The sequence below is a fragment of the Oculina patagonica genome, chromosome 2, assembly GCF_052425735.1.
Source record: "Oculina patagonica isolate OP01 chromosome 2, crgOcupat, whole genome shotgun sequence".
NCBI lineage: Eukaryota > Metazoa > Cnidaria > Anthozoa > Scleractinia > Oculinidae > Oculina > Oculina patagonica.
In genome coordinates, this window is record NC_135759.1 from 22,707,137 (window position 1) to 22,815,251 (window position 108,115).

The 108,115-nt window shown below is 39.0% G+C and overlaps 8 protein-coding genes and 3 pseudogenes across 14 annotated transcripts; 3 read left to right on the forward strand and 8 right to left on the reverse strand.

The window, feature by feature from the left end:
• Positions 1-16,790: 16,790 nt before the first annotated feature.
• On the forward strand, positions 16,791-31,112 carry LOC144643539 (nematocyst expressed protein 6-like). 4 transcript variants are annotated; one of them, XM_078502833.1, is made up of 15 exons: positions 16,791-17,330; positions 18,239-18,442; positions 18,919-19,036; positions 19,658-19,720; positions 20,618-20,742; positions 22,720-22,935; positions 23,262-23,312; positions 23,774-23,818; positions 23,935-23,979; positions 24,099-24,143; positions 24,233-24,277; positions 24,368-24,412; positions 24,759-24,827; positions 28,882-28,925; positions 29,241-31,110. In XM_078502833.1, exons 1-15 carry the CDS (start codon positions 17,261-17,263, stop codon positions 29,262-29,264), a joined length of 1,209 nt encoding a protein of 402 aa, XP_078358959.1. In that variant the 5' UTR covers positions 16,791-17,260; the 3' UTR covers positions 29,265-31,110. The 4 variants fall into 4 exon arrangements, with proteins under 4 accessions (XP_078358959.1, XP_078358962.1, XP_078358963.1 ...); XM_078502835.1 differs by lacking the exon at positions 23,774-23,818 and having other exon boundaries at positions 16,793-17,330; positions 29,241-31,105; XM_078502836.1 differs by lacking the exons at positions 23,774-23,818; positions 23,935-23,979 and having other exon boundaries at positions 16,792-17,330.
• Positions 25,731-28,091, reverse strand: LOC144638276 (uncharacterized). Its single transcript, XM_078497505.1, has one exon. The coding sequence runs from the start codon at positions 28,083-28,085 to the stop codon at positions 25,731-25,733; it is 2,355 nt and encodes a 784-aa protein (XP_078353631.1). The 5' UTR covers positions 28,086-28,091.
• Positions 31,113-31,243: 131 nt separating the features above from the next.
• Positions 31,244-35,714, reverse strand: LOC144643560 (neuropeptide Y receptor type 1-like). Its single transcript, XM_078502862.1, has one exon. The coding sequence runs from the start codon at positions 32,384-32,386 to the stop codon at positions 31,403-31,405; it is 984 nt and encodes a 327-aa protein (XP_078358988.1). The 5' UTR covers positions 32,387-35,714; the 3' UTR covers positions 31,244-31,402.
• Positions 35,715-39,054: 3,340 nt separating this feature from the next.
• LOC144643503 (uncharacterized) lies at positions 39,055-44,726 on the forward strand (annotated as a pseudogene). The gene is made up of 5 exons (XR_013568915.1): positions 39,055-39,104; positions 39,369-40,182; positions 41,467-41,714; positions 42,301-42,426; positions 42,732-44,726. The product of XR_013568915.1 is annotated as an uncharacterized LOC144643503 (transcript).
• A 9-nt stretch (positions 44,727-44,735) lies between these two features.
• LOC144643575 (Golgi-associated plant pathogenesis-related protein 1-like) lies at positions 44,736-49,538 on the reverse strand (annotated as a pseudogene). The gene is made up of 4 exons (XR_013568921.1): positions 49,393-49,538; positions 47,557-47,618; positions 46,387-46,620; positions 44,736-45,557 (listed from the first exon to the last, which is right to left on the reverse strand). The product of XR_013568921.1 is annotated as a Golgi-associated plant pathogenesis-related protein 1-like (transcript).
• Positions 49,539-50,697: 1,159 nt separating this feature from the next.
• On the reverse strand, positions 50,698-71,015 carry LOC144643582 (uncharacterized). The gene is made up of 11 exons (XM_078502891.1): positions 70,876-71,015; positions 68,446-68,507; positions 67,500-67,733; positions 66,450-66,701; positions 61,596-61,602; positions 56,257-56,318; positions 55,628-55,861; positions 54,589-54,892; positions 53,867-53,928; positions 53,112-53,345; positions 50,698-52,197 (listed from the first exon to the last, which is right to left on the reverse strand). The coding sequence occupies exons 1-11, from the start codon at positions 70,928-70,930 to the stop codon at positions 51,865-51,867; spliced, it is 1,839 nt and encodes a 612-aa protein (XP_078359017.1). The 5' UTR covers positions 70,931-71,015; the 3' UTR covers positions 50,698-51,864.
• A 4,574-nt stretch (positions 71,016-75,589) lies between these two features.
• Positions 75,590-79,822, forward strand: LOC144643573 (uncharacterized; annotated as a pseudogene). Its single transcript, XR_013568920.1, has 3 exons — positions 75,590-75,722; positions 77,649-77,848; positions 78,809-79,822. The product of XR_013568920.1 is annotated as an uncharacterized LOC144643573 (transcript).
• Positions 79,823-81,952: 2,130 nt separating this feature from the next.
• Positions 81,953-84,144, reverse strand: LOC144643561 (histamine H2 receptor-like). Its single transcript, XM_078502863.1, has one exon. The coding sequence runs from the start codon at positions 83,081-83,083 to the stop codon at positions 82,118-82,120; it is 966 nt and encodes a 321-aa protein (XP_078358989.1). The 5' UTR covers positions 83,084-84,144; the 3' UTR covers positions 81,953-82,117.
• A 71-nt stretch (positions 84,145-84,215) lies between these two features.
• Positions 84,216-89,020, reverse strand: LOC144643557 (beta-4C adrenergic receptor-like). The gene is made up of 2 exons (XM_078502858.1): positions 88,106-89,020; positions 84,216-86,960 (listed from the first exon to the last, which is right to left on the reverse strand). The coding sequence occupies exon 2, from the start codon at positions 86,703-86,705 to the stop codon at positions 85,692-85,694; it is 1,014 nt and encodes a 337-aa protein (XP_078358984.1). The 5' UTR covers positions 86,706-86,960; positions 88,106-89,020; the 3' UTR covers positions 84,216-85,691.
• A 1,763-nt stretch (positions 89,021-90,783) lies between these two features.
• LOC144643523 (putative oxidoreductase PXDNL) lies at positions 90,784-97,083 on the reverse strand. The gene is made up of 6 exons (XM_078502808.1): positions 96,741-97,083; positions 94,903-95,148; positions 93,681-93,989; positions 93,010-93,282; positions 92,286-92,516; positions 90,784-91,477 (listed from the first exon to the last, which is right to left on the reverse strand). The coding sequence occupies exons 1-6, from the start codon at positions 96,997-96,999 to the stop codon at positions 91,167-91,169; spliced, it is 1,629 nt and encodes a 542-aa protein (XP_078358934.1). The 5' UTR covers positions 97,000-97,083; the 3' UTR covers positions 90,784-91,166.
• Positions 97,084-102,721: 5,638 nt separating this feature from the next.
• Positions 102,722-105,137, reverse strand: LOC144643552 (adenosine receptor A3-like). The gene has a single exon (XM_078502854.1). The coding sequence runs from the start codon at positions 104,963-104,965 to the stop codon at positions 103,928-103,930; it is 1,038 nt and encodes a 345-aa protein (XP_078358980.1). The 5' UTR covers positions 104,966-105,137; the 3' UTR covers positions 102,722-103,927.
• Between the last annotated feature and the right edge of the window lie 2,978 nt (positions 105,138-108,115).

The window sequence follows — 108,115 nt, forward strand, 5'->3', positions numbered from 1 at the left end:
TTTAAGAAATGTACTTAAAGATGCATTAAATGATGTTTTAAGAAATTTTAAGTGATAAATTAAAGGAATTAAATGAAATCTTTAAGATGCTTGGACGCATTAAATGTGACTTAAAGGTTAAGGAATGGTCGCGTTTAAGTGACTTAAAGCGTTTAACTTAAAGGACCAGTTAAGACTGCTTTAAGAACATTTAAGTGGTAGCTTAAAGAACAAGAAAGGAGTCTTTAGAATGCTTTGCCACATTAAATGTCACTTAAATGTAATGGGAAGATAACCTTAATGTTCAAAGAGACTTTAAGTGGCAGCTTAAAGAACTGGAAAGGAATCTTTTAGATTCTATGCACCATTAAATGTCACTTAAATGTAATTAAAAGATAACCTTTAAGTTAATTTAAATGTTTCACTTAAAGGACCAGTAAGGAAAGATATCACTCTTTCAGATACGATGACACATCTAATGTCCATTAATTTTAATGTCAGGGAAAGATAACCTTTTACTGAGTTATTTGAATGTGATGTACATCATCATTAATGTACATCTGGGATCTTTAAAGAGTACAATCCAAAAGCAATGAATGTGCAAGTTAACATCAAGGGAATCTTCTTGCAAGGACCTTCTTAGCATTATGTTCACTTACACAGATACAAATTATTCATGTAAGATTTCAAAGTAATAAAAGTTTATTGTCTCTGTAATTCTTTTAATACAAACCTACATCAACAACTAAGGTGTTGGCAGGTCTACTTTTGTTGTAATAATTATTACAAAACAATCACAGTAACAATTATCTCCATAAACTCAAAAATTATTCATATAAAAGATAGATTCAATTTATATTGTAACTGTGTGTTACTCGGATACCGGTGGGTGACCCTGCCTGGCAGAAATAAATACTCCTGCCAAATATAATAATTAAAAAATAAGTGAATGTGTGTCCAGCAGTAGCAATGAAATAAATATTTGAGAGAATATTCAGGCTCCCGCTCAGAGCCTGAATTTTTTTTCAGGTTTTCAGTAGTATGGCTGCATTTGCATCTCTCAAATATTTATAATAATTTAACTTTTCCAATTTAGCTCTATAAATAAATAATATATTTATGTCCTAAATTATTAAAAAATATGCTAAATGTAACTGTTCCAATAATTTTTTTTGATGATAAATAAACATACAATATTTGTAACACATATGTTGCAAATTGCTTTATTTCAGTCTATGAAAGCTTTTAAGCTTTAAAAAAGGTTCCTAGTCAGCATCTGCCATCAATGGCATCGAATTCATAAAAATGTATGGTGAAGTGAAGCCTTATTGCATTGCTACAAGTTGCGTTATTGGGAGTCTGTTTAATTACCTTGAGCACTGAGTTTTATGGTGAGCCTTTTCATTTAGACGTGCTCCCAGAAAAATATAATACAGGAATTCTCGCATGTAAACAAAAACAAAGGTGTGGCTGACTAGGGTCCTTTAAAGAAAAAAAAACTGTCAAGGTAAGTTTGATGTATATATCTTGGAAAATAATCATTAACAAAAACCTCTGTAATTTTCAATTTCTACTGAAAAGACATACCAGTATTGCTCCAATATTGATAATCTATCAGATATGTCAAATATTTCAAGAAAATATAATACTGTAAAATGTCATAGTCCCATTTAAGCTCTTTTTAAAAGAACTTCTTTCTGCTTGTTCCAATTTCTCAACATGGTCTAATGCCAAGGCTCCTTTGGTTAATCCCTACAAACAAAAATGATCATCACCATGTCAACACTTGATAAAAAATATGTTTTTATACCATGCCAGGGAGGCGGACACCTCTCTAAGACAGACAGTTGAGGCCGGTCCAAATAGTACCAACCTTAAAGAGAGTTGACTGTATAACATACATTGTACAGTAACTGTTCTAATTGTTAACATCTAGGCTCCTTGATTGTAAATGCTTTTTATTCGATATTGTTTAAAAACACTGACAGACTCAAACCACCACATTCCCATAGTTAGTGTATGTTAAAATTGTAGTGTCCCAAAAGGTAAAGAAGTATGGCTTAGTTAGTGTAAGAAGTGGACAATAACAAGGTCCTGATTGAAGTTGTTTTAAAAAATATATAATTTTGGATAAATGGTCAATTTGCTATGAGATGTTGACCAAGCTATACATTGCCAGGACTGTCACCAAGATTTGATGTTTCATGGCTCTACTAGCTATGGGTTAGTAGACAGCGAACTGAGCAGCAAAACTGCAAGCAGCTAACAGTTTTGGTTCTATTATTCTGTGTAATTACACTGGTCTCATGTTGAACAGCTCCCTGTAACCGACTGTGGGTCAACTGTCAGCCAACAGGTTACCGACACGCCACCAACAGTCTACTGACAATTTTTCCAAAACAGAAATTTTACTTTTACAAAGTTCAATTTGTAATAAATATATCGGTTGAAAGACGACCGACAGTCAACCAACAATTAAAAGGGAGCTGTTTTTTCACAAGTACACCAACATTTTCCATATACACCATGCATGTTATTGTATCAATGTTGTGTACTTATATGATAAATGGTGAAATATAATTTTATAGAATATACACTATGTGCCATAACAACTGTGATAGAAAGTTAGTATATTGGGAAAAACATGCATTGTTTTTATTTATTATTAGTCTCATATTTGTGAGATTTTTACAAAGATTTCTATGCATGGTAGTTACCGGGTAACTCAGGTTATGCACTGGTCAACAACTCATAACCCAACTGTTTAAAAGTACACTTAAAAAAAGTTGAATGAACTTGGATTAATGGCAAAGTTCAGGAAATATTTTTTTTGGAATGCAATGCAGGGCTAGCTGTCACTATAGCCAGGGGCCACAGATTTCTTGGGCAAAAATACATATTAACATGAGCCCAGTGTAGTTACACTGTAAAACAAAACCAAACCTCTTTGCTTCTTACAATTTTGCTGTTCAGTTCCCTGCTCTGAGAATGCTAGCTAAATTGTTGTTTACTCTAGTTTCGTGTTAGGCAAATCTTTTCAAGATTTAGTGGCAACTAGTGTGTTTTCAGTGAAACCTCACCTCTCCTTTCCTGCCTTGTTGCCAGCATTTTTTGCTTTGTTTGGACATAGCCACAGCACTTGAGTGCCCCTAAAAATAAAATTTATATATTTTTTTTAGATTTGGTAAATCAAATACATGAGGAAATTATAGTAAAGAATCAACACTTTTACCATCATTAGCATGCCATTCTCAAGACATACAATAAAATTAGATATGTGATGAGATTAAAGTAAGACAATTACAAGCAAGAACACTTACCTCAATTTAGGCCTTTTTCCATATATTCAGTTTTTGTCTTTTGATTACTTTTACTAGTGTGTTCACATTTCTTGCTGAGTTGCATGACTGTCAACTAAAGCAAAAAACAAAAAAAAAATGTTTCTAATTGCCTCAATGATTCAGAGGTTTTATATATGGAAAATACACTAGATGTAATCATCTGTAACACTGTTTTTCATTTTATTAAGATGCCTTGGACTTAAAAATCACCTTTCTATCCTTTTCTGGATGCGATGAACCTTTTTTTTTTGGAAGGGCAGAAAGATGATAGTAAATTGCCCTGACAAACAAATTAAAGCCAACTGCAAACAAACCATGTCAAGCTAACTGCAAACAAACCGGTGTAAAGCTAACTGCAAGGAAACCAGGCTGAACATTACTGAACGCAAACTAATGACATTCCCTTATACTGCTATTCCACTGAATAGGCCATTTTTAAAAATACCATAATACTCTTTGTTGTCCCTCCAAAATTTTGCATATGCATTGTTTTCAATTTCTCTTGGGACAGCAAGAGATATTGAAAACAATGCTTATGTAAAATTTTGGAGGGACAGCAAAGAGTGTTGTGTTGAAAATGGCCCATAGGGCAGGGCTAAAAAAAAAAAATGGCTGGTCAATGGACAATGTCCAGCCAAGATGACAATTTGTCCGGACAAAGTTTCAGTTTGCCGGTCATTTTGACCGGTCACATACATGGCTTTGAGAATGATAACTGATGACCAGAAGGGTATTAGAAAGTGATCTATTCATAAAAGTTGCAGCTAAAACAGCAGAAATGGTAGTTTAAAAGTGCTATTTTCAATATTTTGACCGTTCAGAAACGACACATGACCGAGCTAAAATCTGTCTGGCTGGACAACATGACCGGCAACTGTCCGAAAATTATTTTGAGCCCTGTGGGGCCAGCATCCTCTAGATGCAACCTAATGATCCTGTGATGAATATTCAACTAAAGTTTCCTAAGAATTAAAAAAGGATGATGTTAATAATGTCCCTCTGTTCTGAACTCATATACTCAGGACCTTTCTCCTCAGCCGTTTGGTCTATGGCCCTCGCCACCTTTCTTACCCTTCCCCACCCACTCCTTCCTCCCTAAATATGACAATGACAATAATTTGGTTTGCAATGAAATAGACAGGGCAATAAGAAATTTCCCTAAAGTGTCCCTTCTGTGTCTATCAGAAAACTTTTCGTGAATTTGTCTATAAGAAATTCGGTGTCTGGCATTAATAATTAATTAGCAGAAAACAGAATGCAAACTTTACACTCAAGGCTAGCCTACTACGCACTCTGCATTTTGCACTCTGCAGTCTGCAAATGTCAGACACTGAAGAAATTTTTTTAAGAAAACACAAAGAAGCCATAATAAGTTCAGATTTATAACATGATTTCTCAATACAAAGATTCAAAGTTACACTGTTTGCTGTCAGTGTAATAATGCAGTGCTAATATTTTCCAAAACAAAATCGTCATTTGTTTAGTTTTATAGCTTATCTAAGATAAAGTGGTTTTAAGCCTTCAGTTCAAAATAATGCTAAAATCAGGTCACTGTTCCTCGATATAGAATAGAATCCATAACCGCAGCCAACAACAGTTAAATTTAGGCTTCCTGTGTGACTCTGGCATATAAAACTACAGTAGACTGCCAGACTCATGACTGGGCTGAATATAACGACCGATCAGTTATAAGCTGACTATAAACGTCTGAAAGCAAAATTATAATCCCACAAGATACACGGAACATTCATTTTGTTTTGAATATATATTAAATGGTGTACATTCGGTAATTAATAAAGTAAACTGGTGATATAACACAAAATGAAGTTCAAACACTTACCCGACAGCTTTTCAGAACTTCGACTTTTTGTTTCTGCGAGTCATCGATTCCCTTGTGTCGTGTTTTGGCTCATTTCTTTCAGGCGATTCAGCTCTTACAGCACTTCACCAAGCATTCTCTTCGCGGGCTTGCATTTCTACAGTAATTTCTCGTTTTCGACTGGTACTTATTTGATTTTTGCAGCGTTTCTTTGAAAAGATCTTTGCACTCCTCTTTGATCTCCGCCATGATCGCCGGAATAACGTTCAAGATTTTGGCGCTCAAATATGAATTATTGCTGATGTCTTGGGGAGGGGGTGAGTAGGGAAAGTTTTTCGCCGGCGTTGGCGTTCTCCAGCGTACCATCTTTAAATATATCAACAAAAAACACAGGAAGATAAATGTTTTTGTTTATTTAAAGTAAATAAGCATTCGGAGAAAGGAAAGAAATAGGGTAGCTGGGCAGATAGACTAAAGATTAATATTTCTACCCCGGGGACGGTCGGTATTATATTCGTCCTTTCCCCAGTCTTCGGGCAGCAAATTTATGCAGAAGGATTTGGCGCCAAGAATCACGCTTTTTCGAGGGGTAGTAGCTGGGGATATCAATTAGATTGTATTGTGCAAACAAAATTTGTTTCAACTGACTTCATCTACTTTTTTCTTGTGTTTTAAATCATTTACTTTTTCTCTTAGTGTGGAAAAAATATGTATTATCAAAGGTTTATGATCCAATCACCGGATAGTGTAATTAACTGACGGCGTCCCACCCCTGGATAAAATAGTTTTGATTCGCGCGTAAAAGAGTCATTACGCGCGAATCTCTTGTTTGTTAGAGGCCAGAGCGAAATGCCGTCAAAGCAATGCGTTGTGCGTCCACATCATTGTCAGGAAAGCTCTTCATGGTCCACCTTTCGGCTTTCGGAGGCATCATTCTACTGGGGACAAATTCTACTGGGGTCAAAACTGCAATGGAAGCGCGAAGTGACGACTTCAAGCAGTTGAATTCCCGGTGAATTTCGTTAGCTGCGACGAGTGCTCAAATATTTATTCATGCGAATTATCGATCCGGTTATTCCGATTTCCGGCGATTTCTAGCTTCTCGATGCTGTATAACCATTTTGAAAGTCATTATAGTGAAATGCTGTTCTAGTGGAAGATTTCACTCCCCACAAGATGGCAATCTGTATGGATCGGTATCAAATACATTGTTGATTTTGTTTCGGCGACTTGAAATGGGGAATTACAGCGACAGTAGACACCGAACGGGTTTCGTACATCGACAACCGCTTTGCTTTTCAAAAATGTCTCGAGGTCTTGCAGTTGGTACAGATTTCTTTTACGCACGCAAACAAAATTGTTCTGTCGTCGATCTGTGGTGAATGTCCGTTTTGGTCTGTAGTACTGAAGCACGTGGTCCTCAGTGAAAGCTGCTGGCATACATGTATGCAACCAGGAAAATATTAGTCGCGTCTGTTTATAAGAGTTTTGACATTGTGGATCATTCATTCTTTAAATCATTCACGAGTGAGGAGGATTCCAGGTAGGTTTGTTATATACATTGTTTTAACGAACGATAATGCAACAGTGTATGCTATTATGTTGTGTGACATTGCGTGACCATTGTGTGACCTATATGATTGTTTCAGATAACCTGCAAAGCTATCGTTTTAATTAGACCTGTACTATCGTGGTTAGTGTATAAATGATGGTTACAGATAACTTGCAACACTTTCGCTTAAATCCATGACGAGCTAAGCTCTCAAAAAAAATTCTGTCCAGGAGGTATTATTTTTGTACGGCATGCCAGGAAATTTGAAATGAAACCAGTGTGATTGTTATGATATGTTGGTGTGACATGCAGTTTTTGCTTTGGCAGTTTTTTCATACAGTTTAATGTAACCTGCAAATCTAGTACTGCCCGCTTATATTTTTCATCAGTACTGGTGGGTGGCACACCTTACACAGCCGGTTCGATTTCACCAGTAATACTAATAGAAGAGCTGCGCGTAATATTTACGTATTTAATCGATTAAGCGCCCAACCTTGAATAACTGCCCACCTCGAATAAGCACCCACCCTGTAGGTAGGAAAAGTTAATAGATGCCCAGCCTCTAATAAGTGCCCACTCAACCTCCCCCCCCCCCCCTCACCTCCCTTCAAAAAATACTGAAGTGCACAAGGGGAATACTTTGATTATTATTGACATTGAGATTGAAATTGACTAAGTACTACTAAGAGGGTTCTCCGAAGACCGAGTTTTCTTAACATTTTATAGACACTTTCAATGAACAGTTGCTTTGTGCAACTTCATGTTTTATTAGTATTCATTGTTTTGTTGTAAAACAAACTTTCTACTTTCAAGAAATGGCGAAAATGTAAAATTATAAGCGCCCAGCCTCGAATAAGTGTCCACCTGGAATAAGCGCCCACTCTCAAGGTCCAAAAATTTAATAAGTGCCAGGGCGCTTGATCAAATAAATACAGTACTTCATAGGAACTGGCGGTTGGCGCACCTCATACAGTTCGATGTAACCTGCGATTTTAAGACAACAAAATCAACCCAGAATCCAGCCAATATCTGTTTTTTTTTTTCTACAGAGATACTGCAACTGACACCTTTCTGTACATTGCAGTAGTTCAAGGTGTGAACTACTTACTTATGTTTCTGATTTCAATCCCCTAAATGGAGAAATATTCTCTACTAAGGAGATTAAGATCTAATTTGCATATTTTTTTGGCGGACTAAGCTTGTCATGGTCCTGTACTATCACGGGTAGTGTCTACCTTTTGGTTACAGACACCTTGCAAGACTGTCGCTTTAATTTGTCCTATACTGTTGTAGGGTAGTGTATACCTGACGGTTAAAAATAACATGCAAAACTAACACTTTAATCAGTTCTATACTGTCGTGTGTAGAGTATACCTGACGGTTATAGATAACATGCACAACTATTGCTTTAATCAGTTCTATACTGTCGTGGGTAGAGTATACCTGACGGTTATAGATAACATGCACAACTATTGCTTTACTCATCCTCATCGAGCCCATGAGGACTCTTGAGGCCGGACAACTATTGCTTTAATCAGTTCTATACTGTCGTGGGTAGAGTATACCTGACGGTTATAGATAACATGCAAAACTATCGCTTTAATCAGTTCTACATGTATACTGTCATGGGTAGAATATACCTGACGGTTATAGATAACTTGCTAAACTATTGCTTTAATCAGTCCTATACTGTCGTGGGTAGAGTATACCTGACGGTTATAGATAACATGCACAACTATCGCTTTAATCAGTTCTATACTGTTGTGGGTAGAGTATACCTGACGGTTATAGATAACATGCAAAACTATCGCTTTAATCAGTTCTATACTGTCGTGGGTAGAGTATACCTGACGGTTATAGATAACATGCAAAACTATTGCTTTAATCAGTTCTATACTGTCGTGGGTAGTGTATACCTGACGGTTATAGATAACATGCACAACTATTGCTTTGATCAGTTCTATACTGTCGTGGGTAGAGTATACCTGACGGTTATAGATAACATGCACAACTATTGCTTTAATCAGTTCTATACTGTCGTGGGTAGAGTATACCTGACGGTTATACATAACTTGCAAAACTATTGCTTTAATCACTTCTATACTATCGTGGGTAGAGTATAGCTGACGGTTATAGATAACATGCAAAACTATTGCTTTAATCAGTTCTATACTGTTGTGGGTAGAGTATACCTGACGGTTATAGATAACTTGCAAAACTATTGCTTTAATCAGTTCTATACTGTTGTGGGTAGAGTATACCTGACGGTTTTAGATAACTTGCAAAACTATTGCTTTAATCAGTTCTATACTGTCGTGGGTAGAGTATACCTGACGGTTATAGATAACGTGCAAAACTATTGCTTTAATCAGTTCTATACTGTCGTGGGTAGAGTATACCTGACGGTTATAGATAACATGCACAACTATTGCTTTAATCAGTTCTATACTGTCGTGGGTAGTGTATACCTGACGGTTATAGATAACGTGCAAAACTATTGCTTTAATCAGTTCTATACTGTCGTGGGTAGAGTATACCTGACGGTTATAGATAACATGCACAACTATTGCTTTGATCAGTTCTATACTGTCGTGGGTAGAGTATACCTGACGGTTATAGATAACATGCACAACTATTGCTTTAATCAGTTCTATACTGTCGTGGGTAGAGTATACCTGACGGTTATAGATAACTTGCAAAACTATCGCTTTAATAAGTTCTATACTGTCGTGGGTAGAGTATACCTGACGGTTATAGATAACATGCACAACTATTGCTTTAATCAGTTCTATACTGTCGTGGGTAGAGTATAGCTGACGGTTATAGATAACATGCAAAACTATCGCTTTAATCAGTTCTATACTGTCGTGGGTAGTGTATACCTGACGGTTATAGATAACATGCACAACTATTGCTTTAATCAGTTCTATACTGTCGTGGGTAGAGTATACCTGTCGGTTATAGATAACATGCACAACTATTGCTTTAATTAGTTCTATACTGTCGTGGGTAGAGTATACCTGACGGTTATAGATAACATGCAAAACTATCGCTTTAATCAGTTCTATACTGTCGTGGGTAGAGTATAGCTGACGGTTATAGATAACATGCACAACTATTGCTTTAATCAGTTCTATACTGTCGTGGGTAGAGTATACCTGACGGTTATAGATAACATGCAAAACTATTGCTTTAATCAGTCCTATACTGTCGTGGGTAGAGTATACCTGACGGTGATAACATGCACAACTATCGCTTTAATCAGTTCTATACTGTCGTGGGTAGAGTATACCTGTCGGTTATAGATAACATGCAAAACTATTGCTTTAATCAGTTCTATACTGTCGTGGGTAGAGTATACCTGTCGGTTATAGATAACATGCAAAACTATTGCTTTAATCAGTTCTATACTGTCGTGGGTAGAGTATACCTGTCGGTTATAGATAACATGCAAAACTATTGCTTTAATCAGTTCTATACTGTCGTGGGTAGAGTATACCTGTCGGTTATAGATAACTTGCAAAACTATTGCTTTAATCAGTTCTATACTGTCGTGGGTAGAGTATACCTAATAGTCACAGATAACTGCAAATATATGGCTTTAATCAGTCCTCTACTGTCATGGGTAACATATAGCCGATTGTTTCAGATAACTTGCAAAGCTTTTGCTTTAATCAGTCCTGAAATGTTATCAGTTCACTTGCAAATGCCAGGGCATTAATTAGTTTCCCCTTTATAATCAGTTCTGGTAAAAGAGGGTTTATTGTCAATAATAAAAGCAAGGAATGCTTCTTTTAAAACAAGGTCGATAGTTACATTGAGCCGAATTTGATGATCTATTAGAAGTGTACACGGCGACATTTTTTGTTCAAAACAGCACATCTAGACTGTCACATTTTCGGAACATTGTAACACATACACACATTGTAACACATACACCACCACCTTTCTCCACCCCCTTTCTCCTCGGATTTATGAGGGTAGCTATAAATATTGTATTGTTGCTGCGAATTACTTTAGTAACATCGCCTGGAGAAGATCGAGAATTCAAGAATTAAAACTTACTTTGTAACCCAAAGTGACTTCGAAGCACCCTGACTCTTAAAGGTGTCATTACAATTACCAAAGAATTTCCTCAATTTGGACAATTGGACCTTTACGGCATCTTAAAGGTTACTTAAAGGGATTTGTGTTCTTCAATAGCTTTAAAAGGTTTTCATACGAAATGAAGATTTTTATGATCTTTAAGTGCTATTTGAGTGCCTCTTAAAGATCAGGACATCTGTCATTTTATTCTGTGGGGTACCTTTAAGATACAATTTAAATATTTTTAAAGATACATATCCGCCATTTTTATTGGAAAAGCTTTCTCTCAAAGGTATAATTCTTTACTTCACCTTTAATATGCAAATTAAAGACTATTAAAGGAATCATTACATTTACCTTACCTTTAAGTAGAAAATTAAATTTCTTAAAGGAATTATTAACTTTAAGTTCCGATTTGGACCTTTAAGGCCTCTTAAAGGTCACTTAAAGGGAACTTAGACCTTTAATAACTTTAAGAGATTTTAATGCTTAACTTAAAGATTTTTATTATCTTTAAGTGACATTTAATTTTCTCTTAAAGATCAGGAAATTTGCCATTTCGTCCTGTGAATTGGTATTTAATTATAATTATTCGAAGTTTTCATTTTGAAGTCATCTTTTCATTCGATAGCTTTACCGATCTCGTAAAAAAATTCCATTCAAGTTCACACCAACACTGTACATTGCCAATTGCTGACGTCTTGAGAAGTGCCTTACTAACGTCACCAGGCAAATCTAAAATATGATCAAAACATGTTGTGCAAACATTCTACTCTTTGTGACAGGCGACTTTGACGCCCAACTGTGCGGAAATGAAAATCGACATACTTCCTGCTAAATTTATATAAAAAAATAGTTTTAAAGTGGAGTCCGCCTCAAAAAAATGTACCACCAGATCACACTGCTATTTGTACAAACCAGCAAAGCGTCTAGTTTCAAAGTTTCCCACAAAAACATTGCGTGACATGAATGTCGACGTTACCCCTTTTATTTACAAGAATAGCTTCAACTTGTCAAAGCAACTACAGTTTTACAATGGTGATTATTAGTACTTTACCCCTTAAGCTTTTTTCTCTGTCCTCCCGCCGAAGCAAAGAAGAGAACCAGATTGCAGATTAGCCCAAAAGTCGACCCAGTGTGCCTACAACGATTTACTGTCAAAACTGAAATGAAACCGATTGGCCCAGGCTATCTCCGTCGTTTTTGGCCGGCAGGAGACTATCGTCTAGGACGACCAAAGGGTAAATTATAAATCGGCCACGCCCGATTAATAAGTCCTTGACGGTTCTTGTCGTTTTTCGGTGCCTATTCATCTTCGGCATCTTTCTCATCCACCTCTCGTTCTGTCCTGTGTCTGTCATCACACGAAAGAAAAGCTGATTCTCAACAAATCTGCCACAAAAGGAAATTGACAAAATTAAAACAATATGAAAACCATATATCGAAAGTTTCTTATTCTAAAATTTTATCATACGTCTTAATTCAGAGCTACAAAGAAGTTCCTCCTTTTGAGTTATTGATACTGTTCTTACAGCACCTCTTTCCACTAGCGAAATTTTACAAAATTCCTTCGCGGCGAAAAGGTAGCGCGAATCCAGAACAGACTCCAATCGAGAGTGGTTTAATTCTAGATTACTATTAATTAACTATTACAACATTCATTTCTAAAATAGTTCCCAAGCCGACTAAGCTAACTAAACGTCGAGTGTATCTTTCAGTAAACAAAACATGCCGTTATGACGCCGGAAATCCAGCTCACGCATACTATACCCCGTGACTCACGCAAACCTCCGACTTACGTGCTACTACAGTCATTCCTTTCTAAACATTTTTTTTTGACCACCACCGTACCTTTCTACCCAAAAAACTCATGAAACCGCCCGGTTTTAACCTGTTTTAACCTTTCAAAAATTAGAGCGTTCGAAACTAAATAAGATCCGTAATCACAAACAACATACAGCCGTTTACCAGCACTCTTTAAAACTCCTGAAACCCTTCAAAATCAGGCAAAATAAATCTTTGAAATAACCTTTATCAATGTTTCTTATTTTTTATTCAGTTCTATAAAATGCCTTTCATACACTACTGTCAAACAAAAATTTCAATTTCCTCAAAGTTTCAAGACAAAAGAATAACAAATATTTCGTGCACAATGTAATTTGATTAAGCCAATATTATCACGTCTAAAAATACTTCAAGCAATTCAGTGAAAACCCGTTTTTTTTTCGTATCAACGAAAACCACTTTCGAATAATCAATACATGAAAATAACAATAAGATCAAAAGGAAGAAAGGAACCTTTCTAATTATTTGAAGACTTTCAAAGCCGTGATATTATGCATCCAATCCGCGATAAAATTTAATTACAACAAAATCCAAGTTCTCATTTTGAATTCCATTTTTTTCAGTTGATACCTTTATCCAACTTGTGAAAAATTCCATTCAAGTTCCTATTAATACTGTACATTCTCAATGTTTTGCTCAGGTCTTCAGAAGCGTCTTACTAACCAAATCTAAAATAATTCCAAAACATGCTGTACAAACATTCTACTCTTTGTGACAAACGACTTGACGACCAATTGTTCAGAAATGAAAATCGACACAGTTCTTGCTAAATAAAAAAAAAGTTTTACGGCGGAGTCAGGCTCAAAAAATATACCGCAAGATCACACCCCCATTCATAGTCAGAAACCAGCAAACCATCTAGTTTGCTAAAAAAAAACACTGCGTGACATCAATGACGTTACCTTTTTCATTTACAAAAATAACTTTAACTTGTCAAAGTAAGTGCAATTTCACAATGGTGAATATCAGTACAGTATGGGGCCCAGTTCTCGGCCGGGTCCAGTTCTCGGCCACTTTGTGTTTAACGCGTTTTTTCACACTCCAGTTGAATTAAAAGAAAAAGGTATTTCCTTCAAACGATAGACTGATTCATGTGCTTTAAGTATCTTGAGTTTGATCGTTCAATTCGATATAGAAAGCTCACACGTCGAGTTTACGCGGAGGTAGGTGAATTTGCATTCCCGAAAAATTTGTTTGTTTACGGCTCCTTAAAATTCATGGATGTAGTTAAATTCGTATTTTATCCAAAAGCCCCCACCATACGAGCTAATTTTTGGCATGTGAAACGTAGAATAATTCAGCTTTCTGCTTTAGTTAACTTTTCGTTGAACCGTTGTATTTTTTGGTCTTAATTTACTTCGAAATTTTTTCTTGCGACGTTTGCGTATTTGCCAGTTCTCCGCCACCCTGCTCGCTATCACAGCTTAGCGCTTGGTTTTTAATATAATTTCATCTGCTGCTGCCAGAATGAAAGAAATAAATGTTTTAAAAATAAAGTTAAATCTTATCTCTAAGTTTTGAGCTGACTCTTGTCTTGTCTATTATTTCTACAACACCTAAATCTTTCAAGACCTTTTCACTGCAAAATAAACCATCTAAATGCACGGGTCACACAATGCGGTTTTGCCAGAACCTGCACATAGGCAACTAGGCGCGTTAAAATCCTTCTTTTCTAAAGTAAAACAAAGCCTCATAAAAATAATTTGGGATCGATATAACATAAATAGGTTTACAGAGTGATTTTATGACTGTGAAAATTAATTGAGCATTTTTTTTTTACAGATAATTACGCACAAGCTTTTTAGTGGCCGAGAACTGGGCCAAGGTGGCCGAGAACTGGGCCCACAAATGGAGCTTTTATTTTTATTATTGCTCGGGCAAATTAATTTTTGACCGGTCGATAGCTTTACACCAAAAAGCTGAATAATGTAGCTAGCTCTGGGAGAAATTTCAAGTTCCTGCGGTTCTTCTGAGGTAAGAAATACAAGTTTACGTCAAAAGTGGCCGAGAACTGGGCCCCATACTGTACTTTGCCCCGTAAGCTTTTTTCTCTGTCCTTCCGCCGAAGCAAAAAAACACAACCTGATTACACATTAACCCAAAAGTCGACCAAGTGTGCCTGCAACGATTTCCTGTCAAAACTAAAATGAAAACCATTGCGGTATGCGTCACCCGTAGCGGTTTTGTAGCAACCCCAAGCTCCATTAAGAAATAAAAACGTTACTCTGGTTAAAAATTTTTGTAGTAAAATGTTCGTAAAATATCTACAATGTCCCAACGTTTCGGCTTAAACTAAAGCCTTCATCAGGGGAAAGTGATAAGTGAATACAAAAAGCACGTTCTTATATAATATGCAAATCGAGAGCTAATGTTTGTCCCTAAAGGCTAAATTTAGAAATTCGTGCGGTAAATGCATGCCGTCATCGCGGTTTAGCGGATTATTGCAAGTGTTAATTTCCCAAGCCTCCAGAATACGTCTTTTGCGCCAATTTGTGCTTGTACGTAAGATCTTTGACGATTCCCACGAGATGGTGTGGCCAGAATGAAAACAATGTTCCGCTAAAGCTGACTTGTGTGAGTGTTTGTTTTCAACTGCTTTTTGATGCTCTTTGAGTCGGGTGGAAAATTTTCGTTTCGTTTCTCCGATGTAGCTTTTGTCACAAACTTGGCAGGGAATTGAATAAATTGCGCCACGAGTCTGATCTTTTGGCAATGGATCTTTCGGTTTTGGAAACAAATTGCCGATGGTTTGGTGTGGTTTTAAAGCGACTTTGATATTATAATTGCTTAAAATTCGCTTGATTGGTTCCGTAGTACCCTTGATGTACGGCAGAATGCAGAAACCTTTTTTGTCATCCGGTGCAGTTGCAGGCGTTTGTTGAGAAGGTCGTTTCGGTTTGCTTACATCAATCACAAAGCGCTTAGGGTAGCCATTCGCCCTGAGTGCCGCGGTCACATGTTGCATTTCCTTTGACTGTTGATCAACAGAAGATGGAATAGTTTTTGCACGATCAGTCAAAGACTTGACCACAGCCCTTTTGTGAGCAGCCGGATGATGGGAGTCAAACGAGAGATATCTTTCTGTGTGTGTCGGTTTGCGATAGACTTTAGTGGAGAGTTGGCCATCGTCTTGTCGACAGAACACTTGCAATAATCCGCTAAACCGCGATGACGGCATGCATTTACCGCACGAATTTCTAAATTTAGCCTTTAGGGACAAACATTAGCTCTCGATTTGCATATTATATAAGAACGTGCTTTTTGTATTCACTTATCACTTTCCCCTGATGAAGGCTTTAGTTTAAGCCGAAACGTTGGGACATTGTAGATATTTTACGAACATTTTACTACAAAAATTTTTAACCAGAGTAACGTTTTTATTTCTTAATGAATCAACCACCTGGTTACAGGTCCATTTTTAAAACCCCAAGCTATCCCCGTCTTTTTGGCCGACAGGAGACTATGCTCTAGGACGACCAAAGGGTAAACTATAAATCGGCCACGCCCGATTAATTATGTGGTAAATACAAGGTCTTCCTACTCCTAAACGAATACGGTGACCCCCCTTTTTTATTTTAAAATCTATGAGCTGTTTTATTTCAAGGGAATTACCTTAACTTACGTTTATCAGCTTCACGCTGGTGATTAGCGGAGTGTTTTATACCACGTTGCGCGTCGGCGGAGCATAACAGTTTCTTGACAGTTTCTTTAGAAACTAAACATTTTGTTCATTTATGACAAAAAAAAAACTCTAAGACTACCTATGAGGGGATGAGACACTCTTTCCGTTTCACCAGCTGTTTCTTTGACCTGTTTAGAGCCCCTTTATTTTCTATGTTCTCAACAGAAAGTCTTTTATAAACAGAGCGGTTGGATAAGTTATTTGCTTTACACTATCCTCAACCAAACGTAATGATCAAAATCAATCCCAGTTAGTAAAATTTACCAGATCGCTTTCTCACAACTCGGACAGCTCCTACCACACCTTCCTGCATGGGTTATAATAATAATAATAATAATAATAATAATAATAATAATAATAATAATAATAATAACTTTATTTAACGAGGGTAAAAACACTTTACAGTTAAAAACTGAAAAACTAGTGGCCCTCATTATATTATACATAAAAAAATGGTAATTGAAATGACTAAAAACATTCAGGTCCTCTCTCTGCACGGTCGTAGATTGAGAATCCTCTTTCACGCATGTGTACCAGCCCTGGCAGGCGATACAAACCTCATGTTTGACGGCACGAATTGTTCCTGAGAATCAAAACTGACTAGCGGTCGGAACAGTTGCTTGTGGCGACCAGGTGGTCAGGTCATGCCGGTTGGAATAACAAAATGGTCAGCTGAATTCACCGCCATTCAACACTATAAAGATTACAAAAGTAAAAGGTGTCACTTTAGATATAATTGAATGAATTATTGCGGCCGAAAGATCAGGGGTGCTTTTCAGTGTACTTCAATGCAATACGAGCAATAAAATATTCCTGGGAATCGAAACAAGTTTAAGACTCGTATTTTAGCCAAAATACGTGGACTGGTGTGGAAAATTCAATTTGTTGACCTTGTCAAGCATCAGTGCAAGGGAGGGCAAGGTGTTTCAAGCATAAATTTTGCATAAAGTTACGAGATGGCTATCCTTTGGAAGCACTGTCTGGTATTATCTCTGGGAGCCTTCCTTGTCCACGCTCGGCCAAAAGGTTTGTTTGTATTGTCTTGTTTGTTTTTGTTTTGTAAACTCAATGACTTCAGTGTTCTCAATGTTTACTCTGGGCGTTTTATTTGAGTGACAATCGGCGGACTGTAGCCGCGATTGATACAAACTGGGGAATGACACAGCAAAACCTGCCACCACTATATATTTTATAATATTGTATTTGTCATTTATTGAATCAACAAGCAATCACACATATTTTAGCGATAGTTGTATGAACGATCTGATTTCAAAGTAATTCATGACTGAATAAAAGAACTCACAAAAGAAACAGGTGGCTGTATAACTCCAATCTATGCGATTGTTTTTATGAGACACTTAGTTCATTATATATCAGCTGGAAGTTGATTAAGGTAAATAAACCGCCGTAGCGAATTTTGAAAAGCTGACGTTTCGAGCGTCAGCCCATCGTCGGAGCGGAGTGAATATCAGCTTCCAGTTGATAGTTAGTTAGTTCACATGCCCGCCGACGCTGCAGCACAACAGTTTCTTTGGAACTAATAACTTTGTATTCATGGGAGGAGTCGTGGCCTAATGGTTAGTGCGCTGGACTCCGGATCGAGCCGTGTCCGGGTTCGAATAAATCCTCTTCGGGGTCATTGTTTTGTGTTCCTAGGCAAAACACTTAACTCTCAGAATGTCTTACTCCGCCCAAGTGTATAAATGGGTACTGGCGAATTAAATGCTGGGGGATAACCAGTAGAACAACTCTATTGAGGTCGCTTCTTCCTACCGAAACCGACCGGGATAACCTCTAACCTGATGGGCCACTTAGCCGAACGCAGACTTACACAGTTGTCAAAACGTTTGTTCCAAGTGTTGCAATTTATGAGGGTCATTTATATAACATTGCTCACCACCGTAGTTCTATCTCAATCTTTTTGTACATGCCAGTCAGAGATTATAGCAATGATGTGCCTACTTTGTACGAGGGAGACATGGCACTAACTAAAGAACAGGTTGAAGCACTGGGGTTAACACAACCAGTATCCAAGGAGCCAGCCTGGGACCAAGAGGCTCAAACAAGAGGCTCCGTACGGAATCCAAGGCAACTCTGGCCAAATGGGATTATACCGTTCGTAATAAATCCAAGAATAGGTATTAATCACTTAAATTTTTGGATTTTTTTTTCTTATTTTTGCACGAACGCTATTTGATGCTTAAGCTTGGGTGACTTGTCATGCAATTTAAAGTTATTTTGTTAGATATAAATTGGGATTGTGTAACGTTTCTGTTACAAATTATGGGTCGGTTATGTTAGGTACTGTTCTGTCACACAATTTAAAATGATGGTTTGAGTAAGGATGGACCACAGTCACAATTGAAAAATTAATGCAGAGAAACGCGGATGGTAAAAACCCGGGTACAAATTGGATTAAATGCATGGGTTGCAGAAAAGCAGCTAAGATATTTAGAGTCCAAAAAAGGAAACAACCATTTTTCTTAGCACCTTGTGAAATCGATGCTTAAAAAGTTTCAACAGCATCCTTTCCATGTTTCATATTGTGATTTACTATAAACGCATGAAATATTCTAGTGCATGTCTCTATAGACTCTGTTTTGTTGTTAAATAGACAAAAAAGGAAATCAGCTGATCAGAAACTCGATGCAAGCTTGGCAAAAACACGTGTGTGTTCACTTCAAGGAAAGAGAACAGGAGCAGGACTACGTCGAGTTTGTTTACAAGAAAGGGTAAGTGGAGAAGCGGCGGGAAAACGAGACACTGATCGGGTTTCTTAAGAATGCATGCAGGATATAACAGGGAGGTTGGGTACTTCCACTGTATCGACCGAAAATAGAATCACAATCACTTCCCGAGCGTGAAATTCGCTTTAACTGCGCTCAAGGCGTGCATTTTAAATTAATTTTTGTGCAATGCCAGGCGTTCCGCATTCATAACTCCCACACTCCTCTCTTTTGCGCATGACTGAGGGTTCGATGACTCGCTTTTTGTCGAGAATGGTCTTTTCAATGACCACATTTAAAGCGTACCAAAAAGTATATACATTGAGAGCGCACCAAAAGTATGCATAAAAGGACACATGCATAAAAAAACTTAGTTGTTTATGCATGTGTTCTTTTATGCTTCCTTTTTGGTGCGCTCTAAATGCAGTGTAGATGGTCTATGAAGCCGACAAAGCACAATTTATGCGGCTGATATTTAATTTTAAGATTTATTATTTAGTTCAAACATCATAACTATAATTACAAACATTTTTGTGACCAGCCTCTTTAAAAGCACCTGAGTAAGAAAAAAGAGAAAGTGATTTTCCTTTTCCCAATCAACATTCATGGATGTTTCTTGTCTTTAAGGTGTTGGTCATACGTGGGTCATATAGGTCAGCGCCAGGAAGTGTCTATTGGACGGTTCACCGAGTAAGTTGTACTGTAATAATCTATTGCCGAGCGTTATGAATTGTATAGGAAGCCAAGGAGTACTTTTATCTTCTTTTATTAATCCCAGAAAATTCAATTGACAAACGATACCAAAGATTGATTTCCTTTAATATTCCGCCCCAGGGCGCTTTTCCCTTCAGAGCGAGAGGAGAAAAGCGCCCTGGGGACGAGGTTGCTTAATATTCCCTTTCCTGAGCCTATGATTTCCACGCTCAGAAGTAGTTCACAGCGGCAACTAAAAGCTTTTACGTTGTACCAGCCTTGCAATCAATTTGGTTTTATAAGCACTTAGAGTGACGTCTGGTACGAGCATTTCTTGAACAAGAGATCCGGCAGCAGAGAAGCCAAGCAGTTTTTTCTTCGTTGCGTGGTCCCCTGCATCCAAACTGTTTTTGTGTAGGAAGCCAAGGAGTACTTTTATCTTCTTTAATAATCCCAGAAAATTCAATTCACAAACGATACCAAAGGTTGATTTCCTTTAATATTCAACCTTGTTCCCAGGGCGCTTTTCCCTTCAGAGCGAGAGGGGAAAAGCGCCCTGGGGACGAGGTTGTTAATATTCCCTTTTCTGAGCCTGTGATTTCCACGCTCACAAGTACTTCACAGCGACAACTAAAAGCTTGTACAAGGACCCAAGCTCGTGAACTCAAAAGAAGTCAAAGGCATCATCTTTAATGGCTTTCGCAACTTGATCCCCATGCATGCCATGTAATAACAACTACGACTTTTTAAAAAGTGGCAGCTTTGTCATATTTGCGCCAAAATGGCCCTTACAAATGCTGATCACTGATTGGTCCAAACACAACAATGTCATACATGTGACGAAATCCTTTCTTCACATATCTAAAAATTACTTGATCTATATCCTAATTCAAGGGATCCTCCTTGTGAACAAGGCTCCCTGACTCACGAGCTGGGCCACGCTCTAGGCTTCTATCACGAACAGAATCGACCTGACAGGGATAAATACGTGAAAATCAACTTGCACAATATACGGAGTGGTGAGTGTATATGTATTCATATGTTTTTGGGGGTGGGGTGGGGATAGCCTGCGAGCAGGCTCTCTATTTGGGGGCAACGTGAATATTGCACTCTTCGAGCGCCGAAGGCGCGATCCTTCGAGTGCCGAAGGCGCGAGTCGGCGAGCGAAGCGAGCCCGCAATTAAAGTTGAGAGCCTGCACGCACGCCATTGAATTTTAAATCCGGCGCGTTCGTCCACGAACGCAGCACTCTGATTGGTCAAAAATGACAGACTCAATTAATGTGAGAAAAACCAGCGTCCACATCAAAGCCAAATCAACTACGGCCGGCGTCCGTGAATAGGCACGCGAGTTCGTTCAGCAGCGTTCATGAAGCATTTTGGAAACTTTCGCTTGATTCTAACAATCTCCTTAACTTAAAACAAGAACAGGAAGATGCGGTAAATTATCTTCTAGAAGGACGAGATGTTTTTGCGGTTATCCAAACCGGTTACGGCAATTGCTTCATACATGTATTTCAACTCTTTGCAGTGGCAATGGTGGAGAAGAAAGTTTACGAGCGACTCTCAGACACTATCGTTTTAGTAATATGCCCACTTTCCAGCATAGTTGAAGACCAGGTGCCCGGGGCCAGGTGAAGGAGGGACAATCGATAGGTTGAACTTGAACTGTGTTGCTTTGCGAGATTTAACCGGCGTTACGAGCGTCAGTTCGCAGTTAATATTTGCATCGGCTAAGAAGTCCGCGACGGTCGGACGAAACGCGCAGGAGAATAAAGCACCTTTACAAATGCCGTTCGCAGAGTGATGCTCACTAGTTAAGTTCGGTTTTCTGATTTTTTTGGGGACAGGAATCGAACACACGGCTGGACAAACTAGACAATATTGCGAATTGTTTTTCAATTTGTTCGTACATCTGTCGTCACTTGTCCGCGGCTCCCATCGCGATTTGACGATTCAAATAAATTTTCCGTTTACATGCGAACCGATTTACCAGTTCCATATTTTACCAAAAATGTACACTTGCAGATACAGTAACATTCACTCTCTTTGTTTAAAACTTTTTTCGAAATAAACGCGCGAGCATTCGATCTATATATTGACACCGGAAGCGTAGCGAGTTGTCAACAAGTTGTCACATTTCGAGGGGCCGGATTTGAAATTCAATGGCGCGCGTGCAGGCTCTCCCTCGGCGTGCCCGCTTCGCCCACGCACTCGCGCCTTCGGCACTCGCGGGATCGCGCCTTCGGCGCTCGAGCAGTTTAATATTCACGTTGCCCCCGTATAGAGAGCCTGCTTGCAGGCTAGGGTGGGGAGAGAAAAGCTCTTATATGAAAGTGAGGTGTTTCTCTTTTGTTTCCAAGTGTTATCAAACCCACTGGGATAGGTGGGAAAGGTGGGATAGATTGGGATAGGTAGGAGAGGGTTTGTTTTCTTTCTGGTCACTAGAAACAGAAAGAACGTTGCAGAAATTCAGCGATCGTGGCTTAGGCTAAGAAAACGTTCTATCATGCCCAGGGCTGTTAGAATTTGCAAGGGGGAATTATTAACCAGACCAGAGGTGAGCGAGAGGAGAGAGTGGGAACTGTCAGACCCGGTCGCTATTTATGCGTTTTGGTTGTGAAAGAAGACTGGATACGAGTAAGAATACTGCTGTGGATTGAGGCCCGCGGTGTGTCACGGGAAGGATTGAACGCTAATGAGATTCACGTTCCTCATGACAGGCATCACCAAGTGTCCTCATTAATGAAAGTTCACCAAAACACACCAAATTCTGTCAAATATGAAGTAATATGGAAATGTCAAATAACACAGTCAAACATGAAGTACTTATTAAACAATACTTGCGTTCAATCCTGGACATAAGTGGGTCTTTTCTTCATTTTCTTCTTCACCTCCCAGCCCGAATAACTACGCTTGTTGCTAGAGGACTGTGTGAAATAAAGTTTGTTGTTGTTGTTCAGTTCACGAGGACGTTTTCTTCTCTATTTGTTTCAGGAACAGAAAGAAACTTCAAAAAAGCTTCGGAGGATACGATTGACAGTAGAGGAGTTGAATATGACTATGGATCCATAATGCACTACTCTAAATATGCTGGCAACAACCGACCTGGAGTTGTAACGATACAGTCTCGGGATCCTAACGCAGAACTAGGACAGCGTAAAGGACCCAGTAAACTTGATATCAAGCAAGCTCGGCTTATGTATAATTGTGGTAAGCGCAGTCTGGGAAATGCATTCGAATTTCAGATATTGCAAATCTCTCCTTTTTTATTGTTTCCTTTGTGGCAGCAAAAAAGGGAAGAACAGAGCTTGGGAGATTCTCACTAGGAGATATTTGAGATCACAGATTTCATTGCCAGTTTTTTCAGTTTTAAGTGGGATGGGACCATCCCCTAACACCTTTTTTTAACCGTTCGGCCGGGGAGCGAGGGTATTGATTTGGTAGGTCTACTTGTCGGCCCTTCATACTTATGTACACCACAGAAACTTAATTCAGTATTATATTTATATTTTTATATAATCTTTTTCTTCTGTTAGATAAAAGCGCAAACGGAAACAATGCGTACAAGCCTCAGACAACTGGCACAGGTCTGTGAGCTTCTAGTACTATTATAATCTGATTACTGATTTTTTTTTCCCTAACTTAAGCAAGTCAGTGAAAGTTTTAGGTTAATACGATTACATAGATTTGCACTTAAATATACTTGAAAATCAAGATTTTATCTGTTTAATAGGTTTCAATGTTTTTGTTGAGACTTGTCAGCACTACTACGAACATTTACTACTGAAGCCCTTTAGTTTTGCGAGCGCCAAAAACACCCACTTTTAAGTACTCAGTACATTTGCATATAAATACAACTGCGTCCGTAAACTGAGTCAGTAGTGTATATCAAAGTGTCGTAATGTCTCACAGTAAAAATTCACTAAGTGGCAAAATGTTTGGGCTGGCACGTGATCCTCACACTGAAAGTGATTGGGAGATTAGGTTAAAATTGAGCGGTATCGTCTTCGAACGTGGAGTATTTGTTGTTTTCCTTTTTGTCCCTCAGGAGGAGTTTCAAATCCAAGTACAGGGTATAGCCGTCCCCCACCTAGTTAGCATTCAATGAGATTAAGAAATATTATTTAAGTAGTGTATTTTTAAACAGGTTAAAATTGTTCCGTATTGAGCTGGATTATTTAATTTGTTGTTTTCCTTTTCTTCCTTCAGGAGGAGCTTCAAACCCAAGCACAGGGTATAGCCGCCCTCCACCTGGTTAGTTCTTAATGCGACTAATGAAATATTTTTGTAGTTTGTTTTTTAAGCGGGTTAATATTGTGCGGTATTGAACGCGTCGATTTTTTTATTTTGTTGTTCTCCTCTTTGTCTTTCAGGAGGAGTTTCAAATCCAAGCACAGGGTACAGCCGTCCTCGACCTGGTTGGTATTATGATAAATATTTTTGAGGCAGGTTAAAATTTTGTGATTTTGATTGTGGATTATTTGTTGTTTTCCTTTTCATCCGTCAGGAGTTCCTTCAAATCCAAGCACAGGGTATGGCCGCCCTCGTCCTGGTTAGTATTATGTTAGATTATTTTTGAGGCAGGTTAAAACTTTGCAGTTTTGATTGTGAATTATTTGTTGTTTTCCTTTTCTTCCTTCAGGAGGAGCTTCAAACCCAAGCACAGGGTACAGCCGTCCTCCACCTGGTTAGTTTTCAAGGAAATGTAGGCCCTCCACAGACTTGGCATTCAGTTGTCGAAAACCATTTGTTATCGAAAACTAAGTGTTATCGACAACTTCAAACCGTAGTGTGAGAGACGAGTTGTCGACAGTTATAAACGCTAGATTTTTAGTTATCGACAGCTAGGCAGTTTCCTTTTTCGAAAAAGGTAATTGCTTTGTTGTCGACAACTAATAGATGTCGAGAACTAGGCTTTTGACCTTTTTTCCCATGTGTGCCGGGGAATGTTGGCCTCAGAGCTAGTTGTCTACAACTATCGTAAGAGTTTGGAAATGCTCTAGAGTTTTCATATTTAATCTTCTGTATTTCAGGTTCCCCGCCTGGGGTTAAATGTATCAGGAAAGTAAAAAAGATCGGAAGTTTAACTAGAATCACCACAGGTAAGTGACTTTCCTTGAAATTTCTAAAAAAAATATGCAATAGTACTCTTTTTGGCGAGACACAACTCGATACAAGGATGACTAATTAGCCCGAAATTTCAAGTCCCCCCTCCCCCCCACGCTAATCTCAGCTACATTGCACACCTTCTTTTCACCCCTCCATTTCCCTTACACACGTTTCCCTCGCCAAAAGGAGTCAGAGTTTTGACGAAATGCGCGTGAAATTATTTCAAAATTAGTCTTAGGTAGTCTTCGTCATCATCGATCCTTTTCGCGCCATTGGACGCATAAGGCCTCTACAGTCTCTCTCCAGCGGGAGCGGTCTTGTGCCGCCTTCCGGATCTCGTTCCAGGTCAGGTGCAGGGACTTAAGTTCTTTCTCGGCCGACCTTCGCCAAGTTGTTTTAGGCCTTCCCCGTGCTCGCTTTCCCTCTGGTGTCCAGAATAAACCTTCTTTAGCCACATCCCCCGATTCCTTCCTCAACACATGCCCAATCCATCTCCATTTCCTGCGGGTTAAGCTCACCATGATGTCCTCTTGTTTACAGGTGTTTCGTACTTCCAGGTTGGATATTTTTTGTGGCCATCTTATTCCCAATATAATACGAAGGCACTTGTGGATAAAAACCCTCAACTTTTTAACTACGTCCTGTGTTGTTTTCCAGCTTTCGGAGCCATAGAGAAGCACTGTCTTTACATTTGAGTTGAATAGCCTTAATTTGGTCTTAAGGGAAATCCTTTTGGATCTCCAAACTGGTTTCAGTGCTATGAATGCCTGTCTAGCTTTGCCGATACGCGTTTTTACATCTGCATCGGCACCTCCCTGCACATCAATCACACTGCTAAGGTAAGAGAACTGTTCTACTTTCTCTATCTCATGTCCATCTATCTTTATTTGGCAATTTCATTTGCATCCAGTGCTCATCCATTTGGTCTTTTTGGTGTTAATCTTAAGCCCAACTCTACGCGCATTGTTCTGTAATCTAGCTGTTTTCTCGCCTAGATGTGTTTCATGGGTGGATAGGAGGCAGAGGTCATCCGCATAATCCAGATCTTCTAATACGGTTGTCAATTTCCATCTGATTCCAGTACGTTGGTGACTTGTTGTTTCTTTCATCACCCAGTCTAGGGTAATCAAAAACATCAAAGGTGACAGCATGCATCCTTGCTTGACCCCAGTTTCCACGGCAAACCATGGTGTTAAATTTCCTTCATGGAGAACGCTACATGTGAAATCTCTGTACAAGGCTTGTATCATCCTGATGATCTTGTGTGGGACGCCATAAAGCCGCAAGAGTTTCCATAGGGTGATCCGATGAACACTGTCGAAAGCCTTTTCAAAATCAATAAAATTCAGATGCAGGGATGCCTGCCACTCCATACATTGTTCTATTATGTTCCTTAGAGTGAAAATCTGTTCTGTGCACGACCTTCCTTTACGGAAGCCTGCTTGCTCCTTCCGTAGCTGATTATCCACTGCATTCTGAATTCTTGTCAGGATGATTCTGGTGAATACCTTAGACACCACAGATAGAAGAGTTATTCCACTCCAGTTGGTACATTCTGTAGTGTCACCCTTTTTTGGGATTTTCACAATAAGGCCTTTGCGCCAGTCACCCGGAAGCTGTTCTTCTTGCCATATGTGCCCGAACAATACGAAGAGCACCTCTGTAGCTGTTTCGATGTCTGCTTTAAGCAGCTCTGCGGGTATGTCATCATAACCAGGAGCTTTGTTGTTCTTGAGCAGTTTGATTGCCTGTCGGATTTCATCTCTACTAATGGCATCTGAATTTAGGTCTAGATCAGGCACGTTAGTCTCAAGGCGGGGCGGGTTGCGTGGATCGTCTCTATTTAGTGTTTTACTAAAGTGTTCAGCCCACCGTTTCAGTTGATCTTCAATTGTTGTTAAAACATCGCCATTACGATCTTTAATCGTTGTAGAGCTTTGGTGGGTTTTGCCTGAAAGACTTCTTGTGATGTTATAGAGCTTTCTGCTATCATTTACCTTCGCTGCTTCTTCTGCTTCTCCCGCCTTATTCTCGATGTAATTTCTTTTGTCCTGGCGAGCACTTTTTTTAACAGCTTTATCCTTAGCCCGGTATTGCTGCTGAAGGTCCTCGGCTGGGGTATTTTGGGTATTATTAAGCATGCGTTTCTTTAACTCTTTTCTTTCTTCAACTAAAGACCACGTGTCATCTGAAATCCACTCTTTTCTTTTCTTACTGGAATACCCTAAGATTTCCCTTCCTGTTTCCATGTATATGTTCTTGACGCTTTGCCATATATCTTCCATCCCTGTTTCTTCCTCTTGAGCCTCCAGTTCTGCTAGAAGTTCAAACCTATTCTGCAGCCTCAATCTGAACTCTCTTTGAGTTCCTGGGTCTTTCAGCTTATCAAGATCTAATTTTCTCCGTGCGGATTCTTTAGCTACTTTCCTTAGTTTTAAACGCAGTCTGCCAACCACCAGCGTATGGTCACTTCCAATATCTGCACCCCTAAACGCCCTGGTGTCGAGTAGAGAGGTTCTCCATCTGCTGTTGATTGTAATGTGATCTATCTGGTTTTTGGTCCTTTTGTCTGGAGAATTCCATGTGATCTTATGAATTTCTCTGTGAGGGAAGATGGTGCCCCCGATTACCAAGCCATTTAAACCACAGAAGTCTGCAAAAAGCTCTCCATTCTCGTTTATTTCTCCAGAGCCATGTTTGCCCATGTGGTCTTCTCGTCCTGTGTTGTCCCTTCCAACTTTAGCATTTAGGTCTCCTATCACCATCAGGACGTCATGCTTTGGTGTTGTAGCCACTTCTGACTGTAACTGTTCATAGAAATTGAGTTTTTCAGCCTCATCTGCCTCATTTGTGGGCGAATAGCATTGAATGACTGTGAGTTTGCTGTACTTTGAATAGAACCTAGCACGGACCATCCTCTCGCTCACTGGTTTCCATTCCATGAGTGCCTTGGCAGATAGACTGTTTAACATGAGAGCCACACCACCTTGATGCTGTCCATCCTTTCGGCCCGAATATAAAATAGTTGTTCCATCAGCTAGTACCACACTGCCACTTCCCGTCCATCTGCTTTCACTAACCCCCAAGATATCAACTCTGTTTTCTTTCATTTCCTTGGCCACTTGTGCAGCTTTTCCACATTCATACATCGTCCTTACGTTCCAACAACCAATTCTGGTAATGGCCTTAGGCCCCAGAAGAGAGGGTTTCGGCTCACAAACTCCCTGGAGATTTTGGTCAGCAAGCGTCATGCTACCATCCATGGAATGGTCCTCCCTCTGGCGACCCACACATTTCCCACAGTTTCTGTTTCGGTTTCTGTAGTCACATGTTGAGTCTGAGGGGGTGACTAGCCCCCTGCAGACTTGCCATAGCCCCTATTTGCCAGCTTGTTCAGGGTTCCTGCCAGGCCTTCACAGCTACCGTAGCGGCCCCGGGACCTAAGTCCCACTGTACTTCACCCTGACAGGCAGTCCCCTACTCCACCGTTGCCCACCTCCCACGAACGAGGACGTTAGGGGTTGGTCTTTGGGAGGCTCGTCATCATTAGATTATTCAGTGATCGCTTACTTACACATCACCTACGACTAGGGTTCTCATAAACAAAGAGCTTACTTTCGACCTATTCACATTATCAGACTTCGCAAACATGCCCACCCTTTAAATAATTCATTAATTGTTAACGGAACATTTACTAAATGGAGATGATTATGATCAATTTCTTCCTTATCATGTGTACATTTTCGTATAATTCACATTAGAAAAATGTTCAAAGAGTTTAACTAGGAAAAGTTTTTGAGCTTTTTTAGTAGGTAATATCAATGACATCGATTCGATTTGCCAACCTATTTGGGTTGAAATCCCGTAGTAGCCTTGATTTTGTTTTCAGGCTTAAAAATGTAATTGTACAGTGCGAGGATTACTTCATTCATTTCATTGTTTATTTCCGGCTTAATGAAACTTTGGAAATACTGCGTCGCTGGCAGGCTGGTTCATTCCTATGTGAAATGAAATAAAATAAAATAAAATAATGATGATGAATTTTAGTTTGCAGAGGTCCCGCTGGTGACAGCACAAGGAAACAAGTGCAGGCGAGTGTTCAACCTTTTAGTTAGTAACAAGAAGATATTTGTGAAAATTATTTGTGGGCGTTGTTCGACATGTTCGAATGCTTCATACATGACGATTCCATTTATCAAATTAATTTTCTTTTTGTAGAGGACGTGCTTGAGATTTACATAGTGTAACCGAGTAATGGCAGCCTTGGTTTTCTTTTGTGATTAATCCACAACTTGTCTTCAAATGTGAGCTTAATAAAACAAAAACTGACATGTGGAACGCCGCGAGCGTTGTGTCCTTACCAATAAGTGCTAATCATGTACCTCCTCCTTTCCTCTTCATTTTAGACTCAAGTGCTAAACGGAAGTTAATCAAGCAAAAGTGGAAGTGGAAAGTGGTGATCTGATGGTGGCCTACAGGGGTTTTAAGCTGAACTTGGCCATAACACGACAAAAAATAAATCTTGCAAACTCTACAACGGTCAACCATTCAATTGCTTCCATTCTCTTTTCAGGATATCATTATAATGCACTGTTCGAATTAAAACAATGCACAAATCCAAACGCAGTGCATTCTTTTTTGAAACGTCTTAATTGCCGGCGAATCACCAGCCTCAAGCTGGTGATTAGCGACGTGTTCTATAGCAGTTGTTTTTTTGGCGGAGCATAACAGTTTTTTAGAAAATTTCCCCTTTGTTCATACACTCTTTCCGTTTCATCAGCTGTTTATTTGGCCTTCTCAAAGCTCTTTTATTTTCAGTCTTAGCACAAAATTTTAAAAAAATTATATCTAAAGCGGGGCTAAAAATTGAACAAAGATATTTCGTGATCATGAAAGCGTTATGTTATTTAGTGACTGTTCTTTCTTAACTAAGCTACGTCTAACATAAATTATGCCTTAATAAGTACGTGATAGTGTCAACCGGTACGACAAAAGAGTTAAATTGCAGACTGGGTCAGAATGGAGTTTCAATTAGTCCCCCATAAAAAAAAGCGCGTTGCAGTACCTAGCAGTACGTCCGCCAATTTCCATTTCTCCGTTAATGTTTCCGGGCTTATATTCAAATTCATGTATACCTATAATGAAGAAAACCATCTGCACTTACCATTTAAAAATCTTTTTATCATTCCACTTGTTTATTTATTTTATTAGTTTTTTTTTGACCACATAGCAATTTTATGAGTTCGGACATGTACGGTTTGATGGTTGAATATTATTGTTCACATTTATTTAACGTTTCCATTAAAAATGCATGTTTGTTACGTTTGCAGCAGCACTTTGACAACCCCCAATTTACATGTATTCAATGGTCAATGAGTAAACACGTTTGAATATTAAACGTAACTCCGAACAACAAGCGATTGCGCGCTAGTTCACCTGAAGGCCGTTCATCCACCGCTGCAAATATCTCGTTGGCATTTTAAGCACTTCAAAAACTCTATGCCCATTACACGAATCTATATTTTGTGGTGTTTTGTAAATTTTTTCGTGATTTTTGGGGATGTTTGGGAGGTAGGTAGGTAGGTAGGTAGGTAATACTTTATTTAAAACACGGTAAATTCCATTCAGGTATACATAATAAAAAAGGAACAAGGGATAAAACACTAACTAAACTAACTAAGAGAGGCTAACTACTAGTAAGAACAAACAAACAAAAACCTGCTTTACAAGGATGCCGTGTACTTATAATTTAAATGCAAAATGAGCCGAACTTGTGATTTTTCAATTTGTTCTTAAATTCGTTAAGTGTGATGGATAGTTTTATTTCATTCGGTAAGCCATTCCATAACACGGCCCCGCTGTAGCTAAAGCTTCGTTTACAATAATTAGTGCGCGGCTGTGGTGATAATTTTTCTCAAAGGATAAGTAAAGTTTAAAGAAATAAGAAGTATCGAAGATTTAAAGTGATTTAGAAATTAGAATTTGAAGTTAAAAGTAGTGGATGGACACCAAACAGTCGCCCCCTGACAACCTGGGGTGCTCTTGCGTGCATGGGAATTAACTGTCTGGTGGTGTTCCGAAACTAATTTTCTTTCTTCTACCCCTTCTTTAAACCTTTTAAAATTTCATTCAAATTCATATGTACCCCCGCCTTAATTGACAACTTCGCACCGCTTAAGCCTGGTTCTCATATGATCGTCCCGATCGTCTCTGTCGCTTCTGTCGCTTCAAAAAGTTTGCTTGCTCCAATCAGCTCAGACTTTGCAAACGACAGAAGCGACAGAGACGATCGGGGCGATCATATGAGAACCAGCCTTTAGATACCAAGGACACGAGCAACATGAAACTGAAAGCTTCTTCGCCTTCAACTGAGAAACAGTTATCTGACAGCTCCTTTGGCGGGGTTTATAGTTACTGTATAAGAGGCTTGCATTCAAATTTTCAAATTATTGCAACAGATTTTAATAATTAATCGCATTATCCTTAATTAACGCAAGTGAATTATATGCAGATATACTTATAAAGTTGTTGTTTTGAAAAGAGAAAACAGTCTTTAAAATTCACGGTTTTACCTGGTCGTCATACTGACATCAGAACTTGTCTCTCTAGTAAACAGTCTTTTGAAATTCACTCTGTAATTCGAGCTCTGAAAGCCATAGAAAAACGGATTCAAACACGAGTTTACATACATGATAAACCCAACGACTCGATAAACCTTATACAACTTTTCGTATTTATCTAAGATTGCCTGATAAGGTTGAAAAGCGATGTACAGTTCAAACACCAAAAAAGGCAGATAACATAAGTAGTAAGCCACTGTTACAGTAAGAGAAATTAAAGCGAGTTTTCGCTTTTCTCTCATGTTCGACTGCCTCGAAGAGGCGGCAGTTTCAGCCGAGCAAACAGTTCTGTTAATGAAGATTCCTTTCAGTATCTGAAAATAGCAATAAAACAAACAGCCCGAAAAACAAAAAGACGCAACCACTGCCAGCACAGCAAGCCATTTCACAGAGCCTGCTTTCTCGAGAGTCCAAGGATCAAGACACCTTCCTAAATGTTCATCGTATTCGCTGAGAATGAACCCGGGCAAGGAAAATATGACTGCCATGATCCAAATAAGTCCAATGACATAGCACATACGATCCTTCGTAAGCGCCAATGTATTATTAAAGGGCTTGACGATCGCATGGTATCGCTCCACTGCTAAAACCACCAAACTTAGGTACGTCACAGAAACAGTGACACATGTTACAGAGTATCCAGTGAAGAATTTGCAGATGAAGTTCGCTGTTCCTCCAGAAAGGTGTGAACCAGAAAGGCTGACTCCTAGAGGTATCGGACACCACAGCAGCGAGATGATGTCCGCTGCCGCAACGTTGGACAGCAAAATGTTTGTCGTGGAAAGCATCGATCTAGTTTTACACACGATCGCGATGACTAAGCTATTCCCTGTCAGACCTACAACGATAATCACTGAGTAGAGAACAACCAGCGTCACGTTAAACGGTGACAGGGAATGGTAAAGACTTGTGATGACAGAGACGTTCGCCATTTTTGTTAGCGCGCAGTTGTTAGATAGGTGATCGCGATGAAACCCTGCGCGCCTGATCAATTCCTGCCTTAAATTCGGAGCTGTTGTTTATTTTGTTCCGGCGAGACTTGAATTCCCATTAATTAAGTTTCAAAGTTTAACGACCTTGATTCAATTGAAATTATCCACGGTTCTATCTCGTTTGTTGTCAACGGAAGTTCACTTATTGGTTGGAATTGTCAGTAGAAATTACAATACGTTATTTTAACGTTAGTAGACAATGACTTGCTCCAGCTGGTTCGGAAAAAGCCCTTTAGCTTTGCGCACACAAATGTTTTAAATAATCCTTTTAACGTGCACGATTTAACACGTTTTAATTTGTGCGTTAAGCAATAAATACTTTACAATTTTCAAATGAAATCAAGTTTAAAAAATTCAAATGAGGAACTTTGCATTTTTAACAAACGTTATTTGGGAATAAGAAAAGAAGGAAAACGTAGGCAAGTCCCCTCCCTTTTATAATATCCTTGTGTTTTCTTCGACCCCTCTAATTACAATTTCATTAAACATTTAAGAAATACTAACTAGAAGAATTCCTAATCTAAGCCACGAAGAAGATAGTTGTTGTGAAGAATGATCAATTTATATGCATCTTATTTATGCCGATCTTCTTTTTGCAACTGATGCGTTGTCAGGCATTGTCAGGCAGGCAGGTGCCACTAGGGGATATTGATATTGATGTACCTCTAACTTCTTAATGACGTTCGCGCCAAAAGTTTCTACTCGATAGTTTTTTTTGAAATTTTTACTGCGGCCAGATAATGAGTAACTGGTGTCAGAAATGCAAAAAAAATTTGGGGTCACCGACTTCGATTCAGAGATAAAGCGTGTGTAAAACTACCCTGATTTTGAAAAATTGGCGCGCGTAATTCAGCAATGTTTACAAGCCTTGTAGTTAAAAATATCGAAGATGAGTAAATAGATGCAAACGATCTTAATCACATTTTGCAGAAGGACATCTGTTACGTAAATAATTGCTAGTGTTGATATCCTTTTTGTAAGACTTAACCCTGGAAAAAGGCATTAAAAACTGTCGTACGGCAAAACGAAAAGCTCAAAAAGCGAAATTCAAACGTCACCGGGACAATAAAAACAAAGTTCCACTCCATAGATTTTTTTCATTTTCTTGCAAAACGTAGGTATTATTTCAAAAAAATAATCCGTCAAGAAAAACGTAGGGGTCACCGACCATTTAAGAGAGCAAACTCCAAGCGAAGTGAGCGGAACGGCCACCCATCCTATATGTGCTTAGAAAGTTTTCTCAGCGCGCGCGCTCAATTTATGGCGTGGCATGACCTTGCGACATAAATTACGTGCGCAGTAAGGATGCGCATAAACAATTAGCGCGAACGTCCTTAATACTCACATTAAAAGATATGTATGGAAACTACCAATGAGAATTTTAAAACAGATGGAGCTTAGCACTACCGAAAGGGTTAACCTGGCGGTTAAGTGTCGTGAGATTTATATTCAACTACAGAGGAAAGAATTAAAACTGGGTATGCGGTAACTGAAACATACTTAGGATAGCAAATTGCAATTTGCCCTTTTACAACCCGAGCCGAAATTAGACCTTGCCTTGTTCATTCGTGTTGTTGTTACGTTTCTTATCTATTAGTCTGTTGATAAACTCCAGTGTGTGACCATTCAAATTGAAAACTATTTAAATTATTGGTTCTTGTGGTGCTGGGTTTTTTTTTTCGATATCTTGCAAAAACAAATTTTCATTTGGCACTTTTTTAAAATGTGGCCACCCTTTGAAATGAATTGTGAACCAGCTGTACAAGGCATTCAAAATTGTTTCCTGTGAGAGGTGATAATGGGCAACGAATTCTAAGCGCTGTGACGTGTTGTTCTCGTAAAAATTCACAGCGCGGAAAACGCAGGAAATCCCTTTTTACTATAAAAATCGGAAGATCTTTAACTAGATGAAAAAGAGGACGACGATTTCAGTATTATCTGGCCTATGGTTACCTTTTATTTCGGAATTCTTTAATCTTTGTTTTTCCGTTCTGCATTTTAACAAAGTGAACCTTTAATTATTTGTATTGTTAAAATAAGGCGCCTTTAATGCTTTATGCTAAACCAGTTTTTTCAGTTTTAATTTGCAAATAATGTAGTAGACGATTTTAATTTTAAGAGGGCCATATACCACTAGTTCATCAGTTTTTACTGCTACGTATTATCCTTCATAGATAAACTTGTTTTCTTGCTTTATTTATTGACTCATAATGAACGCAGACGTTTCGATTATTTTTTTTTTCCTTTCGGACTTAGAAACAGTGAACTTCATACTCCAGCCGAATGTCCTAATACGACCGGTACCTTAGAAGATGGTTTTTAATTAAACTGACAGGGACTGTTATTTCATGATTTGTGCTTGCAGTTTTGTGAATATTTAAAACTTTTCCGGTCGTTCTGTTTAATTTGGAAATTTGGTCCATCGTTCAAGTATCAGTAAACGACCTTTATGCCTAGGCCAGAATATAACGACGCGAAGGTCTTTTGTACTGAGCTGTTTATGTTTTTATGACTACTCATAGTTTCCTTCTGACTCCAGGTGTTTTTGGATACTAACTATGAAGACCATTTATCGGAAAGAAAAAGGACAACTTAGGCGGTCATTGCGAGGCACCGTTTTAACACTATCATGTGTAAAAATCTCTTTACTGTTTTTCGGTCTTGTATTCCTCGACATTATCAGTTTGCCTTTGATATATTCTCTCTTGTATGATATCAATCTCATTAATACAACCAGTGAAGATGATTAAGTCCGCCGCGCATCAAAACAAAAAAGATTCTATAAAGAAATTTAAACCACTGTTTGTAGCCACTATATCTTATCATGGCAAAGTTTCCCCGTGCCCCCAAAACAAACAAACAAGCAAACAAATAGTGACAAACAGAAATCAGACAAAATCGGTATCAGTTTCCCAGCCGAAATTTTGCCCAAATCCCATTTCCTCAGTGCGGTTCGTAACCAGAACTGGATATTTGATAACCTCACATTTTTTTCTAAATGGCGGAGAGTTTTATAGTGTCCATGTCCCACAGTACTTTGGGAACTTAGCCTTCGAACAACAAAGCAATGCAACAGGCGAGTGCGAGAAAATGGCGTCTTTTGACGTGTTCTTTGGGTTTCAAAATTTTCAAAATTCCAGTCCCAGTTCTATTATTGTTTTTCTGTCTATGATTCCCATTCCCAATGACCCAAATTCCATTTTCCCAGTGAATATTTGCCCAAATTACAGTTTCTAATTACCCCTTCAGGCCCCTCTTTAGAAGAAAATATCATGATAATAAAAAATCTGCAATATCACAGCGACAAACCGATGAGTAGGGGTATCAAATGGTCTTTGCGAGCATTTGCGAGCATGCGAGCAAAGCGTTTTTCTTTGCGAGCACGAGCACTGACAAAAGTTAGCCTTGCGAGCAGCGAGCACTTTTCAAAAAGTTACACCACTGAAAAACGAGCATGCGAGCACTTGTAAAAATGTGCGAGCACGAGCAAACGAGCACCCACTAAAATTTTGCGAGCATTGCGAGCACTGCAAGATTTTGAGTGACCATTCATGACCCCTATGAGTGGTGCCGGATCTCTTGAAGACCTGGATCAGTAACTTAGTTAAAACGTAAAATATAGACGGCAAACTGATCCTGACGGCTAACGCGGTCAAAAATAAACAAAGTGGATAAAAAACTAACTATATTGAAAAACGTTGCACTATATTTTGGTTTGCAATACAAGCCTTCCTAAGGGGGCGGACGGAAAAAAATCTGAGAAAAGTAAAAGGATCGTTACAAATAAAAAAAAAACTTAAAATAAAATACTAATACTTTCCTTTTTAAAAGGAGGGGGTTAAAACTTTGCTTTATCAAGTGTGTGACATAAGTTCTACCTCATATTGAAATCCATATAAGGTCTGACCGTGTAAGCCTTATGCTTATGCTTCAAAGAGTCGCGCACATGATAAATAAAGAAAGATGGTGAATTTTAACATTTATTAAAAGCTCGGTAGTAAAATGAGAAAGATGTAATGTTCATCATGTCACAAGTGTGGGACAGAGATAAAAAGATCATCGTATTATCCTAAACTTTCGAACTCGAAATGCCTGTGGACCTGTGACATTAAGCAATCGCCATCTCAGCTGCACCTGGAGGAGCTCGCGCGAGGAAGAAGGCGCGCGAGTAGTAAAACGCGTGCCCCTCGCGCTCTCGCGCTCTAAATTCAATTGCGCTTGCGCCAACTAAGCAAACGTGACTGGCTTTCTACGACACACGCTCCGATGATTTTTGATGCGTGAGTTTTCAGGCCGGTCATAAAAGTCAAACCAAAACAAAAACATCAGCTTTATCCACATCAGTAGAGTCATCGATCAGAGGCTGCAGTGCTGCAACCGAAACTAACCAGGTAAAAATCTAGAAAATGTTTCACTAAAGTTTAAGAAACGTTGTTGACATTTGTTCTTAAGTTTCCTTTGTTTTGGTTTCTCATTACACATATAGTCCAGGCATTTTATCGCATAAAATAGGTCAACCTGTTACTAATTGCAACAGAAGGTTTTTTAACGGCTTTTGATCCAGGAACATGTCCTCTATAACATATCAAAAGTCTCTGAAAATCTGAGCAGGGGAAGGTGACTAAAAACGGGGTTTTTCAGAACCCTGTATCGTCCCTGTATAATGCAGCATGGAAACGAGGCTCCTGTACTATCTGCTGTGTTGCTTGAGTTTAATGCCACGTTCAGCATGGGCTAGCAGAGAAAGAAAGATTTTTGTGTGTTTTCCTGATAGTTAAGTCCAATTACCTGTAGATTAGATCAGATAATTGCTTTAAGAAGATGATTAAATCTATAAAAATACACAAATCGACACAAAGCTTGTAGAAAGCGTCTGCGCTGTTGCTTATCTGTTTGAGGTATTTAGCATAGGAATTTGTTTTCCGCTAGCAAAGTTAAAACATAAAAAAAGAATTTTTTTAAGCTAAAAAAAACATGGATATTATGTGCTAAGGTTATGCAGTTCAAAAAAATCATTGTGGCCTGTGTAGTGAATCCCAAATTGAGTTTCAACTCAGTGCACAAAAACTGATATTCCATTTATCGCTTCGCGCTTCGTGCGTTACCTTTTTCTCATAACTTAGAAATCTCTAGATCGGAATGGAAACTTTTCTAAAATGAAAATTTATCTGAACAATAAATTCGTTTTGAGCACAAAACATTTTGCCTAAAATTCATTTTCACTGAAGACTTAATTTGGCAAGAATAGAACCAAACTTTATCAAAAACTCAAGAAAGCCAATTTAAGTCACATTTCAGCCGCAATCAACCTAGACGTTTCCACAAAGCTGTTATTAGAATTGAGATTTGTTTTGAGCAAAAAGCGTTGTTGATACATCTATCGTTGCCTTGTTGTCTTTTACACGTTCCCATCTGCCTGTAATTTCAGAAAACAAGATACTCAACTATGTATGACACAGAAAAGTGTGTTATTTGTAAAAAAAACTTTGACGGCGCAGGCGAGGTCGTAACGCTAAGAGAAAAGGGAAGCGCGGGAATTAATCGGGCTAGCACAGGGCGAAATGATTCTATCACTACGGTTCCTGTGCAGCAGGTTCATCAGAACTGCCGGCGAGAATATTGTCTGCCAAGTAACATCAAGCGAGCCAAGAAAATTCTTACTTCTGAAACAACTAGTAATCGTCGCTCTCTAACTCGCCAAGTAGAACAATATTTCTCATTCAAAACTGACTGTTTCTTCTGTGGTACCAAAGTTGAGTTCGGGGGAAAGAAAAAAAAGACTGGGGGAAGCGTTCAGGGTTACAACAATTGAAACGAAAGGCACGATCTTGAAAATTTGTTCAGAGAGAGGGGACGAGGGGTCTGACACGATAAGAGCTAGGCTTCTAAATGTGCATGATTTGCTTGGTGTTGACGCGGTTTACCACCAGACCTGCAGTGTAAACTTCCGCACAAAGAGGAAATTACCTAAAGTTTATGAAGTGGACGAGCAACTGGCTGTCAATTGTTTCCTGTGCGACGGACCTTCCGCTTGCGCCAGACTCGCTTTTACAGGTGCATCTGCCGTAAGAATGGCATGCAGTGCTCTCCAGCCTGCGGCCAGTGCAAAGGGTCCACGTGCACTAACTTTACCGACACTCTGGAATACGAAAGTAAAGATTCGGAAGACTTGCTTGAATAGCATGACTGTGTAGATTACAATTCAAGAATGACTCTATCTCTAGCTTGAAGATAAGTGATAAACGTGTCTTGACCAATGTAAACTTTCGAATAACTTAGCATTTTAAAAATTGCTCTTTTATGGGTCTTTATTTTAAGATTAAGGCCAAGGAAACATTGTATTAAGAGGAAGTTCTTAATTTTAAAGAAAAGGCATGATTTATACCAATAAAACAGCCGTAAACAGCAACTTTCTGTTTATAGCTTCGTTTTCATGTTGCAGCAGAAAGCGAGTTAGACGTTGATCGTATTTGGAGGTGTTCCCAAGCTTGAATCTTTAGAGACTTTTAGTATGTTATTGTATAGGTCATTCCTAACTAGTTTACGTTGAGAAAGCTTCTGTTGCAATTAGTAGCAGGTCTGATTACAAAATGCCTGGACTAATATGGACATGACGACACGGATTTACTTTATACAATTGATCATCAACTGGAAAAAGGTAAATATTAAAACAGCCGTAGCGAATTTTGAAAATACTGTACGGTGGCTTATTTATCTTTAGTCACTTTTAGTTGATAATCAACTAATAAGTGTTTCACTCGCCCGCCGTTCCTTTTAGAAACTACCGTAAATAACTTTGGACACTGATTTACATTTGATTGCGTCTTCTCCCTAGGGAGATATTGAACATGAAATAAGCCGTTAACGACCGATCGAATAACAAAAACATGTTCTTAGATATGATGCTTTTTGTCATCAAAAGACAAATTTGTGGTCCGCTATGAAGAAGACAGCAAAAGAAGGGGTGAAGCGGGGAAAGAAACGAGCCGCTAAACAGAAAGTGGCGCCTGCTGAAGCAATGACAAGCGATAAAAATACACTGGAGAACTCGAACGCGGCCGTTCACAAACCGTCACGTCTCACTGCGAACACACTAGACAAAGAGCATGATGTTATGGTGAAAAAGATCGCAAATGGACGACTTCCTCCAATAGTGCCTCCTGTTAAAATACTACCACAAAACAGCAACGATGTTGAACTTCACGAGCGTCAGTATGGCAGAGATAGCCGCAGGTCTGTTGACTCACAAGAAGTCGAATCAGGAAACCTTCCTGTTTATAGTGGCAACACGCCGCCGCGTGCATCGAGCCCCGCGACGAGACGAAGAGACAAAAATATGACGAGCTATGAAAGAATGTTACAACGGGAGAAACGTAGAAGTAGAAAGAGAAGTGTTCGATCTTACACCATGCTGCATAGCGAAACAGAAGATCAGGATTGTCTGTCAGTTGACGGATCGACTCTGGTTGTTGAGAACGAAACGCAAATTAATCAGTCAAATGTTTCCCTTCGAAGTCGCTCTTCTGCTAAACATGACCCGAATCAAGCATTGTTGCAGTATTTTACCAGGCTATCGAGCTCTCCTGACATGGAAGATTCACTGGACTTGGAGCATATTAAATCATTGTTACATGAAGGGGCTCCTGTGAACACGAGTGATAGGTTCGGTCAAACTTTGCTTCATGAAGTGTCAAGGAATTGGGGGACAGACGTTGCACAATTTTTCATCGAACAAGGTAAATTTGTGATTATTATAGAAAATAATGGTTTGCCAGTAATGACCGACTCTGATTTGCCGTTTGATCGATGAGATCAACAGTTTATTTGTCCTCCGAGCCAGGCAAATTATGTGTATATCTGTACCCCCAGGATAGCCTGTACCAGGCTCTCGATCAGTGGGGCGCGAGAGAAAGAAAGCGGGCTCTCGATCCCTCGCTCGCTTCGCTCAACTGACCGAGAGCTTTGAACAGACTACCTCGAGCCTTTGATAAGGACACGCGACTAACGCTGCAGGGAGTGTTGGGTATAATTTCATAGGTATAGGTATACATGGTATAGGTCATCCAACATCGTGTGGGAATGAACATGTCTGATCAAATTCAAACATTTTGCGCGAAGAGCATTTTTTCAGACGTGCTAAGGCAACAGGAAAGATGTCAAGGCTAAATCTCTCCGGGAAACCGCAATTGGGGATTGGTTGATCGATTTGACCAGCAATATGGTGTTGGCCGGATATGATCAATGAATAAACAATGTTCCACTTAGTTTTGCCAAGGAGATGCAAGTCAAACAACAAAATTACTGGTTTTCCGTGTTTACACTCGCCGTTTGCCTCTTGTACCCAGAGTACACATGATCGTATTTTCCTGAAAACCCGAACTTGTCAAAAGCTAGGTTTCTGAAAATACAGTCGAGCCTCCCTGTGCCGACCACCTCCATTTTAAAATGCCAACATTTCCCCAGTCAAATCACTATACCGTAAAATTCCGGTTATAAGCCCCCCCCCCCCCCCCCGCTTATAAGCCCTCCCGGTTATAGGCCCATCTACCTGGAAACAAAAAAAATTACATCCGATTATAAGCCTCCCCCCCCGCCCGGATATAAGCCCCCCTTTATCGGATGACAGTACTGAACAGGGCTAAATGTTGCTTTATTATGCGTTTTTAACGATCAACACTCCTTTGGCTCGTTTCGAAACGTTTTTTTTATTCCGCTTATAAGCCCTCCCGGATATAAGCCCCTCCGCTTATAAGCCCACCCAAAACCCCTTACGAAGTTGTATAAGCCCAGGGCTTATAACCGGAATTTTACGGTACTGAGAGATAAGAATCGTCCTCGGGCATAAACAAATACATAAGTGTTAGTTTGAGAATTTGGTAATACATCATGACAATTCTTCTTATAAACAAGCCAGCCATCTCGTGTGCTTTCAGTTCCTCGCTATAAACGCTCATAAAAAGTGCAAACTTCGATGTACTCAGTTTCACTTATACCACTGATCAGAAAGCGTTCCTTTACAGGTGCAGATATCAACAAAGCTGATGATTATGGTCGAACACCGTTACACGTGGCTGCCTCAGCTGATTATCAAGAGATGGTCAGATTCCTAATCGATAATGGCGCCGATGTTCACGTGACTACTGCGGGTGAGGCCCAGACTCCACTCCACTATGCTGCAAAGAATGAAGCTGTTCAGTGTGTAAAGATTCTGCTGGCGTATGGCGCTGATATCGATTCCAGAGACTACAAACTCCGTAGTCCTTTGCAGGTTAGTTGAGTTAGTTGGTGTTCTAGGGACAAATTACAAATCCTGTGTGTCAAATACCGGAAGAGAGGCAGTGTCAAGCATAAAGAAACGTAATTATGCTACTGTATTGCTAATCTTTAAACGCATTAACCTGTATAGCCTGCGAATATAGCCTCCTTTCAATAGCTCCCGACACTACGTACGAAACGCGAAGCACGTAGTAACGGGAGCGATAACGGTGGCATTATTCGCAGGCTGTAACCTGTAAAAAGTTTTCATTTTCTACCGGGGTGCAATTGGCACACAATTGTTACAAATGAAAATGTGCGATACACAGATAAATAGTAACCGAAAAGTGACTGTAAAACGAGGTTTATTTTTGAGTGAGAGCATGTTACTTGCGTCACAGGAAAGTGTCCGTTGTCCGTATGTATGAGCTTTTATAGTCGGGACAAACGAAACTGTCAGTAGTAAGGGGGTGTCCGTATTAAGCCGGTGTCCGTAGAGCAGTGTTCTACTGTCTTTCACAGCTTTGAAATAGTACAGGTTTTCAGTGTCATTCATATTCCAACTACAGTGTAATAAATTTGTCATTGCCTACCGTCAGGTCGCCGCGGAGCACAACAGTGCCGAGGCCACGCGGGTTCTTTTGGATGAGGGGGCCTCGGCTGGCGTAAAAGACGACAGTGGAATGTCTGCACTTGCTCTTCTTATTTCACAGATGCCTGTTGTGGTAAGTTGAAAATTCAGACAACAATGATTAAGGAGATAAAACTTCTCTTCTGACATTATGGTTCTTCAGTTTTAGCCCAAAAGACCATATTCGTATTCTCGGAATTGGACTGGAACTAGCTTGCAATGCAGGCTGATTCGGGTATAATCTTTTCAAATGCAAATGACATGAGGCTCTTTTAATGCTATTCCCCCGCACCAGCCTCCATTGCAAGCTAGTTCCAGTCCAATACCAAGAATATGAATATGGTCTATTGCAGCTTGTTGTAAGAGAACTTACAGTTTTTTGTTGTTTTTCACTTGCAGGCGTACAAAGCGCTTGATCAGTTCCACTCCGTTGACAGAATTCATCGCAAACAAAATTTTTATCTGAACTTCTTGGAAACTGGTGACAGGAAAACCTCCGCCCCCTCGCCATTACAAGCTGCCTCCCAATCAAACTGTCTCGAGCTTATAATGCATCCAATCTTCCAGCGTCTAATTGATGTAAAATGGAGATTTTTTCGACTTGAAGCGTGGCTAGATATTCTACCTAACGCGTTGATGGCCATACTGTACACCATCTTGGCGTGTTCCGTGCCGCAAGACGTAACCAAGTTTTATTCACCTCTGAGCAAAAATTGGTGGAAGGTAGTGATCGAAATGGTGTTTCTTGTTATAACGTTCAATGAAATTAGAAAAGAAGTGAAGGAATACTACCGATCGAAAAAGCAATCCAGAAAATTCATTAAGTGGAGGAAAAAGGAGGTTGAACGCGATTTGGCATTTTGTCACCCGCGGTGGCCTCAGGAAAGAGCGTTCGTCGAGCAAGAGATGCGGCGGATTAAACAGAACAAAGGAAATAAGCAGACTTATTTCTCAGACGCGTGGAACTATATCGACTGGATCACTTATGCCATGCTGATGGTTGTTATTATTCTCCACATGATAAACCTGTGGGTCGATGATCATCTCTACAATGACGTCTTTATTCGTATCTTATCGTCATCAGTGATTCCCGTCTGGGTTCGTCTGCTCAAGTATGCCCGACCCTTCCCCAGTCAGGGACCGTTTGTAGTGATGCTCGACCACATCATCATGGACAGTGCAAAGTGGTTGTTTGTGATTTTGATGTTTTACATTCCTTATGCGGCTGCCTTCTGGATCATGTTCGGCCCGCAGTCACAAATCCCGGTTATAGGGATACAACGGTACCACAAGCTTAATTTACACGATGATCCGACTTCCTTTGGTAGATGACTATAATTTTGCTGCCTTAGAAAAGGCTGCCCCGTACATGGCAAAAGTTCTTTGTGGTTCTTTCCTGATCATCTCTGCCATTGTTTTGATGAATCTTTACATTGCGCTTTTGTCGAACACGTTTCAGCGGGTTTACGACAACGCACGCGCAACAGCTGCCATACAGCGGGCTCGGCTTCTTCAAGATCTGGAGTTGGACGCTTCGGGGAAGAAACTGGGCCGCTACAGAGAGCACATACGTAATAACTACAGCCCTGAAGAAACCGATTATATCGCAGTGTTCTCAGAGGAAGAAGAACAAACCCGGAAACAAGGCGAAAAGGTTTCTGAAATTCACAGCATTGTGAGCAAGCGCTTTGGTGGCAAAAAGTTTGGCAAACTGGAACGAAGTGAATTCGATTCGGTGATGGACGATTTGGACATGCTCAAACGCTCTCACGGAGAGATAAGACGTACTCTTTCTTTGCTAACCTCAAATCTGGAGGAATTGACCAGGACAACCTCGTTAATTGTAGAAGATCGTAAGCGTGTCGATGAAGAGCATTACTACAAGGAGCAAGGAGAGATCTTGACGCGCCTAAACTGGACAGTTGCAAGATTGGAAGCGGTGTACGCTATCGACAATGGCCTAAATCCTGGTCAACCACTAAGGAACCATAAGGCAAATCAAACAGAATAATGACAGAACTTGCCTGACACAACACAGGGGCTGGGTTAATCAATGATCAATGTACATATGTTACCCATCCTGAGTCCTCATCTCGAACTGACGAGCCATTAAAAACAAGTTTAATTATTTTTCGAGCCCAGCTTCTCGTTGTGTGCGGTTTAATTTCAACTTTTTCAGAACTGTAATTTTGATCAATACATATCTTTTAATCGACAACTCTAACAGAGTCTACTGCTTAATATCAAAATAGAAAATAACAATAAAATATCATAATATCAAATAATCTAGGACGGCCAGAGGTTTTTAGGCATACTGATATCCTGGGCCGGTTTCAAATTTTATCATGTGGTCTTTTACCATTGGTATGCGGGAACTTGGTATATTTAAATTTTGGATTTCGGTAGAATACATTGCAAAATAAATGACTCTTTATCTGATTGTTAGAAATGTTAAGGCATTGGGGTAATTTTCACATGACAATTTTGTATACCATTACTCCTCGGACCGATCCTGATTTATTAAAAGAACAAAAAGCAAAAACGCTTTATAAGAAAAAATGCTATCTAACCTATTCAAACTAGAACGTGGATTAAATCACAATCTTAGCAAACAGACTTCTTTTTCACGGGCTCAATTATTTCCCCGCTTTTCGCAGGGAGAGTCGAACCTAATCGCATGTATTAATGACGTAATGCTTTAGAAGATCAGTGTATGTCTCTGATTGGTTCCTTCTAATTGCGCGCGAAAATGCAACGCTGAGTAACAATCAATCAGTCAGATTACGATCCAATCTCAAAACATCTCCCTCATGGGGTAAAAACCAAGGAAGGCGTCTTATGACTAAGGCTCGTAATGTTACTCCACGTTTTCAATCCATGTTTAAGTGTCTAACTTATCAGAAATCCAATGAGCAACCACTGCATAACAAATTGTGCCCCTCTCCAGCCTTTTACATTCATGGCACCTGCCCTTACGTTTGGTTGCGGTCCCGGTGTAGTGACGTTAACGTGCGTTGCGTTACCAGCTGTTGCATTTAACACGTGCCAGTCATATGCGAAGGCGAAGGACTAGTCGTGATAATTGGTTTCCTCGGAGGGAAGACGTTTTTGGCAAAATAACCCCGAACGTTTCCAGGGGGATTATATTTGACTACTACCACAGTTTTACCGTCCTGTCTAACTCTTGCTGAATGCGCCGATTTGCTTGGTGTTTTTCCAAACCACCTGGGAGAGAGGAAAAAATGTATCACTGCAATGATTTGATACCCTACCCATCCCAGGGGGGTACTCTGGCTTGTAAATGACGGGGATGATCGAAGGATTTTTTGGGTTTGAAATTTTCGATTCCGCGATTTTTGGGTTGAAAAATTTGGAATTTTTTGCGGGGGGAGGGGGGGGGGTGAGTTGATTTAAATAAAGGATTTTTTTGGGTATTAAAAACGAACTCAAGTGCCTTGGCGTGGCCTTGGCGTATTTATGATATGTTGAATAAGCAAACACGAGCGTTCATATTAGATTTTCTTGTGTTAATTGCCCCCTGGCATTTAGGGGTATTGACAAGGGATTATTTGGGGGTTATTTTTGGTCCAGGGATTTTTGGCTAATGTCGGTAGACTTATGGATTTTTTTGGGTCCTGAGTTTTGCCTCCATTCGATCATCCCCGTCATTTATTCAACAAGCTGGAGTACCCTCCTGGGCTACCCATATGATGAGTACAGTAAGAAACAGAAGTCAAATATTGAGTCGAAATCGGGAATGAATCTCTAGAAACTTTAGAAAACAGAGTTCCTCGGTGTTATTCAACAACGATTCTCTTCCTTACTAAGACAAAAAAGTTTTTTTTTCCCTTCGGGGGTTTTTTTCGTGGGGAAAAATTTTTTTTTTTTGGTTTTTTCCCGGGGCCGGGGCGGGGCGGCGGCGAAAATGCCCCCCGCCACTCGGGGAACGGGGGCGGGGGGAGGTAGTCTTTGAATGCAGCTGTGGTAATCGATTACTTCTCGGTTATAAAACTGTTATACCATACAGGTTATTGCAGAATCCTTTTAATTTTACCTGGGTGAAGTGCCCAGCTCCCTTAACGACCTCCGGCTTCCTGTAATCGTAGTTTTTCTCCTCGGCGTAAAATAGTTTTACAGCACGAGCACATGGTTCATCAGGTTTCCCGGCAGACAGGAAAAGATTTCCTGGATCCTCTTTTTCGTGAATGAATAGATTATTCTTGGCCAAGTAAAGCGCCCAGGTCCTGGCTTTTATAAACATACGATATGACCATGTTACGTTGCCAACCTGATGACAAAATCACCTGACATTTATAAATAACACAAACAATCTTGTGTATTTCTAGTAATTTAGCCGGGGAAACAATTGCCAGTTGATGGCCGCATCACTTCTCCGAGAAGTGACTGAGTCCGCGGTTTTCGTCGCGACGGCTTTCGGATTACTCGTGAGCACTTGCGCTAGTTTTTGATTGGATAAAATAATTTGAAAATTTCTTCGAGTGCTTCAACGAAAATTTGCCAAAACTGGCACTTATCTCTCCGACTTAGTAAAATAAATAATTTTAGACGCCTTCCTTTGACCACGCGCTCCCGAGAACGAAACTTAAGATGGAGAGAGCTTTCTTAAAGTCCCCCCCCCCCCCCCCGCCACTCCACTCCTCAACTCTTTAACGAATGTGAAAGTTTTTCTGCTTTTTGGAAATATAATATATATATATAAAAACACCAAAACATCTGTTGTAAACGGATAATAATTATCCAGGACACAAGTAAACACTGAGTAAACGCAACTCAATTCTCTTTAATCTGAACATCCGAATAACACGTGTAACTGCACATGCGCAGTCCTAACAATCTGAACAATACCTATTATATTCGACTGCCGGATCAAGTTAACAGTGCGATCAAAACTAAACTGACTTTCTCTACTGGTTCTATCATGGATAGCAGAGGAATTTCCCCTATCGAATAAAATTAGTGTATAACGATGATAATCATTTAGGCACGCCATTCCATAATAGCCCTTATCATGATTACGTCAAGTGGTGTTTTCCCCAGCTCGTTTCAGCGCAATTTTATTTTTGATTTCCAAAAAAAAATAAAATTTCAAAAAGGGGAAAGTAAAAATTTTTAAGGTTAAGATTAGATTTTAATTTATATCTCAGGCATTCAAGTTCATCTCTGACAAAACCTTCTTGATCAGGCCATTAGTAGCAAAACTTACCTGATGTATTTTTCTGTAGTGATTATGCCATAGCAGTGCCTGCTGTCTGCAGTTTAAAGAACCTGGGTATAAATAAAATAAATCAAGGAATCTTTACACAGGGTAAATGGATGAATCAATCATAATCAATCCATCCATCCATCCATCCATCAGTGATTGACTGACTGACCGATTGTCTGACTGACCGCTTGACTGTCTGTCTGCCTGCCTGCCTGACAGACAGACAGACAGACACACAGATAGACTGGACTTGTAAGCAAGTCTAACACACAGACAGACAGGCTGTCTGAATGACTGATTAACAATTGATTGATTGATTGATTGATTGATGATTGATTGATTGATTGATTGATTGATTGATTGATTGATTGATTGATTGATTGATTGATTGAAATTAAGGTCAGTGGTCTGTTTTTCTTAGTCCTTGAACAGTTCTTATATTCAATTTTCTTTGTTCAGTTTTTTTTTTTAAAAAACTTGTTTAACTAGAAACAAAACTAGCGTTTAAATTCCTTTTCGAAAGCAGTAAGTAGAAAGTAGTGAAAAACATAACATAAACAGACTCCGAGAGAAAATAAGGAGTTCTTGCAAAAAGTTATTAATTAAATAATTGAGGGAAAGAAACCATTTTTCCCTGTTTCAATCTTCTTAAAGAAACACGAGTGAGAGTAAGAGAACGGGACTGAATGTTTTCCTCCATCGAAGGAAGTACAAATCTATCCGAAAAGCCGCCATTTTGTCGATGAACGCTGAGGAGAACCTGGTGACGATGTTAGCATTAACGCCATACACCTCACGACGTTGGCAACCGGGGAATTTTGCCCTTAGCTTACAATTTTCGCCTGCTCGATCCTGTACCCAGTGGCAAAACAATGGCAGTTAATAAGTATAATAAAAGCAAAACTTTGAAATCGAGCAGCAAAGCAGCCTGTGCGCCGGGCTTTTAACTTTTCGTAAAACACCTGCATGTACTGGGAAAAATATGCATTAAGTGTTTCTCACTTATTTACAGTCTTGTAGACTGTAATTCCTACCAATTGGTTTTGATCTGTACAAAAGCAGAAGTTAATTAACTGTCAAAAACATATCAATGAAATGTCAATTTATGAGATATATTATAAGCTTGTTTGTTTTTCTGTGAATGGTAAGTTTGTTTTTTGAATCATAACCTCAAAGTATTCAAAGTATGCAAATTACGAAATAATCCCTTCGATGAATTAAAGAAAAGCAGAAATAGGATTAAGACTTTTTTGCTCGTTATATTTGGTATATACGATAAAGAACACAATGCATGCAAAGTTATACCAATCTCATCTTTCCTGTATACCTATTAAGAACATTACTTGATAAATTTAGTTATACTCCCTCGAAGTTTAAAAAGTCTCAATAAATTCAAGTTTATATAACGTGTTGGGAGGTTGTAACGAGATAGCTGTCCTCGTTATCACATCCTCTAGCACAATGAAATAGTACTTAGTGCCATTTAAGCAAATCAGTTAAATCCTTTTGTTTGTTATTGTTATTTCAAAGTTTATCCCAGAATTATTTAATTATAATCCTCAACGAACTCCTCTAATTCCTTCAACTATATTAAACGAATATGTGGTCTCAGTGATTTTTCAACCGTCTCACTGAAATTCCATCGTTATTGTATGATTACATGTCTTAATGCAGTTTACGGTTTCCAAAAAAAATTGTTAACTATTCAGGCATATGATAGCCGCTTATATATGGGTTTTCATATTAGCGTGACGACTGTGGTGCAAACCTTAAAAAGTGTCTAATCTTTCAATAGTTATGTAAAACTGATTTACTTTGAGAGTCCTTGATACGTACCTCCATTTTGAAGAATAACGATGAATACCATCAGCTCACAAAGAAAACCAAGATTGCTAAACGCGATCATTGGACGCTGTTGCTGTTGCTCAGTTCTGGTTGCTCAAAACGTTTCTGTATTCTTTTCAGTGAATGGTATTTAAGACACGCTGCAGCTGACAAGAAGCTCTCGATAAGTTGCTATTCCTGTCAATCTGCGCAATGTTTAATTTGGCATATCCATGATGTGTTTATTTTATATATAATAACCAAGTTTAATTACTTTTTGCTATTTTGTTTCTTTTTTGTTGACATTGCCTTGAAGGGTCGCTGCATTTGAGTCTCGTCTAGCACAAATTATAACTATTTTAGTTACATGTGCGCGTATGGCATCAGCCCATAATATTATTCACTTATTTAACGTGAAAGATAAGGACATTGGTCCACACTCAAACTGACTTGCTATAATTGATAAACAGTGGAGATGTATCAAACGGATGACCACTGCTGTAGCTATAGCTTCGTTGTGGGGGAGGGGGGGAGGGGGTAGGTTTGTGGGGTGGCAGCTGTCCCCTCCCGGCCCCCCAATATGAAATTGTCTGAAATATGCGTGGCAGATCGGACCAGACGTACTTGAGCAAAGAATCGCAGAAATATACAGTTTAAAATCAGTCAAATCTTAAGCAAATACATGTACCGCGCGTGTGAAACAGTTTACCTTCGAATTCATGACGATGATGGTAATTATAAAATTATAATATCTGATTGCACAGCACAAAAATGCGGAAACTATTGTTATGTCATCAACATATTGTATTATCGAGTGGGATTTTTCTATCCCCTTTCGAGCTCGGTTTCATTGTTTGAACCTGTCAATCACACCCAGATCCTTTAGCCAGCGAGTAAAGCCAAGCGAAGAAAACATGGCAATTTGAAAGAGTGGTTACAGTTTTAAAATCGACGGTCATCGAAAACAACAGGATAGTGTTTGATCTAGCAAAAAGTATTAGCATAAAAATGGAACTTTTTTTGGCTTTATGATAAATAGCCATGCATTATAGAGACATTTACAACAGAGGGAGGCGTTAGAATAAAACGAAGGTGAGCTGGTTAGGGGAAAGCCTAGCCTAGGAGGCTAAGCTATCGGGGCGCGAATGGAGGGACAAGAAAATGCGAAAACGGAAAACTAAGCGCGGGTAGCAAACAGTGAGAAATGTGGCACAGCGCGGGAAGAACAACACTTTGAATGGAAATTGGAAGTATAAGACTCAACTGGAAGTGGGAACGAGTCTCACACTTCGATCCTTGTTTTCTTGTAACAATCAATGCTATTAAAAATAATAATTTTATTGAATAATTACGCCTGAATTTTGCACGTATTAAGCTTGTAATAAATCATCTTAAAAATCATCTTTGTCATTTAAATTTGACCGTTGCTATACACTGGAACAAACGTAATTATTTCTTATTTACATCAATAAATTAATGATTGACATACAAATCATATGAAATGGTCCCGTCATCCGACAGTCGTTGTAAATTCCTACAAAAATATTTACATCAACCTAAAAATCTATTTACAATTGTGCAATATTTCTGGTTCGATCGGGACTGAAAAGCCTTCGAATACTATTTTCATTATGACCACATCATGGCTACAAAATTCTGCATGCTCTAGTGCTTGTAATTATCAGTGTTATTTCTCGGGAATAATTTATTACTTTGGCCTGATGGGCTCACTTATGGGTTGTTTCCTCGTTCTGGATCATACGACCTTCCAGAGAATTGCTTCTTCAAAATTACTTAATTAAATTAAGGTGCACACAATTACGCTATGATTAGACAGGTAGAGGGCCAGGGAAGAAAGGGTGGGGGGACGTTGCACAGGAGCCCTAACATTTTCGCTGTGGAGCATGTAGCCCCATTATTTTTATACTTGGAGCCCTTTGCTGCAGAACGTTGGAGCCCTGAGGATTTTCCGCCACAGAGCCCGGAGCCCTAACTTTTTGGGGGTCCAGGACCCTGCTGGAGCCCTATAGAACCCCTTTGGGACCCTGTTTTCTCGAATGGTCAACTTTGGTTCATTTTTCTGTCATTCTGTAATGAGCTCCAGTTTTTTTTCGTTAAAAAAGAAAAAATGAACAATACAAGGCCAGTTATACAAAAATAGAATTGGGCAGACTTAATGTGCAATATTTGACTAATAAAATTACTATTCTTTATGGCCTGAGGGCTCAGTGGAGTTTTATTTAGAAGATGAAATAATTTTTGATTAATAGGTACCAAATAAATAAATTTAAATTAAATATTGTACTGGTTTGTGAAGCCCACTGTAAAATCCAAACTTTGTTTCAGAGTATGAAACAGCTGGAACTGTGCTCTACGAAAAATCACAGGTAGCCCAACTAAGACATGTAGGAGCAGGTTGTCCTGCACTTGAGTTTCATTGGCCAAGAAATGATTTTCTCCTTGTCTCCAGGAGTTTGCTACCATTTACGAAAGTAAAGCAGCAAGGATAACAGAACTAATAAAGAGTTCTACACTCGACCCAGTCTTCCTGGCTGTTCCTTTCACATGAGGTTTAGTTGGTATCGTAGTCACTTCTGTGGGCTGTGTTAGAATGTTCTCTCTCGGACACCTGGCATATACAGGCGGATTCAGCAACCATTCCGGCCCCAGAGTAGCCGCAGTGGGAGGAAGAACGTTTTCTTCAAAGTTGCCATCTTCGTTACTCCTCTCAGGGCTGTACTTGATCGCCACAATAAGCTTGTTGTCTTTACTGATGCTCCAAGCAGCACCGATGTGGTCCACGTTTTTCCAAACCATCTGAAATAAAAAAATAATAAAAACACTTTTTTAGTGTCATTGTATTTAGCATGGCTGTGTAATTGTCCCGCGGCGACCTAAACCCTGGAAGTGAGGTTTCTTTTTAGTCTGCAACGCAGGCTATGCTAATTGGGGACACTGTAAACAAATAAACAAATATTGCAAATCGAACATAAAGCTTCCTTAAAAATCTCCAACTGGCAGGAGGCCTGACCCAGTTGGCTATTTACAAAGCGTGGAGGACGTGGAGGAGTTGAATTCGGGACGACTGAACACAAATCCATCTAAGTACCGCAGGACGGAGGATTTGAACCTGGGACCTCTGGATTACAAGTCCAGCGCTCTAACCACTAACAAAGGCCACGCTGCCTCCAGAAATATCATATGGACAGTAGACAAACAACATCTTTTAGATTTGAATTATTTGCAAAGAATCATTCAGGGTCTGGAGAAGAGTGAAGGAGAGTTGGATTGTGTAAGCCCAGATGTCAACATGAAAATTCTCCTAACTAACTTATTTTCTTATTGCCCCAATAGCGGAAACCATATATGATGTATTTTCCTTGCATTGTTTTCAAAAATCAGAAACTTAAACGCTCAGGTTCACGATAGTAAGTAAGTAAGTAAAAACTTTATTTCCGTGTCTATGTATTTGTCTATGTATTTAGCCCTTGTGGGCTAATTGGGGACACCAATAATTGTTTTTTATCTTGTCATTTACCAGATACCACCAGTAGAAACGTTTTAATCGGAGAAATGTGTTTGATTAAAGAGCAAACATACCTTAGCGAAAAATTCCACAGTCTGTACAAACACAAACAAACAAAAGCTCAACAAGGATCGAAATGTTTCGATACTTATGCTTGCGTCCAATTATAAATTAATAAATGTTAAGGAGATTATTCTTTGCTAACCTGAGTAAAGTTCCTAGCCGCTTTCACGTAGCGAGGATTGCTGAAATTATAATACTTCTCTTGGCTATGGAGCCACCAAACAGCTTCACTACAATACTCCCTCGGTATCTTTGTCGAGATGTATAAGTTCCCAGAATTGCTCTTGTTATACTCAGACGTATTGTTTTCTGCAAGATACTTGACCCAGTCTTGCGCTTCCTTTTGAAGGCTTAACGACCACGTGACAAAGGGAACCTTTAACATTTGAAAAGCAAAATAATGCGTTTTATTAACGTGTTCATTGTGATTAAAGGGACACTGTCACGGAGATTTTTCTACTTTTCAGTACACGAAATGCATCTAGAACATCAAGGTGAAGATAAAAAGCAAATTGTGTTGAAGGAAGATGGGAGCCGTTGTAAGTGTTTTAGCTGTTTTCTAAGCCACAAGAGCAGAACTTGAAAAAAATCAGCCTGACTTTTTCAAGTTGAGATCAAAAGTTTCTGATGACATCACATACATAAATATCACTTGTTTATAGCTTCAGTACACTGACATAGTAACTTTGAACAAAACTCGGGCCTCTATTCGTAGATTTCTATACGTCTTCAGGCTCTTAAAAATGACTAACATTTAGCCACGCAGGCATTTTTCGTGTATTTTCAATAAAACAACTGCCAGTAGCTTTAACTTGTATGTTTTCCAGAGCAAGAGAGCTATCTGTAAACGTTTAATTTCGTAACCCAGTCAGAACAAATGCAGTGAAATTTGTTTACCTGATGAAGTGTACGGAAGTAGTTGTGCCAGTAAATACACTGATGTATAAATGGCATCGTACCTGAAATTCCACAAAGAAAAAAATATCAAAATTGTTTAAAACAAAAACGTGACAGCAGGCTTTGTTGGTACAGGCCTCAGGCTGAGCTGATAAATTTACTGGCTTACTTTTGATAAAGAAAGCTCTTTGAATTCGTGTTAAAGGTCTTGATGACCCTTACAAGAGAAAGCGTTCATTTGTGACAGGGCGCTTTTTTGGAAAGGGCGCTTAAAGTTTTACCTTTGCATCGCTAGAGTTCCCAAACTACAAACCGTGAACTTGGATAAATCTGTTCTGGTGGATTCGAATTATACCTAAACTAACAAAACAGATCGTACTCAACTTAAAGCTAAATTACACAAGAAACTAATAGTATTGAAAGATGAGAGCATATTGCAAAGTGCACTCACCGGAATTGGTAGCCTGCGTGGCCGGCGTTCAAAGGGAAAGGAGAAGGAACGCCGGCCATGCAGGCTACGGAATTGGGGGATCTTACAAAAATAATACATCCGACTCGAACCCCCCTTCTCCTTCCGAACGCCGGCCACGCAGGCTACGGAATTGGGGGATCTTACAACAATAATACATCCGACTGGGGCCGTGTTTTCGAGGGAGTGTTTAATGGGACGAGGGTGCAAAATCGAATCAATACAAAAGTTATGGAAACTGTCTATGCTGTACCTCCTGAATCAGGCTTGGTAGTCGGTTTGGTAGTTGGTGTGGTGGTTGGCGGTGTAGTGGTCGGTTCGGTGGTTGGTATCGTAGTTGGTTTCGGCGTAAGTACAGCATCTGCAGGGCACCTAAACCTTTTAGATGGACGGTACGGCCATTCTGGTCCCAAGAGTTGTGCAGTTGGGCGTTTGACGTTTTTTCCAAAGAAACCAATGTAGTTTCCACCGGGATTGTATTTGATCGATATAACAAGTCTGCCGTCTTTTCGGATTGCCCATGCAGCTCCAATCTGTTTGGAATTTTTCCACAGAACCTGAAATAAGCAAAGATCAGTCAACAAATTCACCATATACAGTTCAAACCTGCGTATGAGAACCAAGGTTTTTCCAACTAAGTAAGTCAGTCAGTCAGTCAGCCAGTCAGTCAGTCAGTCAGTGAGTCAGTCGTGAGTCAGTCAGTCAGTCAGTCAGTCAGCCAGCCAGTCAGTCAGTCAGTCAGTCAGCCCAGTCAGTCAGTCAGTCAGTCAGCCAGCCAGTCAGTCAGTCAGTCAGTCAGTCAGTCAGTCAGCCAGTCAGTCAGCCAGTCAGTCAGTCAGTCAGTCAGCCAGTCAGTCAGTCAGTCAGTCGGTCAGTCAGTCAGTAAAAACTTTATTTCCGTGTCTATGTATTTAGCCCTTGTGGGCTCATTAATAAAAAATACCTAAAAACTATTAATAATTAAAGGATACTAAGGCTAAAGTCATTTAATACTTAACTAAAAACTAACATGATTTTCTGTAAAAGGTTCTTAGATATTTGGCGTCTACTGCTGCTGGTTCAACAACTAGTTTAATTTTGTAATTTCGTTGAGAAAAAAGAGTACATACAAAATAATAAAGACTGGAGATAACTGAGAAAGATTACAAACGAAAACATTTTGGGTACATTTTTTGATATGAAATCAGTGAAGACAAGGCCTTATTTGGGGAAAAGCAAATGATGATGATGATGATGATGATGATGATGATGATGATGATGATGATGAACCCGTGACATTATTCTTAACTTACCTGAGTAAAATGTCCAGCCGCTTTATAATATTTTGGATTACTGTAGTTATAATATTTTTCTTCCCAGTGGAACCACCATATAGCATCACTGCAGTACTCCCTAGGCCTGTACACTGACAGGTACAAGTTTCCTGGATTCTTCGAGCTGTGGTGAAATTTGTTGTTATCTGCCAGATACTTGACCCAGTCTTCCGCCTCCTTTTGGAGGCTCATGGACCACGTGACATTGGGAACCTACAATAAAAAAAATGGAGATTTTATTGTGGTGTATTTCGGACATGTCATTAACGCCGAATCTTTTCATTATTATATACACAACATGAAATAGCTATAGCTGAAGTTGACACAATTGATACTGTATTGACAACAATTTGCAAAGCAATACAGTAGCAGTTCCCCCATTTTACTGAAAAAAGAGGTCGTTGCAACTTTTCTCCAAGTAGCTGTGATGTGTATTCTACAATTGCATCTACATCTACATTTAATAAGGTCGGTAAAAATCTAGATATATCACACCAACCGTTAAAAACTAAAATGAATGTTAAAAATGTTAAAAAGATAAAAACTAAATGTTGTTGCTAAATGTTAATAAGATAAAAGCTAAATAAAACTAATACAATGGTATTTACCTGATGTAGTGTCCGAAAGTAGTTGTGCCAATAAATACACTGATCTTTAAATGGCATCGTACCTGTAATTATCATACAACAACTTGTCAGTGCTGAGCCAGTTTCATGCCTTGGTTACCTTTGATTTTTTAATTTCTTTCGTTTACAAAAGGATCATTAACTATAACCTGTTTCATGTACTGTAACTATTTTTGGACGAATGGAATTCGAGTTTGATTGTGAGCTCGACTGGGCGAGTCGCTGTCAAGTTTGCCCACACGAAGGACTTGTCTAACGCGCAAAACGCCAGGAAACGGTGGTCAGTTGATCTCAGCTTCTTCATCGTTAATTCAACAATGCTGGTAGTTCTGTTCCCAAAATTCAGAGCAAACAACAAACCGCCGACGCAGCACGACAGTTCATATAAAACTAAAAACTCTTTTCCCGATCCCTTTCTTCGTTCTATCAAGCAAAGATCATAAACAGAACATCCTAGATATGTTATTTCCTTTCCTGTTGGCTTTTGTCCGTTCGAACGGAGCCCGGGTTTGAATTGAATTCTTGAGCTTCCAAGATAAGCCCCCTGACTGCAAGTCTACGAATCGGCGTGCTAAACTGTGAGAATCTTAAAAAGTTTCTAGGGGGTCCGGAAAGCATGCTTCCCTGGAAAATGTTTTGGATTCTAACTCCCTAAAATCTCTTTTCCTTGGTTTCTGATTAATTGAGACACGATATTGGCCAGTTCTTTCCTTCTCGGATGAAGCCTTGCAAATTGGCAGACTATTATTCATCTCTTAATTTCCACTTGAATTTTTATTAAAGATATTTATTATGAAAACTCTGACCGATTTTCATAAAACGGTGGAAATCGGTGTGGATCCGCGCCTACAGTGATTCCGGTTAATACAAAATTGGTGACAAAAGTGAACAAATGTGTTTTAGTTTTCACTTGCGCACACAAAGCGAAAACAACATGAACTCTATCTATATTTAGCATTTTAGCACAGTGTCACTGGTTGTTATAACTGTAATTATTATTTTAACCATTTTATTTTCCAGAAAATTCCAAACTTAGCTTCTAATAAAATATTGGAACAAAAACACGAACACACGAAAGTACTGCTCAATAGTTTTCACTGGAATTGGCCGGAACACACAAAGGCTGGTTTCCTACGCGAAATAAAACGTTAAAACACTTGTTTCGTGCAAAAAGAAGCATACCACATGAAAGTACTTGTGAACAGCTTTTATTTAAATTGTACCACATCAGGGTTTCACCCGCACTTATAAGACCACATTAAATGACTCAAGGCCACCCTGGCAGTGAATTAAAAAGCTTTTAATTTACCATAGCTGGGTAAAGAAACCTTAACATCGCACTTGACGTTAAAATCGTACGCCAAAGCTAATACTTACGCAGACCGGCATTGTTATGTTAGTTTCTGGTTATATTTACACACAAAACGCTAAGTAGTTACTCTAATTGCAAAGTGTAGCCAAATACATCATCTGGCTCTTACTTAATTTAAGTGTTATGGAGAAAAGTGTTACAAAGAAGTCATTGTTTTAACATATTGCGCGTGCCTCTGTAGTAAAAAGCGTGTTGTTATTGCACAATCAAACGTTCCTCAGTAGAAAAATTTCTTATTTATAAAGTGACTTCATAGACTCAAACTAACTTTCCTTGAAAGTCGATTATGTCTTAAGCCGTCAACTAAATTGAGCAAGAAACATTTTTTTAAAAAAAATTATAAGAACAAGATTTCCTTGTAGGGCCGACAGACATATGACTGTGCAAATTAGATTAATTTGTGCGCGTTAGAACCGGTGGTTGTGTAATGTACAGAAATACTTTGAATACAAAGTCAAATTTTGTACTGTTGAAAAATAAAAGCCGTTTAAAGGGAACTTCTGGGCAAAGACATTCTTGTTTGTTTGTCACGCAGAGTAAGATTTTAATATTGATTGGTTTTCGTAATTTAGGCTATGCTAATTTGTCAGAGTTATGACGAGAAACGTCATGTAAACAGTCTTTCCGGGATGAAATATAAAGTAATGTAAGCACGGGCGAGATGAATTCAATTCGGGCGGGACGACTTACGCTCCCAGCATCCCGGGATGAACACGCTCATGTAAAATGAATTATTTTTTCATCCCGGGACGAAATTCATCCCGGGATGAAACTCAACTCGGCTTTCATGTAAAGAGGCCCTAAAATATCGGGTTTGCCTCGGTGTGGAAACCTGTGAAACTTTCCTTTGTTTTGGAACTATTGTTTTCCTGTTCTGTATTGTTTCTAGGTTCTTTGTTGCATCGTTCGTTCTTTGTTTTACGTCACTGGTGAGTTTCATACACCGAGTTCCGAGTTCCGCGGAAGTAAAGATAAATTGTCGCAGTTGTTAAAAAAAGCGCCCTTTTGGAAGCCGGGTAGCTAAAGGAAAAGTCTGCTGAGACAAGATAGGCAAGACTCGCGGGATGCGAGAGTCTGAAAATAACGAGACAAAGCGGTTCATCTGAGTTTAAACAAAGTATACAGTGCGTATGATACATACCGTTAGATAATGCCAGAATAGCAGCAAGGAAGCTCAGCGAGAATACAATTTTCATGGTTTTGCCGGCGTTAATGTTGATCCGTACGCGCAGTCTGCTTGCGAAAATAGTTTTTACTGAGAAAACTTTGGCAACTCTCTCTATATATGGTGTTACTCTTCATGTTTTAACACATCCTGTCGTCACAGATGTTATCACTATTTGACAGTTTAGTGACGTATACATCAAGTCTCAAACGATAATTCATAAAGATGTGTTGCTCAGTTGTTTGTCAAGAAATGACATAATAATTTAATTACAGACGTTGCGACTGATGGGAACGCATGTTAGATTTTTGGCTTCCTTTTTACCAAACCGTATACCATAGTGGATACGGTTTCGTGATTCATTATTTGCTTCTGTCGTGTAGGGAAATGATATCTATCGCACTTTGAAATAAAGTGACAAAGAGGTCAAGAACTTGGCTGTGGGGAATATTTTCTATACCTACATGACAATGGCTTGTATCACGTCATCTCTATAATAAACGAAAAAGCCTGTGTTGTTTCCATGTGTTTACAAACGATTGCCGACCAGAAACGAAGCGATTAGATGAAAATGAAAAAACCATTTTGTCAGACAGACGCCTCACATCAGATGTCAACTACAGTAATAAGACCAAATTAGTCAATGCCAAATTCTTAGTCATGGCATTTTGGAATTGGAAAGGAAGCAGCCCGATGCGGTGAAAACATTCAACTAAGTTGTTCTTAGGGAGTGAGACCATTCTGCTAAAAAGTAAACTTTTGTGGTAAAAAAAGATCAATTCTGTCAAAAAGATGCCAGTTATTTGATGTATAACATCATGAAACCACAAATCTCTAATTAATGTCCATTATAAACCACCCAAACGTGCAACGCTTTTGTTTTATCAAGTGGATTTGTTTATCTCACTCACTTAGGTACTGCCCCCACTGTTTCCTTCCTTTTAGCACGTTTAGCCGAGTCTAACGTATAGAAAAAGCTTACAAATTCAAAGCAACTTTTAGTACATTAAGTTACTCAGTCTTAACAAATCTACTTGTCGCGGAGAGCCCCTGACCATATTATAAACATACAGGCAACTTTAAAACTTGTAGTGTTGGGGTTTCGGACCCACGGGCTGACTGCCAGGGCAGGCAGTTTCGTTATCTGTCCACAGACAATAGTCTCACAGAGGATAATCAGATTTTTTTAAAAGTATTAGCAAGAAACTTCCCGTTTAATCTCTAATACGAAACCTAAACCAATTAGGTTTAAAGTAATTATTTTATAGAATAATTACGCGTTTAACAACGCTTTTTGAAATGTTAACGAGAAATATCTTTGATTGTGTCAACAGATATTAAAGACGAATAACATGCAAGCACTTAAAATTGCAAACAGGCTAATTTTAGACTTTTGATAAGACTTTGGATTTTATGATGTATCTATGATGCTGTCAAATTTGAAGGTCAGCGTCTACTGACAGTCGTATGTAATAGGCCAAAGCGTGTTTTGAAAATAATCTGCGGTGGGATAGAATGCTGGCGATGAAGGAAATGGGATTTTAACTTAGTATCCATCCGTTAAGTCCACCGCTATCATAATGAGCTTTTAGCTTCTAAAGTTTTTTCTGTCAGCAGATGGTAGGCTACATAAACAGAAAAAAAAATGCAGCCATATTTACAGACAAAACTCTGACTTATAACCTTTAGCGCAATATTATAGCAGAAGCTTTTCTCATAGCTACTCTAGTACTCTTATCTACTTAAAATGTCATCGAGATTAGAGCTGACAGACACCATAGTTCATTGTTAAGAAGGTCGTGCATGCCTTTGAGCAAAAACTCTTGAAAGCGGCTTATTGCTCTGAATCAAGAGTTACGAAATGTTTGTTAGTTAATATTATCAGATGACTTTTCTTGATGAAATGAGTCAGTTCATTTATGACGCAGCTTTTTTGTGAAAAATAATGTTCTCATCCCACCGACGCAAAGTTGCAACGGTCAAACGTCGAAGACAAAGCCCCACATGTCAACCAAACTACGTAAAGGGAGAGAAAAAAATAAGGACCTCTCGTCTGGGCCCAAAGGCATCAGTTCCTTTTATTTCTGAATATAGACAATCGGTGGAAATAGTCTGGCAGCCACGATCCTTTGCGGGCATACCATCAAAGAGGCAATGGACGGCACCGCCGCTTTTCGGTGTCAATTGACTTAATGAGATCGAAACTCTCTTGAGTGTTGGCTTATTGTTCAGCTTTTCAGAAGACGTAATTAAAATGGTTATAAGGAGTCGGCATCGCGAAAACGAAGCTTAATCAGTTTTTTTACATGAAAGCAAGCTTAATCAGTTTTTTATTACTCTCCAGAAAATATCAACTCACAAAGGTTTTGTATTTTACCTGTCTAGGAGATTCTAACACCTGCTATGATCTGTCGCGTGAAATTAAATTTATTCTCTAGCAGCCAATATTTACTACAATAATCCTGATTTCTCTCGGTTTTCTTCATGTTGTAAGCCAAACAATTTTCTCGCCTGTGCAGCAATTATACGTATACAGTAGATTTTAATTTGCGATTTTTCTTTCATGCGGGTTTCAAGCCATGATAAGTCAATATTACTTGTTATTTTCGTATGCAAATCACTCCATGCCATGGCTCACTGTATGGTCGCGTTGGAGCAGATCCGGTCCGTTTTGAATTCGTAATTTCAAACGAATATGCGCAGTGTTCGATCACTTTATTCGACTCCCCTAAATCAGCTCGGAAATGTATTCTAAATATCTATTTCGCCGTTCAGATATCAAACCGTACATCTCTCAAAAAGCTTATTTCGTTGAGTATTTACGTCTGCACCACATATCAGCATATATCTAATACGAAGGAGCTACTTTGTGTACAGACACAAAGTATACATTGTGATGAGACATACATACCTGTACAAGTTGCCAGGATAGCAGCAAAGAGAATCACCACGCTAAGGACCTTCATCAGTGACTAAGTAGTGGAGCTGAATGATGGAACTGGTTTTCTCTGCGAATTCTGCTCTGGCAACTCTAATCAAGTTTCGAATATAAATACAATCATTTCATGGTTATTGATTGATAACATGTGACCGGAAGTATATACCGGGGGTACTCCACTTGACCGGCAATTAATTTGGGTGTTCTGCTGGAACCAACGAACCCTGCCTCAGGCTTACAAAGATGTCTAATCCAGTCATTTTTCCCATCTCTGACAGATTTTTTTTTTTCACATACGACCACAAAAATCGACTAACTCGCATAAAATTCTATTTTCCGAGCTGATGAAAAATTACCTAATCGTAGAATTTAAAAAAGATACACGACTGTACTCTAAGACCTTTTAAGACGGTGTAGCCTCTAACGCAGACGTTCTTTTGGCCCGTCACGTAATCTTCCCCAACGAACATTCGTTGGGGATGCGGGATTGCGTGACGAGCCAAAAGAACGTCTGCGTAGGAGACTATAGAGACCTATAGAGGGTGAGACTGTGCAATAATCTTAGTACCAAAGAAGGTAAAAAACCAAACTCAATTACCGGCACAATTACCGGTACCCCTACCCCGGCATCCCCCCTCCACCAACGCACCTGGAATTAAATGATGGATGGCAGTTCGTCGGCTCTATTGACATGTTGCGTAATTGATATTGACAGATACGGTTAGCATCTTGTGACCTTGTTAATATTGATTCTCCGATTTGATACCTGTTTTGTTTGAAACGTTTGAACTTGCCTTTGCAAGTCTTTCCGCGATATCTTAAATTAACACGATACTGTAGACGGGCGATGAAAAAATCGATGCTCGCAGGCCGCAGACCTTGGACCTGGTAAATGAGATAGCGTTTAAATTCCGAGGCGTAAAAGGCAATTAAGATAATTTTAATAATGCTTATTAACACTTTATTTATTAGATATCGCGAACGAATTGTCGGGAATGAAAAATGTGTTTATAAATATGTGTGTGCCTTTGTTTCCAACAGAGAGCACTGCACACAAATTACTTCTAAGATAGAGCTAAAAATAGGTAACTTTATAATACACCCCCAGCACGACTAAGACATTTACAAAAACAGGCTGAATGATCAGAACAGAAAGTTTAATATCAGCGAATAATGTTCAAAAAAAGGACAAAAAAATAGGCCTAGTCTAAGTTACTTTTATTAATAAGAGGGGCACAAGGAATATTTGTTAAAATTTTTGGGCGTTTTTGTTTTTTTTTTTTTTTTTTTTTTGGTAATAACTTTATTTATCCTGATAGACCGGTCAGTCAATCAAGGTAGATTGACTGGTATCAATCGGTGACCAGTATAAAAGCATAAAATACATTAACGGTGCTATCTTTAGTGTTTTTTAATCTGTGGGTGCCCCTCGACAAGGTTAATTAATTACGGCTACCTTAGCCTGGGAGCAGGCTCCCGATCTGTTCACAGGCTACGACTACCATGTCTGTGTAAACGGAGTCACGTAAAACCGAATTAAAAAAAGGCGTCCAAAAAAAGAAACCTAAATCTCTTAACTTCTGAACCCACTCCTGCGTAAACCCATTAAAAAAAATTCCGAAGAAATACAAAGTCAGGAGAAATACGGAGGCGCCGGCCGCTTGAGGCTTGAAAGCCAAAAAACGAATACGTACTGTTGCACAAGAAACAAATGAAGGTAAAACTGACATTAGGAAAAAAGGAACGCCTTACAATAAATCCTGGGAAATGACGTCTTGCGCCCACTGACGGAGAGGATGGCCACAAATAAAACTTCAGTGTAGACCCGCCACAGGAAAAGAAACAAAACTTAAAAGGAAGAGTTAAAGGGAATCCTAGAGCCTGACAAATCCTATTCTACAAATTAAAGCAGTTTCCTCTCACGCCCTCTTTTGGATGCGTGACGCATGGACAACGGAGCTTAACGGAGCAGGGGTGCGAAGTGGGCAGTGAGAACGCTCGTCCCAGATTCTTTTCGCGATCTGCGACTTGTCTGCGCGCGAACTCGTTCTTTTGCAGTTTGGCCAGAGAAAAAGTCCGCACGCCGGCGTGCGGATTTGTTAAATAATGGCATTATTTAAAGCAGCACCTGCTCATGCGGAAGCATCGAAAATAAACGAGTATGCCAAACCACAACATTTGACCCAGGGAGAAAGAAGTTTTATAAACATTCCATCGTTCCATGCCCTGCTTTATCAGGGATCCGCTTGGTTTCTCTAAATAAAGAAAAAGCAAGCACGCGAAACAAATTATGGCAAAAAAAAAAAAATGATCAGACTTCTGCACAAGGCGAAACCAAAAGAGGCTATGGCCCTGTAGAAACTAAACGTAAAATTCACTTTCACCACAAATACAAGACATTTATGGAGATAAAATTAGAAGCAGATACAAGGCGAATAATCAGTACTGTGTCAGTGGTACAGCAACCGCATGTAAGACGCAGAAACTGTTGAATCAAAAAAACCGATTAAATGAATTGCGCCGAAAGGAATGCGGATAAATAGTACTTACCTGAAAAAAGTTGGAATCGTGGACTAAATTTTCAACCACAAGGTAACACCTCGACTGGACAGGCGACCAGAAACAGTAAAATCAATACGGTTACGTGGAGAAAGTCTTAGGCAATAACTGTGCCTTTTATAAGAAATAACAACGACATTTGGGTGTTGACTCAATATGCTTGCTTGTTGGGTGTAACATTTGTGGCTATTGTTTTAAACTAGGCGTCACTGTGAGTCAACGTCTTTCTTAAACGTTGACAAAACTTTGTTTAAATAAACAGCCCACGTCGGTCATGCTTTGAAAACTAGTGAAGCCATGCAATCATGGCGGATATTAGTCAGACTTGTCGGTTGAGTGAGATCTATTGAACAGATCTAGAGATAAAGACTCATGCAGAAATTTTAAAAAAAATCCCAATTTTTTTATCTGCCTGTAGATTTGGATCAATATTCTATCCATGACATGCTACTTTTAGGATGGGAAAAAAAGGAGGAAGAACGCAAATGCGTGGGACGACTGAAACAATTGTAAAAGATTGGAAAGGAAAAAAACGGAAGTAAACGCCCCGGAAAACCGGGCAAATTAGTTGCATTTGTTACGTTTCCTAATCTGAATCCAGGCCCTGTTTCTGTGCCACTCACACCTCTTCATTGATTGATCTTTAAATACATTTTATTGACTTATTTTCCGTATTTACATTGTTAAACGATTACAAAATCGTCATTTTTGACGGTCTTTCACATCTGACTTTCGCTAACACGGATGGCGCGTTTTTACGAGCCTAATTTTTTCAAGCAGTTTCTTTTTCGAAATCCTTTTCAATCTTATTCATTCTTTACCCTCCTCCTTCCCATTTCTCTGGCGTTTTTCTTTAGATTGATAAAACTTTATTTTTTTCTCGAGCAATTGGTCCTGCCTTAACAAAGTATTATTTTGAGGTTTCCTTCTATATGAAGGTAATTCTGTACATTACAAAAAATGACTAAAATAGCACTTTGAAAATTAAGTTATTACGGTTTACAAATGGTTTTAAAAGTACAACAATAATATTACAAGGAGAGAAAGTTTACCTGTGTAATATAACACAAATCAGTGCTATTTAACATTTCCCTCAATGTATAAAATACTGAATATTTCGCACAATAGAAAAAAATTCTAGAATCAAATCTAAATTAAATTTATCATTATCTTAGTTTTAAAAGTTTTTTTTTTCTTAAGTTATTTCACTGCGTTATTTTTTTGTTATAAAATTACTATTACTTATTTCTTTAGCACGCGTTCAGTATTTTGAGTTCGGTCGTGGAACAACCTTTTAAAAATTGTTTACGGCTGTGACTAGTGTTAAAATTTCTTCATCATTGCTACATTACACATTTCAGTGTGGTAATAAAGGAACCTAATTATATGTCTCAGTTTGTCTCATGATCAGTAGTGTAGCAGCTCTTAGGGACGGAATATTGGAGGGGGGAGTGGGGACAAATAGGGCAAACACGAAGACAAAGGATGGGAAAAAGTGGGGACCCACCCCGAAAATAATGGTCCGTCCCTTTAAGGCTTGTAATTCTACTGGTCCTCTAGTGTAGCAGTTGCTATTGGTTTTGGGGCTAAGGGGCACTGTTCCTTTTGTTTATTTTTTTGTTCTCTTTCAGGGGTTGCGAGCCATTCATGTGAGACCTTACATTAACACGAGAGCTGCTACGCGCCGAATCGGTATGTCTCTGGTTCTAACCCATTCATTATATTTTGTACCATAATCGTATGATGCAGGCCTGTTAATTTATTAATGCATAATTTACGCATGGCTGCATGCTTAGATAGATGAAGGTCTTTTACAACTGCCTTTGATGTGGCTTCTTGTCAAAGTATAATGTTTTATTATTGTTTTTTTTTATTTTTTGGCTTTCAAAACTAATTTTCTTGCATGCAAGCCAGCGAGGTTCGATACTACGATGTTTACTTTGATCTTTTGCCGTTGAAGAGCTTTACACTCTAAGAAATATTATAGGGATACTACAGGGAACCCAAACAAGAAATCCAGGGTGACCAGCATCCTCCGGAGAAAGTTTGTTGCTTTTTAATGAAATTAAAGCTATAAGGATAAATGATCCAATGAAGAGCTCGAGACTTGACACAGCCATTCCCGCTGCCCCCTTAACAACGAATGGCTCCGTCGTGTTGGACGCCGTCCCCTCTGTGGGCACCGAGGTCGGAGTCGCTATCGGACACCTGGCAAATTTAGGTGGGACATGGGCCCATTCCGGTCCCAGGAGTTGTGCAGTTGGGGGTTTGACGTTTTTACCAAAGAAGCCAATGACGTTGCCACCGGGATTGTATTTGATCGATAGAACGAGCCTCTTGTCTTTACGGATGGCCCAAGCAGCACCGATCTGTCTGGAGTTTTTCCAAATAAGCTGAAATTTCATAGACGAGAGAAGTAGTGCAGTTAATAATACGATATGTATAATTATAGCAATACGAGGACGATATAATATAGGGCATATTTGAGTGTGAAAAAAATTCGTGTTTGCTTTGGCTTTGCTTTAATTCGCTTAGTGATTGGTTTGAAACTAAAACTTTCACTTTCCCAACTAATCAGAAGTAATACCAAATCTAATCGTGACTCGCCCGCGCACCTTTTCACGCGCTTCGCGCGTGATTGCCAGAGTGATTACTTTGGTTTTGGTTTTACGACACTCAATTGAAAATCGCCCATGATGGTAGAGAATAGGAGGATGAGGGCAATTGATTGTAACCTCTAATATTCAGAGAGATAATTCTACTGTTGACCTTCCCTTGGACGAGCCTTTTCTTATCCTAACTGCTTGGGAGACATTCGCCAGGAATAATGGCTTCTGTTCGATATAACTCGACTATGTTTACAGAAAACAAGTGACTTCTAGAGGATCCCAAACGAAAGCAGCTTAGACAAACATGAATTTCTCATTAATTTTGGGAATGGTCTGTAGACTGGCCAAGCTGAATTGTAATATACCGAAAGAAGCCTATTATCGACCCCTCATACCCCAACTCAATGTTGTTTTAGGGGGGGGGGAGGGGATTCAACCAGGATTTGTTTGCATTAAAACGAAAATTTTGATAACATTGCCATAGGGCGAGTTTGCTTATTATAAATGAGACATTAGTACCAAAATTGGTGTCTAATCTGTTTTGAAACCGGGACTATAGGCATTGCTCCGAGCTTAAATTACCTGCGTAAAATGTCCTGCCGCTTTATAATATTTTGGATTACTGTAATTGTAATACTTTTCCTCGTTATGGAACCACCATATAGCATCACTGCAGTACTCTTTAGGCTTGTAAACTGACAGGTACAAGTTCCCAGGATTCTTTGAGCTGTGGTGAAACTTGTTGTTTGCTGCCAGGTACTTGACCCAGTCTTCCGCCTCCTTTTGAAGACTCATCGACCACGTGACAGGAGGAACCTTAAACAGTTGAGAATAATCAGAGATATTTTTGCAGTGTTGCTTGCACGAGCGCAGTGGCGGATCTACTTTGAAGTGCCGCGGGCCCCCCCCCCCCCCGCCCCTTATAAAAATATTTGCGGAAATAGCGCATTTTCTTTGAAGAATGCCGGAATATTCATAGTCACGAGGCCCCCCTCCCCCTCCACTTAGCTGAAGGTCTGGATCCGCCACTGGATACCCAGCGTAACCTTTATACAACGCAAAAAAAAAAATACTGAGGGGCTTTTTGATTAGTGATTATAAATTATCAAGTGTAGGGAAAGATGCTTGAGAAAGGAAATTCAAATATTAAATCGAAAAAAGTTCAATGTGGCAAACTTAAGCCATGTCCTTTGGCGAAGAAGATGGAGATGGCTTGTACATGTGTTACGAATGGATCCTACAGCACATGCAAGAATAGCCCTAAGATGGACTCCAGAGAGGAAATGGGCACGACCAAGAAAACATGGGGGGGGGGGGGGGACGGTACTGGGAGAGCCAAAGAGTGCTGGTATTCGATGGGAGAGCGCCATTTGATCAGCCCAAGACAGAGCGGCTTGGCGAAACCTTGGCTGGGCACAGCGGGGATGAGTGAGTGATTGTTAGTAATTTAAAACATCCAGCATGGACTCCAGCATGGCTTTGACAGAACTTTGGTGCAAGGATTCCACTTACAATGAAGTTCATTTACCTGATGAAGTGTACGGAAGTAGTTGTGCCAGTAAAGACACTGATCTTTAAATGGCATTGTACCTGCAAATATACAAGGAAACGTTTTACAGTTAAATAAATTAAGTAAATATATAAAAATAGTAAATAAATATAGTGAAAAAGCAATAGCAAAATTAATTCAGCTTACGTATTTTACATTATACATAGTTCTCTGTGACTTATGTATAAAAAATAACATCTTTGCCAGGCAGGCGAAAGATTAGTCTCCTTCGCAGCCGTTATTTGGGCCATTTGGGTAGTCACGTGACGCACCTACAACGGTTGCGAAGGAGACTAGAGAAAGATGTACGTTGTCAGCGTTGGCTAGGTTGGAGATAAAAAAACTAAACACAACCAATTTCGTATCTCACTCGAGAGGACGAAAGTAAGTTGCGATCGTAATATTCGTCGGCAGGTTTGTATAATATCAAAAGACTATAAACGCTCAAAACACCAGCTGGCAAATGCGGCGATCAGTCAGCATGTACACGTAAACATCTCCAAATTCTTTCGTTTCGTTTGAGACTTGAGAACTGCCATCCATCAGATCGTACTTAGAGGGGGGATTCGTTTGGGATTAATCGGGAATAATGCAAGTTTGCGTTCGTTTGGCTGCTCTTCTCATACCTGAATACTTGGATTTCCATTCCGGCTATTCTGTTCCCTGGTGCAGAATAGCCGGAATATCTTCCGGAATATTTTTATTTTATTCCAGAACATCCCAAACGAACGCGCCCTTAATGAGCCATTTTGATGTTGTATTGCGAGACGGGAGCGAAACAAGAATAAGTTAGAGCTTATAAAATAGAAAGTTCACTGACAGGCAAAATATATGGTCGTTAGATCTGTGTATTTGGCGTTAATCTTTTTACAGCTTGTGGCAGCCGTGCAGCAAGGGGTACTGAGTAGAGCGCTAAATGTATCTTGTTATAGCGTGGACCATGCGTGTTGACGAGGCTAGAAAACATGAACAGAAACCGGCTCCAATAGATAATTCCAAGAACTGTAAGCTGATACCCTTAATTGGTATTAATCCCAATTTCTCCCATTCTCAGACCACGAGCTGGTCGTCAGTAGGACGTCAATCTTTTAAGAAAATGCGTAAACTTTCGATTTGTCAGTCGAGACGAAAAAAAGGTAAAACTTCGGTCAGCTAAAGATATTCATTGCAAATATTTTATATTGTGGCGAAAAAAAATTACAAACCGGAGATACGCACCAAAATGGATTAACATTCAGCCTGCCAAAGACAGCGCCTATCTGTCTGTCACGTTAATGAGGAAATTCGTAAGTAACGAAAATAGCTCCATCAGATAGCTAGGTCCCAGTGATCGCCGACGTTGGTGATTCGAGTTATTAATGCAAAATTAGAGACCATCACGAAGAAGTGCGGAAAATGTCTTTGTTTTCGTATCCGGAATACAAAGCGAACAGATTTAAAGGGACTATGTCACGGATTTTTAACAGATTTGTTAACAGCCAAAATTTATATCTAGTGTCGTAGGAAACTTAAAAATGATGGTTCTCTTTTATTAGCATTTTGCGGCAATTGCTATTTTAGAGCACTAAAACTGTTTAAAAGCGCGTTTGGCTGCGGATGGCTCGGATGGAAATGGATTGCAATATGAAAACGTTAGTCAACGTTTTCAAGTTTTTTCCGAGCGCCTTCACAAAAATCGATATTTATAGCCGAAGTTTGGGTCTATCCCCAAATAAATGTCATATCTCCAGTTAAATGTTCAAAGATAATTTTATTCGCGAGTAAAGTTGCCTCCCACTCATTTCAGAACAGTTTAGACCAAAAATCTGTGAAATCTCCTTTAACGGCACTAAAACCCTTCCTGACCAAGAATCGTCCTACCTTCGTCACAAAAGATGAACTAAGCTTATTAAGATAAGAACATCAAAGCTATTTTCCGAGTAACAAGCATTTAAACCTGAAAAAAGAACATTTTTTACAAGCCTTACCGTTTCTACGGTAACCACTATGTCATGGTGATAATCAACTCGCTATGCGGCCACTGTGTATTCAGATGGCAACTCTATATTGGATTCTTTTTCTTTGCTAGTCATGACCACGAAACTAGTTTTCTCAATGAAGATCTCTGCTACACAGTACAGATTCGCTTCTTCTTTTGAGCCGGGTTCCAGACAGAGGATGTCGAAAACCGACATTCATGTTAGTGTAACTACAACATGCTACTTTAGTCCTCAGAAATACTAGTTATAATAATTGGGAATTGGTTCGTTGAATGATTGTTTTGTTTTCATTTGTCCTATTAATTTAAAGCTTAAATTTTGAACTAAAAAATAAAATAAGAAATTGTCAAATTCTTCTCACGGCCCGATTTTAGCCTTTACAGGTCTTTACAGACTGAGCAATAGTAACGTACAAGATACATATACAAACCTTCCGATCTCATCAGAAAGGTAGTAAAGAAAATCACCAAGAATATGAATTTCATGGTTTAGTTAGTTGCTGAGCCGTGCACGGGAAGTAGGTTTCACAACGAATTTTTCGTTACGAGTATTTATATAACCTATCCAGTTTCGTTCTCACGGACACTGGTATTTTATATATTCCATTGACGTAACGGGTTTAATATTGAATGACAAGCTATCAAAAAATATAAAAATAAGCATCTTACAAAAAAACGTGGTTTTTTTTCATGTTGTCAAGGCAGGACTTCCTGATGTTATATCGTTCATGAAAGTAATATGCCATTGTAAAAAGTCGTCCATAATTTCGGTGTGTTACGCTTTCAAACGCCACTTCAGTGGTTTCTTTATTTGCTGGATATCATGAACGAGCCAAAATAAAGACAATTTTCTCTCAAAATAGCATGGATTCAGTTTCGTGAGGCATGATACCGAAAGGTCATTTAATAATGTCGCCTCGATCAAAAGGAACTTATGGCCGAGGGCTGAAACTATGTCATACGAAATGTCAAGTGGCGAATACCTAAGACTAAAATGAAATATTTTTGTCGCGTCTCTACGAAAGAAAAATCCCGTTTCCCACGCGATTGGTCGATCGCTGGTCAATATTAAACATTAACTCTTTCAGTGACAAATCCTTCAAACTCCCACACGCAACTTATAGCTAATATTACAAAGTCAGCTGTCTTCATATGTAGTGTGATATTCTTACGGAAGTCCTCAAATATATTCAGATAACGATCCTAACCAGTCACCAGCGATCGATATTTTCGCTAGCGACAGTGCGTTATTTTCAGAGGTGATCATGACAGTTATTTGACTGATAGTTAGCAACGAACGGCCCTAATTAAAAGAGTAATATTAAAAAAATTACACTGAGCAGGATTTGCGAGATGAAAAAGCCCGATAGTTAGCAAGGATAAATTATTAGACATAAACTCATGTGTCAGTTATTTTTGCTCGTTATCCGAGAACCCAACGTCAGGTTTAGAAGTTTTCTTTTCAAAAATTTATTGTCGTGCTTGTGTCAACCACGATGTTTACGAAATAGAGTAAACATTGAAAAATGCAATCAGCAGCAGCCTAATTTTAGTTTCTGACCGACCGTCCCCAGTCGTCCTGGAAATGCAAGACGACTGGGGACGAGTCAGGTTTCTGACGATATCTATTTAAATAAAACATTATATAGCCAACAAGTCTCATACAGCCACTGATCTTATTAAAGTGCCATTGTGAATAAAGCTGACAGCCAAAGTACAGAGTTAAAATGCAGGTTATACATGCCTTTGAGCAAAATTCGTTGATTTGTTGTTACGTTACGAAATGTTTATTGACATGTTATCACTATGCGGAAACTGAGTTTCCATGCTCAGCATTTTTTACATTTTAATTATTGTACGCTATCGAAAAATATGCTCCTGTGGAAGAAGGCAAGGCGCAATATGTCATCCTGAGGGCGTAAAGATAGATGTAGACTTTCAATAAGTCCTCGTCTTGTTATCGTCTCGCGACCGCGCCGCCGCCGCCGCGCCAAAGCCGCTTCGCTCGCTATCACTGGAAACCGGAGGCGACTGTGGCAAGTCTAAGATAGATGAGAGTCTTCATGGAAGACATTCCTCCCACTCATTCCGGTCTCTCTTTAGAATCGCGCCCATCTATTTTTATTTTAACACGTCCCTGGGAAGTGAAAAGAGTCGGGGCCCAGGATTTTCGCGGGACAATATCATATAGCAAACTGAAGGGAATAGCGCCAACTTATTAAACTTATTTATGAAGCTCTTAACACAGTAAAGGAGTAAAAAATAAGTATTGAATAGCAGAGGTATTATTACAACGAGCACACTAAAATAGCTTAAAATAGTTCACTTTCCTTTAATAACTGAAACACGACTTCTTATCGTCTTATATGCACCTGCTCGACATTCTGAATTTTGTGCGTGTTTAGTGTAAAATATTTATGTTCCTAGTCCGAATAGTATTTTTTTTACTTGTCTAACAAAAAGAAAGTCTGGGAAAACACTAAATTATCCGAGCTTTTGTATGTAGACCTGTGAATTCGGAAAGGTCAATTGGAAAAGAATCAAGTTTCGCTCATAATATGTTTTCGGAGGTATGCAAATGAATCGATGTCTTTCCGAATAGTGGTACGTTTGGTTCATTTTCATATGTAATTAAAAACTATGTACATTGAGTTGATCAATCGCTTTGACGTTTCCAATTATTTAAACACGGCTGAAAGAAGACTGAGAAAGAAATCATCTTAGCACACTTTCTAACTTAAATTTTCCACCTTTTTAGGCTTCAGACCCAGCATCTATCATTAGAGACAAAAACTTGATTCGAAAGGCAGAAGGTTCGCTCTCACATATATTCACTGTCGAGTATGTATGTCTACACAAATGACTATATGTAAAATTGAGCAGTTTAATTACACAGCACAAAGTATACGTAAAGACGAGAGAGACATACCTGTACAAGTTGCTAGGACAGCAGCAAAGAGAATAGACACGCATAGCATCTTCATCAGTAAATAAGTTGTCGACCTGAACAGTGGAAAATGGAACAGTATTGGAGTGGTTACTAGTCGCCTTACTAATCAAGTTTCGAGTAAATCCAGTTGCGTTATGTTATATGTATAAGGATTAACATGTGACCGGTAATGTATATGTTGTTGGCGGTGTCTCAGTGACGTATAACGTAATGGATATTGAAGAGTCACTGAAAAGTTCACTTGACTCCTAGACTCCCAGCTCTCAACAACGGTCCCCAAAAATTTGGAACATGCCTTCACAAATCTTTCGCTAAAAATTACAAACGTTTACAAACTGACATCAAATCGCCGTAATTCGAGGTTTTTTGACCATTTCTTTGTAGTCACGGTATATATACTTCTGAGAACAGAACTGAATTTTTTTAATGATTTTTTAGTCCAATATCACAAATGCTTGAATAGACCGGAAAATGATTTGTCTTAAAAATATGCGTGGACTTAAATTCCTGTTGCGCAAAATGTGAAGAGGTGCCAACATCGTAATGTTGGGGATGGGTAAATACAACGTCATGAAGTCCGTCATGAGTTTAGAAACTGGGGTCAAGTGAGTGCAAACCTATTATTGACTATACAGGGCTGTCACGTTCTTTTAATGTAAAATAGAATAATCCTGATAGGAAATCTTTATCTTATACCCAGCACTGATTAAATTTTATTTTTCGGTGCTTTGTCAAAAGAAATTAGCATGTAGGTTATAAGCATGATAATCTAGAAATAGTTCATTCCTGGCTGAAAATAAGCCAAATTATGACAGCGATGAACTTCGTGAAATGTATAGAAAATTTATAGTGAAGATAATTTTGAAGGTCAGCCAGACTTCACTATTCACAATCCACGCGAAGGAACGAGGGACGCTACCCTGGGTGCCAGAGGTTTTTCTTGCACTCGTGGCGACGGCCTTCGGCCAACGGGCGGCCTTCGGCCGCCGAAGTATCCACCGCGCGCGAGAAAAAATCCTCTGGTACCCAGGGTAGAGGGACGCGCGATATCACACGCACGAAGTGCGTGGTTACTCGCGAGAAGTGGGAGTCTGGGGGACGGACTGCATGCAGACGGAAAAGAACTGCTAGAGAAACACGTGGTACTTGAATTCTCCTCAATTCGCAGCCATAACGTTAACTACTGACGTCCATCGTCTGCTGTATACCTGCCACCCGTACAGATTTGACTCGACACGACATGCATAACTTGTCGTTTCTGGTTATCAAAATACTTCATTCAAAAAGTGTCAGGTTACTAATTGAAATTAGAATTTCTTTAATCCTCGGCGGGCGATCGCGATCGATCGGCGAGCAACTACAATCCATTTGTCTCGCCTCACAATAAAGGCAATTGAGTACCCTTCAAGACTGGTGGTTCCAGAAATGAGTGAGTTCAATGGCTTTTTTTAAGCGCGCAAGGCTTAGAACGGAGGGCGTTTTTTTGAAGTGAATAACACATACGTTTTGAAGAGGATTTTAATAACTGTCTTTTAAGAAATCGAATATGGTGAATCAATCTTTTTTGCAGCATCAGTTTAGCGCTTTTTTACCCTAATTATAGCTGGAAATTCTCCTCTCAACCACATGTAGGATCATAAAAACTGTCTGTGTTTGATAACAGACCGTGTTTGACTAGCACTGCAAGGCGTCATGGGGTACCGTGCATTGAAAGATAATGAACGGTTGGTAATGGTCATTTTTAGCTTGCATTACACGAAATCCATATCTTGTTCCTTAATAATACTTCACTTTAAACTAACCTTTAATGGTGTTGTGTATTGTGTCGAGAAAACGTCTTCAGACGGGGAGGTAACCGGTTAAATGTTCAAGACAACAAACTGCCACTTGTGCTTGGTACGGTCGGGTCGTTGTATGTCACACATTCTCGATCTGTCACGCAAAGTGGATGTAATCCTTTTATCCCGGTTTTATACATACACCACTTCCTCTTCTATTCATGAACATGTGATAAAATGACTCAGTTTAGTTTTCTGATTCTTTGTCCGATTTTCACAAAATTAAAGGTGGTTTAGATTTTCCTTCTCATCGTGGTTTTAAATCGTTGCTGGATTTTATTTCTGCTGGTGTGAAAGCTTTCACTGGTTTACGTAACTTCCGGACGGCGGTCTTCTTTGAGAACATCATCTTCAGTTGCAACGCATTGCCTGGCCCACTGAAGTCGTTAAGCCCTTGAAGCAAGTTGTATTGGGGAAACGATAACTTTGAACTAGAGCAAAATGGATGAGAAAGCTGACATAGAACTTGAGAAAGCGGACAAGAAAATTGGTAAGATATCTAGAGAAACAACTGATGACAGCGCTGTGCGGTTGGGTCCGTTCAGCTGGTTCGTTGAGGCTGTTTGACTGTTTGTAGGCCACGCACGTACTAATTAATTCGAACGCGCTCCTGAATACTATAAATCCTAGACATCTTTGATGATTTTGTGTGATCTGTTCCAGAAGTGGCTGATAATCAAGCTTATAAATGCGCTTATTGGAGGTTTCTCCACTGAAGTCTCTGAACATGCCGACTCCCTGGACTCAGTGCAGTGGAGGTCTTCCAAGCATTTGTCAGCTTGTAAAGTTGAAGTCAAATGTTGTTATGTGTAGCTGGTCCTCTGACAAGCGCACGTATAACAAGCGGTATTAAATCGCGTTTTAAAAATTACAAAACGCGATTTATTCCGATTTATTGAATCATTACTACAGTCACAAGACACTCGATATCCTACTGCGATGTGTGTGGAAGAGTCCATTTAATAGCTCAGTGACAAATAACATACGAAAAAGACCGGTCAGTTTCACGTGCCCCTAACATAAGTTTTGCTTGCCCGCTTATCGGTGAATTAGCGTGCATTTTTAGCTGCTTATTTCACGGCGGGGATGTTATTACGTCTTCAAGCGCGCTGCCGGCCGGAAGTTTCTCTTTGGTTTTATCGTAATTCTTATCAAAATGTGCGCGTTGCACCCGAATAAAATTTATTGCAATTTTGAGTAACTACGTACAGTATTTTCAGTTTTTTCGAGCTTACGCTATTACTTTTAATAAGAAAATTGAAGATTTGATAACATTGCACCGTGTGTATTGCGAGATTTCCCATCTTTCCACGTGTGCTCAAATCACCGGCCAGATCAGTCCGGGAACCCCCGCAAGCTTACTGGAATGGGTGGTAGGTAAATGGTCGTTTCCACGTAACAAAGTTTTAAGAGAAAACAAGAGCGGTACTTTTCAGTATCAGTAGTCGTCAACAGTTTACCCATAAATGTCATGTAGAAATATAAACAGTCGCAAGCATTAAAGCGTATTGTCTCCCGTCTCCGCGAACAGGAAATGTCCACATGATATAGCAGCGATGCCGCCGCAAGCGCGTGAAAACAGACGCTCCACTAAACCCAGAGGCAACACTGTGGACCCCGAAGAACAACAAAACGACCTGAGAAACTGCACGAAGTGACTCAACCAGCGACACAGGACCACAACGAACTAAGAACAATCACGGGACTTGACCGAGTGTCAACAACTATGTAAAGATCGAAACAAATTGATGTGATAAGCTCATACCCCGCGCCTCAGTAGGCGGACCACGTTAAAAAGAGGAATTTAATCCCATCCGAGTTCTTCAGCGGATTGCTTTGGCATTGATTTCTTTGGCATTTTTCTATCCTATATAATGCCGGCTGCTACTCAGTATCAGCCGGCATTTATATCTCAGTAAAGTTTACTGAGATTCACTTCGATTTGAAGATCTTTATTTACTTTGTCTGTTCACGTGCCCTCTAATTTTTCTTGAGATCGTCGATAGCACGAGCAAAATAAAAATCGCGTTGGTTGAAAGAGGGCGAACGCAAGAGGGTGGGGTGGGTAATTTTTTCTCCCACTCCGCGTTCATTTTGGTGGTCCAGGCTCGCCTGCCTCGCGTGCTCGATTCGCTTGAGCGCTCGCATAACTAAAAAAAAAAGCTGCGAACAGAGTCAACAGACTATTATTTTCTTTGCAAAAATGACAGACTATATATATAGCTACAAATTATGCGATAGAACTTTTTAGAAAGAACATTTGTTAAGTTGGCAGACACCCTTCGCTTTTACTGCGAGAACAGTTAGGCTGTCACCGCGCGCAGTTTGCGTCGAGTGTCTGGCTGATTTGAGACTTCCAACTTGCAATTCCTTATAAATTAACTCTGAACACTCTTAAAAAAAAACCTTTTAACAGATGAAAGAAGTTCCACGAAATCAGGAAGTGTAAGAAGGATCCCACCTGGACCCAAACAAGGACATCGTCGGAAAAGAACAGCCTTCACAGTTAGGCAGCTTGGGAGGATGGAAGCAGTTTTCCAGTGGAATAAGTATCCTGGCGTAACTGTACGGGAAGCCCTGGCCACTGAACTGGGAATAAGCGAGACGTCCGTACAGGTCAGAATTGTTTGTGAGGTTGCGGATACTTGCAGCTGGGAGAAAATTAAACTAATATAATAAACACTGAGGGATATTTTGAGGGAGACACCGATGCTTTCATCGAAAAGAAACATGGGAGGGTCTCTGCCAGGGTTCCATACGTTTTCATGTAGATGGATGCATGGCTTGACCGTAGGTTAATTGGTCATCGCCCTGGAGGATTGCCTACCCCCGATCAAGCTCAAAAAAGATAAAAGATTGAAAGATATTGCTTTTCCTATTTATAGGCCCCTATTGTAGGACTTTGTTTCTTTAAAGATAAGCCCTCCCCGAGAATAACCCCACCCGTGAAGGGGAGAATAAGCCCTCCCTGGAAATAAGTCCACCGCCAAGCCCACCTGAAAGGGACGCTGAGCAAAAATAAACCCTGGGATTATTTTTAGAATTTTACGTTAAACAAAGGAGAAAGGAGAGTGAGTTCAAGTTCAAGAGAAGTAGGACACAATGGGTTTCGTTCCATCTGATTGGACCGAACAGAGCCATTTACCATAACTCGCTCAGTGATAACTCCTTAGACCAGACAAAAATATGTTGACTGCTCACAGCCCTCTTTTTTCTAGTATTTTTCCTCGAACGTTGTGAACGCGGGAATAGAATCGCGAGAGAGCTGGACGCCACTGAAAAACGGGAGGCGTGGGGGGATGGGAGGAGGCGCTGTTTCTCTCGCGTTCTTCTGCGTTGAAAAATAGAGAGGAGAGCGAATAGACAGAGTGTAAAAAATATGCGGACAAAATTGAAGGTTGAACGGCAAAAGTTCGAACCAGGAAGCCGCAATGGTAAATATTTTACTCTTTTTCAACAGATGATGTTAGGACTTTTTGTAACGATAATGTTACTTCAAGATATTTTGTTCTAACTCACCATTATGCATTCAGAGGGCATAAAATCTGAGGCCAAATTTTTCCTTGCGATGTTTAGGTTTGGTTTCAGAATCGTCGTTCGAAATGGAGGAAGAGAGAACAGAACAAGCGACCGACTCACCGCGTGGAAAAACTCGACGCATGCTCGTTTAACACCTATAATACCGCTGAACGTAGCTGGCCACTTCCACAGGTGCACGATTACTGGTCATGTCAAGTAAATTCCCAAGCAAGTGTTCGGAGCTCCACCAGCTACTGCTGCCCTCATGCCTGCAGGCTCAAACGTTAATAGCCGTCTTATCACTTGTGCTTCTTATTACTCGACGCATGCGCAGTTGTATGGGCAGGAAGAAGATGAGTCGGAGCGGATTGGCCAAATTCCTTTCACGCTGAAATCTGATGACTCATCTCCGAGTTATATTGATCTTGATCAAGTTCCTAAAATTAAGATGGAGGCTATTCAAAGAGAGCGTTCCGCCGAAGAAATCATTGGTGCCAATGGGCTTCTGTGTATGCGTGGGAGATCTTCTTTATTCATGCCAAGTAACTAGCTAGTTTTTCAATATCTGCTTTCAATTAACACCTGAAGCTCTTTGCAATAACAGTTTTCTTTCATAATGTTATGTTAGCAATTCTACCAAGTGAGGATTGAACGAATTCCAAGAAGCTGCACCCGGTGATTATGGACACACAACAGTGTTGCATCGTGTTTCTTCAGAACGTTTCTGAACTCCGCACAGTTACAAATTAAATGGCCGGAAGGCTTATGTCATGAATAAAGCTATTACGCATGTTTTGTTAGGAAATTCAACGACCTTGAAAATGACAAGTGCTCACTATCCGATCAGCAATTACAATACTTTGATACCTTGCTAACGTTTTCCCCTCTAGAATACGAGAAATCTTAACTAACCCAACCAACAGTAAAACACTACTTTACAAGTACCAATGAACTGTTTCAACCAACCGAAAAAAGGTTGTGAAAATGTTCTATTAGGACACCTTATAAACCAAATTAACTAAAACCGTTTGCGTTTGAAAACTGAGATTGGGCTCAACAGAACACAATCTTTGTGTCTTTGATGTAAAGCTAGCTATAAAAAATTCCAAAAAAAAATCTAAAAAAGATGTGTGGCAATAAGCAGAGGGATTTAACTTTGATTTTCGAGTTGTGGACTTAATGGGTCATCCCGACTGACATTGATTTTTATCTCGTAAAAAGCGTTTTGTTTTCTTTTGCGATTTGGTCAGCAATCACTTTGTCACTCCGTTTTAAGCAATTACTTAACGAGTGGAAGTCAGTGGAAATGATCGATCAGATATTTACTGAACAAAAAAAGTGAAGTGGAAAAGTAATTAAACTGACGGATATTAACCAACTTCTACATGACCAACTGTACATATTCAGAGTCAATAAAAAACAGAGCCAGGCTCTTGCATCAGGGGCAAGCCTAGGGCTTATGTGCACAGTGAGAAATTGGGGTAGCTATGACAACTATTTATTTGCGACAAGGACGGATAATATAGCCTATTGCCACTTTAACCAGAGTTGGAGCAAGATAAAATCAGAGCGTGCGAACAGCACTTGACTTAACTGTCTAGTATTAGCTGGCATTTATTTATATTAAAAGTAAATATGAGTGTCAGAACAATATATTTTCTTTTAAGACTATCCGCATTTGTTTACTTCGGGTTGTTTGATCTATTTTGCCATGCTAATGCTGGCGTTTTCAGCGCTAAGTGAACAATTGGCCATGAAAATTTCACCCATGTGAGCCATTAATAAATTGGATTTGTCATAGGGAGGTACAATAAATTCGTGATTTCATCTTTCCTTGGTATAACGACTTTCCAATTATTCAAAAACCTCGGAAGAAAGTTAATTTAAAAGAATTAACCCTTTTGTGAAAATTTAAATAAAACGGGCTTTCCAAGCTCCCAAAACGTTAAGAGGCCTTTGTGTATAAAGAGCTGTTTAAGATCCTGTGTTGAGGAGGAATTCTGAAAATGATTTGTGGAATTAAAAAAAGGATTCAACGGGGTGATTTGACAAACAATGCCTTCAGTCGGATAGCTTTAACCCCACTTGCCAACTGATGTTCAGTTCCCACGCGCTGTGAAAGATCATCTACATGTGACATTTATAATGTCAAGTATTGTTCCGAGAAAGCACACTGATTCATTGGACTAGCAAGGAATTGGTAATTGATGCTTCCATTGATATATTTTTTTTTGCATGGAAATTTTATTGCTGAAGTAATAAAAATTTAAAATCCTTAAAAATTCTAATTCGCGCATTTTTTTTACCTTTGTATTTTTTCTATTCAACATTAAAGTTTATTCACTTGACTTAAATTGTCTCCTATTCTTCCCTGAAAACACGAAACGACCTCTCATGTTGAAAAAAGTTTTGCAAAGAAAACCACTCTGAAGCAGAGAATTTATTGGTGTATGTCCTTCTTTACAATATCAGCACATTTTTAACGCAATTGCGAAAATAAAGAAAAGCTTTAAATAGAAAATATTGCTTTGATGTGCCATCGTTTGGAGTTGCAATTGGTGAATGAAATTTTCTTCCCTAGAGAACAAATCTATCAACTGAAAACCGGTAATATCGTCAGAACATTGCCGAGGGCCGAATCAATTAGGCATAAAATATCCTGAGCCGAATAGATTACCGCGAATACTGTCGTGATAAATTAAAACTGAGATAAAGTGCACTTATAGTGTTAACAACGGTTTCTTTAAGTTGGAAAACGTCATTGAACGACAGAAGGAAAACAAATGTCACATATAAGCCGATATCATAGCATTTACGTGTCAGAACTTGTCGAAATAAAGCAAACAAGTGGACCACTTTTTATCTAGTATCTCTTGGAAGCGTTAGCGACAGAGGAGAGTGAATTTACTCGAAAATAGGGTCATAAACGCTACATTGACACGCGTGCAATTCAAGCTAGATCTCCGTTCGATTTACGAATTGTTGTTTTTGTCTTTTTTACAAAATTAATTTTGTCTCGGCCTCTATACTGATTTGTTACCGATTGCAGATTCTACTAGAATTGGTGAACAAACCATTGTCCGTGTCTTTCTAGGTGTATCCTGTAATTTACAGTAAAATTATTTAGTCGTATATGTTGAGATCTGAATCACGCACCGTCTAACAGAATACAAAGCTTCCAGATAAAAATAATAACCCTGTTCTTTATTATTCCATAACGACTGAAATGCATAGTCAATTTGCAAACATAATTGCAAATCTTATTATATATACCAAAGCTTTTTCTATCGTATTTTATTCAGTCAACCCTCAAAAATGAATGATCTTTACAAGAGATTCTTTGGACTGTGAAATCCGCGGTTGAACTCAATTGATTAAACTCCTCAATGTCTGTCTGACTGCATCGTTTATTTCTCGCAAACGCCAACAATAAATGAGAGGGTTAAGCGAAGAATTGACAAATATCAAAGTTGCCGTTAGCTCATAAGCCAAGCGAGAGGCAAACGTCACGCCTTTAGCCTCTATAGCGGCGACAGTGCATAGATACGGCGTAAAACATACAGCTAGAATACAGTAAACCCAAAACGAACTTATTGCTTGCTTCTTGATGCTTTGTACATCATTTATTTCTTCCTCGTGTTTTTCAAAAGCCTGACTGACTTGCGTGCGCTGTACGTGAATTATTGACCGATGATGCAGCACGATGCGGTAAATGTTAATGTATGAAAACGAAGCGATGGACAAACTAATAGTGATAATTATAATCGCAACTATTTTTACTAGTTCGTGTTGCCATAACCACAGTGAACCAAACGTCAAACTGAACAACCAGATACCCACTAGAAGCCAGACTGAGCGTTTGATTGTAATGAGCTCAATGTATCTGAGGTGAAGTCGAAGGGCGAGATACCTGTCCATGCTGACGGCGGTTACAGTTAGCAGAGAAACGATACACAGCGCATTTGCGGCTATTTCTACCGCAATTCCAGCCCCGCAGAAGAGCGGCATGTCTCGTATAACCTTGGCTAAAATTTGACAGAAGAAAAGCGGATGAACTATTAAACCAACACCAAGATCAGAAAGAGCCAAGCCGAAAAGAAGTGTACCGGATGGGGTGTGAAGAGATGGCGTCCTACGAATGGCGATGAGGATGACGAGATTGGATGCGGCAGCGATGATGGAAAATACGGCGTTGATCACACAGTTGAAAATGTACCAAGCGGGTGTAAATTCTCCCAGGTAAAAATGTGCCTTAGTGAAGTGATAACAGATTTCTTCGTTGAGTGCAGCGGTCGTCATGTCTCCGGTTTTGTTGCCCAGTTTTATCCCCATGATTGAACTGTAGTAAATTTTTTAGAACCTTTTGAAATCCGGTAGTAATCAACGGAACTAATCTCTCTCTTGAAATACCCAGAGAGTGCCAAATCTGCTTTAAAATGTACTTCAAACGGAGTGAAAACGTTAAACGAAGCCTAATTTCTCGGTTTATCTTATAACAAAACTTGTCGCGGGAGAAACAACGATTTGGACGCGAATTATGAAAACAAAATTCTGATAGCAGCTGCAGATTTTTAAGTGCCGATTGGAGAGAATCCAGAATGCAGTAATAACCGTTCTTTTATCTGTCACTCGTTTGTGAGAAAATAAACTTTGTCAGTAATGAATCGGATGAATTTAAAAGGTACATATCATATATGGTAAATTTCATATTGCGCGGAAACGGAAATTGAAATAAAGAATGCTTGACTTGACAAGTACGTGATTGACCTGACTGACAGTTTTAAATTGCTTTCTGTTAAGTAAGGGGGCTAGCAACCCTCTTCGATGGCAAAACTTGGCTCGTAGAATAACTAAGCTGGAATCGTAATTTTTTTAATTAAAATAAATGCAGCTCGCATATTGCAGAGTGGCTTCCAAATCTCACACAGTTAGAATTTTGCAATGGGGGATTGGTGACAGATGTCGCTGCGTACACTAAGTCTTTTTCTCGAACTTGAAAACAACAATTTCTAGTATGCCAGAATCGATTGGAAGTGTATAAGTGGCCAGCAAAGTAAAGCTTAAAAAACATAAGACGGTTATGTACATCAGAGTTCTTCTGGAAGTCAATACGTAGTCTAGAACAGCCTGATAAAGAATTGGTTTCCTGTACATATTTAGCAATGTAGAATTCGAGATCGAAGATTATGTTGGCTGATAATCTGATAATCAAAGTTCATCAAAGGGCTTAGAAATCTATCTAACATGAACGACAACTAACCAGTGCATGAAAGGGGATTTGTTACAAGTCGCGCTGTTACAAAGGAAGAAGTCTCGCTTTTGACCGCTCTTGCTTTGGTTTACCCACTTTTGTTCAGTTGAATTTGAAAGATTAGGACTGTGATTATCCTGCGTGGCCGGTGTTCAAAGGGGAAGGAGAAGAGGAGTTCGAGCGCAGGCTAGACTGTGATTGACTTTTCATAGTCGCTCAAGTTTCTCAGATCGCTGAACGCGCGAAAAAAAAAATCGGCGATTGTACTTTCCTTTGCGTTGAGAAAATATAGAGGTTGTGAACAAAATACAAGTAGCTCCGGGGATGTGACAATGTATACTGAAAGGCGATTTGCTGATTCCATTGATTGGACTGCTGTTAAGTAAAAGTTAAAGTGTTGTGAAAATGCTGATTATAATTACCGAGTAGACTACTTAATATTTTATTCGCGGGTCATTTTATTTCTATGGGTTTGATGGATTACGTTAAAAGTTCACAAGAAGAGCTTGTACCTAATTTATCGAATTGTTCTTACAACATCCGGGTTCTGTGGTTTGATTGACCATTCAGCTTAGCCTAATTTACTATCTTGGTTATCGAATTAAATGCAAGATGCAAGATAGCTAGGCGCTCGACTAGCCAATCACTTCGTGAGCTAAAAAGATATAGGTCGTATATAGTGATAGTGTGATCGTAAGGGTGAGAGAAGTTCTGAGAAGATCTGTTGTTGGTGACTGACGTTTCGACAACCTGAGCGGAAGTCATCTTCTGAGTCAAGAGATATAGTGATCTGGATTTAAGTACAGGGCACAGATTTTGTCATGTGAGGGGGTAAACATTGAAAGAGCTTGCGTAAAAGAGTCATTTACAATGGATTGGTCTGATCTTAATGGTAGATATCAAAAGACGAACAACTTCATGTTGCATAAATGTTTGCGTGACTTGACTTGAAAACCATATTATATTAAGAAAAGTTTTTTACATGAGGGCTATGTAAACGCCGATCTCGGCGAACCAAAAATTGTTTCCCTTCCCTCACTTACGATTTCTCTAACGAATTTTTGTTTTTTTGGAGGTCTGAGAAATATGGCTTCCACTGTATAACCTGATGTAAACACCCCGCTAGCCGTGAGAAAAGAGGAGATAATTTGAAATTACTTATGTAAACTATTACCTGCGGCTCTCTCTCGTGCGTTTGCATTATGTTATGTAAACACGAGGGCCTTTTTCTATTTCTTAATAATCAGTTTTAATTTGTAAACAGATTATAGTTCAGCGGACGATTTCTCTTGGGATGCCTCTTTCGCATATTTATCGGCGTACATGTTCTGAAATAAGGTTACAATGTGACAAATTCGAAATCTATCTTCTCGAGCTTCAATATGTGTGCCCTGAATTTTAAGAGTGTCTGTTTATTCTAGGAATTTCAAATTCCGGCTTTCATAGTTGTTCGTTTCATAGTTTCATAGTTATTCGAAATAGAAAACAAACCAGTCAAGAGGAAATACTGCATGTTAGTAATATGTTGCATTGTGGTGCATTGAAGTGCTAACCTCGACCCACATGCAAGACATGCTCTCGTGGAGGAAAGGAAAATGATAGAGAGAGTTCTCAAAACTGAGAGGGTAAAACTGATATCGCTAGCAAACAAGCTAAAAGGTAATCTTTTCTATTGTAGAACAGGTGTTCTTAAAGTTTTTCAACACTTTCATCTCCCCAATCTTCACACAAAGAATGGAGCCACATCTTCGCAATTTTTCTCACCGCACTCCGAATGTCTCGCAAGCGCCAACAGAACACCAGAGGGTTGAGAGAAGAGTTTATGAAAACCAAAATGGCGGTTATTTCGTAGGAAAACCGCTTTGAAGTGGAAAGTCCCGTTAGCGAGATCACAGCCACGACACAAAAATATGGCAAATAGCATACGATGATTAAACAATAAACCCAGAAGGTGCTAAGCGCATGCGACTTGAAACTTGCCATGTTTACTGCCTGTTTGCGGATATTCTCCTGTTCGACGGCACATTTTAGAGTAACGTCTGTGTGATAATGGCGTGAAACGACCCGATAAATTTGAATATAACAGAATGTAGCAGTCAAAAGGCATACAACAATTGTCGTCATAACATTAATTTTTACCATTTCGGGTTTGTAGAGCCACAGCGATCCAATAAACGCGCCAATGAGCCAGATGGTAGCCATAACAATTATCACACGCTTGACTGTTATGAGTTCTTTGTATCTAAGGTGAAGTCGTAAAGCCAGATACCTGTCCACACTAACAGCAGTTACAGTCAACAGAGAAATTATACACACGGCGTTTGCGGTTATTTCGACCGTGATACCAGCCTCGCAGAAAACACTTTTGTTCCGTAAAATCTTCCCAAGTATTTGCGCGAAAAACAATGGGTGGACAATTAAGCCAACTCCAAGGTCAGACAGCGCTAAGCCAAACAGAAGAGCATTGGACGGTGAATGAAGCGAGGGAGTCTTTCGAATGGCGGCAAGAACTAATAAATTGGCAACCGTAGCAGTGACCGAGAAAATGGCGTTTAACACGCAGCTAAAAATGTAACAACCGGGTGAAATGTCTCCAAGGTTGAAATGAATTACATTGAAATGATAACAAGAGAGAGCGTCCATATTCATCCCGCACGATTCTGTGGTGGTAATGTTTGTCGCGTTCTGTGTTTGCGTTTCCATGCTTCTTCTATTCTCATTAATGCAGGTTTGAAGGCTCACGACTTCTTCTCTGGCTGCCAGCTACGCCCGTAGTCAATGGACTTAGTGAAATGTTCAGAATCGTCGGATCAGTATATATCAGCTAAATATCTTGTTATCAGTATAAAATGGGGATTATTGAAGAGCCCTTGCGAACCATTAATTCCATTATCCGAAGAGTGAGATCACTAGTCGCGGGAACTTGTGCGTCTTATCAATATTCAAGTTGCTGGGTCACTAAAAGAAAAGGAAATAATGCATTGAATTAGTTTTTTTTAACAGGCAGTGGCCATGCATAATACTCAATAAGTTTTTTCTTATCTCGCAACATATGTTTGGTTCAATTTGTATAGAACTAACCACATATGTAGTGTGCTTTTTGTTGTATCATCATTTAGTAATTTTGAGTAAAATAAAGACGCATTTATATCATTAATCTATGAATTCTTCTTGTCCGGCATAAATAAGACTATGTGTATAACTTGAATTTGAACGAAAAACAGCGGCTTTTTTTTCTCGGTAATTTTAAATGTGCTTTTGCGTCAACGCAAATTTTATTTACATACACAAGTTTGGAATTATTTGTTGTTGTTTCCCAGTTCTTTGTAATGACCTTGAATAAGTTATTGAAAGATTCTCCATGGTCAAAATCGGTTGATACAATAATTGTTTAAAAAAAATACTGAAACCTATTGTTGAATATTAATATATGTAATGCCTTCTGCCTGCAAGTAAGCCTGTACGTTTGCGTGATTTCCAAAAATGAGCTTCAACGCTTGAATAATTAAACTTTAGATTTTATTTACCATCACAAGAAGCAAATCATTTGTTTAATCAATTTTGATCTTATATTTGCTTTTAATTTCGCTTTAAAGGAAATATATTTAGAATTTTAACCAAGTCGAGCGCGCAATGCTTTTTTCTATCTTGCACGAAAGTGCCAGAAAATGAAGTTAGTCTCGGCTACGTAAAGTGCAAAAAGGATCACACTTAAAGGTGAAAATAAGTCACTAGACACAATAGATCAGACACGAAACTATTAAGAAAGGTTATAAATGAGAGGATCGAGTCTGGATATATGTAAATATAATTTAATATTGTTTGACTTCACGTTCAATATATGGAAATTAATTTTTCAGTGCGCGTCACTTAGTGCACGGCTGAGAAACCGTCGAACGTGATTATCCTGTTTAAACAAAACTGCATAAATAAAACCTTTAACAGTTTACTTTTATTAAGATAGCTTATTAATTATCTTTTGGACTATTTTTCTTCTCAAATCCTACGATTTCACTGGCTATAAAGGATAGAAAGAAAAAAAAACGGCAATTTTTTGGTGTTCCAATTACTAATTGTTCAAAAAACAATTTTAAAAAAGATACCATTGAGTCTGCCTCGTCCTGAGGCGCCGATCGGCCGGTCGGGTAAAGCGGGAAAACAGGGAGCGCAAGGGTACATGGTTGGATTCGCATCAGTCCCACAACGACAAGTGAACGGCGCACTTCCAAGGAGGAGGACGCCTGGGACGAGGCAGTCAGTGAGTATCGAATGGGAACGACCAGACTGTATTTTCAATTTTATTGAAATGTTTTGACTTTCGATTCTTTTGAGGAGTATATTATTAATTAATGTAAGTTTGTAAGAATTTCGAGTTTCGATTCTGTGTAAGAATTTCAGGTTAGCTTTAGAGTTGTAAATGATGACATCCTGAAAGATTCCGCACTTAGAACAATAGTTATAGGCGGCGGAGTAGGGAGGAGGGCCCCCACGTTTTGGTGCCGAAAATATCGCGAATGCAGTATAAAATAATATTCCGTCAGGTGGATGAGTTCAAACATCTTCGAAACTTCCTTGGAGTCTTCGGGAAAAAAAATCACTTTCCATTACTGCAGTTCAAAATACGAAAACAAGACATAAGTGATATTATTTTGTTTCGGCCTGTTGCTACGACGCAGATAGAGCGGTGCTAATACGCATATTAACCCTGGGTTAAGCAAGCAAGCGAAGAATAAGATATTAGAGTAAAACGGATGTGGACGGAAGTTGTCGGGCGTAGACAAAACTTGTGTAGACAAAAAATGTGCAGACAAAAATTGTGTAGACGGAATTTCTTTAGACGGAAGTTGTGTAGACGGAAGTTGTAGAACGAAAGTCGTTTTACAGGCTATTCCTCCCCCGTTAGTAAAAAAAAAAAAACGTCCATGAAGTTCAGTGACACATGCGTAAAGATATGAAATCGTAGTAAGATTTATACGTCTAATTGTAACGAATAATTATATATTATTTTATATATTGTGATTTTGGAGATGTTTTTCTTGATTTTTTAACATTTTTTATTAAGCGACTAGAGCAGGCCTGGATAGGCGCTTTAAAAATATTTATTATTGTTATTATTATTACCAAGCGGCGCTAACACAACGCCAGATGCTCGCCTAGATATACATGCCCGGGGGTTTTGGGAGAAGCAGAGATCCGCGTTCTTTGATGTGAGGGTGTGTCACCCCAACGCGGATTCCTACAAGGACCAAACCCCCAAGCAGATATACCGTAACCATGAGAATGAGAAGAAGAGGGCTTACGCAGACAGGGTTCTTCAAGTAGAACAGGGAACTTTCACTCCATTGGTGTTTACATCCACCGGAGGAATGGGCGAGGAGTGCAAGAGGTATCACAGTAGGCTTGCAGAATTAATCGCCGCAAAGAAAGGGGAGGATTACGCAACAACGGTGTCTTGGATCAGATCAAAAGTCTCATTTGCGATCCTCCGATCCGCCTTAATCTGCCTAAGGGGATCAAGAACTGTAAAGAGAAACAGGAACATTGACATTTATGATATGGACTTTCAAGTAGAGAATTCTCGTACTGCAATTTAGATCGAATATTTTTTTTTAATATATAGTTCTTCTTTTATTATTGCTCTCGAAGTCGCTTTTACTATTTTTCTACATTTTTAAAGACACTGTTTTTATTATTATGTAAATAATATGTTTATATATAAAGTTCTTATTCGAATAGTCAAATCATTGTAATTCTTTTAGAAATTGGTTAATAAAGTTTTTATTTAATTTTAAAAAAAATTATTATTATTATTATTATTATTATTATTATTATTATTATTATGTCAGATATAGTGAGTGGTCCATCGATGCCTTCTTTGATTATTATTATTATTATTATTATTATTATTATTATTATTATTATCATTATTATTATTATTATTATTATTATTATTATTATTATTATTATTATAGTGTAATAAATAAATTTACATCAAATCACAATTTCGGAACTACTAAAAAGTGCAGCGTGGATCAAGAGGCCGAAATGTTGACACCGTGGGGGAAGAAATATTACTTGCTATTCCTTCCCTGTTAGTAAAATTCAAAAAATAACTTCCATGAAGCTCAGATACACTTGTGAAAAGAAATGAAATTATAGTATAGCGTAATAAAAAAATCTACATCAAATCACTTTCATTAAATCACAATTTTGGAACTCCTAAAAAGTGCAACGTGGATCAAGAAGCCGAAATGTTGACACTGTGGGGGGTTCATTTTAAAAGGCGCTGACGCACGCAATCAAGGGTTCGGGCAATCGAAGTAAATTTTACAAGCTATTCATCCCATGTTAGTAAAAATTAAAAGTAACTTCCCTAAAGCTCAGATACACATGTGAAAAAAATGAAATTTTTGTATAGTGTTATAAATAAATTAACATCAAATAACAGTTTTGGAACTTCTAAAAGGTGCAACAAAAAGAAGCATTCAAAAGCAAATGAAGTGAGATTGTGATATTCGGATAGCAGGTACGAGATACATGGAGTTACGCTCGCCATGTGACGTGCTTTAGTAAGCGTTTTAGCTCACAATAAAACCACGATATCTGCGCAGCAAATTTTTGTCTCCTGTCACGTCATCTCGTGTCACGTTTACCGTTTTTCATCTTTTTGATTCGAGTAGAAACATGAGGTGCGCATCTTTCGCTGCTTATTCCAAGAACAATGTTTGTCTCTGCCTGGTAGATAAGTGCTGACAGAAAAATAATCCAAAACGCAATTCAGTATATCTCAAACAGCAACCAGTATATTTTCATTCCTCCCCACCCCCCACTCCAAAAAATGCAAATCAGCCATTACGAGAATGAGCTGGCTCCAATGGCGCTTTGATAATAATATTATGAAGGTGTGCACATCCATGCACGTGTGGCCTTCATACTAACAGAGCATGCAAAAAAAAAAAAGAATAGAATCACTTTCTGTCGACGGGCTTTCATCACGGATTTTACTAACAAGTAATATTCAGTACGTGTGTTCTATCAAACAGAGGGCGCTGGCGAACAAAACATATTAACCTGTTTGAGCCAAGCAATCCACAAGAAAAAAACAACAAAAGTGAATGTTTTTTTAAGTGAACTTGAATGATCAAGTCATGAGTTTTGTTAGATTTAACCGAGATAAAACACTTCCACTTCATCAGGTGTAAATTTGTTAGTCCCGGCCAGGATTGTTTTTCTGTCTTGTACTCCACTTGGAACAGAGTAGGAGTGGCCAAAATTTGCGTTTGAATTCGTGTTACTGTTGGCATTATCATTAATGCAGATATCGTGTCCTTCGCCAAATGTAACACCATGACTTCTGCTCCTCTCAATAGCATGGGATGTCTTTGTTACCAAACTCTTGAATGGACTTACGCCTTCTTTATTGCGAAGAGAGAATATGAAGGCATTGGAAGTGGAAGTGTATCCACCGCTTGACTCTGAAGAAGAACGTTAAAAAAAATGAGAGTTACAATATCAACAGTTTTGTCGTCCTTTCGCGAGTTTTGAAGCCAAATAATCTCGTAAAGATTTGTTTTCGATCCTACACATTTTTTTACTTGGAAGGGATTGGAGGCTAGAACAAGAAGGCCATAGCGTTTGTATAAAAATTAAAGTTGTACTTAAAGCTGATTTCCAGTCCGTACTGCGCAGACTCGGGGTTTGTTTACGTTTTTGTTTTGAATTCGTTGAAACGTTACACTTCGGTGACAGCATACATGAAGTTTTTTAGTCCGCCATTACAGTTCGCTTCGTTCAAGAACTTCCGATGAGCTGAAACGTCGGTTTGAAATAGCGTCAAGGTTCTTCTACTTGTTATTATTTGTTCTGCAAGGATATCTGGCGTTAATAATGAAGAAACAGGTAAGTTTGTCACGTAATTTTGTTTTGCTTTGTTTGTGAGGCTCACATAAACATTGCAGCCGAGATTGCGCAGTACGGACTGTAATTCATCTTTAAATCATTGTAATTCACAAGGACGCGATAAACGCACCAAAAACGTATGCTTTCTTCGATCCACTTAAATGTATGGCAAATAATTACGGTACTTTTTTGCTCTAGATTTTCATGGATAAACTCACTCTTGTTTGCTGCTTTGAGTTTTTTTTTTTTTTACAAATATAATTTGGCTTTAACACTATTCAAGCGTCAGTATGTTTACCCTAGGGACCAGGAGGGGCAGGGGAGCATGCTAGCCTTTACTATGACGTCCAGTTAAAATAAAAATGTAGAAATGATATTATTTACCCCAGGAAATGTCTGTGTATCCTCCAAACACGTAGAGTCCCTTTTGGATGATGGTAACCGTGTCACGTTTCCCATCACACCTGCTGTGGAAGGTACTGATACTCCAACCATGAGATGAGGCTCGGTAACACAGCACCCAGTTAGGGTTTCTTCCAACAGCAGGCGTCAGGAATTGGTGAAGGCGACTTTGATAAAATGCGTTGCCTCCTATAACTGAGCTTTTCCAAAAATCTGTAAATTGAGCATGTTTTAACGGCATTTGAATCAGTCAACACTGAAGATGAGTTATATATGGATAACGAACAAGACTGCAAGGCTGATCGTATTACGTGAAAGAGGAGATTTGCGAACAACTGCGGACAGCTGTTTCGTCCTTGTTAGAACTCATCAGCGCAGTGTAGCAAATTTAAATAACGCCAGCTCAGAGCCAACGCAAATAAATTGCCCAACCCGTACACTGTATCAAGTTCCGTACTTTAAACTCACTCGTCCCCCGAATCACGTGCTGCCACAAGAAATCCAAAGTGTCACGAAGGTGCCGGTCTTACATGCAAAATAACTTAAACTGAGATCCGATATGCTGTGCTTTTATTTAGCATGGTTTTGTCCAGGTTCTTAAATGTTTAATTTTGAAATGGCTGTGCCAACCACATTTAAGTTGTTTTCCTTTGCGAGACACCTTTGTGACACTTTGGATTTCTCATCCCCCGAAATAATAACTCACCTGGTTGGACATAATTTAATGTTGTCAATGCCCTAATAGATCCCAACTTGTTAGTGGCTTTACACTGATAAGGGCCTGCATCTTGAGGACTGAAAGCAGAGATATTCAGTTTGCCGTTCTTAACTGTTGTTCGACCTTGTGGTAACGGGACAAGTCCTCTTGACCAAACTATTGTTGGTGGCGGAAAACCAAATGCTCGACAGGAAAGGGAAGCCTCTAAATTCCCCTTTACTTTAACAACCCTATCGGGTGTCTCAATGAACTGTGGAGGAACTGAAAATGTAAAAAGAAGAAAGTGAAGAACTTGTAATATACCATTTTAAGGCCAAGCAGGCCTGTTCATCCGAAAAATTTCGTGCGCTTTAAAAAGGTGGCTGGCAACGCTTTCCAGCACTTCCCAGCTTTTACAATTCGATGGGTCAGTACTAAAATCTTTATAATGCCTAATCACTAGGTCACAAATTGTGGTGATTATCTTGACATCACTGGTTGCCATAACGACAGTATAAAGTGTTAAAAACACCCGTGATTTCTGCTTTAAGTGCTCGTAACTCAAACACGAGCCTTTTTTTGAACGGTTTTATTACATGGAGTTTGCGAGCTCGTTTGAGCCCCTAAGCTCTAGTCTGTCCAGGTCCACTCTAAGCTTTCCTTAAATCATGTTATCTTACTTTCCACCAAAAGTTTCACTGTTTTCTGAGCCTGTCCCAAGACGCTTGTAGCTTTGCAAACGTAACTTCCCGAGTCATTGTAACCAGCATTCTTGATCTGTAGCTTATTATCTGGACCGGCTGTATTCACCAGTCCTGTGCCACTTATTTTACTCCACGATACGCTAGGCTTTGGATTACCATCAGCTGAGCAGTAAAACGTGGCGGTCTGATGCTGAGTGACAGTGAGTGAAGCAGGAGATACAATCACCTCTGGAGCAGATAAGGACTCCCCTGGTTCACCTTTAGGTCCCGGATGTCCAAGAGCTCCTGCGAAATTAATGGTCCATTTTAAACACTCTGTAACCAAGGTGTACTTAGCAATTATTTGAAAACGGACTGGGCACCATTTTTGTTTGCAGCTGGAGTCTATGTCATATTTCATGTGTGAATTTGTCTCAGTTCGTCATTTTCTTTGCTAGAATTAGAATAGTTGTTATCAGTATGTACAAAAACAGTGCTAGTGGATAGCGTTTTTGGCACGCGCTGATTGGCTACTCAACTCCGAATATGCTTTGTTAGTATATACCACACAAGTGAATAGTGCTTTTCGCGCGCGCTGATTGGTTAACTCGGGGGTGATAAGCAAAGTACTATTCACCTCCGAGCAGCTAAAGAGAAACAAACTGCTTTCGCGCGCAGTGTCGCTTTGATTACCGAAAGTGATGTCTTGGTCCACTAGTTATTCAACGTGTGTGGTATATACTAAACAGTTATTCACCACTATTTACCTCAACTTCGGTGAATAAGTAATAACTATTCACCTCCGAGCAACGCGCGCGAGAAAACTGTAATCTTTGACAGGAATGAACTAATCAAAAATTATCCTTTCGAGATATATTATCTCACTATTTTAATATAAGTTATACTAAAACAACTATTCACCTCAGTATCAGTGGCTAGTGGTGGACACTTAGCAGCCTCCACTTAGGTGAGTGGTTGTTAAATAAACAAATTAATTAATCGATTAACTGTTTGCCTTACGCCGGTTAGTTTATGAGAAAAAAATTATTATATTGGTACGGGCCGAATCAATTTTTGTTGTTGATCTTTTCAATGGTAGTCTAGCACTGAACAAGTGTTGTCGCTTTTTTTAGAAATTGGCTTACATATGTAAATATTAAGTGATGATATGCAAATAAACGAAAAGTATCAATACAGGTCACGCATCACTGAGTAATACCTTTATCACCCTTCACTCCAGCAGTTCCTTTCGTTCCTCGTTCACCGCGAGGTCCTTCGATGCCCTTCGGTCCGGGGGGTCCTGCCACGCACATTTTTCCAGGAGGGAGACAGTAAGACTGCACAGAGTCCTTAACTGCGGAGGCAACGTACTTCTTGATCCCATCGCCAATTTGTTGAATGGCATCAGGATACTGACTGTTGGTTCTGACACTGCGACGTGAAATTTGACCTTTGGAATCCATGCCTGTAGAAAAGTGGAATTTTATTATATCTGCCTGATAGCGCAATGAACTGATTAGCATTTAATGACTCGTCGTTGTAATCAATCGATTCTTATATATCTTGCTCATTAACTCATTACCTCTGTGAAAGACCCTAACAAGCAATCGTTTCCAATCAACACATTAATCACTCATATTGCTTTTATCTATCAAATGGAACTTTTTTGTGATGTAATACCGAGTTCAAGCTTCTACCACGACGATGCCAAGGAAAACGTCGATTAAAAAAATGTATTTATGTTTATACATCAATCAGTTCCAGCTGTTGCTTTTCCAACCATTTAGGGCAAACGAAGAAGCAATTAACATTTTTACAAATTTCTGTTTGTCTTTTTTATATATCAAAACTGATGAAAATTTCATTTGGCTTTTCAATAGCGATACATAACCAGGCAGACAAGTGAGGAGAAAACAGAGAATCATCAATTTGCTAATAATGGCACTGAACATGCTTGATAATCAGGTAACTTGAAAATACTGTACGTTCAGTCAGGGCTCGAGACTAACGGTAGCCAACTAGCCAAAGGCTACTAAAATTTAGGTTTTGGCTACCAGGTTTAGCATATTACCTGACTAGTGAAAAATTACTTTTGGCTAGTAAAATCTGACATGTCACTAGGCAGTAAACCAGTGAGTTAAAAAGTTAGTCTCAAGCCCTGCGTTCTTGAAACTATTGAATTTTGATATGTTCAATGCAAATCGTGTGATCTGTTTCCTGTTTTTCATGTTTTATTTGCCAAGTTCTATTCAAGGTCAGTATAAAAGTTCGAGGACTTGTTTATAAAACATAATTCACGCCGGGCAACTTGTCTTGGCATGTCTCCATTTTGAGAAAAAACTGGAATGCCTTTAAAGGCTTTAATGTTGAACGAAAAGCAGATGATAGTCTTGATTTACTAAACGGTAAAAACCGTTTGACGTCGGTAAAATGGGCGATCAAAAAGAAATTGTAAGTACAAGTACGAGTCTGAGTTAAAAAAATGTGACGTCATTATGCCCGGCTTATAAAATGATAATGGAATCTTAAACTGCCGTTGAATCAAAGACGAAGAAGCAAATTGTAGCAAATTAATTTTCTTCTTGCTTTTATAGGTGAAAAGATACTACCCGTCTTCCTCTAAGCAACGTAACTCACGTTTTCAAAGATCTATGCTCCTAATTGTATCTTTAAATATTAAACCTATAAATAATAAATATTAGAAAACGAAACAACTTCAACTTGATCGGTACAGTCAACTTCTGTTACAAGTAATGGTAGCATCCTCCTTCAGGAAAACGGACGTAATTTAATTTTTCGTCCGCAAATCAGCTGCTTTATCACTGTAAAGATAGGGACTGACAGTAAAGACCCAGTTATCGAGGTATCCGAGCAGTCGATAATTTTCACTTAATTACTTGGATGAATTTGCCTTTATTTTTCCACCTCAGCTGATCAAACTAACCAAGCATTGCCATTTAATCTATCTTTGAGACGGTTAAAATCCTTGTTGCTAGGTCAATCTAAATTTTAGTACCGAAACGTTATGCCTTTAAAAGGCCGGAATAAATCACTTACCACCGACAGCATCAAAGTCCTTTTTGACACGAGCTTCATGAGTATCTTCTTGTTCTTTCAAAGCATCTTTGATTTGTTGAATTTGCAACGTGAATTTTGAATCCATCATTTTCGTGTCATGGACCACAGTCTCCATTCTCACGAACAGCGCGATCGTCAACAGAATCGCAGCAAAAGACAAAATGGAGGACGCCTTTTGAAGATTGTCGCTACGTTTTTCTGTGGACATTCCTTTCGACTCTTTTACGCAGATATCCATTGCTCTTAGATGCTTGAATTGCGAGGGAAGATTTACAATAGTGGAATTTCACTGAACACACGAACACTGTATGAACGTGATGTGTTTGATTTCAGCGGGTCAAGAGTCGTATAAATAACGAATACCCGCAATATTAGATTACAGTAAAAGATCCAGAATCCCGGAAAACGAGGACTTATGCCAAAAAAATAACATAACTACGTTTCTGGTGTAAATATTTATCAGTTCTCCTTTATATATTTTTTTATTCTTCAGGCTTTTTTTCAGCCACGTAGGGTCAATACTTTTTTTAACTCGAGCATGAGTCAATGGTAATATGTTATGTTCCGTTTTCTCTATTTTGATTAAAAAAATTTACTATTTTAATTTTTAGAATTTCCATCTTCATTAATTGACGATACCATTTTTATTTCAGTCAAAAGGATTCTAATTACCACCATGTGTGCTACATATAGTAATAAAATGACGGGAATCCACTGTTGCAGGAGTCCACTGTGTGCAAGCTTGCATTGGTTCACAAATAAGATCAAACCAACTACACGCACGCGCATTTGATATACTTTCCAAAATTGGACGAAACTGATATGTTTAAAGGGAGATGGTCAGCGTTCTTACCGCGCTGCCATGGACACTAGTTTTCACGTTTTGAAAACAGTCCATGGCAGACTTACGAACCTTCAGAAATCTGCTGCAATCTTCTCAGTGTTTCACTAAATAAGAAAATTTAGAGAAGGTTGAAGCAGGTTTCTGAAGGTTCTCTATGCGTATTTTTGATTTCGGGTTGAGGTGGACTTTTTTCAAAACATGAACGCTGACCATGTCCCTTTAAATCAGGGGGAAAGCAAATAAAATTCCCATACATTCTCTTATGAGAAATCATTCTAGTCATTCTAGTCTTCTCGGATGAGTACGATAAACCGTGGGCCCCGTCTCCTGCATCTTCAGTGTTCTGGTCAGCAGGGGACGATAAAGAAACCACACACTTATCGCAATGAGTAGGGGCATAGAGTTTGCGATGTTGTGGATTTGGACTTGTTCCGAAAATACACTTGGGGCATTTGCAAAAAATTCCTTATTCTTTGTAAACTGCATATAATGCAGTCTAGTCAAAGTCCCCCGCAAAGTGTTGTAAAAGCGCATTCACGCGCGTTGAAATCGCCATATAAATGCCACATCATCATTATCATCATCATCATCATCCTCAGGCTTCTAGAGTACTACTCAGGCTTAAAATAGTAACTCAACACTTTAACTTGAACTCATGTGCTGAAGAATCCCTCTTTTGAATCCGTTAACTGAACCCATACAAATTAAAACATTAGAATTTCCGGACCACAGAGTTGCTTCGGCTACAAAACATCTAATACGTACATAAGAAGACTACAAAAAAGTATAAGCTCAAGTAAAATTCCTTGCTTCAATTCTTTTTTGCATTTTTTTATCAGAACCTTTTTTTAGACGACCAAATTTTAAGAACGTACCCAGATCTTCTCGACCTATCTGAGTACGAGATTACCCAGGAACGAGAATCAGATTGCGTAATGCGAGGGGAAAAATATTCAAATGTATGTAGATTTTATTTCTCTCAATGAAGCATTTACTAAAGCGCACAGGACTGTGTCAATACGAACTTTGTTTGTGTGTTAATAATGCCAATTGCGTCAATACAATCGCCTCACAGATATAATATATCAACTGCGTTCGAACGAAATTATGACTTCCGTTATTTCAATTGCAGGGTGTCAAGGACGCTATTTTGCATACCGAACAGGTAAATTAAAAGTTTTGTGTGAAGTTATAAGCACAGCGGTTGCTTTCGTTCATGTCGTCATTCAGTTATGAGGTTTCTTAGTTTTCTTAAAAACAAATGAGACAGTGTTCCTGGGTTTCGGCGTCTTATTCGGCTCTGTTAAACATTGAATGTTTCTAATGAGACGTAACACTATGATGGCTATAACAGGCTGTAACGGGTACTGGGAACGTGGTTTGAATACAAATGCTTGTTTAAAGTTGGAGCAAATAAACACTGCGTTGGGCAAGACACTTAATTCTCACAGTGCCTCTCTCCAACCAGGTGTATAAATGGATACCGGCCAGTTTAAAGGAGCAATGTCACGATAGTTTTAAAAAGTCATTTTTCTGATTACTCTCAAATTGAATGAAACATCAAAATAATAGTTTTCTAATATAGAAAAACTCCAAACATAAACAAGAGTGGTTTCAACTGACGAAGTTTAAGACGGATTACGAACGTCAAACTTGAAAACAAAAATGTCAATTTTTTCAAGATGCATTCAGTTGTCCGTGACGTAGCTCCTTTAATGCTGCCCTGCAATCCTGCAATGGATTAGCATTCCATTAATGCTACGAAACCTGGGTTAGCACCAGCCTGACAACACTAGGCCCGAACGCAGACTTTTAAGTTTTTACTAACTTCAAACCACATACAGTCAACTCTCGCCTTGCGGACACCCCGCTATTACGGACGCTCGATATTACGGACAAAATTCAGATCCCCGGCGAAAGTTATAGAGGTTTATCAACCCTTGTTGTTGTACAAAAAAATTTTTTTTTTTGGGCCTCATTTTTTATTTTATTTTTTTTTTTTTTTTTTTTTTTTTCTTCTTTTTTTTTTTTTTTTCCCTTTTTTTTTTCTTTTTTCAAACCCCCCCCCCCCCCCCCTTTTTTTCTTCCCCTTTTTTTTTCCCTTTTTTTTTCCCTTTTTTTTCCCCCCCCCCCCCTCCCCCCTAAAAACCCCCCCCCCCCTATCCGCTTTTCAAATAATCAAAAGGTGCATTTATTGATTTGGATTTTTTTTACATCAATTTACAGCAATAAAAATTCTGAAAATTATTTCCCTTCCCTACTTACAAAGTTCATTTGTGTCCGTAGCACGGTAAAAGAAAGAAAGGAGTGACGTCACGATGTAATAATAATAATAATAATAATAATAATAATCATTTCTATAGCGCTATTTCAGGTCATTTTTTCGACGTTTTTGCTTGTTTACAAGCTAAAAACGTAGAATAGGGGTTATGTGCACAAAATTTGGAACCACATATTTGTAAACTCTCAAGGGACTTTTTTAATTTCTCAAGGGACTGTTTTAATTTCTCAAGGGATTACTTTCCGCTGTGGGTGATCACTTGCGATCTCGTGAAAAAAACGTGACTTGTCACATTTACAAACGTTATATAACAATTTTAAAAGTGACATGTCAGCTTTCTTATCTCAACGCACGTGTGTCTGAAAGGCGATCTATAAAAAGCGTCGCACAAACAATGGATTGCGTAACTAAAACACGAATAAATAATCACTAGAACTTACATCGTTTAAAAATTACAAACGTCAAAAATAAACCATACCAAAAAAACTCGCTCTTTTCAAAGATATTATTGAAGTTAAAACAAATGCAAGAGATGGGGGCTTCTTTTAGCTTAGGAGCGGTTAAAAATTAGGCCAAATTTGGTCGCTACATGCAAGCGCAACTCTATTTCGTCATCAGCCTAGGTCGTTAGGGACGTGACCTCGCGTTGACAGGGAATGACAGCAATGTTGCATGAATCGGCTTTACAACATGCGATCGTATCTACGCAGTTCGAGTGGAATTTCAGTCAAAGACAGCAAAATTCTTTCGTATTTCATCTTCAAATATAATTCGAAAGCATTCACTGTATATATGGCTTTTGTTTAATCCTGGGTCTTAATATCCGACCCTCGCAGAGCCTAGACAAAACGCAGCTTGAGTGTAACGATTTGTTTACGCCGCAATTATATGCGCAATGTTTTCTCCGACAGTAGTCGGAAATATCTGTATTTTTTTTCGTGCTTTTTCGTGGAGCAATCGTAACGATACGGCCTTGAACATATTGAACAGCGGTCTACCTATAACAATTCAAATATGGCCTCGCTAAAACAAAGCGTCGAACGCATATTTTGCTGTTTCATTTGCTAATTTCGCTGCCGTAATCGACTGCCTCGAAAGGTCCTTGCAATTTTAAAGTATAGAATTGTCAGATCTCGGTGAAATTTGCACTGTTTATTTGTGTAATGTTAAGGAATATGTGTATAAATACCCGGCGCGGACGAGCCATTTTTGGCAAAATTATATGGCTGCATTTCCTCCGCGAAGATAGGAAATTGTTAAACTAAACTACAAAGAAACTGTAATGATAAGTTCGAAGAACAATGCACAGGATAAACCTTCGACTCATACTTCATGCAAAAACGTCGACATCTCGAAGAGACTTTGATTGTTATGTACACCTGAACTACTTTCAAACCGCGAAGGAAATCTCCAAATTATAGTTTCATAAGGTAGCAAAACAACGAGGAAAAACAAACTAAACAAGAACAATGATGGTTAAAATTGGAAAAGTACAAACTACATACTTGAAAACTTCAGGCAAACGTTTTCAAGACGCGAGCGCTTTAAAAGTTCAAGAGTGAATTGCGCCTTTGATTACCTTCTGTAAATTTCAGTGAGCACTTTCCAAAATGCTGGTGGTTCTATTCGCACGATAGCAAAATAGCAGAAGCGAACTGCGAGAGGAGTGGAAAGAGAAGTAGAGCAAGAAATTATTTCAGAACCTCCAGCTACGCAGGTTGTCAGTCTATTTGCGCACAAAGCTCTCCTACTTGCTGTACTAAAACAATACAATACGCTACAGAAAATCTATTGAACTCAATATTTTGGATTTATTAAACATATGTACAGATACGGTGTATAAATATTTAGCCGTAATTTGTAAATCTTATAAGATTCGAAAAAAAAAACTTGCTAAAACATGTTCTTTGGTGTTTGTGATCAAACCTATTTTTAACCTAAAATGTCGGCCGTCTCCTTGCCTTACGGTCCAAACCAAATTCTTGTGATGAGGGGAAGGAAACAACTGACATTTAAGCCGGGCTACCATAATTTTTGTTTAAATAATACTGTCAAAACATGGTCAAAAGGACCGGTAACAAGATAAAAAGGAAATTATTCACAACGGGACAGCACTTATGGTCTCCTTGTACTCAAAACTAACTAGTAACATTACACATAAAAAAGTGTCAAAGTCAATTCAAGAATAATAATTCGAGTTTGGAAATCATGGTTGTATTACCCTTTGCTTTATTTACAGCGTAGAAGAAGCTGTTGGTTCTATCTATATTTTTATCACCTCCGTTGGAATTGCTTTTTTCGAATTTGGCTCATTTTGCGACATCTGGTCACATCTATCACTTACAAAATAAATTACAGTCAACTCTCTCTTAATGGACACCTCTATAAGACGGACACCTCCATAAGACGGACACCTGGTGATGGTCCCTGCCGTTTTCAGTCATTTTACTGTAACCAAACTCCCTATAAGACGGACACCTCTCTAAGACGGACAACGGACACTTTGAAATCATCAAGGGACACTTAAGAAGTGCTTTTTAGCATGTTTTATTAGTAAAAATACTTCCAAACTTCATATCGCTTAAGCAAAGTTAGTCAGTGCCCTAAGGATACGCTTATATCAAGCTTACAAACCAAAAACAATGAAGCTTCTCTGCTTACGTGAAGCAGCGAATTATCGATTGTAATGAAAAAACAAGTCAATTTTCTGATATTATTGATGTCCCAGTTTGTAGGTTTTGTTAAAGAAAGCGACTTTAAACAGACTCAAAACAGACGTGTATTCATTGTGCATAGGTTAAGCTTTATCATCTTAAAATTACTGGTGTCATGTTTCCTCGACTCTCCACAAGACGGACACCTCTCTAAGACGGACAGTTGCAGCCGGTCCCGAAGGTGTCCGTCTTTAATAGAGAGAGTTGACTGTAGTCTGAAGACCTGACCTAAAGATCCTGGTGAAACAACAGTGAAACGCTCGATCAACTCGACTAGCAAATTATTCCTGTGACGGAAATAAACAGATAGAAGCTTCATTCATATGTCAAAGTCACATACCTTGAAAAAATCCCATACTAATTTGGGGACACCTAATACCCCCCTTCCCTTCCCCAATAAATAAATAAATACTAAAAAAGACAGTTAAAAGTATTTGTGTGAATGTTAAAGTTTTATGTCATTTCACTGCTCCTGCCTTTTGAAATGTCGAGAACAGCCGCCGCGGTTTTATGCCAATTCTGCTAGTATCTATTTATTTAATGCCAGTGCGTCTAATACATTAGGCTGCAATTCCAATTCCAAATTGTGTGTTTTGTGGGTTACCTCTTTACCGTACGCGGTCGAAATAATTTTGTTCCTTTAATTGTCCGCTGAATTCTACAATTGGTTAAAAAAAGACTTGTGTAACGTACTGTAATCAATGAAAAGGAGCGTGCTTCTTTCTTTTAACCAATCAGCTGCCAATCAGGAACAAACCCATAACCACACGTGACTTGTCTAACGCACGTTTTCCCGCGCTTGACACTGGTTGAAAACTTATGCTTCAAGGCCTGATTGGATCGTTACGTTGTTGGCGTTTATTTGTTCACGGTTTTGCCAGGTGTAATTACCTTTATGCTCCAACCTAGTACTGGGCCAACCCAACTTTGCTGACAGTGAGTAAGTTATCCCATTATCAAACCGGCTGATAGGACTTCCGAATTTGAAGAATAATTCCTGTGAAACAGGCCACTTGTTAATTACTGAATTGTTGATAATAAACATGTGTGTAACACGGGGAGGTTTCCCACTGCATATCCAACGCGTGTTCCAATCTGGTGCTGGCATAACCTATTGACTGTACATGTTACATGCCATTTTCGTGAGGTATAGTAAATAACACGCAATTTCAATCCCACGGAAATTTGCGTGGTGTTGCCTTTTGCTATGTTGGCGACTTCTTTTCCTGCAAATATGGCTAATATAAAAAGGAAGCTTAGAATTGACTTTTCTGCAACCAAATAACAATAATTACGATTGGGTACGTCAGTGATTCTGTACTGTCATTCAGTTTCCTACTGTTGAATTCCCAACAGTTGACAATTCTCTTTCAAACGGAAACGGGACCAACAGCTTGGCGGTTTTTCTCACCGCATTGCGAATGTCTTGTAAACGCCAACAATACACTAAAGGGTTGAGAGAAGAGTTTAAGAAAACCAAGATGGCGGTTATGTCATAAGCAAACCGCTTTGGAATTGAAGGTCCCGTTGCTGTTATCACAACCACGACACAAAAATATGGCAAATAGCACACGATGATTAGACAGTAAACCAAGAAGGTACCGAGGGCGTGTGACTTGAATCTTGCCATGTTTGCCGCCTGTTCACGGGCATTCTCGTGGCTCTGTTCTACGGAACATTTTAAAGTCATTTCAGTGTGTATAACGCGCGAAACAACGCGAAAAATTTTAATATAAGAGAATGTAGCAGCCACAAGGCATACCACAATTATGATCATTACATTGCCTTTTACCAATTCGGGTTTATAGAGCCATAATGAACCAGAATACGCGCCAATGAGCCAGATGATTCCAAGGACAATTATGACTCGCTTTATGGTGATGAGTTCTTTGTATCTAAGGTGAAGTTTTAAAGCCAGATATCTGTCCACACTAACAGCAGTTACAGTCAAAAGAGAAATTATACACAAAGCATTTGCGATAACTTCTACCGTGATCCCAGCGCCGCAGAAAACGCCTTCGTTCCGTATAATCTTCCCAAGTATCAGCGTGAAATATAGGGGATGGACAATCAAGCCAACGCCAAGATCGGCCAGCGCCAAACCAAAGAGAAGCGTGTTAGAAGGTGAATGAAGCGAAGGAGTTCTTCGAATAGCGACGAGAATTAACGAATTGGCAACTATAGCAAAGATCGAAAAAACCTCGCTCAACACACAGCTGAAAATGTACCAACCGGGTGAAATGTCGCCAAGATTGTAGTCAGTGATGGTAAAATGATAACAGGAGAACGCTTCGTTCTTCATCCCATACGTTTTTTCGGCGGTAACATTTGTAGTGTTGTCAGTGTTTGGTGTCGGTGAGACCATCTTCTCGATTTCAATTCTCAAATATTGCAGGCCTTTTTTTCCAGCTGGACGATACTCTAATTAATTAAGAGCTCTCGGACAAGCCACGGATTCATAACAATATCTTATTGCAAAGAATACTTTCAGTGTTCAAGTTGCTGGGTTACTAGAAGGAAATTGAAGTATTGACTTGAATTTTAAATATCAGACGTCCGAACACAAAATTCAATGAGTATACATGAGATTCGTCATGTAAGCCGGACACCCCCACAATATACAGTCCACGGTCGAACTAAATAATATATATCCTACGTACACATAATTTATGTGTACGGAAAGGCACGTACATCATATGAAGCACGCACTCAAAAACAGCAGGTTGTTGCAGACCTTTGGCAGTTCCAACGTCAATTTAAATATTATTTACAATACACGATATTAATTTTTAGGGTTATCGGTTTCTTTGAATCAATTAGAAAGTTCTGCCTGACATACTGCATGTTTAACATTTGAAATCAATTATAGTATCCTTGCGAAATCCTGCTTCTAATTGGAGTATTAGCATATCCAAAGCAAAAAAAAAAAATCGTAAAAGAAATCAAACTGTATAATATATTTTCGAAAGCATGTAATAACGATGACTTAATGTTCTGTCCACGGTTTAAGAAAAAAGCCTCCGCTAGAGACTTCATTTCAGATGCCCAACAAAAACAGTAAAACGTCATTGCTGCTACGAACTGGAAGGTTTTCAGGGGCTTTTCTCACGCGTGACAAGCCGCTAGCTATGCTGCAGGCCATACGGCTGATTAAACGTATCATTGGTTATCTGATTTCTTGGAAAATGCTTCCTACAATTTTATATGCTTATTTGATAATTTGTGCGATATAGTCGAGATCATATATCAGTCGATTTTTTCCCTGACGCATGCCGGTTCAGAGATGACGAAAAATAATCACACATACATTAGAATAATTCTGTTTTTCTCGTGTATTACGCTGGAGGCAATTTTCGTTATAAAGTCCTTAAGGCTGGTTCTTTTTAACTTTAATTAATCAATACTCTTCCTACGTTTATCCAAATCCCTGTCCAAACATCTTGCATGGTTTATTTTGTCGATAAACCGAAAAGACATTCATTGGGGTTTGTGTTTTGAACAAACATTTCGGGAAATCTATCTCTGTCCTATATTTGCAATCTAAAAGCAGTTGGATTATATTGTATTATTTTATAATGAGATATTTCTATGGGGTCATAGTGGATGAGACCGAAGGCTGAATCAACAACAACCTCCCCAAAAAATCGAAAGCTAAAAATATAGAATAACAACTACCGTGCATTTGTCCTTCAAAAACAATTTCTGATTATTTCTCTACGCTTTGATAGCGACATTACACGCGGACTTAACTAACATTTGAAACTTACAGCCGTGTACACACGCTTAAAAGTTCCTTCAGCAAATTTGAGTTTTTCGGTAAATGTCGTTTTCCAAAAGTCTTCTCGGGAATTGAATTAGACATTATTGTTATTATTATTATTTTATAATTACACTAATTATTATTATTATTATTATTATTATTATTATTATTATTATTATTATTATTATTATTACTAAATCTTCCTTCGACTCTCGGGGAAAGGAGAAAACGTCGCAAAGATGAACACAAGCCACAGTACACTAATTTATACCATGCCATAGAAAATACAGCCAATCAGAATACAGGGAAGCCGTTGTATATTCGACGGTATTCAACCCAACCTTCCCATCGTGCGCTGCGATCTTATTCTCGATGAAATTTAGTGAGCGTATTTTCTATGGCATGGTATAAAATAGTTACACAACACTTTCTCGTGGTATACTATGGAATATCCCACTTGTCACTTGTATTTTCTTCGTATACACACTCGCCTAAAGGCTCGTGTGTATACCGAGAAAATACAAGTGACTCGTGGGATATTCCATAGTATACTACTCGAAAGCGTTGCATAACTAGTATATATATGATAGTACGTGATGCAGTCAAATGCAGTGTGTTTGTTTTATAATTATTTTTTATATTTTTATTTATGAATATGGACATAATTGCATTTCACTAGATTCACTACAACTGATGCCATGATTCACCGTTCAAAGATTCACTTCCACTGACATAAATTATACTACTAACAACACTTCTACTTGCAATTAACTTAGACAAAGATAAAACTGAATACTGATAGAAGGATATCTCTGGGAGACGAGGTGGCCTAGTGGTTAAATTAGCGCGCTGGACTCCGGAACGAGCGGTCCGGGTGGCTAGGGTCCTAGTGCTGTGTTCTTGGGCAGGACACTTTACTCTCTCAGTGCCCAGGTGAATAAATGTGTACCGACGAATTTAATACTGGGGGTACCCCTACGATGAACTAGCATCCCATCTAGTGGGGAGTAGAAACACTCCTAATCGCTTCATGCTATGGAAAACGGGAATAATCTCCGTGGGTATGGGCCAACTGACCCGACACAGACAAGTTTTACTGATAGATGGATAATTATAACAGAGTGTAAAATATACATTTTCTATCCCCCTGACTAACCAGCAACTTCTTTTCAGTAATACTTCTTTACCAAATTCATAACTATATTGTATATTAATGTATGCATCCTCCTTTTTTCGCAACTTTCTTTATCGCGAGAAGAAAATAATATAATGAAAGCTACCGGCTGGAAAAGAAAGGGAACCTGCCGGCTATCAAGTGATGTGGAGAATACGCTAATTTTAATTTGGAAATTTAATTAAGAAATTCATATTATTAGCACTTGTTCATAATAGCATCTGTAACGATAATGTTCTGCCATTAATATTTCCTTTTAATAAAAATGACAGGTTTCAAAAAGGGAGAATTAAGTGTATTTACAATTCAATATGATAATTGCTCATGCTTGTTCTGTACAGATCACACACAATAATATTATTACGCAGCGTGTTGTGTTGCATTTCTGCTGACTTGCTAATAAAATTAGAAAAACAAAAAAGATTTGCCTTTTATCAAATAAGTAGGTTTCTTACAGAAGACGTATTCAAGTAACCTGTCAAAGTGCATTGTCAGTTTTAATTATCCTGCATATATATAGCCAGAAATTTAATTTTTCTGCAGCAATAACTTTATGTTTGAATAATGTGTGATGATCACGC

Excerpts from the sequence above, each read along its gene's own strand:
- LOC144643539 (XM_078502833.1), top strand. The coding sequence starts at position 17,261 with ATGGCTATCCTTTGGAAGCACTGTCTGGTATTATCTCTGGGAGCCTTC. Across the intron at positions 22,936-23,261 it reads TCGGCTTATGTATAATTGTG|ATAAAAGCGCAAACGGAAAC; the intron begins GTAAGCGCAGTC and ends TTCTTCTGTTAG. Across the intron at positions 28,926-29,240 it reads GCACAAGGAAACAAGTGCAG|ACTCAAGTGCTAAACGGAAG; the intron begins GCGAGTGTTCAA and ends TCTTCATTTTAG.
- LOC144638276 (XM_078497505.1), bottom strand. The coding sequence starts at position 28,085 with ATGACGCTTGCTGACCAAAATCTCCAGGGAGTTTGTGAGCCGAAACCC.
- LOC144643560 (XM_078502862.1), bottom strand. The coding sequence starts at position 32,386 with ATGGCGAACGTCTCTGTCATCACAAGTCTTTACCATTCCCTGTCACCG.
- LOC144643582 (XM_078502891.1), bottom strand. The coding sequence starts at position 70,930 with ATGAAATTCATATTCTTGGTGATTTTCTTTACTACCTTTCTGATGAGA. Across the intron at positions 55,862-56,256 it reads ACTTTCGGACACTACATCAG|GTTCCCAATGTCACGTGGTC; the intron begins GTAAATACCATT and ends TTTTTATTGTAG. Across the intron at positions 53,346-53,866 it reads ACTTCCGTACACTTCATCAG|GTTCCCTTTGTCACGTGGTC; the intron begins GTAAACAAATTT and ends CAAATGTTAAAG.
- LOC144643561 (XM_078502863.1), bottom strand. The coding sequence starts at position 83,083 with ATGGGGATAAAACTGGGCAACAAAACCGGAGACATGACGACCGCTGCA.
- LOC144643557 (XM_078502858.1), bottom strand. The coding sequence starts at position 86,705 with ATGGAAACGCAAACACAGAACGCGACAAACATTACCACCACAGAATCG.
- LOC144643523 (XM_078502808.1), bottom strand. The coding sequence starts at position 96,999 with ATGGATATCTGCGTAAAAGAGTCGAAAGGAATGTCCACAGAAAAACGT. Across the intron at positions 95,149-96,740 it reads GGACTTTGATGCTGTCGGTG|GCATGGATTCCAAAGGTCAA; the intron begins GTAAGTGATTTA and ends ACTTTTCTACAG. Across the intron at positions 92,517-93,009 it reads ATTAAATTATGTCCAACCAG|ATTTTTGGAAAAGCTCAGTT; the intron begins GTGAGTTATTAT and ends CTCAATTTACAG.
- LOC144643552 (XM_078502854.1), bottom strand. The coding sequence starts at position 104,965 with ATGGTCTCACCGACACCAAACACTGACAACACTACAAATGTTACCGCC.